Source organism: Chanos chanos, chromosome 3 (assembly GCF_902362185.1).
Source record: "Chanos chanos chromosome 3, fChaCha1.1, whole genome shotgun sequence".
In the NCBI taxonomy this organism is placed as follows: Eukaryota; Metazoa; Chordata; class Actinopteri; order Gonorynchiformes; family Chanidae; genus Chanos; species Chanos chanos.
The window spans coordinates 26635071-26775984 of record NC_044497.1 but is presented as its reverse complement, the minus strand read 5'-3'; the positions used below and the strand labels follow the sequence as shown (position 1 = coordinate 26775984).

The following is a 140914-nucleotide window of genomic DNA, read 5'->3' as shown; positions in this document are numbered from 1 at the left end:
AAATCAACTTTTTACTGTCTGCCAATCAACTCCGCCACAAGCCGCGACGAAGGGGTAGCCTATATAATTCCTCCACGCAAGCTGTTATGAAAACAAACACGGTTGTGTGTGATTTACTACACGGTCAAATGGCAACAGGTGATCAACTTCATCAGAATGTTTTATATTCTCTACACTCAGGGTGAGAGCGCCTCTTTTAAAGGCTTTTCATCCAATAGCATATTACCAATCTAATAACGCCTTTCTCTTATAATTTCTTGCGGCGTTTGCTCTCAGTTGTATGCAATTTACACAATTACATTCAACAACACTTCAGAAATGGCTCGCCAGCAGCACTTCGGAAATGGCTCAACAGGTAAAATTAGCCTGCCCTACACCTGTTTGACAGTCTCATATTAAGACCTGCTGGGTTTGTGTTTGTAGCATGAGTGTTCCGACATAGGTGAGAATGGCAAACATAATGCATGGAAAATAGCGAAAAATAGGAACATTTGTGGTCAGTGAAATGGAAGCGGGGTTTTCGTTAGTGTCATACATTTTTCATGTCACAGACAACCAAAATTTGCTTGTCAGTTATAACTGATGGAGCAGGCAATTGATTTGACACTGTTGTGGAGATTCCTGTGGGAAAGAAATTGTAGACGTTTTATTAGTCGGCTCAAACGCTGTTTTTCTTTTAACCAACAAAGTGTTGCATTTCTTCCTTTTGTCTTTTAAGACGGTTCTTGAGAGCATCAAAAGTTTACAACATAATGGAAGAAATGAAACGGCGCTCCGGGATGTTTAAAAGCAAATAGTTTTACTACTGGTGTGAAGTAAGAATCAAAGCGCAACAGTACAACGTTGCAGAAAAGGAAGCAGAACATTCAAATCTCAGCTTCCTGAAAGCTATTTTGAAAGGCATTACATCAAAATCATGGCTTGAGAGAGAAAGAAAGAGAATGAGAGCAAAACTGAAGGTTCGGGGAAAGGAAGAAAAAGAAAATCAAATCTGTTTGATCTCTCATAGCAGCGATGTTGCATGGTAACGGGAGTTTTATTGTCATACCTGGAAGTGGCGTCCATTAAATTGGTGTCGCATCTGCCACTGGCTTTGCTTTTGTCGTCCGACGACACAGGTCTGAACGAGCTTTATTTATAACTCCAATTACTGAGCAAACATTTGCCAGGCCTTTAGCTTAATGAGGAAAGGGTAAGATGCGAAACAGACCCAGAAACACTATAAATATACGCGCAAACAGTTTTGGGGGTTTTTTGTTTGGTTGGGGTTTTTTACATTTTACGGTACTAAACACAAATGGATTATTGTGTATGAGTAGCTAAATGAAGTAAACATCAAGAAACAGGGGATTTGACGTTTGAAATTAGTACATTCCCCTGAAATGTAGTCTCCGTATTGTCACCGTTTACAGTAGCAAAACTGCGCCAATGTTAAGCCATGCACACAGGCTCACACATTGTTAGCGTTAGTTCGGTGAAAGTGGGGTCAAGCTGAGAGACATGACCGAAAGAATTACTACTATGTTCCATTCAAATGCCATGACCTATGTAGTTCTCGCCGAGGTGCACTCATATAAATGTCACCTAGCTGGCTCTTTGACAGTAGAGACCTGAGCACAGGGGTTAAGTGGAAAAGTGAATTATATATTTAACAAAAAATCTGCCCCTGGCCTGAGGTCAGCCTTGGCCTTTTTGACCATAATGGTCTCAGTTAGGACTTGAGGGTCAGAGAACTGATCTAGGATCAGCTGGAGAGGGCCAAAAATAAAAGGAGCTTAAGGGGGATGATGTAAGGCAGTCCTGTTGATTTTTTTTTTCTTTCATTACCAGCTGGCTATAAGCCTTCTACATTATGTCTGTGAGTGTGTTCAGCTGACCCAAACACGAGTTCCTGTACCCTTCTCATTTCTCTAATCTAAGCCTGTCTGAGTCACAATGTTCTCAGTGAGCACGTTCAGGACTGTAATCACGGTCTGGATGTTACTCAGTCAGCAGGGCCCTCATATTGAACGTCCTAACAGTCTGCACATGGCTTTGCGTCATATGACAAGAATTTTTTTTTCTTTTTCTTTTTTTTTTTTAACGCTCATGAAAGAAAGAATATGTTATGTCATTTAAAAAATAAGGTCAAACACACATGCCTGTCCTGTCCTCTTTGTAAGTTACTTATGAATTCCATTCAGTCTGTTCATGCATAACACATTTCTATTGCTCGCTATATTTTGTCATTTCTATTACAAGAACAAGCCAGAGAGAGTATGAAACTTCAAAAAACCTTGGCATTATGTGCCTGAGTTTTGTGCTGATCACTACTGTTGCGTGATTATCGTGAAGGCCAGCATGTGTGTGTGTGTTATGTGCTTGAACAAATGCATTTGGAAAATAAGGAGACGTCCTCACTCTTTCTGATACGAAAGCTTATGTTTCCATGACAACAGGGCTGACTGCAGAAAAATAAAAACAGATGCTGAAAGAATCTGGAATCTCATTGGTCTAAGGTCCTATATCACCAGTTCTATATAATGATATCCACATACATGGAGAAATCTAGAACACCTAGACCTATAGAATACGGGTTGGAATGTCTTTCATTGGTCAAATGCCTTTGAATATGTTTCGTTTTCTCTCGGGTTCAAATCTGTGTGAGTGTATTGTGTCTACATTTTAAACAACAACCCTGAAATAAGAATCACAAACTTAAAAAAAAAACAGAAATGGCACCAGTCTTTGAAAATATACATCAACCTCCAAACACAGAAAGCATCAGCTGTTTGTACATGTACTCCAAACCTCTGAGAGGACAGGGAGTTCTCTCCGTCTGATCCCTTTCTTATATAACATAGACCAAGCTCGCTCTGCGCTTCACTTCCCATGGCTGACACTTGAGAGAACATTCAGAGACATCCCTGGAGCTTTTGTTGAGGAGAGAGAGGAGACAGAGAGGGGGAGAGTACTACCCATCTTCACTGCTCTCGGCGCCCGTGCTCTGCACCATCCTGCACTCTATCTGATCCTCCGAGCTCCAGCCACACCCCCAGTCTGCCATCAGAGAAACAATGCCATGGGGGTTGAAGCCCATGCCACGCAGAGAAGGGGGCTGATCTAGTGTGTGGATGGATAGCGCCTCGGCCAAAGAGTAACCTTTGGTTAAAGAGGGTCGCCTGCTCACTTTATGGTTAATGCAAGCGGGAGGGCGGGGTGTCCTGAGGGGAAGGAGTGTCCACTTTACCGTTACTCCCTTACTGTTACAGAGAAGACAAGAGAGGGAAGAAGTGTAAACAGAGACTGGCCTGCTTTCTCCCTTTTGTTCCCTCTCATTCTCTCACTGTGTCTAGCCTGGGGCACTTCAGCACAAATTTAGGCTCATCACTGAACATGATGTGATGTAGAGAATGTCTGTGTGTCAGTGTGCGTGTGTGTGTGTTTATGTGCGGGTGTGTGTGCATGCACACGTGTGTGTTGAGTGTGTGTTGTGTGTTTGTGTGTGTGTGTGTGAGAGAGAGACATGCTCTTCTAAACAATTTGTACACAAATCTTACTACATAAAAACACATTTGTTTAAATCCTAAGAACAATGGACCATATGACATACAAAAGTATACCCTAGACACCAGTTGTCCTCTGTATTTGATCAGTTTATTTTTAAGCTTCATAATACACATGGAGCAGGATGCTGACCCTCTGTGAGGAAGTGTGCATGTGTTTGTCTGTGTGTCCGCCTGTGCATGGGTGTGTGTGTGTGGAAGAGAGAGAAAGAGAGAGAGAGCGTATGTTGGAATGAGAAAGAGTGTGTTTATGTGTGTGTGTGTGTGTGTGTGTGTGTGAGTGAGTGAAACAGGGGTGTAGAGTAGGCTTACCCTGTTTGGTACACTTTGGTCTATGTGACTCTGTGCTCTTTGGCTCATGTGTGACTACAGGATGTGGCTGATAGCCAGTGTGACAGTCTGAGTGTGTGTGCAGTGTGTTCAGCTCATTGCTCTGCCTTGCTCTCTCCTGCACACACACAAACACACACACACACATTGCTCTGCCGGGCTCTCTCCTGCACACACACACACACACACACACTGCTCTGCCTTGCTCTGCACACACACAAACACACACACACACTGCTCTGCCGGGCTCTCTCCTGCACACACACAAACACACACACACACACACTGCTCTGCTGGGCTCTCTCCTGCACACACACAAACACACACACACACTGCTCTGCCGGGCTCTGTCTTGGCACATCAGAGCACGCCGACTGGCCTTGCTCAATGCTGTTGCCTGGCAGTGGAGAGAAAAACCCTGAGTGTGTGTGTGCATATGCGTGCGCGCGCGTGTGTGTGTGTGTGTGTGCATGCATCTGTATGCATGCACGTATGTGTGCGTGTGTGTGTGTTTATATGTGACTTAGCATGTTTGATCAAAGTAAACAGCACTTGAAATCAATAGACACAACTACACACACACACACACTCTTGCACATACACACATGAGATTATGCACAGATAAAATAATAAAACTGTTGATTTATCTCCCAGCTCAGGCAGAATACAAAGGCATGTGCGTTGTGTGACAGATTCACAGCCATGTTATTGTTATGCTGGGTTTTGTTCTTCTGTGTAATGCATTTAGTCATACAAACCCAGCGCTGATGCAAACCAGAGCAGGGAGACAGACATGGGGTCTGTATGAGCTACAGGGAATGTCAAACTCATGTCTCTCTAAAAATAACCCAGGTTATTTCTGGGCACATTAGTGACAGTGTGAGACAAACAAATGATCATAAATGATACATCCAAATGAGTCAGACTCTTCACGATGGCATTACTCATATGCACATCAATAAAAAAAAATCAGTCTATTATTGTTAACATCATTATTATTAGGTGTAGTAATAGTAGCAGTGGTATATGTAATAGTAGTAATAGTATTGTGTTATTGTTGTTACTTCATAATTACCATAACTGAAGACAGTGAATGCCATAAATAATTTTATTGCAATTTGTATCAGCACAATTTGTGTAACCGGTGTAATTGGTATATTTTGTAGCACTGGAGCAGTGAGGAGACTAAAATGTTAAATATCTCAGACATATCTCAGCAGGCGATCTACATTACTGGATAGGACAATAAGCATGCTGTATATTGACATAATAATATTGGTATAATATTGGTGTATCAGTATAAAAGCAGGGAACGTGTTGGCCCAATAGCTGCTTCCATCAGCTCAAAACCACACAGGTCTTTATAGTCTGACACACACATGCACACCCACACACACACACACACGCGCACGCACACACACAAATCTTAGAAGATAAATGCATCCAAAATTCCTTCTCTCCATTTATCTTTAGATATTTTTAGAGCAAATAAACAAGCACAGATAGGGACACACACACACACGCATACAGGCAGACAAACACACATACACACAAACCACACACAGACTCCCACACACTCAGAGATAGAAACTGACAGAGGGTATGTGGAGACTATGATGTGCTGTCACTGTGTGACTGTGAGAGCAAGAGGATGCGAGTGTGTGTGTGTGTGTGTGTGTGTGTGTTTGGGTTGGGACACTGATGGTTCTGGATGTGCTGGATGTGCTGGCAGGATCCTGCACTGCGGCAGAGGCTGTATGTGAATGTGTGTGTGTGTGAGTGTGTGTGTGTGTTTTTGTGCATGTGTGTGTTTTTTGTGTGTGTACATGCAGCGGTGGCAGACAGTCCATCAGCAATCAGAGAGTAATGCTCCCTTCCGCTCCACAGACACTGAGCACTCACACACCACACACACACACACACACACACACACACACACGCACACACACACAATATAAACACACACTCAAAATCCTCGTCAACACACTGATCTGATCAGTGAATTGGCAGTCCACCATTTTGTTAACAGGCATCATATTTAACAGGCATCTGTTGTTTGGTTATGTCAGTGGAAAAGCTGCCTTTGAACAACATAGAGAATGTCATTCATTCATTTAGGTGTCACTACCTATTAATAGACTGTAGCTCTAAAAGCAACACTAGAACAGATACATGTCTTGACCATATATTAATGACTAGGTCATTAATAGTAACAGTAATAGTTATTTTTTCCACTTTTCCATTTTTATACAACTGTAGCATTGGGTAGAACGTATTTCTATTAAATCTATATCCATTTATTCATTTCACAGTGATAAAGAAATGTTCATTGATCAGAAGTGGAGTGAATCATATTTTAGTATTACGTGAGTCAGAACAGCCGGGGAACCAAGACAGTAAAGATACTCAGAGGACCTACACGGATTCAGAGTATGTTTATGCCAAAGCCAAAAAAAAAAAAAAAAGTTCTCTTCCCGAAATGCTGGAGCGTTTCCAGGCTGCTCACTGGACTGTGCCCTGATGTCAGTGGCCCTTCACCGTGCCCCGGAGGTGCCAGCCATGGCTGACTGAGCAATTCCTCTCCCTGTGCCTGCCCAGATGTTGGCCTAATTTGCCGTGACTGCGAGCGTATGTGGCCCGTCGCTGCTCTCTCACCCAGCTCTGGAGTGAATGTGAGACCTTGTTTATGTCCGAGGCAAATTGCTCCATGTAAGGTGATGTAGGGTCCACCTGGCTGTGCTGACATAAAGGGGCAATGAAGCTTCTGCTCCACGCTCTCTGGGTGCCGGTGGCCCGGAAAAACTAACCTATATATTCCTCTGGAATGCGAATGACTGAGAGCATTCTAGAACCTTTCCATCTTCATTCTAGCATTCTAGGATTCACACGGTCAGATCAGCATTTTGGTTTTGGAGGGAATTGTGCCTCTGGAGTGAACTGTGGTCTGGAGCTAGAACCTTGGGCTTTATCAAAAGAACACTCAGATAGTTACATCTGTCTGTGTGTTTGAGATATTCAGTTCTCTTTTCTTGTGTAAAAGATCTGTGGATTAAAACATTAAAACATTTCAAAGAAAAATCATTTAACTAGTGGTCGAAAGAGTTAGTGTTTATGCGGTGAACAATCAATAATACTTTTCCTAATCCTCACAACGGTTTAATCCGACAATCCGTTTAGTTAAATAAATACAGAGTAGAAGCGTTTTTCTGCTGCTTGTGTTGTTAAGCTTGTTGAACATATTTGCATGGTGCATTGTCACAGAGAACAGGCAAAACACTGTGATTCTCCAATAGCATTCCAGTAGCATCTGAAGCCAGTGCTACAGCATGTGAATATATGTACAGTGTGAATGTGCATATGGAGACCGTGCTGAGGCAAAGACTCAGAGATCTTGATGGACAGTGAGTCTTGCCCCTCCCCCTTTCCTGCCAGTACATCTTTCTAAAACAGTGCAAGGAAGCTGCACCTCACACCTTTTCCAGATGTGGCATCTTGAGACAGATGTGCATCCCATCTCAGTGTCACTGAAGGACACAGATCTGTGTGGAGGAGAGGGGAAGAGTCAGTCACTGGCTGGAGAGAAGATGGAGAGTGCCAAGTGGACAGACTGTTCTACAGACTTAAGACAGATGCAAACACAGACAGCCTTCTTTACAGGAGATGGTCATCTGGAGTGATTCTTAGTCATTAACAAGATATTTTACAACTGCTATATTATAGGTAACAGCTGCACTTCTTTTGAGCATTATAATATAATAAGCTTATAATACATAACTTGATAGACAGTCTAAATTCTGAATTATTTTACCCCCGCTAATGTGGAAACCAGTGAATCATTAGAGTCACTCATAGAAAATTATATAACACATTATAAAACGTTTATACTGGTTTTTACAGCCAGCACATCCGGTCAACCTGCTAGACAGAAACAAGACTGAAGAATACAGGTTGTTTTGTTGTATAATATCCTGACAATGACACGCAGTGAACAATTCTTAATGCCTGTTCTCTGTTCTTATTGCCTGTTACCATCATCATTTTAGTCTGAACAAGAGCATGACAGCAACCTAGAGTCTGTCTCATGGAAAATGTGTTTGATAAGTCAATACACATGCACATAATACAGCAAACAATGAACATTTTTACAGGAAAAACATAACTCAGACAGACAGTCAGTGGGGGCAAATATGCTCAATAGACAGGTGATGAAATAAGAGACAAACCTGACACATTTAAAAAAAGGAGAGAGGTTTGTGTGTCATCCTCTGTGTGATTTGTCATCTTGACCAACGCAGAAAAGTCGTACTCACTGTAATGGGTGCCCCACACAAGGCAAGCTTTATTACTGGAAAAAAAAAAGGGAGATGGAGGAGAAAGTCCATACGTCCAAAATAAAAATTGTTAAACAAATACACAAGTAAAACATTAAAACAGAAATAGTAATGATTGAATGCTATATTTAAATAAACGGGACAAAACTATTTTACACCAATCACAAACATTTTAAGTCAACCACGACTTGAACAAATAATTACCCCATGACATTCTTTTTCAAACGTCTTACAAAGATTATAAAACAAGATATGTACATCTGGATTAACTGCTAGAAAGGCATGCTTAAAGTATAACTCTGCCCACTAGTTCACAATGGTAGCATATTAGCTGGATATCCAGAGAAAGCTCTCTCTCTCTCTCTCTCTCTATTACTTGTATTCAGCCTAGGTGTGTATATTTGATCACTACCCCCCAGTGTTGGAGAAAACAGATCATTAAAACATTAGGGCACATTAGGGGAGGAAAAAAAATCAGCTCCTTATATCTTCAGGCATTGAGAACAGCAGTGTACAAAGCTGTGATGAATGGGAAATGGCCTCTCCTATTCTCGTGTTCTCCATACCAAAGAGGCATTGTCCCTTTCCTTCCCCCTGAACGGTTGCTAGGCAATACTGAGGAATTCAGTGTGTGACCAAAGAAACCAGAGCTTGCAAATGCACCACCTGAAGTCCTAGATAACGCAGCTCCGAATACAACACGACCTCGGTGAGAACCACAAGACGCGTATCTATTTCAAGTTTATGAATACAAAACAACAGAGCAACAAAGTATAAACAAACAAACACAAAATGGTTCAACTTTGAAAAATGGAAAAATATTTTTCTATAGACAGGACCAGCCTGTTAGGTACTTTTTGTCTTTTTTTTTCCACCCCACAAAATCATTGTTCCTCTCTCTACCCCCCCCCCCCCAAAAAAAAACCAAACAAACAAACAAACAAAAAACATGTACCTAAGCCCTTATCGCATTTCGATTGTTCCATACATGAGGATGGATCCTATTTGCTTTTAGCTAACCTCACTTAATTTCCAAATTTCACTCCTTCATTATCCTCATAAGCATGTCCAAACAGATTTGACCGCACACAAATATATGTCTGTAAAGGGAAAAAAATGAATTCATTGTCTATCTGAATTTCCAGAATAATCACACTTCAGTTGTGAGTTTAAGTGTGGCACAAAAACCCATTGCCTTTTTGCCTATCCTTCCTTCTTAGACTGCTGCACAAGCTTACAGGGAAGATTACACTAGATTGGCTTCATTGTACAGCACTAATGGAGGTATCCTTATACAAATGACCACAAAGCAGTAGCACAAATTTTATCACAAGCTGTAGTTTTTCTTTTTTTTCTTTTTTTTTTTATTGCCACTCAATACTTTGCATCACAAGCACTAAAAACCATTATTGCTTTGTGGTTGAAAGCAGATTTGGAGACATGTGACCGAGAAGCTTTAGATTTACGTCAGAATAAAAAGAGTTACGTTTTTAAATACACACTGGACTTGTTCATAAGATATTTTTCTGCAACAAGTGCTGCGTTGAAGGTCTGTGTGTGAACAGGGGCTATGATAATGAGGAAAAAAACGAGGCACAAGAAAAAGCTACCAGTAGAGAACGCAGTGCTACATTAGAACCCATTAGAAATACGATCGAAATGAACTGAAATCAACCCGTGTTGGTAAGTTTAGCACTATGGCCTGATTGAAAAAAAAAAAAAAAAAAAACCACCCAAAAATCGATAGATGAGAGTCTGATATGAAGTTATCTTAAAAAAAAACAAAAAACAAAAAACGTCTACGTCTTGATCTCAGCTCGTTTCTAAGCGATCAACGACGTGATGCTACAACAGCTTGCTGAAGATCAGCTTCATCAAGGCCCATTAAACTTTATAAGCTTATCTCTGTCAATCCTTCAGAACTGGACTGGACTGAGCACATAGAATCTTTGTTCCCTAAATGACAGAGTTACTCTAGCTTTTGATATTCATAATAATTTACTCAACTCCTCCTCCAACAGAGGAGCGCCTCTTCTCCTCTTGCACACACACATGCTTATTACCTCTTTAAAAATAGAGGCAGATTTATCAGACAGTATTTAACTAGAGGGGAAAGGGGAGGTGGAGCTTGACTTTGGTAGCCTTGAAAATGTCTCTCTCTCTCTCTCTTTTTTTCCTTTTTTGGTCCCTGTCCTCAGTACTCTTGATAATTTGTCTCCACCTTCCTATTAAATACTGGGAGAGAGAGACAGAGAAAAGAACTCTCCCAGTAAAGACAATATGAGCAGGTCTGTGCAGCAGCCAGTAAGACGAGCAATATTAAGCTCTGTCTCCAAAGCAGGCAGACAGACTCTTCCTCCTCTTCCTCTTCCTCCTCCTCCTCTTCCTCCTCCTCCTCCTCCTATCTCTAAACATAACCTGGGTGTGACACAGAGCTCCTTGCTACAAAAATCTCCAGCTCTTTCTCTCCATCCCCTCAGCTTATAGTGCATATTCAGTGTTGGTATGAACAGGTTTCTGTTAAAGAAGGTCATATATGTCGTCTCACAGCTAGTGAGGCTAATAATGAACACTGAATAGATTTTGTAAAGTCATAAACGTCACATTGGTAGAAATCCACATTTCGAACCCAGAATTCCAGCCCCACGCTACTAGGGTTGAATAATTGTGAATCTCCATTATAGTAATTACAGTCCCATAGGAACACATCAGCTTTAACTATACAGCAAAAGACTAAAGATATGATAGCATGTGATCAAACCTTTGATTTGAAAAAAAACCCCAAAAAAAACCAAGATACCGTAATGAAATGACAGATTTGCCCTGCTGAGCAGACCAGGACATGGTGGACAGCGAGGGCGGGGGGGGGGGCTTACAGAGGGATTCCAACGCGGAGCCCTTCACCGATGACATGCTCGATCACCCCCACACCCCCCCCTCCCCAGAACAAACAGCAACAGGGGGCGGATGGGGGAGGGGGGCTTTCACGCATGGCGGGTAAGGGATCGCCTGCTCTCCAACTTCACATGACGGAGCAGCTCTTGGCTTTCTCCTTCTTGAAAGTGGAGGAGAGCAGCTCAGACTTGCTGGGGAGGTGCAACAGGCGTTTGGAGAGGCGGCGCGTGGGGCTTGGCTTTTCCAGTGGCTGGAGCTTGTTAATGCAGGCCTGGGCGGCCGTACGGAAGACGCTGTGGATGCTCTTCTCCGAGGTGAAGGCTGAGCATTCCAGGTAAGCCTCCGCACCCAGCTGTTTGGCCATGGCAGAGCCCTGTGAATCCAGGACCAGTAGCAAAGACAAAATGAGTGCTTAGCTAATTCACTAACGAACCCAAGTCATTCTCTCATTCCACCCTTAATGTCAATTTACATGATAAAAAAAGGCTCTGGTAGTTTGTTCAGGCACTGGAGGGTTCTTGACTGTACCTGCTCATGGGTTATGGGTGTCTGTTTTTGGTTGGACAGCTCCATCAGCGTGCAGACGTCTGTCCGCAGGTCTGTCTTGCAGCCGACGAGGAGAATGCGTGTGCTGGGGCAGAAGTCCACGATTTCGGTTCTCCACTGGACAGAGACAGAGAGGAACATGCACGTTTACAATGGCAACACCAAGCTAGATAAAACTGGTAACATTTGAACCAGCCACATTTACACAGCACCCAATAAACATTTTTAATCTACAGCACATATTATACTATACATGGATTTATATATATAATATATGGAGTTATATTATATATTACGTTATAAGTCCATTACATAAGCATCACATCACAATCTGTATTCTTCAAAACTATGCCTCTCTGGCAAGGAGATTTTACTTTAAAACCACAAGCAAATGAAACTGCTTGTGCTATAGTTGGCTTTGGTGGAGGCTGGAACTCAAAGCATTTTTTGCTGTGGGCCGTTTACATGTATATGTGTATCCACTGCATCTTTCCCTGTGTTACCTTCTTAAGAGCGCTGTCAACGGTGTCTGGGCGGCTGATGTCGAAACACAGGAGAACAGCGTCTGAATCACTGTAGCACAGTGGCCGTACGTTATCGTAGTACGGCGATCCTGAACACAAGAGACATCGTGACTCATTACCAAAGCTCAGAGAGTGAGACAAATCAACATGTCACTTCATGACCAACAACACTACAGCCCCATCTATAGTGCACACCAAGTCTCCACTGTATACACAATGGGGTGGGGCCACTGTCTCAGACCTGGGAGAAATCATTTCCGCTTTAAGTATCATAGAGGAGTAAAATGTACTGTTGCGTGCACCAAACACAGGCAGCAGGAATGCTTTGTGTATTTGAACTGCTCCAGAGAGACCAGTGCCTTTGTGAACATATGCAAAGTAAGAGAGTGCTGTGGTACAAAGAGTTAAGCAAAGACTGGAGGTGGATGTTGTCACAGCAGATCGTCTTTTTCCGTTCATCGTTTCCCTTCACGATCACAATGTTCACAACATCCAGGAGAACACACTTTTCCAGTTTCTGCATCCCTTGCCTCACTGACATCTTATATGGGGAAAGAACATAATCTAGCTCTAAATCCTTACTGATCCCTCCTTCCATTTTTTTTTGTCGTCGTTTTGTGACGTAGATTACGCAACTAGAACTGGTAGATCTGGGAGGTGTGTGTGTGTGTGTGTGTGTGAGGGGGGGGGGGGTAGGCAGACACCCCCACTCTCACTCAGAATCCTTAAGCAAGACACCCACCCACCCCTCCTGCACCCCCCCCCTCCACTCACGCAATGCTTCCACCAGTCCCCCAGTTTCCACAGCAACAGCCTTGGAATCCACTTAGAATCTGTAGCACGCCTTTTTTCCTCCTACTCCTCAGTAAAGGCTTCCCTTGACTGCCAATCAATCATCTCAGGCAGAGATGTGCCCACCCACATGCTGCTGAGGAGATTCCTCTGTGCAGCGCATGCACGCGCACACACACACACGCGCGCGCACACACCCTATTCTAATGCGTATTTTCCAATGTTCATCTTTTTGTGGAGGAATTTGGCTTGTGTGATGGACATTGTGTGTGTGTGTGGGGGGGGGGTGTTGTAAAAAGATCAAGAAGGCTCCGGAGTATTATTTGCTGTTTGTAGTATTATGCTGACTTTGTTGTAGGAAAACAAACTAGACAGGGGCTTTATTTTCATGGGCTTATGTTACATTACATCAGCTAACATAGTTGCTATTTATACGCCACTGATTGAATTGACTTCGGGAGGAGTTACTTAATTTGCAGCACAACACTTCAGAGACTGAAAATGCAATCTGTCTCAGGATTATGAAAAGGAATCAGTCCTAACAGAGCTGCTATATCTTATGAAGAGAGCTAGAGAAGCACCACCGCTGGCAGTACAATAAAACACAGCTTAATGCATCAAAACCAGAGAGCATTGATTCCCCTCATCTCTCTTTCAGTGTGTTATAACTCACCAGCTAAACGAGAAATACTGCAGGCGTCTGGACCACTTTACCACAGTGGCTCAGAATAGCATTTGGCTTACGCGGGGTATTCTGACAGTTTGAACATCCAAATAGTTTTCCTTCCATCAAAAATAAACTGCAACCTTAGCAACAACCATTGTGGAGCGATACAGTGCAGTGATACAGAGGAGCCACCAGCTAATAGCGATTCAGGCAGCATCTGCAATTTGCCTCAGACATATCAGGACCATCGATAGATTGATTTCAAAGGCTCGGATCTTTCATGATTTTTTTTTTTTTCCCTTATCAACCAGACCGAACAGAGGGATCGCGTCTTCTAAACATAGAGCGCCAAATGAAACAGGCAGAGAGATCCGGGTGTGAGGCAGCATGAAATCTCCATTTATCTAAATGCACAAATCAATGATCAGACACGCCAGGGAGGAGAGGAGCCATTTTAATTAAAACCTGACAAATTAGACAGGCCGCCTGCCTGGGGAAAGATGGAAAAATGACGGCTAGAACTCGTGGCAAAAAAAAACCCTGCCCAAATCCACCAAACACCACCACGCGTAAGGTGTCTTAGAAGCTCTCTGTACAGTTGAGAAACATAAAAGGAAAACAGGAAGGGGAGGGGGGAGGAAGAGGAGGATGAGAAAAGGAGAGTGAGCACATGGCGGAAGGTATTAAGACCTCTCCTTCGCATTAATCCCCCCCCCCCCCCGACCACCCGCAGTGCGCGAGATCAGAGTACGGTGGTACTATCAAACGTACCTCCGTGGTGGAAGTACAGTAAACGCACGACCGTTTTGTGTGCTCTAACACTGCCCCCCCCTCCCCAATCACACCCCCACTGCCCCCTCCCTCCCATAACACACACCCCCACTGCCACATGTTCTTTAACAGGACAACATGCTTCTCTTATGGCAGTCTCATACCAGCAGATGGAGAATTTGTGAAGCATAAATGACACTGAAGGGAAGAAAAAAAAAACAGATAAATTCATACTGTCCTCTCAATAAACCTCCCCCCCCCCCGTTGTTGGCATGCCCCTGTGGCAACCACACGGTGGAAGTGGGCCAACACTGCACAAATGATTGGTAGGGGAAGGGTTAGCTCCTCAGGCATAGGAGGAGCCCTGTATGAGGAGCAGATGGAAGAGGAGAAGCGATGGACTACTTCTTCTGCTCGGCACTGATCAGACTCATTTGTTATCACCATCACATTCCATTTAAACCATTTCCTTCCCACGCTTGGCAGTGTTCCGGATTTGGCAAAATCATCTTTTGGATTTCTTTTTTTCTTTAGTTTTGTGGGGGTTTTTTTTGGGGGGGGGGGCTGTTAAAATGTTATAATGTTTTATACTGTAGAGCTGGAAAGCATCAGTTTGTTAAACATCTCTCTCCCTTGATGCATATCATATTTTTATTTTATCTCCAAGCAAATCAATGACCACAAAGTCAAATTTTTATTTATTAACCCTAATGATGAAAACTTTTGAATGTATTTATAGCTCTGAACTATTATTTTATGTAAATCTTTGCTCTATTAGTTCAGTATCTGAAAGAGGGAAATATTTTGTAAATGACAGATGAATTCTGGTTGGAAACACCACATGGTTTTGAAAACAAAATCAAAACTTTAACAAGCCCTAAAAACCAAAACAGATTCAATGGACACTCTAGAGCTAATCTAAGGCTGAGAGAGGTTACAATGGAGAAGGACAAGAGGGAGACAGGAATAAAATGTATACACACTCCCATCACCACCAACTCCACTCCTTTCCCACTGGAGATCAGTGGGATCAAGTGCTGACACATTCCCTATGGTCCCTGAACCCCCCTCCCCCAGATGCAAAATGGGCAAAAAATTCCAGCAAGGAGTGTGGTGGGAATTGAGTAAAGAATTCCGCCCTGATTTTATGACGTGGGGCCGGATGTGACCCTACGGGGAAACCCCACACGTTCTCCAGGGACCACTCTAGGGATTCATCTTCTCATCTTTTCCACACCTCCGCCATAAAACTCTCATTAATCTCGCCTGTTTTTAATGTGCGCGTTCATTTCTATGCCGTGATTCATTCATCATATGTAATCCTCCAATACACAGCAGCAAATCCAAACCTCATATCTGGAGAAGTCTATGTCCATTAATGTAATAAAGAAAACTGTAGCATAATCCATCCCAGTAATTCCTAACTGTTATTGAACGATACTCTGCCTCAATATTAGGACCAAGGCAGCCTACGTTCAGTGAACCTCCAAATGCAACCAATATACCTTTCTGATAAAGCAAAGGGACTTGATTTGAGTTTGTAAATTCCAAGCCAGATTTAAAAGAGTGCTGTGCCCAGACCCAGAGATGAAATCAGGCCAATCATGGTGGAGAAGCTTCCATAATGGAGGGGAGCTTTTTTAGTCCACTCAACCCAATGGTAGGACAGTGCTGCCAGACAGAAATAATTTACACACAGAACTGTCCAAACACATACATACACAATGACTAAACAACCCTATTACTAACAAGATACATGTTCATCTGCAACAGAAGGAGATGTTGTTAAAACTTCCCACAATCAACCATCAGAATTCCATTTACTCCATCTAAATCCCTGGTTACTATGAGTGCATGATTATTCAGCTATGTCTTAGATATAAGGTATAACCGTAGGCTTCCACACAGTGAAATGCCTCGTGAATTTCGCCCTGCAAAATTTCACCTGGGGGCATGGTCACGAAAACAGCAAGCAAGTCACCTTGCGAATTTCGCCCCCATTGAACCTGAATGAGAGTGAAGCGAAATTTGCTGCAGTGGAAGCGTACCCCAAGATTTAAAACACTGATTTAAAAAACAGTTCCAAAACATCCCAATGAAATTATCAAGAAAAAAACACTTAAGCACTTAATTGAACAGCCAGTGTTAAAAGTGGTTCATTGGATCAGACCATAAACAGGGCAGGAAAAAGAGAAGATAGCCAAACACAAAGGCAATCAAACAACTAAACATTGGCAATAACATTTTGCTGTGTTTCTGAAACCTGATAAGCCTTTAACAGTATTTCGGTGTGTAAGGACATGAGCTGAATCCTTCATGCATTCAGATCTAAAGAGTTTCAATTTCACATCCATAACTACGCTAGGAGAATGCTTTACCCCCTCACACTCACCCCACCCCACCCTCTTTCATCCCTCATCAAACCTCACATAAGCCCACAAAAACGCTTACTGGCCATCAGCTGGCCCGTTTCCAAGCCGACGAATTAGATCAAAGATTGTGAGATCGGATCAAACAGCTGGGACTAATCAGAGAAGTCCAAATTTCATTTACTGATTTTGCAGTCTTGGTGCAAAAAAAAAGCCAAACTAAATTTGGAGTTCCACCCCAGAACACCAACTCACTCAAACCCTTAAACCCTTAATCGAAAACACTTCACAGTGTTGCAGGAAACCAGGCGGTTGTGCATACCAATCATCCGCACGTTGTCGCCGTTGTTGTCATATGTTTAGCATACATCCGTGTGGAATGCGCCGGAAAGCACAGAGCAGAGTGTGGGTCGGGATGTGTGTCAGCACCAGGGGAATCAGAAAAGAGCAGCTCAGAGGAGACTAACACAGTTCACCATAATCAGGTCAATAGGCTACAATGAGAAGCCCTGGGGAGGTTTACACTGACTCAGTGCCCATGTGTACTCTCATTACACATTCCTGACTGCACAGTACATCTGATAGGGCGATAAGGCAGACCTAAATACAACTAATTGGGTAAAAGTGACTGGAAATTCTCTTTTTTACCCCCTCCTGTATCACCATATGGTAGGAATGACAAAATGCTTGCTCTCTCTCTCTCTCTTTTTTTAATCTGACGATAAAATTTCCATTTCTTTTTATCTGACTGACATTTTTCACAATATTAACATTTTTGACAATATCAACACAGGCGATGTATACTTGATAATACACGATTTTTAATAGTCTTTCAACAGGCTTTTTTAACATTCTTGGGACATATTTAAACGGACTAAAACGGCTAGAGCAACAGAGAAAATGAATTAGTTCCATCAATTTGATTATTAAAATATTCTACCATTGAACGTGTGTAGCTATCTATTTACATTTGCATTTGATGGAAACCTCAGCATTAAAAAGTAGCTTCATCGTTTGTATTCAATCTGGGTCACTTACTCACTACTCCGTGCTGTTTACATAATGAAATAAGCGGGACTGCGCCCTGTGTATTTACATATAATTATAATATTGCTTTGGCCAGCAGTTTAAACGTCCACCACTCCTTTAGTTTCTCCAAATGAAACTCCAGTCGTGTGGTCTCGCACTCAGTCAACATCATCCGAGATGTGGCAAACAGGTAGTACCACAAGGAAATGCCACGTTGCCGCAATATTCCCGACCAATTTATGATTCGCCGCCTAAAAATCCGTTTGTGCGTCACATGGACACTCTCAAATACTCTCGCTCTTTAATTCTCTAAAAAATCACAACCACTCACAAAAAGTACACATGACGTATACAAGTTCCTGTTAAAGTCACAGAAGTATATGAAAAATACCCCAACGGTACAAAGAGCATCCATCAACTCAACTCCTATTTCAAAGCCACCATACTGTCTTATATCAAAACATGAAGAGAATTTATAAGGGCCTCTGGACAAAACAGTTTACACTGTTTTGCACTATTTGTTTCATCACATGGCTTATTCTGATCCGCTAGTACCACCTCAGAATGGGAGGCATTTACCAAAGCTGTGGTCAGAGACCACAGAGATGCGCTACAGAAATTTTAATCATGCTTCCACCATCTCACTGGACAATCGTCGGACAGTTCCATAATACTTGCATGACAATCGTTCTTGATTTGTTAACTGGTATAGTGTGTCCTGAATCAGTGTCGCATTTCTTATAAAAACCATCAGTGGGCTCTTACCTGATGTATCCCATAAACTCAACTCCACGCGTTGGTCGTCCAGCTCCAGGCAAGCAGTGTAGTTTTCAAACACCGTGGGCACATACGTCTGCGAAACGAAGCTTTGTCAGTTCAACTTGTGAAACGCATCAATTCAACATGTAGCCTAATCAACGTTCGAGAAGCATTGGTAAATTAGGAGAAGTGATAACTGCGTTCATCAAGTCATTTGTTTCTGGTTTCTGAGATATTTCTGCAGGAGATACATTTAGATCACTGGTTAGCTTTAGAAAAGAATGAATCCTCCGTCAATGAATTGCAGATCGGACCTTCAAGCACATTTGTCCAGATAATTTCAAATAAATGTTCTATTGCAGTTCACATTATTTGTAAAAAAGTTCTTTGGAATTACATACGTTAAGCATTTAAAACGTGGAGTGCAATGCTCAACAAGCGTTATGAATCCATCAAGTCACTAATGAAAGTCAACGCCAAATTAATTAATAGACCTACAGCCTACACGAAATTGATTTATACATGCACCGCAAGCATCAGATCTCCCAGAAACACAATACTGTTGTCGCTCTGACAGTCACACTGTTCACACAATGAATGTACATACCTCTGGATAGCAATCCTTTGCTAAGACTTGCAACATAGCGGTTTTTCCGCATTGTACATCCCCAACTAGAACCAATTTACATCTCACTACCAGTGGCTGGGTATTTCTTCTCTCCTTCATGTTGTTTTTTTTCCGCTCTCTTCTGTATTTTGCGGGAAAAAAATAGAGGGGGAAAAAAGAAATACCAGAAGGAAGAGAATAAGAAGCAAATCCTTTACTGCGACGCGTCGGGTTCCCTCCCTTGACTGCTGACCGCAGTTGATGTGATTGAATAAAGTACTGCAGCTTTTTATACACGGCATCGCCAGCCAATGGGCTTACGCTATTCTCCAGACATTCTAACGTTCATTCCATTGCCCCGAACATGTATTTCCCCGACGACAAAGCCAACCAGGAAAGTTTAGTCTCGTAATGACCTAATGAGAAAAACCTGCGAAAATTTCAATTTTAACGATGTGATTAAAAAGAAGCCTAAAGGATGTAATATTAAACAGCATATAATGAGGTGAATGAAACAGAATAGGCCTATGGTTAAATGAAATGAAATGAAATGAAACTAAATGAAAGAATATTCCCCGTTGTCTCAATGATGGCCCTCTGTCTGCAAAGAGATCATTTAAGTACTGAATATTTGTCCCTGTGACTGTGAGTATGCATGGGATTGAAACGTTGTTTGTATATTTGTTGGGACAACCAGAGAACAACTCTCAATTCTGAATTCTGGATTTATATCAGCAAGAACTACTACTTTGTGACCATTAATTGGTCTGTCGTCCATGATATGCCATTTTGCAGTGTTCCCTAAGATTCCTCGGGTTTTTACGCATCCAAATTTAATCATCTGATTGATCGTGAACTCAAGATCACTGGGCAAAGATTAAAGGACAGTTAGGCTGACACCCCCTCACCCCCACGCCCAACCTGGGCCCCCAGTAATGGCCTACATTTAATCTCTTTGAGTCTTAAGACTTTACTGTACCATGACAAGTTCTGGTCAGCCACATCATTTCTTAGCCTGTGTTTTCATGCAAAACTAACTACAGGCACCATAAATACATATGTCTCTGCCTTTTTCAAGTTGAAACAGGCGGGTGAGTTTCTTTCTTTATTTCCGTGGTATCATTGTGTCATGCATATAAAAAGGTTTATGTACCATTCCCAACCATTTTACGCATCATTTCAGATGTGTAAATGTCTCTACTCAGCTTGAGAAGTCCCCAGACATGTCATTTCAAAAGAAATAGGACTAATCTTTTTTGACACTCTTTGCCTCTGTGTATGTGTGAATGTTGCGTGTGTGTGTGTGTGTGTGTGTGTGTGTGTGTGTGTGTGTGTGTATTGTCCCACAGGTTTGCCTGAGACTGCACTACAGAAAGTCCCCACTGGAAACACAAATTTAATTCTAAATCATCCAGAGAAAGACATTTGGCACCTTCAAGGTGATCTCTGTATGCAAAACACTTTAAAGGCTCCAAGCTGTGAATTAAAAGACTTCAGTAAATGGTCCCCCAATTACTAATTCAATTACTTTCATTGTATGTGGCACTAGTTTATCTTCAGAGACTTCAGAGTGCTAATATATTTGGCCCTCACACTGATGGGGCCACACAGACATAATGTATCAGACACAGGCAGTACACTTTACACTTTATCACTCTCTCCAGGGTTAAAGCAAGATTGCACTGACCCAACTAAGTTGCTTTGCTCCAAATATCCGCACACCTGAGCTTCCAAACACTATTTCTGACTTCTTACATACACAATGCTCGGATCACTCACCTCAGATAAGGTAAGGCTAGTGCATGCTTGTAACTTCATGTCATGCCTGTAACTTCATGAGCACTCGGACATCAGTAACTCTGGCTGACACACTCCTACTGAAGGGACCATGCCCACTTGCCTTCTCTCAGACCCCCAGCCACAGTTAGCAAGTGTGGATTCAAAACCAGACATAGCACACACCTTTTTTGGCCATATCTGGGTGTACCACGCCTGGATCCAGTGCTCGCAGTATGGGCAGGGCCTTACAGATGAGAAGTAAAGCTGAAATGTATTTGACAGAATTAGAGGACCAGCTAAATCACAAAGAGACAATGTAGATAAGACAGTATAAATTTGATGAGACCCACTTTCCTCCTAGATGCCCTCCCTGCTGTATTCCAGATTACCAAACTGTTCAAATATGTATATATTCTCATTTCTCAAGCCATCAATCAGACAGCTCACAAAACAGAGAGGACTAAACAGATCCTGTTGTCCTACATGTCACTGGACAGATTCTGCTGCAGGACTTTGGGGGATTAGTGATCCTCTCAACCAGCTGATTAAACCCATTTCACTGTGGAATGACGTCAAGAGCTCTGGATAGGTTTAATAATAATAACAATAACAATAATAATAATAACAACAACAATCATCATCATCATCATCATTGTCATCGTCATCATCACAATAACAATAATAATACTGAACAATTTCAGGTAAAAGTTTACAATTGCGATGTAAAGTGACCGTATATTTAAGTGTCTCACATAACTTCAGTGTGAAAAATCCCATTCCATTTCAAGTGTCAGCCTTGAGAAGGAGAGAGAGAGAGAGAGAGAGAGAGAGAGAGAGAGAAAGAGAAAGAGAAGAGAGAGAGACAGAGAGAGAAGAGAGAGAGACAGAGAGAGAGAGAGAGAGAGAAGAGAGAGAGACAGAGAGAGAGAGAGATTGTGATGAGATACTGATGACGAATATGGTGAGATGAAGATGAAGATGACGATGATGATACAACCCAATGGCATACACAAATTCATTTTAATATTTTTCTTTTCTTTTAAAACAGCGCTGGTGACAGTCTCAGTGTGATATGTGTGTGAGCCACCGCAGTAGTTTAGGCATCTGCTGCAGACTGTAGCTGTAGTAAAGAATTCCCCTGACAATAACCAGGCTGCAGGGGACACAGCAGGGCAGGTGGGCCTGAATATACAACAGCAGAGGAATGTCATCTTACAGTCTGGCTCTGTGTGTGTGTGTGTGAATGTGGGGAGGGCAGGGGGGAGTCGGTGGTGTTGAATACTATTTTATGTTTCCTTTCAAAATAAACGTTCAGAAACAAATGATTACCTGAAAAAAGTTTCCGGAAGCAACTGTTTCTTACAATATGGCCATACTTCTTGACAAACTATACATCATTATATAATGCATATCATTAAATCTAGACTTGTTTCATTTTTGTCTTCTGACTAGTAACACCATCCACATTACAGCTGTGTGAGTCCCACCAACATTTAATCTCAGTCTAATAGTCTGGTCAGAAAAATATGCATGTCATGTAATTAGACCAATGAAAAGCCACAATTCTGCCATTTACAGAGTCAAACCCGCAAGACAAAATCACATTCGCCCCCAGTGTCTGTTATTGTTGTCGTTGTTTCGGTTTTTGTTTTATTGGCTGGTTGATAGGTATCGTTCCCCACCCTCCATCACAAAAAAAAAAGGAAAAGAAAAAAACCACAGATCTGATTCTAATAAATAAACCAACCACTCTCCTGGTTGTTGTACTGTCTGTATTAGCACAAGTGTGGTATATTGACACTGACAGGGAACTGCTGCTGAAACTGTGCGGTACTCTGAGAGGGTAAACCTGGGAAGCCTGTATTATGTGTGTGCCTGACTGTGAGGATGCCTGAGGGGATCTAAGGACAGGGACAGAGAGGGGAAACGCACTTCCTGTCCGTCATATGTGACAGATGGACCTGTGTGTCATTTGGAAGCGAAACATAAAGTATTTTTAGCTTTCAGCCAAAATGGCAGGAAATGGAGCATAGAGAAACATATTGTACAAAGGCAGTCAATGAAAAAAAAATTAGTTACGACACAAGAGAATCAACTAATATTAGAAGACTAGACTCAGCTCTCTCTACGTTTTCTCTCTCTCTCTCTCTCTCTCTTGCTGAATGTCAAAATTGCCTCATACAGTAGCAGTGTGCCATGCCCCCTGTCACTATGCACAGCTGGGCCCATGGTAGGGCACAGATTGGGTTGTACTCAACAAGATGTTGGGGAGGGACAGAGAGAGGGGAAGGGCGGGGGGGGGGAACCTTACCAATGTCTCCATGACCCAGCTGCAACCTCCCACTTGCACCAGCAGAGACACAGCGGGGAGCTAATTAGCATGTGCTAATGAGATACTGAGCCAAAGCGACATACTCTTTGTTGTATTTCCGAAGTACTGAGGAGTGTTATCTCAACGACTACACTACTTATAACCAAAACCATCAAAAAAATACGAATCGAAATGTACTCGGTTCCATGGCTTTCAGTGGAAGTTTCTGAGAAGCGGTTTGATACGTCTCAAACAACACGTCATGTGATAGAATTTAATCGATAAAACGGTAAAATGTTGTCGTTGTTCTCGATCATTAAATTTAACTGATCGCACTTATGCCACACATTACTGCAGGGAGAAAAAAGGCACCGTTGGAAATACTTTTGACACCTCTGTATCCTCAGATATTGAAGACTAAGTTAGGCTACGTAACTCAGTGTCTGTGTGTTTCTTTATTAACTTCATGGACGTCCAATATGCATGGATACAAACTGTCCCATTTTACTGCTAAATAAAATAATAGTACACTATTGGTAGTAACAAATCAGCCATTACAAACATTTAAAATGTGTGACAGCAGAGTACAAACGTACATCGATCTCAGTGTGCCCTACAGGTGTGTTCATCATACCACAACACGCATAAAAGGAACCATCAGACGGGAATTTACGAGACCTTTTCATATCTTGGTCATACACTGCCCCCTAGCGGACTAGTTGTATTACGACATGGCTTTCAGCTAAGTTAGCCTTTGAACCATTATATTATGTAGAATACACTGAGAGATTTTGCTCATAAAGTTCTTCATGAGGGGTTTCTGAAACAGAAATGAAAGAATTTTGAAATAACGCTAGTAGGATATTTGGTATAAGGAAAGTCTTTATTTCATTTTCATCTTTATTTACATCATGATATTGTACAGTTTTTCTCGTGTTTTCATTTTTCCCTCATCAGGGCTGTGAGTATTTCGAAGAATATATCATTTTTCGGTCGTCACATGGAGTATTGGTATTGGGTACACAGAAGTAAATGAGTGCATTTATTGCATTACAAAGCAGAAGTTAAAATAAATATAGTGCAATTGTATTGGTTCCCCCTAAGTTTTGGAGGACATAGTCTTGATAGTCTAAGCTATTGATGCTTTCTGCTAGACTTGGTATTGCATACAGGGTTTTTTTTTTTTCGTCTTAAGACAAGCAAGAATGTGATTCTGAAAGAACTGTGCTTTGGTCACCCAAACCGTAAATCTCCTCCATCTATACTCTTATCCCGACAATTGTTAAAGAAAACCATCCCTGTTATTGACAGGGGAGAACTGATTTGGTCATGTGATTCTGTGCTTACGATGTCACTTTGTGTCGTGCTTTTCAAACCATGTTTAGTGCATGAGAGGGTGACTTCATATTACCAAGTCAATATTTGCCTTTGTTTTTTTTGTTTTGTTTTGTTTTTAAACACGGTTCTGTACAACATCAGTGCTAACATAAAATAGAGAGAAAAAAATTAAATATAAACAGTTTAAACAAGTGCTTGCTCTCTGAGGCATTTCTGAAATTATATCAGTTTTACAGTTTGGACCCAGCTTTCTGAACAAAATTTAAAACAAAAAATATATATATATAGATTATCATTATCATTAACTTATGTGCTGCATAGTACATGGAGATGGCGAGATTGTACAATGTCTGTGTGTAGAGTCTAATGAGCCAATTACTATGATACATTTCTGAAAATGGAGACTTTTCTTATGCAGTTAAAAGCCCTTCTAATCACCACAGAAACATGCATGTGTTGAATTAAACATCAGTGTACTGTGTGATCATAAGTGTGTGTGTATATATATATATATATATATATATATGTATTCAGAGGACTGGGTTTGTGTTTGGTGATTGGCCAAAAGATTGTCCTGCAACGAGAAATGTCACGCCATCTCTGAACCTGTTGGTTAAGCTACAAACAGTCTCTAGATTGTACAATCTGGTTCAGATATGCGAAACGGGGACAGTCGGAAATCATGCAACATGTATAGCAAACAAACAAATCAGATAGCTTTACTCATGCTTTCAGAGCAGGTGATGGAAAGGAGAAGAGGAGTACAGACATATCACAGTCTGGTGTGGTAAATCAAAAGGGCACAGACAGGGCTCAGTCCAGTATGGTAAATCAAAAGGGCACAGACAGGGCTCAGTCCAGTATGGTAAATCAAAAGGGCACAGACAGGGTTCAGTCCAGTATGGTAAATCAAAAGGGCACAGACAGGGCTCAGTCCAGTATGGTAAACCAAAAGGGCTCAGGGCTCAGAAATGTGAGGCAGATATACTCCGTCTTACAGCTTTCTTATTATAATGTCATTTTCATGAGGGGGAAAAAAGCAAGAGGAAACTTTATCCTTGGTTGTTTCAGCCCTACTTAAGCACACCTGATTCAATCCACCAAACTCCTGTGAACCAAGGAAGCCTGCACCCGAAAGACAGATTTTTACCTGCACATCTAAACCTGATTCGGCTGAGTCCCGTCCTGACAAGCACGCAGGAAATAGATTCACGTGTTTTAGGTTCAGGAAGAGAACAACATCCTGTCGACAGGATTCCCAGTTCACCATCTGATGTGTTTCATCAGCTATATAGTGAAGGCCAGGAGAATTACATTCATTGTAGAACAATACTTTTATATGAGTGGGGGTCTACAGCTGGCAGGTTGCCTTGCCTTGGACAATATTGGCTTCATCAAAAAGAATGTGGGGAGGCTATCCATAGCTATTGAGGAAACAATAACAAATAAATGGTTATTATTTTTGATAAAAACAAGGAGTTTTGGCGACATCCATAGAGATCTCAACACCTCAGGAACATGGTTGCTGCCTCTTTGCTACAGTATGTCCTGTTCTTACAGGAAGCTGGGACCATCACAGGAAACCACTAGGGGTCACTAAAGTCTAATACTTTCCGTGTGTGTGCAACCAAAGGACTAAAGAAGAACTAACACAGGGAATAAAAGACTACCATGATTTTTTTTGTATGTCAGTCCAGTAAAGCACATCACCTGCATGCCAGTGCAAATATAAGTATTACACAACATTCCCCCTCCATCCCCTCCTTCCTTATGAATGGAAGTGCTGAAAGAAATCCATTCAGTAAGAAAAGCTGTCATACAACAAAAACATAAAACTAGGAGTTTCTGGGTGAAAAAAAGATTCCTGTCTTTTTTTTCACCCTGATAACAGAAACCATAATGAAAGAAATTGAAATTAAAGCTAAAAGAAACCCATACAGGCAGGAAATGGTTGAATAGCAATATCTAGCCACAGAGAGAGAAAGGAGCACAACAGAGAGGAAAGCGGATGCAACCTGACTGTAGTGTTCTGGAGGAGGTTCCAGGCCCTCCCCACAGTGGGAGGAGAAACGACACAGACTCTGTGATGCCAGTGCCAGCTTCTCCCCAGAGAGAGGAGAAAAGGTTGGCAGGGCTTGTTTGACAGATTGTATGGCCCAGGTAAGGGGGAAGCCCCTGATTATTCTCCCTGGAGGTCTTAGTGGTGTTAATCAGACTGTCTATATATGTGTGTGTGTGTGTGTGTGTGTGTGTGTGTGTGTGTATGTTTGTGTGTGAGCATATGTGTGTGTGTAAGTGTGGGCATATGTGTGTGTGTGTGTGTGTGTCTTCGTCTTTGTATGGGCATATGTGTGTCTGTTTCTGTCTGTTTGCGTGTTTGCATGATGCCAGGCAGTGCTCTACTCCTACTTGTGTATGTCTAAATGTGTGTGTATGCAAGTGTGTGTGTGTGTGTGTGCTGTGCAGCATTGGAAAATCCTGAGGTTTGGGCGTGGGGGAGGGAGGACTGTGTAAAGGGAGGGTGCTGGTCACTCTACGCCACTGCTCTGGGGGTGGAGGGACCCTTCCTCTTCCTCTTTCCTTTGGGCCCTCAACTCCTCTTCCTCCTCCTCAAGAAGCATTTGCTCTGAGCCCCTCTCCCACCTGAGGTCAGAGAGTGGCTGGCCTCTGAGAGCAGGGGGTACTGCTGAAGGAGGTTCCAGAATGTTCCACACAACTCCAACACCCTCCGATTAGTGACTAAAAGAAGGATGGAGCATGAGAGTCAGCTCAGTGTCATTAAAATGCACTTCTGAAAGATGATGTTTTTCTTCTTTTGCTCAAATGGAAAACCTTGTAAGGCTGAAATCCTGTTTTTTTTTTTTGTCCCATTTTCCTCATTAATGGAATTATAGGATTATAATTATACGTAAACAGGAAGTGATTCAGTACTCACCAAAATCTGTGCAAGTGCTCATTCAATCAATTCTTGTGTCTCAGAGAACTGTAAAATCACAGAGAGGACCAGATCTGAGATTAGCCACAAAGGAAATGGTTCCGATCAGCTTTTAACCCTACAGGTGGCTACAGTCAAGAAAAACCGGAGACCCTCAGGCCCCTGAAACCCTACCTGTTGACTGGAGTTGGCAGAAGGTGGGGTGACCACATTTTGTTCTAAGAGGGGGTTGACGGGAGCAGAGCCAGGCAGGTGAGTGGCACGCCAGTAGATGTCCAGGTATTCCGCCAGGTGTTCACACGCGTCCTCCAGCTGATTCTCATCCAAGATGACATCAAACATCTCCTGACGGGTGCAGAAGGCAGGTATGGTAGAAATCAAATTCTCGATTAAGTGCTTGACATCATACTCCGTTACCGTCCCATTTTGAATCTTTAAGTCTTGTCTTTTATTGGCTTTTGGCTTTGTGTGTTGAGTGTGTGTTGTTTTTAACGGTAGATGACAGTGTGTTGGCGTTGAGTGGGATGCTTGTGACTCACCGGAGGACACTGGGCCAGTTTATCTCCTGCCATCATCTGCACGTTCAGATGTTTACTCTGTGATTTACCTCGAGATTTAATGAGTCTCTGAAGGACCTGAGAGAGGGAAGATGAAAAAAAAAAAACCACGTACACAAATCAGGAATGAGGTCGGAGAAGACAAAAAAGGAGAAATAAAATCTTTTGGGGTTTTTTGTTTTTTTTTTCATAACTGAGATACAGGTAAGAATTCATCAGATTGAATGTGGTACCGCGGTGAACTACCAAGTTGTCTCGACAAGCTGGCGAGATTATCACCCATGAGTGTAACATTAGCAAAGTTTGGTTCTTCGTCAAATCACTTATCATGTTTCAGTTGAAGCTAGCGTGTGGAAGGACAGCAGTGTTTGTGGGCTGAGGGTGATGCTTTGAGATGGAGTGTACCTTTGGTGAGGACACTTTGACATATACAATAATTGGAGCCAGTGAGGTCTTGAGGAGTTGGGCTGGGTGGTTGATGGTGTCTGCGTCTAACACCACCAGCTGCAACGTCTTGGCCAGTTCAAATATTCTCTCAATCTCACTCTGAACCTCCGCTGGAACACACACACACACACACACACACACACACATACACACACACACAGATAAACACACACACACACACACACACACACACACAAACACACACACACACGCACACACACACACACACACACGTGCACACACACACACACATTATTTATAATGACTGTAAAAAGTCAAAATGAAGAGAAGTCTAACTGAAGAGCAGTCTCTTTGTCTCTTTTTCTCTCCATCAACATTAAAAAAAAAACAATCTAATAACACGGTATAAACTGGCTATTTTTGAAATGCAGTTTGACAGGAAAATAGTTTTTGGAAAGCAAGAAAAACACATTTTAAAATGTGTCCCAAAGTGGGTCTTTGACAGCATAAAAATTCAATGATTACATCACCATAGAACAGAGGCCAACACTCAAAAATGAATGCCAATAATTCCTCCTTAAGTGAAATATGTGTGAGGTTTGTGTTATGCTAATGCTTTGGAAGGCAGGTTCTACTCACCCAGACTGGAACGTATGTTGGACCTCTCCATGATAGGTTTCTTACCAATCACAGATCTCTTGGCCAGAGAAAGATCTGCCGTCACTCGCGTGATGGATATCCTTACAAAGAGATTAAAAAAAACAAAAAAAAACACCCCTCACATTACCATACACACAGCATGGTCTGCAGAAATTAGTATCAGTCCACATCAATGTCTATTAATCTGTTCAGTGAAACCAAAAAACTACATAGTGCATACAATTTTGAATGCAAAATAGTGATTAGATACAAATAGGCAGTTTCCTAAACAAAATTATTCGTTTTCAAACAGCAAGTATTTCAGCACTCAAAGCTATTTTTACTTACCTGCCATCAAACCTGTGTTTCAGAAAGTCAAAGAGTGCTTTCTGCATCATGTCAGTGACCTTAAAATGAGAGGGGAAAAAAAGCAGGAAGAAAACGTTCATGATTCAAACAAAGCCAAAAAAAAAAACCTCAACTTGACTGTTATGCATGAAAGATCTGCATGATGAATTAGAAATAAGTAGATAATGCTAGGTAGAATCAGTGTGTGTGTGTGTGTGTGTGTGTGTGTGTGTGTGTGTTGAAGGTGAAGAAGCAGCGATGGTGCTCTGGGAGGAAGGGACATGTGAAATTTTAATGTGGTCAGTGTGGGGTGATGTGGTTTAATTTAGATCCAGGGCTGAAAAATGAATGTCTCCACAAGTAAAGAGGAAAAAGACAGAAGCAGCAGTTAGTGCCACCTCAACCCACCCAGCCCTGCTGTTCTCCCAGTTTACACAATCAGGGCTCCTTCTTACTGTTTTACACATGCGTACTACCACACAGACTCACAGATGTACACAGACACATACATGTGCATGCATGCACGAACAAACAAACATACAAGCAGACACAAACACACAGAGTGACACACGCATACATACACTCACACACAGAGATACATACATAAATACAGAGAGACACAAAAGCACATGCGCACTCATATAGAAACACACACACACACACAAGTGTACACAAACAATACATACATCACAGTAATATATAAGACACTGTATATGTTTCTTACCTCATATCCTTTCAGTGAAGGCCCCACTAACACAACTGGTCTCATAGATGGAACCACATCATAGGGAGGAACATGTTCTGTCTGCAGTGATCACACACACACACTCAGAGTTGTGTAGCATTGCAACAGGGGATAGAGGATCTTAACCAGTATCACCGAGCTTCTACTAAGAGGCCGAAAAGCATTAACGTTTCAATGAAAAAAATGTTTTAAGCTCCAAAACTAAAGAAATAAAGAAATATTAAAGAAATAAATGTGGCCATTTCACATGTTGTTCCCCAACATTAACATGCCGTAAAACAAAAGAAACAATTTCACAAACCTACCTGTTTTTGCTTCTGTTTGGCTTTTTGAAAACAAGAGAATAGTGAATATTTCAGTAAAAACCTTTAACAGTTTGAGGTGAGTCTGTGGGTTAGTGTCTGATAGTGAGTGTGTACTGTTTATGTTCACAGACACACTCTCTGAGAGTCTGTGTGACATGAGTTATGTAGGTCAACAATATCATTTAGGAAAACGAAAAAGGAAAAAGGTGAGAGACGGAAACCTAAGTGTGTTCTTTTCTTTAGACCGTGTTGGCTGTGGAACCGCTGAGATAAATAACATTAAATATTGGGGACAGGAAAAAATGACCAAGTCACACAAAAATGTTATTAAAATAAAATGAAGTTTGCCACCCCTCTGCATTTAAAACACACCAAACCAGGGGTGTCAAAATTTTTTGACAACTCTACTCTACACATTCCAAACACTGCTCCTTCTGTCTTTGACAAACTTGTTTGACCTCCTTCAAAATCAGTAAGATATACACATTTACTTCATAAATTCACATATTAAAGTGATGATTATAAATGTCTGTTACATCATAATGCAACACATTGGCGATTAGTATTGAAATCAGTACAAAAGGCATATCTGAAACTGTTTTAACTGTACTTCAGTTACTTCAAAAGTCTTGCTTTGTCTACCCCTGGTATGTCTCTGCGGCTCTTACCCGCTGAAGGCGACGGTGCCTTCCACCCTCCAGATGATGCATTTCCTCCTGCCTTCCTGTATCACAGAGAGTGTTGTGTCATACAGAAACACAGAATAACACACTGAAGTATTCGTCCCAGTTCATTACAGTAAGAGATGCTGCACCAAACTGGGACAGTTTACCCGCTGTACAGCTCTGTCACCAAACTTGTGACAGGACAGTACAGTGGGTTGTGAGTTGTGAGTGATTTGTGACAGAACAGTACAGTGGGTTGTGAGTTGTGAGTGATTTGTGACAGGACAGTACAGTGGGTTGTGAGTTGTGAGTGATTTGTGACAGAACAGTACAGTGGGTTGTGAGTTGTGAGTGATTTGTGACAGAACAGTACAGTGGGTTGTGAGTTGTGAGTGATTTGTGACAGAACAGTACAGCGGGTTGTGAGTTGTGAGTGATTTGTGACAGAACAATACAGTGGGTTGTGAGTTGTGAGTGATTTGTGACAGAACAGTACAGTGGGTTGTGAGTTGTGAATGACTTGTGACAGAACAGTACAGCGGGTTGTGAGTTGTGCGTCACAGTGTCGCAGTGTCACTGGCTCTGACCTCTGAGCTGCTTTCTGCTCCTGTTTGATTCTCATGGCCTCCAGTTTGACCGGACTGGGAATGAAGCAGATATCTGCCCCCTCCTTCACCAGCCGCCCTATCCACCAGTCATTATTGTATTTCTGAAACACACACAGACACGCTCAGATCACACACACACAGACACACTCAGCTCACACACACACACACACTCACACAGCGACACTCGCAGCAACTCATCTCTTTTTCATATACCACATATTTTAGCAGTGCTACGCTCTATTCCAGTGTCACATCTATGTCTGTATTTCATGTTGTAACAAAGTGAGGAAAAAATCGCTAATATACTGTAGTATACTCAGTACAGTTATTTACAATTTACAATTTAGCATTTAGCAGACGCTTTTAGCCAAAGCGACTTACAATTAGTGCATCAGTCGGATTCCTAATACCTCATAAACATACATCGCTAAAAAGACTGAGCGTCAATTTACTCCCTCGTATTGCGCCCTGGAATTCTTAGACAAACATAGATACAAGACAAGGTTTTTTTTTTTTGTTTTTTAAGGAAGGGGGGTTAGGCTTAGGGGGATAGGTGGGTTCTGAAGAGGTGGGTTTTCAGTTTCTTGCGGAAGATGGTGAGGGATTCTGCAGTCCTAACTGTATGAGGGAGGTCGTTCCACCACCGAGGGGCAATGGCGGAGAAGAGGCGTGGTCAGGAGGAGCGGCTGTCGGGTTCCCAAAGTGAGGGGACCGTCAGCTGACCAGAGGTCGTAGAGCAGAGGGTTCTAGTAGTGGTATACGGAGTTATTAGGGACTGAAGGTATGATGGGGCGGAGCCTCCTGTTGCCTGGTAGGCCAGTACCAGTGTCTTGAATTGGATTCGGGCAGCTACCGGAAGCCAGTGGAGCGCAGTAAGCAATGGAGTGACATGAGATAGTATAGTATACTGACTATATTCAGTAATCAGTAATGTGTTTTCATTTTATTCCTATTTCCTATTTATCTTATTATATTCTACTATTTTATTCTATGTTGTGTTGGGTGAGTGCTGACGATGTTGTTGCGACACTTGGATTTCCCTTGGGATTAATAAAGTATTTCATATTCGTATTCGTATTGCCTAAATTACCAGCTGGATGATATGTTATAGAGCTCACCTCTTTTATATGTAGAAAGTCTTTGGTTTCAAAGTTAATGGCAGCACCTTGAAGAGGACAGTCCTCATCCAGAGCCCCGCAGTAACTGACGTTGGTTCTGACTGCAAAGGCCACGGGTTTGGTCTGCAAGAGAGACAGTGAAGCTCTATGGTTAATTGACAGAGACTCTGAGACAGAGACCTGAGTCCCACACTTCAAAAAGTAGCCACTTGTGCGTGTGTGTGTGTGTGTGTGTGTGTGTGTGTGTGTGTGTGTGGTGTGTGTGTGTTTTGGAGACGGGCTCTCACTGTGCTCTGTGTTCTCACCTTGGCTCTCTCCAGCTGGAGCTGGGCCTGGCGCTCGGCTTCACGCCGAGACGCCTCCTGGTCCTCCTCCAGGGACAGCTCGGAATCCGAGGGTCTACTTGTGTAGGAATCGGCTGAACCCTACAGCAAAGAAGCAGAGAGAGAGAGAGAGAATGAGAGAGAGAGAAACAGAGAGAATTTATGACCTCGAGAACTGGGCTGTTTAAAGCTTATGGGAGAATTGTCTTCCATCGCTAAGCCCATATCCTCATTTCATCCAAAACCTTGTCTCTCCCTATGCACCACAGACATCAACGTCCAGGCCAATCCTGCTGTTTTTTTTCTCCCCCTAAACCTCTTCCTTAAAATCAGATTTTTACCACATGTATTCACAACCAGCCAATCAGAAACGACAAGAGTCGTCTGTTAATATGAAAAACCAGTAGGAACGCGGCCCTCCAGGACCAGGCCTGGGCATCCCTGCTGGCAGCACATTAAGAGCCACCCATAAAGATGATCATGGAACCTCAGGACTCTGTTACATAGTTTTTTATAGAGGCTGTCTGGGAGCATGACAAAGTGCATCAATAAGCATATTTAACTTTCCTCTTGGCTCCTCCCTCAGTCTCAGTGACACAGCAGTTTGTTCACTCGGGAGGTTCGACCTTCCAGCTCCTCATCGTGAGCAGCCTGAGATAGTTCTAAAATAAATGACGGAATGGAGAGAGAGTTATCTGGGTCATCTAAGCTTCCGAAAAGGTCCCCACCAAACAGAACAAGTGTGAAAAACTCCAAATGTATGAGATGACAGTTGTTCACCACAGAAGGAAAAAGATGAAATAAGCAAAGCTGCTATAAACTCATCGTTTAAAAAATAAATAAATAAATGCAGCACTCATGTCCATTCAAAGCATTAACACTTCCTTCACATCTTTCATGTCTTTGGAGAGGTTTAACACCACAGCTCTTAATTTTTCCTGTGTTTACACAACTCACCCTCCTCAATGTCTTAATTCCTATGGAATCCTACATTGCGAACTGGGCACAGGTAAAGACACTCAAACATGACAAACACCATCACTCGCAAAACAGTCCTAATAAACACTTAACGAGTCCTCCTCTGTACCTGCCTCTAAGTTCTTTCTTTTCACAGTCGCATTAAAAATGAAAAAAGAAAAAAAAATATCATCCAATCACCACCGCAGAACATCATGAGGATCTGATTTAAATATCAAAGCCGGCCCCAGGGTACAGACGTCTGAAACAACCAGCACACGAAGAGACAAAGCATAATTAACAAGACGTGGCAAGAGATAAGATTCTTATGCATGATTAAAATGTTTCATATCTAAATGACTGCGCTAATATAGACTACAGAACTCCCAGTATAGAGCCTTCGATACGAACACAATAACAGGTAGAATTGACTATGCTCCTTTTTTAAGTTCTTGTGTAGCCGAGATATGAACTATAATAGACAGCAATAATAAAACTAAATGACAAGAAATCGATAGAGAGAACAAAGAAAGATAAAGGAGGAATTCCAGGCTCGTGTGAGGGGATTTCCACTGATCTAGGGATAGGAATCTCGGAGAAACATTTCTGTAACAGGCAGACTACAGCTGAGTAGGGTGTATTAGGAGGGTAGAGTCTTATAAGACAAAGTACTCCAAACCTCTCCACCATTTTCTATCATCGGGCTTCCTTAAATAGCACAGCCGTTATTCGGATATCGGGATTCCTAAGATATTACGAGCTTTGTCTTCGTTTGTTCGTCGTAATAGTTGTAACAGGCCACGTTGAGAGCAGAAAAGAGGGGATTAAGTGCTGTTTACCACAACACATTAAAAACAGTTTCTCATTATACGGTACCAGAAAGTTAATTTTGTGCGAAGAACACAGAGAGAAAATTCGTGGTAACGTAGGCGGTAATGTTTAAATAACAGTTTACGATAAAAAGAGAGGCCAAGGCGCACTGCGTTACATATTCCATGTACATAAATTTAGCATTACCACTGGAGCCTTTTCCCCCTCGACGATCCGACAGACTCAGCAGTTATCCGCCCAACATCCTGATCAATAAAGTAATGTAATACTTTAAAAGACGGGCTATGCAGTAACCTGATCCGATAAAAGTCTTTTCATAACTTCTGCATCTCCGCTTTAAACTTACAACATATGCATTCCTGCTCAGAGCAGTTACAGATTAGTGAATGTTGTTCATTGTAAACTATGCATAACCTCAGGACATTAAGTAGGCTAATGACATTTGCCAAGTAGCAGAAAGAATTCTCTCTCTCATATAGGCCTACACTGTAACGACATACTGTTCTCTTTACGTTTTAACCTACATTTAGTCTCACAGACATAAATAAAGGATGTCCTCTGTAGGTTATGTTTGCATGTTTTCAGAGGTCAGCATTTTAAGTAGTTGAATATGCAGCTCAGTATGACCGCGTAGAGTCATGCGAGAATTGAGCTGAAGTAGTATAACTCAGTCAGCAGGGGGAGTAGCGAGCACAATCCACAAACACAAACCTTTGCCTACACTGTGTATTAGATAAAACAGGCATTCATTCTCCACATCAAAGAGTTTCATGCCCTATTTTCATTCAGGCCCTCTGAATCTGACTGCCAGTCCCTTGGCTGTATGTAACAATTCATCCGAAATGGGCTGTAAAAATCTGATGATATACACTGAGTGTTTGCTTATTACAGACATGTAGGAGGACCAACTCATGCTGTACAATATGTAATGTAGTCATATGTTCTAATAAAAATTTTTCTCAGAGGTACCAAGATAAAAATTGTCATCACTGCATACATGTATTTATGGTTCATATGTCATATTTTCCAATGTGCTTCTTCACGTTCACGATGTTACAAAAACAATACAATGGATATGTTTGATGACTACATGAACAAAACCACGTTACTCTCATCAAAACCACTGCTCACACTACATTAAATGTTCCTGAGCGCACTGGTGTAAACGAAAAGGAACTCTGTGTGTGTGTGTGTGTGTGTGTGTGTGTGTGTGTGTGTGAAGCACATTGTCTTTTCCGTCACATGCTTTTAGGTCACTGTGAACTCAGTACTGTTCATGCCCTACTCTTCCGTTCAACATTCTCGAGAGCTAGCATAGCAGGGTGAGACCTCCATCTGAGAGAGAAGAAGAGACGTGAAGTGAAAACAGGCTCCCTTTTCCACAAGGGAGACGTTTTCCATTTCAATTACAACCCATATAATTAAATTCATTTTAAAAAACACTTAAAAAAAAGATTAAGTTTGACATCCTTTCATATCATTTGTATTGTCGTCTATAACATTTGGGATGTTGAGGCTGTATGTTTATAACAGGCTCCATAAAACCTCTGAATATTTTATAACCCATAACAAACGCATTCCAAACGCACAGCTCCCAGAGACGACCTACCCACCTTGCAGCCGAGCAGAGCAGCACTAGAATCAGATGCAGACATGCTGTTAACCCCCCACTCATTGTTCCAGTGTACAGAACTCCGGCAGGCTGGGCTGGGCATAGCTGGAGCACACAAACTGAGAACAACCACTCATGGCCTGCAGCCTGGCGTGAGCTAATGCTAACGCAGCAAGCCACCCGCCAGACACAATGCCTGCCTTCCTTCCCTCCTTCCCGCCTGCCTGCCTGCGCCTATACAAAATTGATACCTTTGACTGCAGTGCCAGCAGCATTCAGTACTGAGGAACCCACCCACCTACTGGTCCCACAGCCTCTGCCTGCTGTTTCTGAACAGGCACCATCTTCTCCTGTTCTCCTTTTTTTCCTTCTCTCTCTCTCTCTCTCTCTCTCTCTATCAGCTGTACCTCCGGCAGAGACGATCAGCCGTGGGGGACGGGTGAACGAAACGTCTGCTCTCGTCGAAGATGAGGCAAATACGATGTGTCCACAAATTATTCAACGTTATGCCACGGAAGTTCTAGAAATAGTCACGCTCTGAACCTACATGTCACTGTGTTTGTGCGCAGTCTGTTTGTGGATGAGGAAAGAATGACTGGCCCAAATCAAAACAACCTTCTTAGATGAGTGTCTCTCCTACCATAGGCTAAAACCAGGGAATGCTGGGATGTCCTGTTAGGACTGATGAATTGCTGTTTGTTTAAGAAGCATCAACAAGCTTTTGTTTTTAAACACCTGGATGGGTACGCTGCCTTCTGATGGGAACCATGCCTAAGGACCAAGCTACCCCCCACTTAATGTGTACTGGAGTCTGAGGTGGGATGGAGATGGGGGGGGGGTGTTTGGGGCAGATGCCTGTGTTTCATATTTAACCTGACAAGACAATGCATAAGTCTCTGGGGATGCCAGGTGAGTCAGCAGACAAAACATTCAGAGGACAGCACCATGGCTATGTCGGAACTGGACTCTTCACGTCCCTGCCTTGCTCTCAGGGTCTATTAAATCTGCAGCCCTGTGTGGACTCAGCAGACGCCCAAGGCAATAAGGACCCTACTTTGGAGTCCATTATCCCAGCAGCATGTGCACTCGTTCATTCAGCTTGGGCTGAGACGCGAATTAAGTGCACTCCAACGCAGCTTTTAGCCAGCATGTCTTAGGGCCAAGTTCCTACTGTTACCGCCTCTCTCAGACTGAAGATGTACACACTTAAATAGGCTAACTCAAAAAACCAACAGACATGAAAACAAATACACACACACACTCACTCACAAGGAAACACAGCTGGTAACCTCTGAACTTCTCCTAAAAGGACAATGTTAAAATCTATAAGTGGTGTTTTTTTGTGGAAATTATTGGGTTCAGGTAAAGGGGAGCTAGTATACCAAGAAAGAGAAGGAGGCAAAAGCCCAGGAGAGAGAAAGAGAGAAAGAGAGAGAGAGAGAGAGAGAGAGAGAGAGAGAGAGAGCATCTGAATACGATCAGAGTGAGAGGAGGGACAGATAGAGAAGATGTCAGTCTATCTAAGCCCAAGGACTAGAGAATGAAAACTGCATGTTTTTTTTTTTTTTTGCGGGTGTGTGCTTTGAGTGAGTCTAAATTTAGCTTTTCTTCCATTCTCCTCCGGCTGCTGATCGGGCTTTGCGGGAGTGGACTGTTGACCCGTGATAATCTGTGGGGTGGGCAGGGGTGGGTGGACGCGGATGGCACCGCCAGAGCTCTTCAACAACGCAAATGTTTTTCCATGAAAACCGAAGCAAAACAACAAACAACGAGAACGCACAAACTCTCTACTCCAGACCTCTCCGTCATTTGGTCTCCAAGGCAGTAACCCAGAATGTTACAGCAAATTTTTTGTTGTTGTACGAAGTATGTTGTTCATGTACGGCAAATGCTGCTTTCAAAATATTAGGGTTGCAGTGCCATACGCCCCAAAAATCTCTCATTCATGCCATATATTACTCATCTAAAAACTCAGTTCTGTGCTTTTAAAACCTCACCCAAAAAAGATTAGTTTCATCTTTAGATCCTGCAATGTATGCTCTGTATAGATCCAGGGTGCAGGATCTTTTTGATAGGTGTATTTAATCAGTTTGGAGAACACGATGAACTTTCATACCCGCCTCCCTGTCTTTAGAGGCGGTCTTCTAGTGTCCCCTGCCAGGACAGCGAGAGGCAGGTTTGGAGTCAATCAATAACAGTAACACATAGACTGATACTTTATCCTGTCCTCAAAAAGCTCATTTTCCCCTTTTTGACCTCTAGAGTTACCTTGTCATGATTTTTTTTTACCCCTCTAATGAGCTATCATTCAAAAACTCCCTCTTTCCCAATGTCATCCCACCAATGGTTCTACAGCCAACTGTACGCTGCATATTTCCAGTAGTCTCAACTACTGCAGCAAGGACGCCAAGTTGTATCAGAGACACTTTCCCGCTGTTGTTAAAAATAGGGGCTTGTCTCTCGTTTCAACCACAAGCGATGACGATGCGATGAAGACGTCGGGGAAATATGAATCGTTGGAGTTGCAACAGAGCCCTTGCCGAAAACAGACATGGGGCAGGGATGTGCTTGGGTAATGGCAGAAGCAGAGGGCCAGTGCGATGAGCGTCTGGTATTACCCAAACTCCATCATTAACGCTCTTTTACTGTTCACACACCCCCACAGCCTCCGCTAACACACTTCACTAAACTGGCAAAAACTGAACACATGAACCTGGTCATCTGGGTTCTGATTTCACCACCACAGCATTCCCTCTGGGTTTGTTCAACCGTGTTATTGAAACAAGTCTGTTTTTTTTTCCCGCTGTTGCAAACAATATTAAAATAATGATTAAAATGAGAATTTAAATAATAATGATTTTAATGCCTATGTTTAATAACATATCATTTTGAATTGATTATTAATTTCTGATTAAATTGTTATGAGATTATCTGTGAATATTTCATGTTTAGGTACAGCATAGTCATGTGATAAGGGTATTGGACTATATATTGACAGAATCTCCAAACTGCAGGACTGGGATATGCAGCACCAGGCTAAACCCCCTAATACACATTTCATATATTGTATTTATGTGTTAAACCCTTAGAGAAGTAAAATTTACCATGAAAAGACATGTAATAATGTTCTGTCCATTTTCCTTTCCCTGGGCGGTGAAACCCAGAGAAAGAGAGCGAGTAAGTGACAGCGTTTATCTCAGAAGACGATACAGAGCGAGACTCCAGGCCAGTGTCACCACTTCTCTAAACTCTGCTGGTTCATCAAATTTAATCAAAGCACTGTGCATTGATGTTCAAGCTCACACACACACACACACACACTCTCCCTCTCTCCCCCGTCTCTCTCTTTCACACACACACATACACACACAAAGCACTCCTCTCCTCACGGGACATGCTTTTAGTGCTCTGTCTCATGCAGTATTTAATTGAGCCTAGACAGGAAGCTCAGCAGTTCCAAATGCACTACTTCTCCCTGCACACAAGACAAGCCCTGAAAGGCAAGTATGCAAGTATTCTGCCCTACACTACAGCAGCACAGCCTAGTTTTCTGGACATACCACACAAAAAATATACACTGAGAACTGCCGCAAAGGCATTCAACAATCTCGGAGGAACTAGACTTGAGAATAACCGGGTTGATTCACTCAATCAAATTATCAGGCAAAGGCAAAGCAGTCAAGTCTTCTGATTAACTCTGAGTTTTGTTATAGAGCAAATGAATATGAGAAGCGTGAAAGAGATGCTCCATGACAATTATGTTTCCAAATTACTAGACCAGAGGTGAATATTCTTCAGTTTGTAAAGAAGATTTCAAACACCAGCTCATGCAAACAGAAACTTAAGCAATAATCTAAATTTACATAAAAAGAACTATGTGGTAGGAAAAGCTTCTATTTCTTCTTTTCAGAAAAGGAACAAAATAAATCAGAAATCTACTCACTCGGTTTGGAGGTCTGGAGAGTGTGCGAGTGTGCACTCTCTCTTTCACTCGCTCAGCTACTCAGTCATGGTGTTCTCTCTCTCTCTGTCTCCTGGCTGGCAATGAGGTGTACTGTAGCATGCTTGTGGTCTAAGTCTTTCTCTCTCTCTCTCTCTCTCTCTCTCTCTATCTCTCTCTCTCTCTCCTCCCCATCCACACTCATACCCCTTTGGCATGCCATTAGGCAGTTTCGCTCTTTGTGCATACTCTCGATCTCTCTCTTTCCCACACCGCACACACACACACACACACACACACAGATACACAGACATATACACACACATGCACACACACATACACACACACACACACACACAAACATTTTGTCATACCTACTCCATAGGCAACATTTTTGCTATCCGTTTACATCATTTGTGACTAAAGTGATGTCTCACTGTATAATCCTATGGGCCAATAATATGATATAACCCACTAATGACACAATACATTCTGCATTTCTTCTTCTCATCTCTTCCTCTTCTTTTTTTTTTTTAAGATTTTAGCATAAGTCTAGGGAATCTCTTGTCACTTTAATTCAGAATCTGCCAACGAGACGGCTTAGCAGTTTCAACTCACTGCACATGCCCAACCAAACCCATCTTAGCCGTCTGTCTCTGCACTACTCAAACAAGGCCCTGTCACAAAAGATACCCCCCCCCCCCCCCAAAAAAAAGCAGGAACAACTTCCACAGTAAGTTGCACAAACATACTTTAGCCGGTGTGAACCACAGAGTGAAACTTGTGACTACGTTGTAGAAGCTGGTACTGTGTGGCAGCACTGGGGTTTGGGGAGGAGCTGTTGTGATGTCAGGTGTCTCATTTTTTTTTTCAGTGTGTGTCAGGCATGTGGATGTGTGGCCCAGTGTGGCCTGCAGCTCTGTCAGGGTTTCCTCTACTCTGACAGGCCCTGCACTGCAGAACATTCTGGACCAGTTCCGTCAACCCTCCAAACACACAGACGCAAAGGTACATCAACTTAATAACACACACACACACATGCACACACACACTTCTCCAGGCTAGAGCAGGAAAGTACTTTTGACAATATGAGAACAGTTAAACTAGACATGGTCAGTGAGTGTAGCTGGTGTACTGAATCCAGTTAAAGTCAATAAGATTTCTGTCACTTCTTTCAGCTGATTTCTAGTCAAAGTTCTCTATTTTCTTGCAGTTTTATATAATAACTGAAAAGAATTTAGAGTCTTAACATCAAAACACATAGCCAAATAAATAATGAAAAAGTAACGTTACAACACATTAAATTACACCAAGATGACATACAAGTCTCCCATATTTTCAAAATCAAGAGGTTCTAAGATCCATAATAGATGAGACCGTGTTGCTGGGAGCAGCCAGGCACCAAAGCCAAGAAGGGAGCCATCAATTCCAATTCCATATGAGCAGTGTGTGTGAATAAAACATGAACAGGAGGGCTTGAAAGCTAAAAATCCACAATGTTATCAGAGCAGAGAAAAAAAGGGGGGGGGGGAGAGAGAGAGAGAGAGGGAGAGAGAGAAAGGGGGGTTGGAGAGAGCTGGCTTAGTCCCTTGCTCCCAACTGACAGCTGTGTGAGCAGCACCCATGCATTCAGTAGCTGTGTCTGTCTGTCGGCCGGTCAGTCTGTCTGTCCCCAGATCTTAGTTACTGTCATGTATTACCCATGAAGTGTCTGTATTAAGAAGCTAGAGTCTGGCCTTCAGACTGAAGGCTACTGACACCTATTGGCTTTCTTCTACGGTAAGTAACAGTGTTGGTTAACAAACAAACAAACAAATATACATACACACAAACAAAATAATAGTGGCAGAAAAAAATAGTGGCAGATCAGCCTGTGCAACATCTCTAAAAGGTAAAAAAGGGAGCTTTAGCCTCAGAAAGTGGCGTTTACAAAAAAATATTACTAAAGATGATTTAATGAAATACATCTACTATGAATTATTATAAATTTAGGAATGATTTTCGCTGATACAAAGAGTATCTGAATGTGATACAAAGAGTGTGTGTGTCAGACTTTCAGTTGTGAAGTTAGGGGATGCTAGAAGTTAGGGGATGCTAATAGTTTCCCATAGTAATTACATGCTTGAAATGAGTCAGTCACAGTTGTTGTCATATAAACATCACACTTGATGGTCAGAGGAAATGCACTTATTTAATAGAAGAAAACTCACAAATGGAAGTATATGCTCCAGCATGTAAAGTTTTTCCTTTTTCTTTTCTTGCACTCTCACTCCAAGCCAAATACCCCCCCCCTCCCACCCCCAAACTGACCCTCTCTCCTGATCTCCATTTGTTCATGTTGGAAAGGTTCTCTGCACAGAAAGGGTTTTGTGTGTCTGTGTGTTTGTGCGTGTGTGTGTACGTGTGTAAGTGTGTGTGTGTGTGCGCTTGTGTTTGTGTTGGGGTGTGTGTGTGTATATGTGTGTGTGCGTGTGTGCTTGCGTTTGTGTTGGTGTGTGTGTGTGTGTGTGTGTGTTCATGTGTGCTGGGGTGGTGTGACCCTGCTCTGACAGTGAGGGTATGTCAGAAGTGTCTGTCCCCAGGAGGAAACTGCTAAGATTGACAAATCAGCACTGAACAAGTGTCACGGCTGCAACGCATGATTGACACTTAAGAAACATGATTTCTTTTTTTTCCTTTTCTTCTTTTTTTTAAACACTTTTATCATGGCATTATAACAACATGATATAAACGAGATACTCATCTATAAATAGACTTTGAAAGACGGAGACAGACAGACAGGCAGAAAGATAGATAGATAGATAGATAGATAGATAGATAGATAGATAGATAGATAGATAGATAGATAGATAGATAGACTGCTTGTAGAATAGTTCACTCAACTTTCACGTGTTTGAGAACAGTAAATGAGTTAGAAATGTCCATCTTACGACTTCAATGCTAGTTCACTTCTCCTCTGTTTCTTGTTATATTCTTGCTACTGTTATCTCAAACTTGCCCAGCAAACCCATAGTAGAAATCCGCTTTGACAATAACAGGTGCAACAATGTTTTGAACGATTCTACGGCCGTCCGTGAACACTCTCATCTCATCCGCGCGCCTTGTCTGAAAACTGTACAGCACGTACCGTGTTTTAAAATCTCTCTCATCTTCCTTGTCAACAACATCCGAACAGCTACAAACCCCCGCCAAATAAAGAAATATATTAACTAACCTCTTTTAGCAAAAAGACGCTTGAATTGGAAAGGGACATCCGCAATAAAGAAAATCTCGGTGACGGCAGTCCAACTTCAGAAAGAAGCTAGACAAAGAATTAAAGCAGTCAACTGCTCTTTCTTCGTCGAATCATGCTGTTTCAGAGTCTATGCGTACGGACAACACAAGCCTGCATTCTTTGACCCGGCAATTCTATTAGCCTGCTCGCATCCCACTCGTTCTCCCGTCTTCTTGATCAATGACAGGACACAAAGCCGATGATCCGCGGGGTGCTAGAACGGATAGATTACCCTTTTCCTAATAAATAATGTATCTGCACTTTTCACATCGTCCCTAGGGATTCATACAGGGTCAAGGATGAATTCGTTCAGTTATACGAGTTTGTTCCATTCTGCCTCGTAGCCTTAGAGAATGCATTGTGTCCTCTAGAAGTGTAGGTAATTTCACACCAATGCCCAGTTGTTGCTATCGATTGGCAGAAAATATATGGCTATTCGGAGTGCCGTTCAGATTAAATATCTAGCGTGTTTATGTGCTATTGCTTCTGCAGTGGTGAGTCACCCATCCATCATGGGAACCGCTCCCACGTTGATGTTGAAATATTTCTTAAGATTCAGTCTAAGCTGGGTTCTAACTAAGCTGCGCGAGGGCTGTTGCTGCGTGCATCACGCAGATGTGGGGGCTACTAAATACACGGTGGAGCCAGCCTTAACACTGCATGCCGTAAGGAAACGTCTGGTTTCCTCTCTAATACGATTAAAAAGATGTTATGGATTCTTTTTTTTTTTTTGGTCAAGTAAGGGGTAATATTTGAATATCACATGAATTTGTAAGCTCTATTGTAAGTGTGCTCTGACCTCATATTAATAATAAGATATATAAAGTGCAAAGAAACCTAGTCACTTTTGGGATCATGCTCGGCATACAAAAAAAAAAAAAATTTGAATAGACTTTAACACAACTCTAAAATGAACATAGTCAAACTTGTATGTAAATGAACACAGTCAGCCCAAACTGTAAAATTAGAACAATAAATAAATAAATTATATGCAACTGTAAAAACAGCTCTTCTGTTTTACAGTGTCAGCCTCCCGGTACACTACACCCTCACTCAGTCACATCCATATCCATAATGAAGTCTCTCAAGAGCTGGGGCAGCCAAAAGTGCAGAGGAGCTGCAAGGTAGGTTGAGAGTTTTTATCTGAACAGACTAAAAAGCCCACAGGAGTCTGGGTGTAACAGGGAGCCAACTGGTAATGTTGCGGGACCACCTGACACCATCACACTTCTGTCTGCACACAGTAAACCACATTAGACCACCAGTCCAACATGCCCCACTCAGCTGCTTTGAACAAACTTCATGTTTCTGTCTGAGGCCGTGAGCCCAGACTCCTTCTGCGTGGGGACTGAGAGTTTGCCCCCAGCAACGTGAGTTATGAACCTGCTTCTGTCAGCCTCCTAACCCAGTGAAGAGGAGGTTCATAAACTCATGTGCTGACTCCAGGCATACCCAGAGTCTGGCACTTCAGGGACTTTGGGCCACACTGTTTCAATGGTCTTAAGCTCCCAGGGACCACCTAATCGACTGTGGATGCCCATAACCCAATGCATTCTGTTGGCCCCAGTCCTCAGAACCAGTGGACTAATGCATTCTGTTGGCCCCAGTCTTCAGAACCAGTGGACCAATGCATTCTGTAGGCTCCAGTCCTCAGAACCAGTGGTAGGTGTCTACAACAGTTATACTTTTGCTTAGAAGTTGGGATGCATACCTGTGTCACCAGCATCTGCACTCATCTGAGCTCATGCATTCATTCCAAGCATACTTCAGCTCTGCTATTCTAGGGGCCACAGGCCGTGCTGTTTCAGTGACACCAAAGTGCCAGGGGCCCATCAAAGGCCAAATCTGCTGTGGACACCAGTCGCAGAATGCATTCTGTAGATTCCTGGACAATCTACTCCTGCAGGCTCCTGCCCTAAACGTCAGCAGTAGGTATCTGCATCAGCACTTGTTCTAGTGTTTGGAAGTTGGAATGGCCACCTTTCTTATCAGCATCTGTATCAAACCAACCAGCAGTCTATGATCCTGTCAATGCAAGGGTCGTTCTGATTTTAAAATGTGCATGAGTTTGGGCTGACCTCCTCCACTACCTCTGCCTCAAAGCTCCACCCTAGTCACTTCTTTTCCTCAGACCACAAGTGGTGCAATGGCTGTCCATTTGCTACCAAACCAAAAGCCAGGCAGAGGGTCACAGCTAGTCACAGCCAGCCCAGGATCAGACTCCTGAGCTGGACCCAGATGATAGACACCATCACCTCAGGGTAAAACCTGTCCACCCTTCCACTGGGACTTCTCTCAACTTCTCAGTTTACCACACTGAAAACTGGAACTGCAAGTACATTTGTTAGCCATGACTATGAGTCCAAGCTCTTCTACATCTCAAAACATGGAAGTACAAAGAAGGGAAAAAGAACAAAAATGTACTTGACAAAGACAAGATATACTTGAAAAGTGGGGCAATCATTTATCCTCATAACCTCTTTAAATTCCACGGCACAGCTCAATTTTTGGAAACTCTCTGTCCTTATTAGAAATTATCACAGTTCTTGAGCTTTGCTGCTTCATATGTAATTCTGTAATTCTCCCTTTTCAGGCACAGCATGCTTGTGCAGCTGCCTGTTGTGAATTGCGTTGGTTAGGATATTTTAACACAAGTACTTTCCCAGCGCTCATAGGGCGAAAGGCGGGGAAACACCCTGGACAGGTCACCAGTCCATTGCAGGGCAGACACACAGACAAACACACTCACACACACATTCATACCTAGGGGCAATTTAGTGTCTCCAATTCACCTAACCTGCATGTCTTTAGACCGTGGGAGGAAACCTGATCTCCTGGAGGAAACCCACACAGACACGGGGAGAACAGGCAAACTGCACACACAAAGGACCCGAGACCTTCTTGCTGTGAGGTGACAGCACTACCCACTGCGCCACCGTGCTGCCCCAACCAGAGAACAAAGCGATGCAATCCTGAAGATGTTGAGGATGCAGCTACTCTTAAAAGTATTTCAGGAAAAAGCAACCCTTAACATTCAAACTCAGCTCAGCCAAGCCAGGAGATAGCTGCATTAAAGGCAAATAACCAGTCATCCCTTCAACAGTTTACATGCTAGCAGTCACCTGCTCCAGCAGCACAATATTATCCTCTTTAGTAAATTAAGAAATCTGTAATAATGTTAGTAATGCTGATTATCTTGAAGTGTAACAGAGAGTTGTGAGAATAATACAGGATCTGCTTGAAGAAGGATGTCTGCTTTAATGTGATCAGTAATTTTGATGATGCGTTTGAATTCCAGCAGCCTAATGAATTTAACCACCAACACTCATCCAGGGTAGGAAGAACAAAGAGGACAAACCGTCTTCTCAGTTGCAGTCAAAACTGTGAAACCCATTAGACTAAACAACTCTGATTCTTGCCGCTTTAGAATTTTGGCACCTTAGAACCAGCTAAGCAACTGCTGTCTAGGACTTCTCTCTACCTGTAAATGATTATAGACCTATAATGATGAGATGATCCCGATGGCTTGTGTTCTGTTAACCTTATGGCTCCTTCAGGCGTCGGCAGGAGTAATTCTTAATCCAGTGCAAAGTAAGAATGAGGACAAGGAGGTTAGTAAAAAGCCCTGCTGGAAATTCTGAGCACTAACCATGGATATTCACCATGGACCAAAAAAAAAAAAAAAAAATCAAAGCTGTTACTGTGCCCACAGACTGGGATCCTATGGCATAGATGCAACAAGAAGGTTTTAGGTGAAACAGTGGGTTATCTAGTTTGAAACAGAAGAGACCCATGTCCAAATCAATTTGAAAGAGTCACCTTCAGAGTGTCACAAGTTCAAGTTGAGGCTGGATTCATGCGATAGTTGAACCTTTTAATAAAAAAAAAAAGCTAGGGTAAACAGACAAGAACGGGCAGGATGCAAGGCACAGAGAAAAGGTCAAAGCAAGAATCCAAGAACTACATTAACAAGACAAAAATACAAACAAGGCCATAAACTGCAGAGTACACAGGTGCAACTTCTCTGAACCACAGAATAAAGACTTCACAAAGAGACAATGAAACACAAGAGTATATATACACAGGAGAACAAAGGGCAATCAAGCTAAAAACAGGGGCATATGGTGATTGAATAATTGACTTGAAGAATTGAATAATTGATTAAACCAAAGCAATAGCACTAATTGACCAGCAGAGGGGGAAAGTGAGGCATGACTAATACATGGTGTAGCTATGGTACAGACTCTAACTCCCCATCCACAGACATTTCTAAAATGACAAAACTCTAAAATACTAATGTAAAAAAAAAAAAAAAAGTAAATGGTGAAATTGACAGCACTCCAAGGTCATGTTTAAAAATACTTCAGTTGAGGAGACCGAAACCAAAAGACACACAAATAGTAGACAGGTTCTGCCAGTCCAGTCAAAAAAAAAAAAATTGTGCGGGGAATTCAGAGAAATGTCAGTCACCAGCGTGTGACCAACGTCTCACCTCTTCCAATGAAAATAGGTACTGTGTGAAATTGTTACTAAAATTGGAGTATGTGTAGAACGCCTTGGCAAGTTACTATGTACTTGGCAAGCACTAGCACAGTGGTGAAGTAACACAGTTAAAGCTGTCAGAACATGCTTAATGACAGCAGATTCTGGCTTTCATGATACGTACAGATTTATGGTTGCAGACTGCAACTTCAAAGAAATATGTTCTGACCTTGTGTTGTGTAACTAAACTGCTAGTTCATTTCACTCAATTAGGAGATTACAATTTTTTTGTTTTGTTTCACTCAGAATTCAACAAAATTGTTTTGTTTCACTAAAATTCACTCAATTTAAATTTAGTTTATTGGTACTTACAGTAAATGTGTAAGATTAAGTTCAACAGATACTGAGTCCCATAGGCTTTAGATTTCTGGGTTACACAGATGCCCACATTAACACTGCTTTGTGTTTTGTCCTTCAGTTGTTTGTGCGACAAACAACTGATTGTGGTGGTATTTTGGTGTCTGACATACCAAACATATCACAGCTGTTTGTACACACCTGAAAGATCCAGGCTATTTAAAAGTAAAGCACTGCTCATTGTTTACCATGTTACACATCGTCTCTCCAAACAGTGCACTGTGTCATAATTATGACAGCAATATGACCTCAAAAGGAACATGCAGTGTGGCTGAAGGTGTGAAGAGCTGTGCTTGCCTGTGCTACCACACAGAGCATTTTTCTCATGCCACAAAATGGTGACAGAGAGTCAGGGGTGTTTGTTTTTGGCTTTGCTCCTAGTAGGGTGTAGAATGACCTGTAGGCAATCACACATTCACACTGTCGCTTTATCCTAGTCTCCAGGGTTATCAACCAGGACCATATCATGAGATACAATCAGAGATTACTAAATTACTCACCTCATTACAGCAGGGGACATATCCAAAATACACACTGGCTACAATTTGAACATGCAGTATTGTATTCTCGTTCCCACACAAAGAAATACCTGTCATAACTATGCTATCGAACTTCAGAATGTTAATGAATACTCATGTCATGTTTGGATTTTAAACCTAGAGTTTGAGTTCATGTGAATATGGAGATGACCACTCATTTTCTTCAGCTGGTACACATATGTCCATTCTAACTTTGTTAATCAAGTTACTGGGCATAAGACAAACTGGAAAATGGAAGAGCATTATAAGTGCTGCAGTATTTTGTTTCCACTCGCTCCTACATGCTACATTATTGATCTTTCCATTGTAGCATCACCATCATAGCAAACATCTGCATCAGGCATCAGCATAGTCAACATGTGGAAAGTCTGTTTCTCCTTCCAAACTGTCCAAGCTCTTCTAGGTTAAACTTTTTTTTGGTTATGGCCAAGTTCTGTGTGTAGCTTGTGTTTCTCAAGTCTTTCTTCTACCCAGATGATGTGATTCACAAGAAGCCTCTATCTCCGGGAATTTGGATGTTGCCTGTATATAAAAAAGTACAATTTTGTGTCCATTTTAATAAGTATAATCTGACAGAAGTCAGAGGAGAGACTGTGACTTCTGTTGGGCCCTTCCATGTGTACCCAGTAGGATCCAAAGACAGATTAACAAAACAAAAATATCAATATCATCAGATTGTGTTCAGGTGTCTTTTAGATTCATCTCTGAAGAGCACTAACATTCAGACTGACTCCAGACTGAACGCAGATGTGTGTTTCATGTGCTGGAGCATATTCTCTTATAAAAAGCAGTGACTGTCAGCATGCACCCTCAGTGCTTCCCTGGTTGCTTCCAGTGAACAGTGGTCCTCTCCCTTTTCACTGATGCTGCACTTTGAGAGGGATCTTGCCCTGGCAACTGTTTTTACATGGACTATGGACCTGTGTGAAGGCAGAATGGCAGTGTCAGAAAAAATGAAATCTCAATTCTTCCCTCTCGCTCTCTCTCTCTCTCTCTCTCTCTCTCTCTCACTGGAATGTAAATATGAAAACATCGCTACTCTGTGGAGGGGTCCTTTCTACGATCCACTGTGCAGTAATTTCCAGTTGTTTATCAAGGAGCACCTCAACATGCACTACCACTTTCACTTTCAAAAAAAATTTCCAGTGATTGTATTTTTATTTGGTTTCATTTTGCATTCTGTTTGCAAGTTTTAAATTTGCACATTTGATTTCCAGTCCATTTATACAGGAATGGAAGACAATTGAGCTGACCACGCCCCCTGTTGGTTATTATAGGGCCGTCCTCCTTTAATGGGAAATGACATTCATTGTAGAAAACGCAGGAAAAGTTGCAGTCTATAATAGAGGAATAATGTAATTGTCCGATGCATTGAGGGCATCTCTTCGTGTTCATTTTCTAGTTAGTTAAAGTCAGGAAATGATGAACTGGAATGGTTTTCTACAGCAGTTTCGTAAAAACACACACAAGCCACTTAACGAAGCTGCAAATGGCAAACTGGATTATTATTTGCCATACGCTAAACGGGTTTAACGAGTTCAAAGCATTTTTATGCATTACCACATAGTAACCATAAGATGGCGACAGAAGTCAGACAAATAACAACTAATAATAAGGCAACCAAAGACGATCTGTAAAATAGTAGGTTGATCTGCATGGGTAGTGAGGTAATTATTTCAGCAGCTGTTCTGAACATGAGGGCACAAAGCTGATAGACTGATAATGAGCTTACCTTATTGTAATAAAGAACTCGTTCAAAATAGACCAGAAACCAATGGAATTAACTGACTCTTACTGAACTCTGCTTGTACAAGTGAGAGAGAAAGAAAGCTTCCAAGAATAGATGCGAAACCCAAAAAAGAATTTCGTGGGTCTCACGAGATCAGAGGTGTAGGTCTCCTCCATTTAACTGCATAGTTAACGGTACTTTACTATTACACAGAAATATGATGGCACAGGCTTCAAAGAGCAGTTAAAAGAAAAGAAAAGAAAAAAAGCTTTGTGTATTTTGTTGGATATCCGAATTAAATCAAAATTGAAGGACAGGCGGGAAAAAGGAATCAGACAAAACTTGGCTATATTGCTGACCTAAAAGTGTAACAAACAACAGACAAGGGGAAAATAACTCGGACAAAGGTTATAAACAGTACTCAAAGGTCACATTGGCCGAATACCAGACAAACACAGTTTTATTTGCATGGTGGGGCCACGGGCTTCTACACAGATTCTTTTGATCTGTGTGGAATTCTGACAATGGTACATTCCTGTCCCACGAGCACAATACGCAGAGAAAACCTTGCACTACTTGTTCACTAACGAACTGCAGTGTTCATTCATGCAGTTGGCAACCTAGAATGTAAAATAGCATTGTCGTGTATTTTCATATAGAAACGTATGTTGTATCTGTTATGTTAATCATCACGTCTTTCAGTTACATATTTAATAGGCCTCTAGACCTCTCTCTCTCTCTCTCACACACACACACACACAAACTAACATGCATTCAAGATCACCTCTAGGGGGACTCTTGTATGAGTTGAGGCAGAGTGAGGACGACCGCAAATGTTTCTCTGATCGCGAAGCGCGCCCGAGACAGTAAAATTGTTACCATCACTCACTCGACACACACTACCACCTTGTTGTCGCGCGTGTTCAACGTTTGGTAGCAGACGTCAGGAAACAGACAACGGTAAGACAATAAAGAGTCAATGTTGTATTCTGGACCCTATTGGTGTTAGTGCTAAGTGCTATTTACCTCTCGATGTTACTCTGTTCTCAAAATATGTGCTTATTTTGCAGTTGTTCAGATGAGTGCAGCAGTAACTTACTTAGACCGTGCCTGCCTGTCATCTTTACTGTGAAGCTGGGAGTGTCACCCACGTTGGTCAATCTTTAGAATAATTAAAACGGACAAAACAAAATGATGTAGCCTCAGTTGCTGTATTTGTATTGAGGTGAATTACTTCATTTTCATGACAAGCATGTCCCCTGAGCCAGAATGTCTTCTGACAAGAACCCATGTTGCTCGTGATAACATGTCAAGTCTCAAATCTTGACATTTTATCGTTTTTAATTTTAGTTCCTGAATCGTGTACATACTGAATGCGGGGCTGATAATTATTATGTAGCAATGGCTGTAACATCCCATTTACTAAACAATAGTTCTTTCGGGCGCTTGAAAACTTTAGCACAGCGTCTAGCGCTGAAGAATAGCTACTCGAAAGCCGTGTGTTTGTTGGTGCAACGCTGTGCGCCGGAATGCTCAGGGACCTTAGCAAGATAAGTTTTCCCCGAGTAAAGTTCAACTGGAATGTTTAATGTCTATGTCATGAAGTTTGAAATGAGTACATTTTGCCCGAAAGAATGACTCTTTTTGCTACTGTATCTTGATTCGGAAAAAAGTCATACTAGGACAGTTTGCTGTCGTTAAGCAGATGGTTTCCTGTTATGTAATCCAAGAAGTTTGTAATATGAAGTACTTGCACGTTTCACAGGTGTAATGATGCGCACACGGCTCGGAGAGATGAATTGGTCCTAAACGAGACAAGAAGTGCTTCAAAATTGTTATACGAGTCATTAGCCTATATTTGTTACAGAGTGCCACTGTTGCTCGGCTGAAATGCCAATTATAATTGCATCGATAGTTTATTTAACGTTAAATACTCGGGGTAAAGTTCATGTATGCAGTATTTTCATTACATAAGCTCCGCATGTCTGACGGATCTTAAAAGCGTGGGTGAGTGTGTCAAAGTGGGTGTGAATGTACCTCAAACGACACATCGGAAAGCAACTGTACGACCCCCTCCTCTGTGTGACTTTCACTTTTTCCCCCCACTTTTTTGTGATTGACATCGCAAAGCGCGGAAAACTAGATAAGACGAGGACAAAAACGGTCATTTATCCTACGTCTCTTAAATGCCAGTGGCGGACGCCGTGATGAATAAATCTGTCTCAATTTTGCCGTCAACTGTCCATACGTTTTATTCTGTTCCCAAATATGCGTTTGTTTTGAAGTTTCCAGTGTCCTTGACGTGCTCCATGAGGCAACCCTGTGACTCATATAATCTAATGAGAAGAAATATGCAGTTCATTCTGTCATAGTCTACTGCACCTTTCGTCTTTCCTCTCGGGGCCTTTGCTGGCACAGAGCAACCTTAGACTATACACCATCGTCAAGTTTTGGTCAAAATTCTGCGCTGATGGCCTTAAACGACATCTGAAAGCCAATGTCGTGTCCACAGGAAAGACTTTTCGTTGTTTTTCTGTCACCGAAGAGCTGTGTGACTCGAATGATTGACCACAATTATAAACGATTTTACAGTGTCAGTCAAATTGCTTTCAGCCTGAATATGAATGAAGTTTTTGTTTTTGAAAGGGAACATATCATGCACCAGAGGGTCCAGTGTGGCTTGCATGTTCTGGTGCATTGTTCTTTGTGGTTTTTATACTTAGGGATGCACTTATAAAAGCCATACTTTTATGAAGTATGGCTTTTACAGGTGTACATAAAGTGTAGTTTACTTTCTTTGTCCTTGCTGTGACCTAAAAGGACACTCCACGAGAAGTTTGTGTATGTTTTGTATGTAAACAAATTTGGATTAAGCTAGTGACATTACAATACAATTTGATTGTTGTTCCTGTCACTTTGTTGATATTCCCCTATTCAGTCTCACCCCTCTCTTTTGTGGTTTTCCTGCCTTTCTCTTTGTTGTACCAACAGCCTTGCGTACCTCAGATATGCAGATGCCTCTGTGCTCTACATTTGAGGGAAAGTGATCCTGTGCATGAGGAACGTGGACCTCAGAGTTCTTAGATTTACTCTTCATGTGCTCACAGCAAGTTCAGGGAACTGTCTCCTGCCACTGGCATAAATGAAGTGCCTTACTGAGAGAAGCACTGCCAGGAATCACGCAGGTAAACCTGCACGCAAAACCCTGTTAGAGAAACCAGCTAGTTAGACCTGCAGATTTTCAAATGACTTTTGGCCACTTGTTTGTTTCCTCAATGTTCAGCTGTGAGCAACTGTGAGCCACTTATTTGTGGTGTACTTTTTCTTTTTAAGTGCGCCACAAACAAGCGATTCACAGCTGCTCACAGTTGAACATTGAGTGATTTGTTAAGTATTTTAGTCTTATGGGGTCATTGTTCTGAATTAAATTTGTCCGGTTTGCAAATGTCATTGAGATTATTTAGCCTCTTGTAAGATGTTTTCTACATTCTCTCCTTTTTCAAAGAATGTCTTGGGTCAGTAGCTTTTTAGTTACCACCAGGGTGGACAACCATGAGACGGCGTGGGGTGAGCGCAATGGGAAAAAGTCCCGGCGAAAAGGCGGCTCGTTGCTCTGTAACCCACGCTACATGAGCTGCCTGCGGGACCCAGAGGCCATGGAGACCCCTGCCCAGCCCCTGCAGCAGTACCCCCGACCAGGAGTGGGCACCAGCAACTTCAGTACACGATGTGTCTGGCAGGAAGACCACTACGGGAAGAAGGGCAATGTGGGGCTGAGGGCGGTGGACCTGGGCTTCGAGGATGGCGATGCAAAAACAGGGAAAGGGACAGAGGAGGGAGGAGGGGAGGCAGAGGGGGGAAGGGGAAGGGGAGCGGGAAGGGCGGTGCTGGATTGCTTAATGAGGGTCGCCCAGGTTTTTCAGTCCAAGAAGTTCCAGTCGGCTAAGCTGGAGCGCCTGTACCAGCGATACTTCTTCCGCCTTAACCAGAGCTCCCTGACCATGCTGATGGGCGTACTGGTTATCGTGTGTGGGATCATGCTGGCTTTCCACTGTGTCCACGGAGCCCCCAACGTGGCCTATGTCACCGTCCTGTCTGTTGCCATGGCTCTGTTCTTGGCCCTGATGGTGGTGTGTAACAGGAACGGTTTCCACCAGGACTACATGTGGATAGTCAGTTACCTGGTGATTGGGGTGTTAGTGGTGGTTCAGGTGTTGGGGGTACTGATGGTGACACCCCGCAGTGCATCCGAAGGGATCTGGTGGTCCGTGTTCTTCATCTACATCATCTACACCCTGCTGCCCGTGAGAATGAGGGCTGCTGTATTAAGCGGGACGGTGTTTTCCTCCATCCACCTCATCACAGCGTGGCGACTCAACCATGAGGACAGCTTCCTCTGGAAACAGGTAAAAGCTCTGTGTAAGTGTGTGGTATTCTTAATTCAGAGGCATAAGAGTGTGTGTGTGTGTGTGTTTGGGATACATTGCTGTCTTTTCTTGTAAGCGCACTGTAAAAAACGGCTTCCAAGTAATTTGGGTTTGAAATTGTTTGTTAAATTGTGTCATTGACATTAAACTTGATCTCCCACTGGGTGATCTGTTATGAGTAGGCACGTGAATGAGGAGGCTACTTGCTCCATTCCATTCATAAGGACTATAAAACAAAGATAGAGAGAAAGAAGAAAAGAACTTGCTGCTCTACCAGAAAACATTTTATCACTGCGTAAGATATATTTATGGCTGACAGTTACCAGCCATTAGGCTGTAGCTAAACAGCTCATGCTGTATTTTAGTGCCTTTATCTGTGATGTCCTGATAGGAGCCCTCTGGGGTGGACTCACGGGCAAGCACTGCATGACACGTTCCAGGCTGTTTCACCCGGAAACGGACGAGAGCGCTCTCAACTGTCCGAGAGGAGCCGGCGAAATTACATCATTTAAAGAATTTAAAGTCATTGACTCCATGAGTTTGTAGCCCCTCACGTTCTGTTGAAAGCCTCTTCTGTGCTAAATTTAGACAATGAATCAGAGTGGCATTAGAATGGAATTTAGCCTCTTTGGTTTCTCTGTAGAGCATTACTGGCAGTTCTACTGGGGCTAGTTAGCTTCGCTGAATAAGTCTGTGTAGTTGCACTTGTTGTAATATCGTGATAGCATATCCCACATAACCAAGGCTCTGTTTTCTCACACAAGCAATCTTTTGTGGTGTTAGCCAAGAGTGGGGGCGAGGGGTGATGTCTGATGGGGAACTCCATCAGGGGAACAGAATCAGCCCATGTCAGAATATGGTGAAGAAGAAGAAGAGCTGAATTGTGCGTAAATATGTTTGAGATTGATGTGGCCTATAATTGAGAAAATGATTGATGAGGTTAGTCTTCTGTGGAAAGTGTTTGACCAAAAGTATCACAGTATGACAGTTCTAAGGAAGACCGTATCACAGAGAACATAGGCTTTGCTGAAGGAAAAAAAAAAGTCAATAAACTTCATTAGTTGTCCTGTGGGTTTTTAGTAGCACCATCTTTAACAGGTTGTTCATGCTGAGTAATAAAAAGACAGTTATAGTGTGTGAGTTATATGGATGACCACTGGGTTGTGAGAATTTGAAATTTCACCGAATGGAAATGGATATGTCAGTTTTCTTCTCTGCAGAGAGGTTCCTTACTAAAAGCTTTGCATGATGCCATATCTGGTTAGATGATCGGCAATACTGAATGATTAACTTGAGGTTAAGTTGCCAGATATCTCAAAGTATTAACCAAGGATTTGTATATAAGTGTAAAAAAACCCCCAAAAAACATAGACAACTAAAATGTCTCAAACATCCTCTGTTCCCTTGGTCATACAGTGGATTAGACTACGTTACCATGACAGATTCATGCTTGGGTGTGAGAGAACCCTGACACCACAGGTTACTGCTGGTTCAGTGAGCTTCCGCTTTTGGGTGTTCGCTCCTTAGACAGCGGGGCCTGGACCTCGACACATTGCCCTCCACATGACAGAAATAGATTGGAATAATGGCACTGGATTGACTGTCTTCGTGCCCCGGAGTGTGTACTTGTTGATTTTTGTCATAGACATTTTAGGATGGTTCCAAAACCCCCCCATGAGCCAATCGATTAGCTGATCCAAAGTCCATTGCCTTTGGCAGTGTCCATGTTTCTGTAAACCTTCCTTTTTAGAGCAAGTCAGTTGAAGTGGTTCAGAAATGTAAGTGTGCCAAACAGACAAATCTTGATCCAAAGACCGTTTCTGCTGCTGCTTTTATAGCGGGCTCATATGGGGATTTCAGCACCTGACTGTTTGGTTTGCTAAAAGGCATCTTAGCTATCACTCTCCCCCTTGCCCAGTGATGTGATGAATGCAAGGCTTCACTCAGCTCAGCCTTGTGATTGTTTGTGTATGTGCGCACGCACGCATGTGCGCCCAGCCTAGATTGTGTGTGTGTGTGTGTGTGTGTGTGTGTGTGTGTGTGTATGTGTGTGTGTGTGTGTGTGAGTGAGTGGGTGGAAAGGGGGCACAGGGACAAGTGTCTCTGAAATAAGTCAGACGTCCTAATCTTTGAAGTGAGGCTCTTCTTTTGGGAAGTCCTCACCTCCTCATGTGATTTTCCCTTTGAAACGGCCATGCTCGACGAGTGCAGGGAGAAGCCCCCAGACCAATCACTGTAGGGAGACAATAGCTGTCTGTGTCAGGTGCCTCTGAGATGAGGGAGGAGTTGGGGGGGGGGGGGGGGGGTTCCTTCACTTCACGCAGAAGGACAGCCAGAATGATACACAATACTTAAAAATAAAGAGCAGCCTCTTCAGCTGTTTTCTCCGCTTTATTCTATTTTTCTTTTTTTTCTTTTTTTTTCTTTTTTTAATACTTTTGCCCCAAGTCATGAGTCTCTTTGTTTCCACAAAACAGCCTGGAGCTCGGTCTGCCTTTCATTTTTGGGTATAGAGAAGATCTGGATCCTCTACTGCATCCACATCTTGGTCTTTCTACTCACTCTGCCTCTGAGCGCTATGTAGATGTAAAGACACATGCTGGGTCTCTCTATCTGCAGTGAGTGTGCGTCTGTGGAGAAGTGAAGGAAAGAGGACCATTCTCTTCTCTCTGTTGACTTGTTGCAGGAGCAAAGTGCACTAAAACTCTCTAAAACGCTCTGAAAATCTCTTTTCTAGTCTGCTGTCAATTACTACTGTTGCTGAAAGGACTTGCCGTAAGATTTCACTTTTTGGTTCTTCCCTCACTTTTGAAAATAAATTGTGTAGACTGAATCACATTGTGGAAAAGAAAAGAAACAAAAAGATAAAGTTGAGTGGTGGAACAGAGGTGAACAAATCGAAGCCATCCATCGTTGTTTAAAATGGAGGCACCGTGTGTGAAATGTGGTTCTTTATGTGTTGGTGTGTACACTCAGCAGATGGAAAGGGAGAACTGTTAGAGATGACTGCGTCTGACTGTGTGGCGCCTGGTGCTTTGACTGTCCAGTCTGTCCAGTGCTACTTCCAGACAAACACATTGATTCCTCTGGCTTGGACAGCTCCCTGGAGAGAGACCACCTGCTCTGCTGCTTGTCACATGTTTTTCCCTCTTTGTTTAGACCAGTGGTTCTCAACCCCAGTCCTGAGGGCCCCACATCCTACACGTCTTTGTTTTAAGTCTTCATTATCACAGTTAGTTGAGCTAATCGAAGGCTCGATGATTCATTGATCAGTGAAATCAGGTGTGTTAGTCCTGAGCTCAGGAGAGTTAAAGCAAAGACATGAAGGACAGGTGGCCCCAGGACTAGAGTTGAGAACCACTGGTTTAGACTATACTTTTCACAGACAGCAGCCAATGAAGCTTAGAAAAGAGGCTAACACCCTGTCAGAGAATCAGGATAGATTATTTTTAGATGTAAACTTGAGGAGGAGGTGGATGGTGTTTTTTGTGTGAATAGGTAGGCGTATGTTCATCTAGGTTTGTGTTACACTTGGGGTTGGGGTGGGGGGGGTGTCCATTTTTTATGATGAGTACCTAGCGTGCCGTTGCGGTATACAGTGGCAGGTGCTGGTGGAAAAACCTGTTTTTGAGTGTTCTGTGGCTTGTTGTGCAGTCACCTCAATCAGGGACACCAACAAACCTGCTGATGTGCATTTAAGCTGAAGAGGTCAGCCCACATGAAACCAACGTGCACACGATACACTCAGGATAAGACACATTTTTTGTATGCATCCACATACATACATAAATACTCACACACACACACACACACACACAGTGTTTCGGTTTCCACATCAGAGTAAAACCATAGCACAGAGTGGAGAAAAAATGAGGTGAGATCTAAGATGAATCAGATGGCTGCTCGTCTGGTGACAGTACTTATGTTTGAAATGAAAATTAATGGACTAGAAAGGCTTTAGCCATTCTGTTTACTTTTCCTGTCACCCTCCTCATCCTTCAGACTGAAGTATTCAGGCCGGCGGGGACACAAGTGGATGAGAGTGCTAAGTGAAGTGGAGTGCACTCCATGATTCATTTCCAAGTTTAGCACAGTGCCTTAATCAAAGATCAAATGTTTGGGGAAAAAATCATTAGGGTTTTTTTTCTGTTTTGTGTTTGTTTTTGTTGTTTAACAGAAAACAATTATACCTGTATGGAGAAAACCACAAAATATATATTTAGTGTTTTTAAGACTCTCCTTTAAAAGACAATGACCCTTGTGCATTGTCTGCCATTTTCAACAGGTCTGAGATCAATTCGCATCATTCTAATCCGGGTTTTAAACCCTCATAACTGACACTGGACCAACCACTTTGTCTGAGGTGGTGTTTGAACAGTGTGAAAAGCTGTGGGCCTCACACTGCTCTGTATGATCTGGCCAGCAGTCCGCGGCCCACCCTGTCTGATAAAGTCAATTGAAGCACGCCAAACAGACACGGATTAATGATAAGCGAAATATTGCACTTAAAATAACCAACCTGATAAGAACAATAATAGCATAACTAAGAATAGGCATTCGACTGAGGATCATGCAAAGGCTTTTAATAACAAATTCAGAATGCTTTACTAATGACCGGGGCTCTTTTATCAGTCAGTTCAGGCCATTGTACGTGAGGAGCAGAAGCACACTGCCAGCCGGTATGTATTAGGATTCCATTAATGGCGTTAAGCGTTGTATTTCATGCCACGCAAACCCCCGGGATTTCTCACTTACTGCCCCCACCGCTACCACCACAACTACCACTCAGCTCTACTCACACCGTTAGTGCTTCCAGTGTAACTCTCTACGCGCCCTAATATCTCAGTGACTGTACTTCTGTTTATATAATTATTTGAACTATTGACGTACATTCTTTGTCGATTAACCGACATGATTTCAGGTCGCCTCAGGTAAACTATGACACAGTGGACAGTGAAAGACGATGCCCCGAGACAAACTTGTCTTAGCGGTTACCACAACTGCTACCGTCCCAATGTGAAATCACACAGAAACTATGTATTTAGGGAGGGGGGGGGTATTTTTATGACCATAACAGGCCTCATTTGTTGCTAATCGCTGTTAAATGATAGACCTATCAGGCCATGGCCAGCTAGGCCGGCACAGTCACAGTGGGAAGCATCGAAAAAATGATGGAGTGACTGTGAGAAAAGAGTGGTGGAAGCACTGGGAGGAACAAAAAGGATTGTATGAGGTCAAAATATACTGAAAGGGGGAAAAACATTCCGCTGTGACCGTCCGATAAAATCGAATAAAATCTTGTGGTGACTTGGCTTAATCTTTGTCTGTTAAATTGCATTGTAAACATTGCAGCCGACAATAAATTTTATGCTTTTTTTTCCTTCTGACCACTTTCATCACTGAATTGAACTTCACTGAAATACTCTTCCAAACGCTCACTCTGGTCTGTAGAATGCAGTTACCCTCTTCAGTTTTCTGTTTCATCACACGGTGTAACAGATTAGTGTCTCTGTCTTAGAGCACAGGGCGTTTGTCATTTGTCAGGGACTCGTTGACGAGGCGTGAACGCGCCTTTAGATTTCAGGCCGCTGGAAAGAAACGTGGCGGACGCTTGTAATGTCCATTTGGTTGTTGTGCTGATCCAGAGTCTAGGGACTTTGCCGATTTGAGAGCGGACAGGTCAGTTGAACTGTCTGACACTGGATAACGTCAGCCTGATACCAGTCTTATGACTGACTGCTTTTAAGTGTTCAAACAGATTTTGTTTGGAGTTGCTTTGCCAAATGATGACGTCGTTTGGAGGGAGGACATCGGCTTGATGCAGAGCAGAGAGAACTTGATGCAAAGGTCACCAAATATGAGATGATGTCACCTATCATTTGCCAACTTGTAGGTTTCATCTTTGTCTGTTTTCCTCTCTTTTGGCAAACTTGAATGTCAACTCTGCCTTTTAGTTTCATTATATCATTATTTCGAAACGTGACACAGTCTCCTTTTGGGGGATCGTTTTCCAGGAACACAGCTGATCGCCACATGAAGAATTTACGTTATACTGTTCCTAACTTTTGTCTTTTAACCCAACTTTGAATGGTTAGACCTTGAGAAAGGGGACTGGTCATTTTGTAACAGGAAGGATGGGTCCATGAAAAAAAGAGGAATCTTGGGCTAGTCGTGCTCTGTGTTCATGTAAACAATACGTTATGTCACGCTATGGAGAGCACGTCGGTCACATGGCTCTTATTTGCGTCATTCCGTTGAACTGACCTTGGGTGCTTTTGACAGTCAGTTCGAAGAACCCAATTTAATCATATTGTGTCACATCGTTAACCTGTCGCTCCAATCAGAGTTACTGTACTGATCCAATCAGATTTACAGGAGTCGTTTTTAAAAAGCATTTTATACGACTAATGTGACTCTTACTAGTTTCACCCTTAAGCTGTTCTTTATGAGGTTATTCCCAGTAATAACATTAGTTAAGTCAGCTGAACAATAGGCTTTTGCATTTTATTTAACATACATCATCCAATAAACCTCTGAAAATAGATGTTGCTTGGTTATTTCAGGACATCTGTGCAATTAGTTCTGCATTTGCTATGGAGATCATTTGTTGACACAATTAACATCGCTCAATCCCAAAGGACTTAAAAAACTTGACAAGATTGTTGTTGAATCCAGCTGTTTCACAGATGTTTGTTTTGATATACCCTTTTGCCAGGCTGATTATAACCGAGTTATTAGAAGGGAAATACATTTATCTCCAATGCTAAGGGATCGTTTCATTGACTCCATGGCCTGTTTGTGCATTTTCTCTATTCCTCTCACTGACATGGTAATTTGTCACAGGCCACAGGCCTCAAACTGTTCTGCGTGATAAAGAAAGAAACCTTTATGAGGTGGGAGGCAGATGTAAATGAAACAAGTCTTGCATAATAAATGACCGTGTGATGTAAAAATGAAGTCTTGTAGGCTGAATTATACTACAGTCATTTACGCTGAAGACGGACCAGACAAACGATCCTATCTTTGACACTAAACCAGGCTGTTCCCAGAAGAGAGTAGGCTGCGATCTCATTACATTCGCTTATCTTTTATCTCTGGACCAAATACTTAAGCTTGTTCAGATATTTTAGCCATGTTTTTTGCATTAATCACTCCTCATAAAGAAACACTAACCCCGAGCTCACACTGCTACGAACCCTCATGGTTTTACAGGCGCAGCACCTACTCTCTTTCTCGCTGTATATCCTCACACTAAAGGTCTTGGCATTCATTATAAATCTTTTTGAAGAACCTAGGCCTTTATTTATGTTGTCTCTTCATGGTTCAGATGGTGTCGCCTGGTTCTAATTAAGCTTTTTTGGCGGTTTGACCTTTCCTGGGCGTGTGTCGTCGCGGGTTCCCATGTCATTCCCTGCATTTTCACTTCGTATCATTTCTCCCAAATCCGACGTAAAACAAGTTTTGAGTGAAAAAAATTAGAGGACAGCTAGAGGTCTCGGCCATGTGGCTTTGTCAAGGTGACTTTGTAAATCAAGGGCTTTCGCGTGAGGTCGTTGAAATTGGATATTCTTTAAACTTTGGAGCCAAGGTAAACAAGACGGAAAGCATCAGGGGGTAGTGGGCATGTTTATCTTACGTAATAACGCTTAACTGATCATGTTTGACTGTAATTTCACCTCTGTTCGAGGCTGTAAAACACAGAGCCCTTACTGCGCTCATAGAAACGCCCAGAGGGAGCATGTGGGCCGTGCACAAGCATGGCAGTAAGGTAACATGTCTGTGGAGAACACAATGTGTCTCTGGGTTTGACTCCATACCGTGCAAAAGGTACTCACTCGCTTATGTAATAGCTCTCTCTCTCTCTCACTCTCTCTCTCACTCTCTCTCAGAGCCACTGACTTCCTAGAGCCACCCTGTCCTCCTTATCTATTGATCTAGTCTCTGTTTTTCTTCATTGTCCCCTCAACTCCACTGGTTACTCCTCTCTTTCTTAGTACTCGCCCTGTGCAGTACAGAGCAGTCAATGTGTTATGGGAATCTGGAGATCTTTTCTAAAAATCTATAGATTTTAGTGTGTGTATTTGTGTGTGTGTGTCTGTGTGTGTGTGAGTGACAAAGACTCAATGATTCAAAGTGCAGCAAGGAGCAATTTAGAGGAAATGAGAAAAATGAGCTGAAAACACTAACACGCTTGATAAAATCTGTTTTTGACAGCATTGTAAACAAAAACAAAAAAAGAAAACACATCAAGGAAACTGGACAATATTTCTCAAAGGACGTCCCTGAAGGACGTCTTTTTTTTTTTTTTTTTTTAATTTTTCTTTCTTCTATTTTATTCTGCTTTGGGCAACGTGCTATGAAAGGCCACACAATTACCCTGTGTTACCTGCAGAGCAGGGAGGCCAGAGTGTCTGTGGAAGGGATCCAGGATAGCTGACAGTGCTCTGCCCAACAGTACAGGGCTATAAATGGAGCTGACAGGGGAAAGGGGGGGGGGGGTGAATATGAATCCATAGTTTAAAGAGTTCGATTCTGACCCCTGGTGGACCATTATTGGTGACAAGCCTTTCATGGAATTATAAGAGATGACATAATAGTTGAGGTCATACCGTGAAAATTGAAGTCCTGTCTTTCTAAGGTCATTGCAGCACCATACAGAGGATTGACTTTTTAAAAGTTTGTCAGGGATGTGTAACTGAAACAACAAATACAGAATCAGGTTTTTGATTTCTGGTCCTTGTTTGAACTTTCTAGCCATCTTTCTAATTGTTATTAAAAAAAGATAGTATTTAGCAAAAACGCATCATAAAAATCATGTCTTTAAACTCATGTCCAGAAACACATCAGTTTTTCATGTTGGCTGGTCAGAAGCTTTTAGCATGTGTTAGCCACGGGCATCTCATGTTGTGCTCTCCTGGTGTACACTGTGGGCTGTGCCACCAGCAGGGGATGCAAGGGCCCAGTTTCTGGGTGAAATGAAAAAGACACTCTACTCCTCTGACAGTTTAGAATAGTTCTGTGATTATATTGGATTTACGCAAAATGATTAACGCCCATCGGTGTGGGTTTACTTTTTTAACATGCCATGTGTTGAAAACAACATTACTCAACTATTGTTTTTTTTTTTCCTCCTTTTTTTGTCTTCCCTGTTTCTCCAGAGACATATGTATGGCTTTACGCCATATCTGCTAAACACTTGCAATGTGGAGCAGTTTTTCCCAAAGATTACTCTATGGTCGACTGGGACCAATTTTGGCTTGGCTCAAAGTATGAGTCAAACTCAGCTATGCATCCTAATGGACCCGGTCCAAATTGCCAGAGCCTGACTCCTTGATTGTGAGTCAGTAAGGACATAGTCTGAAAAAGGTTTTTTGGTAAACTTTGATATTCTGCTCAATAAATAGACTGAAATCTGGCAGCACACGCTGAATGCTAATTTGGGATGTATTCTTCTCTGGCTGTATTCACTCCCCCCTGACCCACCAGAGAGTTAGTTTTAATCACAGACAGCCCTCTTCAGAAAATATTGGCAAGTTTCTCAAGCAACTTTCAGAGCTTGCTCTCTCTCTCTCTCTCTCTATATATATATATATACATACATATATGGCATGAATGAATGAACAATTGTACATTGGAAAGTACTTAGGATATTATGAAAACTGTTCCTGGCATGTCAGTTGTTTTTTTTCCTGAAAGATGAAACAATGACTTATTGATTTGTTTGGGGATTTTGAGATACTTACAGGAAAACAACTTTTCAGGCATGAAATCCAGTGGAAACTTTATAAGAAGTTGAGAGTATGATTCTCATCCCTCGCTTTACTTTTTCGCCTCAATGTTTGTTAGTTGCCGGCATGAATAACAACACTCAGCATTGCTTATTGGCTTATATTGAGAAATGTAAACAATACTTCCTTGAGCTGAGGATTATTTTGACATCCTGACTCCATTATGACATCTAACACGTGTAACACTGAAGTAAAGGTTTTTTTGGGGGGGTAACGTTGAATCTCCTTTAAATCAGGAAAGACTTGCCGAAGACAAAGGCCATGAGGTTTGTAATTTTATGGAATAGTAAAACAACAAGCTTCTGGTACATTTGAACATTATTTTCATAGCAAGAATGGATTTGTTTTGTCTTCGCCAGCCTTTTTCTTTCTCTCCTCCTCCTTCTCCCCTTCCATTCTGCCTAGTCTCTTCTTCTTTTCCTTCTCTGCTTAGCAAATTGGGATATCTTGTGAAATTCTTCATACTTACAAGCCGCCCCCCCCCCCCAACATCCTTTACTGTCAGTGTCCCATGCAGAATATACACTTCGCTGGTCCCCCCTCTACTGTGCAAGGAGAAACATTAGAAAGCGTGTCATAAACCAGTGAGAAAGCACAGATCTGGGATATTTATACACTACCTCAATCACCCAAGCTAAAAAAAAAAATCATATTGACATGGCAACTTTCCAAGAGATGGAGAATTTCAAGTGCAACCATTTCCACTCTCATTGTTTCCCTCTCACTCTCTCTTTAGACGTGGCTCAGCCAAGGTCGAGCCAAACGTGCCGTTCAAATAAAACAGAAGTCTCTTTATATGCTGAGGGTCATGGGAGTGACTTCATCTGATGTTTGTCAGCTGACTCTCTTTACTGGATTTCTTTCTCTCTCTCTCTCTCTCTCTCTCTCGCTGTCTCTCTCACTAACACACACACACACACACACACGCACAGACATACTCCATGAATAAGCAAGAAAGACACACTTAATGTGTCAAACTCCTGAGTTACAAAGCTGTGACATTCTCTCTCTCTCTGGAGAACAGCAGCAAACATCTACACCTGTGCCCCCCCCCTTTCTGCACAGTCAGAATTCAGTTACATAAAAGAAATCCTGTTGTCTTAAATCACATGGAATGGGGAAGAGGACAATGGGTGCTGAATGGAGGCTGTGACTCAGTGTCCCGAGGGGTCCAAATAATAAAGTTATCTTTCAAGTTCTTCTGCATTTATCAGCTCTTACTAACTCAGGGTAGATTTGTTTTGGTGTTTTTGGCAACAGCAGAGCGGTTCTGTTTGCCATCGCAACAGAAACGAACCCATGATTACCGTGAAAACATGTCAGAGTAATTTCTCATTTTTGTGGACATGAAAACCTCAGTTTTTCCATCTATTCTTGTATCACCACTGTTCTGTTCATTCTGTATGAGTGTCTTATGCAAAATGTCTCAGAAAGTTCCAGAAAAGTTCCTAATGTCAAATGTCATTTTAGTGAGTGAGTTTGAATTTTTCCAGCTGGATAGAAATTGGAAATTTCTGTCCAGAGATTAGAGCGTATTTGTTGGTTTAATCCAAAAGCAACTGTGGACAGTGAATTTTTCCAAAGCAGTTCCCTGTCATTGGTTGTTACTGAGATAAACAGCGGCCAATCTCTCTTAAGAAAGACCGTGAAAGACTTAATATGACATGCAAAGTCTTTTTCCCCCTCAAAGTTTAAGAAACATGTTTAAAATGTAAACATTACACAGAGTCTTCAACTCTCTCGCGTATGTTCTGTCTTCTTTTTGAAATAGTTTTATAATTTTGCTCATAGCCTTGTTTCTGAACATTTCATGCTGGCAGCTTTTGTTTTTAGGTCAAATCTGTTTTTAGGCAAATGGATCTGTTGTTGCCTGTTATGGCTTTAAGGAAGACTACATCTTGTTGTGAAAACAAAGGACTAGCCCTGAATGTGCATCTCTGGGTTCCTTAGAGAAACAAGCTTTTCAATTCACAGACACCACCTCCAGCAAAATCTATCTGTAGATCTGAGTTCCTGCTAATACACTTTTTCAGACATAAAGTACATAACATACTAATAAAGTAATACATTCTTGGATTGAATATAAGTATGCTAATGGATGTTAACCTTTTTTAACCTGTTAGTTAAAGCTTGACATTCTGACTTTAATCTCACGAATCTGACTTAAGCAAACCGAAGCAATCCTACATGTGTACACATACACACACGCAGGTTTGTCAGCATACCGGCTTCGTTCTCCAAATGCTGGTTGTGATGTTCAGATAACAGGTCATCAAAACTGAAAAGCTAATGACTTCCTACCACTAACATTAAGTGAAACGAAAGAAGAGTTTCAAAGTCCTGAGAGAATTTTTTTTTTCGTGTGCTTATGTGGAAAACGTATTTGATTCTCTAGCATGGTGACTGTAGCTCTCCCACACTGACCTCAGTTAGAAGTTATCTTTTCCACTTCTCTGCCTGACTGTTACTGAGGAGCTTGTCTGGTCTCGGTGGACGTACTACACCGGGTTTTTGAAGTTTATGTGATGTGCTAATTCCAAGCAGAAGATGCAGAAATGCTGAATACTGGATGGGGCCCAGAGAGACAGGGCAGAGATGATAAGCTAACTCAAAGGTAGCCCATGGCTAATTCATGAAAATCAATATTTCTTTGTTTGTATTACAGTCATTGCAGAAAGGACTGAAAAGAGGAAAGAAAACAAAGTCCACATGGCTGTTTCGTCTTTCTCAAGTGCTGGTTTCTTGTTAATTGTCTGTCTTAGATCAACAACAGGCCAGACAGTTGTGTTTAAGGATTAAAACACATGGTATGTTTTTAATGTGTTCCCGAAATGTCTTTTTTTTCCCCCATGAATTGTTGTTCTGTGGCTGTGTGTGTCCCTCATTTATGTTCCCCTCTTTCTCATTGTGTCCTTTTTTTTTTCTTTTTGCCCGGCCGTGATCGATTGGAGCCCATATGATTGAATGCAGACAGTAATTTGGATGTGGTTTGTAGGAAGTGCTCCACCCAGTCTCTGCTGAGCTGACACCGTGAATTAAACTGAACTTAAAATAGTTGTTTGTATTTGTGTTCCTCTTTCATTATTGACGAAGTAATTAGTGTAGGAAATGGCCAGCCCTCCAGCCAGAGGTCAAGATATTTTCCCAGGCTATGGAGAGAGAGAGAGAGAGACGGAGAGTGAGTGAGAGGAAGTGTGTTAGTGAGTGAATGAAAGAGAGAAAGAGACAGAAGTGTTACTTGTTTGACATAAAGTCCAGACCAAAGGAGATGACACCAAAAAGCAAATGTAACTACAGCTATAGAGAACTCCCTTTCATATTCCCAAGTCTCAATATTATATCACAACATAAAGATTTTTTTTTTTTACATTTCTTTTTACCTCCTGCACACACACTGTCCTTAATAGCTGTACACTCCTCTCTCTGCCATATCATAGTTGAGTGCCAATGCGCTCATTTTCCTGTGCACCAACATCATTGGGATCTGCACACACTACCCGGCGGAGGTGTCTCAGAGACAGGCCTTCCAGGAGACCAGGGGTTACATCCAGGCCAGACTACATCTGCAGAGAGAGAACCAGCAGCAGGTGTGTCTTAAGCACCACAGAGACTCTCTACTCATAATCTTAGATACTTCCCACACTATTTAAAGGGCCATTAGCAAACGGCAAATGTCACTTGCCGAAATGTTTGTTTGCTTTCGCAAAACTGTTTTGTTCTAGGCCTTGAAGTAACACATCACATGGTCACTTTTTCCTCTCCTTACTATGGCTAAACGTGTGCCTTGGCTGAGTCTGTGACTCAGTCTTATTGGAACTACTAAAAGCTGCTAAAAGTCAAATTTATCGTACAATACTTCATGTATGTGTACACATACACACACCCAAACACAAGCACATACACACATTCATGCACTGCAGTCTCTCACTTATACACACATGTCATAGTCTCACACACACACACACACACACACACACACACACACACACACACACACTTGTATATGCACAATCTCATTCTCACAAACACTTTCCAGGAACGCCTTCTGCTGTCAGTGTTGCCAAGGCATGTTGCCATGGAGATGAAGGCAGACATCAATGCCAAAAAAGAAGATATGATGTTCCACAAGATCTACATCCAAAAACATGACAATGTCAGGTAAGGTGACACACTAAAATATCACCATTATCACAAATGGGCAACAACATGCAATAGTTTCAACTGAGTGATGAAGCCTTCTGGAGCTCAAGTCAAACCTATTTAGACAGCTAGTGCATTTCATTCTCGGTGACACACACTGGGAATGATGGAGAGCAGTATTAATCTCCTGTGGGTATGCTGAAATAAAACTGAATACTGGAACATGGTGTATGATATTGAAAACCCATGGGACAAGGCTTCCTGTTTCTCTCTCTCTCTCTCTCTCTCTCTCTCTCTCTCTGTCTCTCTCTCTGATTGTCATCCCTTTGCTCACTGTTGGTAAATCACATGTGTCTGTCAGTATTCAGCTGACACACTAAAGGCCACAGATTATACAGACAGAACTATGAGTACTCTCAGAGACAGAGAAAAAGTCATTTATTACTGTAATTGCATAGTTGAACACTGACAAAGACCACTCTGTTGTGTACCAACAAGTGATTGTGTAAGACCTGATTTTGGTAAACGCATATCCAATGGGAGGCATGTGTTTTAGATTTTCAGGCAGGATTTGGATCTGTAAAACTGCCCAATTGAACTCTCAGGGGGAGATAGTTTAACAAATGGTTTCAATTTCCCCTCACCATTCAGCATGGTGAAGGAAACAGCGCCATCTGTTGGTAGGGCCTCTTCTGTTGGTCTGTTTTTGTTTTTTGTTTTTTTTTTAAGTCATCAATCTCTGTTTGTGAGGTCCACCGATAGCTGCCATTAAACAGCTCTTCCTTCAGTGGAAATGAGCTCTGTAAGGAAGCCTTCACGAGGTTCACAAATCCATAATTAAAGGAGTGGACGAGAGATTGAGATGCTCTCTCCCTGTCTCTCTCTCTCTCTCTCTCTCAACGTGACTCCGACAGACCAGAATCAGAGCTGAACTAATGAACCTCCTGCCCAGCCAGAGTGACCCAGACACTGTCCGACTCCTCAGATAATTAATCTCCTTTTTCTCTCTGTCTCTCCATCTCTCTCTGTCTCGTTCGTTCTTTTTCTCCTTTCTCTCTCTCCTCCCCCCGCCCTTCCCGGGCAGCATTCTGTTTGCGGACATTGAGGGTTTCACCAGCTTGGCCTCGCAGTGCACTGCCCAGGAGCTAGTGATGACGCTAAATGAGCTCTTTGCCCGCTTTGATAAATTAGCATGGGTAAGCAAACATTAATCTTTCATTGCTCTCACAGTCTCACAGTGCTCTTTGTCCATGCACATATTGTTGTCCCCATGATGGCCAATATATCTTCCCATATATTTTACACATCAAGTTACTACCTTATATATAATCTTTGGCAGGTGATCATAGACTTTCCCTCCAGTTTGGTCTAATTTATTGACAGTTGACCATTGAATGCATATGTAACATGTATTTATGTCTACACATCTGTGTGTGTGTGTGTGTGTGTGTGTGTGTGTGTGTGTGTAGGAGAACCACTGTCTGAGGATTAAGATCCTGGGTGACTGTTACTACTGTGTGTCTGGACTCCCAGAGCCACGGGCAGACCACGCCCACTGCTGTGTGGAGATGGGAGTGGACATGATTGAAGCCATTTCGTGAGTTTTTCTTTCTTTCTTTCTTTCTTTCTTTCTTTCTTGTTCTGTCTATTGATCTATCTCACTATCCAAGTTTCAATCTATCTTTCTTTTTCTTTCTTTCATTTATACAATCTTTCTGTCTAACTTACATTTCTACAATAATAATAACAGCGTGTATTTGGCTGTATTCCCTGTATGACAAGCTACGATGAGATGACTCAGAGAGATTTTTGATATGATAAGTTTGTCATTTTTGATTAGTAATTCAAATTTGAAGATGCACAGACTCTGAAAGAATGTCCTGTTACATTTGTGATGTAGTATATGAACCTACTTCTTTGAGCTAAAGGCTGTTAAATCCACACGCTGTGTTGTGCTCTGTGTGGATGCAGTTTGGTACGGGAGGTCACAGGGGTGAACGTGAACATGCGAGTGGGCATCCATAGCGGGCGTGTCCACTGCGGAGTGCTGGGTCTGCGGAAGTGGCAGTTTGATGTCTGGTCCAACGACGTGACTCTGGCCAACCAGATGGAAGCTGGTGGCAAAGCAGGGTATGAGTGACACCCTCCTGGTCTCTCTGACAAACACACACACACACACACACACACATACACACACATACACATACACATACACACATGCAAATGCACACAGCCGCACACATATACACACACACTGACTAACTCTCTACTGGACAATAGACAGTTATGTCTCCTCTATAGACAGGTGTCTGTGTGGTAGTTTTGAGTTAGATATGCACAAATAATCTTATCTAAGAAAACCCCAAAACAACCATACTGTTCTTTGCTGATGTATATTTTGCCTACTGTTTCTTTTGTGTAAGATAACCCTAATGTCAAGTGAGTGAGTTGGACAGGTTGCCTGTGTATTGTCCACAGTCGTATTCACATCACTAAAGCCACACTGCAGTATCTGAATGGAGACTATGAGGTGGAGCCAGGCTTCGGAGGCGAGAGAAACGCGTACCTCAAAGACAACAACATCGAGACCTTTCTAGTGCTGGGCTGCAGCCAGAAAAGGGTCAGTTACACAGCCAGACACACACACACACACACACACACACACACACACACACCACCACCACCACAGCACACAAAAGAACTGTTTTCACCAGACAAGCACATATTCTCTCTCAGACAAATTCACACCATCAAATGAATACTGCAAAAACATATACCTGTTCAGTCTTAGCTTCACTTTTACATTTGGGTAAGGGGACAATAATGACATCGCCTATTATTGGTATGTGTGTTTGTGTCTGTACGTGTGTGTGTACATGCGTGTGTGTGTGTGTGTGAATCTCTCTGTGTCCTGCAGAAAGAGGAGAAAGCCATGATGGCGAAGATGCAACAGACCAGAGCCAACTCATCTGAAGGTCTGATGCCGCGCTGGGTTCCTGACAGATCCTTCTCCAGGACCAAGGATTCCAAAGTCTTCAGAAAGATGGTGAGACCTCACACTGCCTGCCTGGCACACAGCACCACTGCCTGGCCTCATGTGGACCAGCTGTCAGAGTTAGAGCTCTCAGAGGGCTGGGCACACTCAGACACTAACCTCACGCTGCACTCGACTGCTGGGTCTTGACTGTCTCTGTGGTTGGCGTTTGCAGCTCTGCAAAGACTGCAGCAGCCAAAACCATTAAAAACCGACGACATACAGTTAAACTGAGAGCTGACCCAAATTTGTCTGTGAACTTTTCGTTCACAAGGTACACACATACACACACTCACACACACACACACACATACACACACACACACATACACACACACACGCCCGCGCACTCAAACACGCTCACACACACACATGCGCACAAACACAGACGCATGCACATGCGCAGACGCACACACTCACACGCACACGCACACACACACATACACACACTCTCTACAACACTTTGTTTCTTAGGGTGCATGCTCAAAGAAGTAGTGGGGGACAATTTAAAATCTCAAAACATTAAACAGAACAGCTGTCCAGCACTGTAGGCTGAGTGTGTGTGTGTGTGTGTGTGTGTGTGTGTGTGTATATATCCTTGTGTCACTCTAACTGGCCTCTCTCTCTTTCCTGTCCGTGCACAGGGTATTGATGCAGCGTCCAGTAAAGAAAAGTGAGTAGTGTGTTAGAAGGAGCTCATTTTGCCCTGTGGGCATAGTAGGTATCAGAGAATCACAGCCTACATGCTACACTTATGCATGGTCTTTATTTGTTGTTTAGGCCTGTGATTTTGGGTGTGATGAATATTTTTTAAAGGATAAAACTGATACTTCCTCTTAATGACTCAGCTGAATTTGTGGCTATAATATTGTGTTTTCATTTCGCAAGGACCAAAATAACGTTAGTGTAAATGCAACTAATGCAACTAATCAAAAATGTGTTAAGGTTTTATCAAACGTTAAGATGGACAATGCTAAGATTGAGTCCGTTTTTGACACTTCCCTTTGCTTCAGCAGTGGCCGTCTCTTCATCTCCTCTTCTTCTGTCCTGTCTGTCCATTAGTCGCTGTGCTCAGGAAGCAATGAATCCAGAAGACGAGGTGGACGAGTTTTTAGGACGTGCCATAGACGCTCGCAGTATTGACCAGCTACGCAAAGACCACGTCAAAAAATTCCTGCTCACCTTCCAGAGCTCCAGTTTGGAGAAAAAGGTACACAGATACACTTTTAATCACCCATAATTATTCAGACATGTCCACACTGATATCTGATTCAGACATGTCTGCATTGATGTCTGCATTACAGTCAATAGATATCAACACAAACAGTTAAGAGACCAGAGGACAGGGAGGTATCTTAACGCGTGTCATCTTTGTGTTCTCAGTACTCTAAGAGGGTGGACGATCGCTTTGGCAGTTGTGTGGCCTGCACTTTGCTGGTCTTCTGCTTCATCTGTTTCATTCAAACTATTGTCTTCCCACAGTGAGTAGTAAACTGTCTTTGCTACTAAAACTTGTGCTTGTCATTAAAGAGGGTGGGTGGTGTAACTATCATTTTCACTCCTCTGCAGCACATCCTTGATGCTGGGCATTTTTATCAGTATTTTCATTGTTCTTGCCAACATCGTCTTCATCTGTGCCATATACTCCTGTATTAAGGTAAGTACAATACAATAAAGTGTTTCACCTCAGCTGATGAGAGTATTCTCTTTGTCCGTAATGTAAAATGTTTATAATGTAAAATGTTATCTGCTGATTTTATAAAAATAGGCTCATGTGTGATGAATAACATGCTCTTTCTTCCTATGTATCTATCTATCTATCTATCTATCTATCTATCTATCTATCTATCTATCTATCTATCTATCTGTCTGTCTATCTGTCTGTCTGTCTGTCTGTCTGTTGCTGCCGCAGCTCTTCCCAGTGGCCTTGCAGACAGTGTCAAGGAGAATTGTACAGTCTCGAACTAACAGCACTCTCGTAGGAGTCCTCACCATTCTGCTGCTCTTCATCTCTGCCTTTGTCAACATGGTATGAATCACCACTGTAGTACAGTCTTTTCCACAGCCTTTACGCCGATGTCACTGGCTCATGTACATGTATTCTGTATTCATTTGTTTTTTAAAAAAGCCTTTTAGCCCTTTGACATTTACCTATGTTACTACAGATATAAAATATGTTATTAGGCAACTCGGATTGTCCCGAAACACAGGTTTACTGTAAATAAATCTGCTCTGTTCTAGCTCTGTTCTATACTGATTTAGCCGTATAACTTTCTCTCTCTTCTTTTCCTTTTTTCTCTCTTGTTTCTCTCTCTTTATTATTATTTTTTTTTTTTTTTATTCTGAAGTTTACCTGTGACCGTCAAGGTCTAATTGAATGTGTTGCTGAAGACCTGAATGTATCTGAGAGCTCAGTTACATTGTGTCTGTTGCACAACCTGACTCAGACAGCAGAGGGCGACCTCGTGCTGTGTCCTGACCAGACCTTCCCGTGCCCTTTCCCTGAGGTCAGTTATTTATCTGCGCTTGTGTGTGTATATTTGAATTTGAACTTTTCTCCTTACACATTTAGTTGTTTTGACTAAGTATGCACACATGAATTATATGTGAGTATGCGTGGAGGTTTGCATACCTGTGCAGAAATTTGCATGCATGCACAGTTGTGTGCGGATGCGTGTGTGTGTGTGTGTTTTTCTTTGTATTTGTTTTCTGTGCTAGTGTTAGGTGAAGCTTAACCTCTCTCTCTCTCTCTCTCTCTCTCTCTCTCTCTCTGTTTCTGTGCAGTATTTCACCTACAGCGTTCTCCTCACTCTGCTGGCGTGCTCTGTGTTCCTACACATCAGCAGCATAGGCAAACTGGCCCTGATGCTGCTCATCCACATCGTCTTCCTGCTGCTGGTGGAGTGGCCGCAGGTGGCTCTGCTGGACAACGCTGACCTGCTGGTTACCGCTAATGCCCTGTGAGTCCTCCGCCACTCAAACTGAAACTGGGCCCTTGAGATTCAGCCATGTTGGCACTCACTCTCAGTTAGACTCTGGGAAAACCGCTTTTACTTGTTGCTTAGTTGCCCTTGCATTTCCCCAATTATAACATCTAGCTCTTATGATTGGATGCATGGTTTCTACATAGCTAGTGGTTCTCCCCCTAATTGTACATAGTGTTGATCTGCTGGAAGTGACTGGCATAGTAAAGAAGCAACCTGGTGCGGGAAAGATGGCTGATTACCACGTTGTGTTCCTTCCTTGATAGAATGACGTGACAGAACTCTTTAGAGAACCACACCCTTACTATCTGCCACAGTCTAAATGTGGTCGTTCAGTCTTTCCTTTCCTTTCTGAACTTTGATCTGATATATAAAAGCCTACTTTTACTGCTTCATTGTCACACACGAGACAAACTTGCTCAGCTGCGCAAGCTCTTGTAGTGGACGTAGTTTGTGAAGTATTTGTTGGGAGCTGAAGTGATATTTCCTCATAGTTCATTTCATTACTATTAACCAACATGTTCATTTTTGTCCAATTGGACATGACAACTACCCCACCAAAGGCCTCATGTTAAATGTGTCCGTTTCCGTGTCAGTAAATGTGAAGGGGAGCACTGACTGCTAACCTCTGTGGTGACCACAGGGTTACACAGCATGACCTGTTTTTATTCCTTTGTCTTTCAGGCCTCGCACATCTTTAAATGACTCTTTGCAATGGTAAGCTCTAAATGTTCCCACACCGATTGAATGTGCATGTTGTTCTTTTTTCCGAGGGGGTATCAGTTGGTCACTAATGAGACATATCTCTATTTTTAATGCAGGACCAATTTCAATGAAACAGAGCAATGGTAAGTTAGTGGCATATCGTATGCCTATGTTTCTTCTACTAATACAGTTCAAAGTCAGTAAAAGTCACAAAAAGAGGATGCAAATTAAAATCCTAGTTCCTAATCTGTTTGTAGAAAAGCTTTAGAAACTCAACAAGAATGTATGTCTAAGTGCACACCACAAGTACCAATGTCATTTGGACTGTTTCTCCTCTTACAGCAAGGCTTTTTTATGTTCTCAGCTTATGGGCCGTACTTCAGGAGATGGTTGCAATAAGCAATTGGTTTGAAAGCCAACCGTTCTTTTCCATTCATGATGATTTTCAGTGCCCACGCACAATTGCATTTTTATCAATTGAAGGAACGAATTTCTACTCAGTGACAGCTACTGGCTGCGACGTAAGAATGTGACATTTCAGTCGAGCTTGTCTAAAAGGTTTTGAAAATCTCTCTCTCTCCCTGTGTCTCTGTCTCTGCAGCCAGCTGAATGTGACCAAAGTATCTCTGCGGCTGATGACTCCCGTTATTCTCATGGTTTTCGTGCTGGCGCTTTACCTGCACGCTCAACAGGTGGAGTCAACCGCACGACTCGACTTCCTGTGGAAGCTTCAGGTATAGCTTCACTTCCCTGTTGTGAATGTGGTATTCGCCGCTTAATCTGATTGGACAGATTCTCTCTCCTAGAGACACAAACGTACCGGAACTTAGCTGTATGTCTGAAAGCGATTAGACTGCAACTCAACCCGTATCATGATATTATAGTTGCAAGAGTCTTTGTGAAGTTGATGGAGAAAAGACAATCAAAAGTGAATTGGTTATGTCTTGTCCCATAAGTTTGGGTTTATTTATTCGTAGGAAGATCATAGAGTCAGCTGGTATAATACAATGTATTTCTGATGCTGTTCTTAAACTCATCCTCTGTGTGTTCCCTCCGTAGGCTACGGAGGAGAAGGAGGAGATGGAGGAACTCCAGGCCTACAACCGTCGTTTGCTCCACAACATCCTGCCCAAAGACGTGGCCGCTCACTTCCTGGCCCGTGAGCGGCGGAACGATGAGCTGTACTACCAGTCGTGTGAATGTGTGTGTGTCATGTTCGCCTCCATCAGCAACTTCTCTGAGTTCTACGTGGAGCTAGAGGCCAACAACGAAGGCGTGGAGTGTCTGAGACTGCTCAATGAGATCATCGCTGACTTTGATGAGGTGAGTGGATAAGGGAACAGAGGGAGGGATGGAAAAAAATATAGAAAGAAATTCTGGGAATAATGATAATTCTACAGACCTGTACCATATGTGGGACAGTATTGTGGTACTGAGCTGGTTTCCTAGTCGTGCTCTAGTGGCAAGGGTTAAAGGAAGTGGCCTAGTAACCTCGTTGAGGGTTCAAACACAGCACCTCACGGCTAATGTACCTCTGAGGAAAATGCCTAACTTCAGGATTTGCTCCAGAGGTGGGTGACCTCTGACATAAATGGTAATAATGCTTCACTTCAGGGTTACTCCAGAGGTGTGAGACCTCTGACATAGATGGTAATAAGGCTTCACTTCAGGGTTACTCCAGAGGTGTGTGACCTCTGACATAGATGGTAATAATTGTAAGTAGCCTGAGATGAGAGCATTAGTTAAATGAATGCAGATTTAAAATGTAAATGTTAATTTTTTGTTATATGAAGTGATCTTTTGTTATCTTTTGTTCTTTGTCAAAGTTTTCTGTTCTTGTGTTTGTTTTCTCTGTCTGAGTGGCTTTTGTTGTCCTTTGTTTTTAGTTGAGATCCCTTAGTCTTACTATTACTTCTCCAAGATGTTGCGTCATATGTACTGGCTTTGAATATTTCTGTTTCGGGACCTTCTCCACTGTGCATAGATCATCAGCGAAGAACACTTCAGGCAGCTGGAGAAGATTAAGACTATAGGCAGTACCTACATGGCAGCATCCGGTCTGAATGACTCCACTTACGACAAAGAGGGTCGTTCACACATCCTAGCGCTGGCTGACTACGCCATGAGACTGCGTGAACAGATGAAGTACATCAACGAGCACTCCTTCAACAATTTCCAGATGAAGATTGGTCAGTCACTTTTTGCTCTCCCCCTCTGTTTATTACAGAAGCCACATAACACTGCAGCACACTACCATTGTACCACCAACTAAGCCAAAGGCATGATGGGCATCAGGCCCAGTCATTGTATCAGTACAAAAGAAGTTTAAACATGGGTTAGGATGTTCTGCATGCATTTGTCTTAGTGCGGGGTGATAATTGGAAAGTTTCAATCAGGCTTTGATGTAGTGTTTCTGCCCTCAGGTCTGAACATCGGGCCAGTAGTTGCCGGGGTTATCGGGGCCAGAAAGCCACAATATGACATTTGGGGAAACACAGTAAATGTCGCAAGTCGCATGGACAGCACCGGGGTACCTGATCGCATCCAGGTAAACGCTGTAAAACTCACTGAATCTAATCAACGTGTTAATCAATCAGGGAATGAAAACACTTTGATCTTTCCATGCAAGTGAACGTCATACAACATTGACTTGAACTTAAACCAAAGCCCTTTTAGGTAGCGTTTGACAGTAACAGTTCTTTTTCTTCTCACAGGTGACCACAGACCTGTATCATGTACTATCCAACAGAGGGTACCAGCTGGAGTGCCGTGGACTGGTCAGAGTGAAGGGCAAAGGAGACATGACCACTTACTTCCTCAACAGTGGCCCCCCTGGGAGTTAACACTGAGGAAAGTGCCACTGACTGCACTGAAAGAGAGAGTAAGAGAATGACCTCAAGTCTGAGAGGAGTCAGGGCCTTGACTGTGAGTGTGTTGGAGGAAAACCGCTCACACAGGGCTTCCCTGTTGTGAGGTTCTGTGGTCTTGTGCAGTATTTAGTATATGCATATATGGAGGACAAACTTCTCATTTTGAGGTACGCACAAGTTACTTGAAAGCTAAAAAAAAAATAAAAATGATGAAGACCTTTTGCCTTAGAGGGAAACACTTTCTTTTATTGTACCAACAAATATATATATGTGTGTGTGTATATATATACACATACGACAACTTCTACGTCAAATTGTGGATTCCTTATTTAATTTAAAGGAGACTTTGTGAATCACTTGCGTAAGGAACTATGCAAGGATGAAAAGCTAGGATTAAAATGACCAAAGAAGAAATGTTTAATGCAAAGGAGCACCAAGTGACTGCTAACAATCATGAACAAATGTCAGCTGACCACCCGATCTGTCTGTTTGTGTCATTCTCCACAACAAAGACCACATTCTTTGACAGGCACTATAAGACTTTCCTTTATATTGTTTGTTACAAACCATGAAGAAGAACAAGGACGTTAGTCTTTGGATGGAGAATGGCTTCACAGATAGGGAGAAGCCTGGAATTTGATTATTTTTCTGATCAAATGCCTCTTTTTTCCTTTTTTGAGGAAGTATTTTTGGTATACCTGAAGAAATGCAGATGAAGGACAAGCAATGGCATTCGATACCATAGGACTAGTGCTAACACTCTCTGTTTTGTTTTGTCTTAGGTTATTTCTTTTATTTTTTTCCTAAGAATTGTGTGTGTGTGTGTGTGTGTGTGTGTGCATGCGAGCGTGCATGTGTGTGTGTGTGTGTGTAAGTAATTATGTGTATGTAAATAATGGAGCTCATCTTAAAAGGGCATAACTCTTCACTGTGAGGTTCATAATACATTGTTTCCAGCCCAATGCACTGCTGCCAGAAATGATTTAAATTCTCCCTGTTCCTCTGTCCCCGTTCATTCATGGTTTTGCTCTGTTGTGTTTATAATTCTATGGCATTCCAAAAATGACTAAGCAGTGAAACCTGTCCAGTGATGAGGTGCATACTAAAGCGTATCTGTAAAAGTGTCTTCACTCGGTAACAGTTTTCTATTCTGAACACTGATGTCGGAATCTGTGCAAACTGGTGAACACTACATTGCTACATGCAGTTTACACTCTACAGAGTCAAATATACTATTGAAGTTACTACAGATGCACTTCAGATGTTTCATTCACTGAATGAAAGCTATTGTACTGTTTCATTCGCTGAACTAAAGTTACAGAGACAATGCAAGCATACAAACAGCAGTGGTTTATTTGGGGGGGGGGGGGGGTGTTAATGTCCAGAGGTGAGGAAAAGAGCCCAGTAACCAGAGGGTTCTGTGTGTATTGAAATCTCATTCATTATGGTTCTCTGCCAGTGACTTTGGATGTGTGTGCATTGGCAAAAAAAAAAAAAGAATAAACGTGATACTGACGTCATTCTGCATACTCTGCATACTGTTTGAGAGGCTATTGCTGTACTATGCATCACTGACAGATTAGTCTCTGCAGTTGTCTTTGCCTCCCTCCTTCCCCAATCCTTATGAGATATCGTCCGACAGAAGCATTGTTGTTATATTGCTGCTGAATGTACTTGCAGCTCATTTAAAAATTACATCATGTCAGGCCATTAAAATCAAGGAAAATGTAAGCTTATTCAGTTAAAGTCAAAGAAATTTAAATGTCAAAGAGAAACAGAAAACGACTATTGTTGAGGCATAAATCAACGGAATCCAATTTTCAATGATTCTTCTGATCTATAACCTTACAAAACATCAAATGTGAAATAAGAAATAGTGATTCAAAAGAAAAGAAACACTTTGGATGACCACGGTTTAATTCACAGTGTAGCGTGAAGTTTCGGTCTCTCATTCGTACTCTCTTCCACAATGAAAACTAGATACGAATTTTAATTGCTGTTCAGCAAAAATCAGTTTTCTTTTATTGTGCAGTAAATAAATGGTTACTTTGATTCAGACTGGTTTGTCTCCTCACTTTCACAACTTTAAGAACAGTGTTATATGAAAAAGTGATTTGTAGGAACTTTTTTCAATTCGTTAAGCACTTTGAGCAGGGAGTTATTCGAGGCCAAAATTACGAATGATCTGTCTCAGGATTACTGTGTTCAGTTTTAAAGTGACAGTTCAAGAGGCGTGGGATCTGCAAACCATGTTATGAATTGCTTCCTTGCTCTAACGTATTTTTTGTGGAATAAGAATCGAAAACAATGACATTAGCTTGTTGGCTATTTCAGTCGAGACCATTGTTACATTTGAACGGCATTTTGCACGTATTGTACTAATTGCCCGGGCTCTTTGTAACTACTGGTTTTACTTGAGTGCTTGTACAGCGGAGCTACTCATGTCAATCACTAATTTTCAATCAGGATTTTCACCCACTAACAGTAACTGGATAGATCTGCCGTCCTGTTTCCCCTTGGCGCGTCTTTCTCAATTTCTGAATAAATCTGTATTCGGTTACAAGGCGGTGATACTGGAGATAGTGTTTAATTGCTTTCCTCCTCAATAATTTATGTTTGTTGAGGTAATGGCTGTTAACATACTGAATCCTTTCCTGAACATTGATTAAGATGTAAATGAAATATATTTCATGGAAAATGCACCGCATGTGAGTTTTTTTAACTGACAAATAGGTTTAGTGACTAGCGTGTGGCGAAAACGCTTATTTCACATTGCCCACGTCGAGGAGCTTCCTTGACGACGACGACGACGACGTCTTCTTCCTCTACGACAAGGAAATCTTTTACTTTAGGACCCTGGGGAGACCAGTCAATCATTTCAACGAATGGCACCTGTCGCGTTCAAAGGGAAGCCGGGAGGCCAGCGCTGGTGGTGGGTTGTACATCGCACTCGTGTAACCAAAGGCTCCGAAAACGTCGAAGTTGCTGATAGAGTCTATCCGTCCATATCACTTAGAAGCGACACTTAACGCTTCTGTTTACTCTTTAGAGCGATCTATGCTTAATTGACATCGTTTCAGGTAAGTTTTGAAATAGATAACCATGGCTGGTGTGGTTGCCTTATGCTTGAAGTTACTCTTTGATGAAAAAAGACTGTTTTAGGTGTTTTCACATAGGCTACGAAGCAGATGTGATTATATTTGGTGCGTGTTTGCATTTGTCCGTAAAATACTCAATCAATTCGTGTCCTGGAACCACCCCGGTGATTTCCTTAGGCTTTCGAGCTCTTCGGCCAAAAGATGTGGAGGATGTTGAACCTGTTAATGTAGGCAACAATGTGACGTTTTAACTTTTTATTTTTCTACCCTTGAATTAAGCTTTGGAAGCTGTACCGTAAGCAGCTTCCTCTTAGATATATTTAGATGAGTTTCCTGGTTGTCTACATGTGTAATATGTAGCTTTGTTTTCTTGAGTGTAGGGCACTGTCTTTTTAAGGAAGTACTTTATTGTCCACGACATGATGGATCGTCATCTGTTAAATGCGTTAAAGCTCTTATCAAGGGCAATTCATTTAAATAAGTAAGTAAAATGAGGCTTAATCCCTTTCGTTTTGGTAAAACGACTTTCACACGCTGAGGTGTCGTCACAGCCTGCAAACTCCCAGGGTAAATTTTTGGGGCAAATGTCAGTGTGTTATTTGCCTGTTGTTAGTGGAATGGTAAGAATGGAGTGCCACTCTACGCCTTACATTGTTCTACCTTGACTACGTCAGGTCGGTCAATGCGTGTGGCAGGGTAAACCTGTTCTGTCATTTTTCAGAATTTATTTCCACATGACACGTCACGTTCTGTACTCCAGGATTTTTTTTTAAATTACTAAGAAATATTTTAGCATAGATTTCATTTGTGGTAATAATGTAAAATGTACGGAGCAAATGTCGCACAAGTGATTAGAATTATGATACTTTTACAAATGATGTTTTTCCTGTCCCTTCCTCTCTGTCTTTTTATACAATAGATTTCATCAATATACGGTCAACTAAAATGTTGTAATTTGCAATTAAACGTATTATGGGTTTAGAAATGTAAGAGTAGTCTTATCAATAATAAATGGAGTTATTTTTTTAGGTGCACAGTAGAATGAATTATGCAGCTCAGCCACTTGAAGAGAGTATGTAAATATTTTTGTTGTTATTTGCTTTTGTCCACGGGGTTTTGCTTACAGAATAACCATTGAGTCACTGAGGAAAGTGTCGTTGTAGCCGCCAGCTCAAGTCCGTGGTTTGGCTGTTTAGCAAGCTAGCCCTTGATTGGGACTGTCAGTGTTACAGTGTTTATGCAAAGCGCCTGCTGTCACTCATTAAACTCAGTGGGAGTTTCAGCTGCAGCTCAGCATTGAGTAAACCACCTGTTGCCACGTGGAATCCAGGAGGGCAGGATCAGGTGCGGAGAGGTGTTTTGTATTGAGGTGAGAGGTGTGTTACCTCCTGCTCTGGTCTACGTGTGAGACTGTGCCCTACAATCTCCCTTTGCGGATGATCAGAGACAGTCAGGATGTGGGCGTGTCCACTGAAGGAGGGTGTCTGTCGTGTTTGTGGATGGCATTGTAAATAGGTGGAGAAAGACAGAATTTGGATTGGACACTCCAGGGTACTTAAGAGGCTATAATAGTTTGGTAATGCGAAAGTTGTTTTTCTCTGCTTCTGAATGGCTTTAACTTTCAGCTTTTGTTCCTGCAGTTAGCTGTGTTGGAGAATCTTCTGACACAATGCGCCTATTGCTTAGGCGCCGCATGTCACCACTGAAACTGGTTCTACTGGGTGGCGCACTTTTCCTGATGGCTCTGGTGGTGCTTCAGAAGGATGTGGGCAGCGTGGGATCACAGGAACCCTTCCTGAGTGAACTCCTCGCCAAGAGGCATAAGGTGGCGGACATGGTGCGAGATGTGGTCAATAATATGGGCTTTCAGATCGGGGCTCCCCAGCGTCCCTCCGAACAGCCGCAGCCCACCATCGACAAAAGCTGTCCCCCGGGCTTTTACACCCAGTCTGAGCTCAAACCACTGATTCAGAGGCCAGTGGAGGACCCTTACGGCCCGGGAGCTGAAGGCAGGGCTTTTCAGCAGGACCATCTCTCTCCGGCGGAGGAGAAAGAGAAGGAGGAGGGTATGACCAGGCACTGTTTCAACCAGTATGCCAGCGATCGCATCTCCCTGCATCGCAGCCTTGGAGATGACACTAGGCCACCGGAGTAAGAAAGACTTCTTTGTTTTGTCCACTGTTAGATACACAGACAGTATACAAACCACTCTCTGAATAATCCAGAGACCATAATCAGTATCTGTAATAAAAAGTGCGTATTTTTTAGGAGAACGTGAGTATTTGAAAGTGCTTCTCTCTGTCATAAAAGACAGTTTAGCCTACTTAAACACTTAAAAGTTCTGTGTGCATTTTTGTTGACTTAGGCTGTGGTGTAGGTCACATGAGCACTGGCCAAACCATTGCCTTGATAATAATCTTCACTGTGCGGAGGAATGACTCTCAGTCAAACAACTTGTTGAAGACATTACTTTTAGCCGGAAGTCTGTTCCATATCTTTTGAATAGAGAACACTTTTCTTTATTGACCTAATTGCAATCCACAGCCTGTATTGCGGCTGTTTTTAATGAATGACTTGTCTACGATTGCACACTCAAATGTAGGGAAAAACTGGGGCAAATTTTTGTATAGTATAGTTTACAGTATATGTATCCAGATATTGTAAAATATTATATGATATCTAAAATATTTCCACCCAATTCACATCTTTATTAAAACAACCACTAATCCTTCCATACAGTTGTGATTATAACTGACAAAGTCCCCGTCGTGTTATGTAAGACACATTTGTACTACACCTTGTAATTTTAGGTGTGTTGACCGCAAGTTCCGTCGCTGTCCGCCCCTCCCCACTACCAGTGTGATCATTGTCTTCCACAACGAGGCATGGTCCACATTGCTGCGTACAGTCTACAGCGTCCTGCACACAGCGCCAGCTGCCTTCCTTAAAGAAATCATTTTGGTGGATGACGCCAGCACCGCAGGTGGGAACAAGCTTTTATCAGTCATGCTGATAAAACTTCAGTGACAGATTGGACTCTAGAGCAGGATCCTCATCCTGATTGTCCCTTTATTACTACAGTGTCTCTGCTCCTTTGACAAACATTTCCACCTTAAAAAAAACAAAACAAAAAAAAAAAACGCCACGTCTTGTCACTAATGTTTGCATGGCCCGTGTTGGCAAGGCCGTGGGTGACATGTTAAGATTTTGTTAAATATTTCCAAGTATTAAATTGTTTTTATGGGTTGTTTTTTTGGCTTGGAGCATGTTTAAGTAATTGAATGAAGGGCACTGATCACTGTAGTGTGTAAAATATGTAGATTTTTGGGGATTATTTTTGGTGGTGGAGCTCGTTCAGGAAACGGCTGAGGTTATGGTAAAACTGTGTACGCCTCGGCAGGAAATGTCTAGGCTGGCTACAGAGACTCAAGCATGAATAACGATTATGAATTTATTGTTATCTCTCTCAGTGGTTTCATTTGGTGTCTTTCTTTGGGGCACCCTGTTCTTTTTTTAAAAAATATTATAGTTTTGTCACCAAGGTGTCTAACGGTGTGAAACTTGTGGTCGCAGCAAATATCAGACAACAGTCTCTAAGTCTTTGTAAACAAGACTGAACAAAAACAAGAATAGAGCTTTAGGTGTTGAAAGGTTTAGGTGCAGCTCTTATATGGGGCAGTTAATGATAAATACAGAACATTGCAGTAGCTGAATCTTAGACTTTGTATTTCAGCACTTCTTTTTTGTTTTTTGGCATATTTTATAGGCACTTTTTTTTCATTTTCTAGAGTAGGGGCAGTTTTTTACCGTTCTGTTGTGGACTCATGCAGTTCACTCATGCTTTTGCAGATCACCTCCAGGGGCGTCTGGATGAGTATGTGAAGCAGCTGAAGGTGGTGCGGGTGCTACGTCAGCCAGAGAGGAAGGGCCTCATCACAGCCAGGCTCCTGGGGGCCAGTCACGCCACAGGGGAGATACTCACCTTCCTGGATGCCCACTGTAAGAACTTCATCCTTCCTCTCTGACAGCTTTTATCAGGCTGCAGCTGTGCTTAGGGATGTGTTATACAGTTAAAAAAAAAAACCCCACATTGGGTTATTTGCTACATATTGTGATTACAGTCTGCAGTACGACAGAACTCGTATGTGAAAACACCATATTTCTATATGATGTGGTTCAGTAATGGCCTCTTTTGTAAAGCATTTGTAATCTAGCAGACTGTGCTACTGTTTTAAATGGAGAAAGAAATCTGTTGTTTTGCTATAATAGGCAGTAACAGCACCAAAGCCAGTTCTTCATAATGTCAATTTACAGTAGTGACCTTTTATTAATGTTACTGACGGTTCAAGCAACTAATTAGTTAGCCTACTCTTCGTTACTTCCTGAACTCACATTGCTGCCCCGGTCAGTTAGGGTTCTTAATTAAGGAGAATGCTTGTGACTGGTTGATTGTTGTGAACCTTTGCAGTATATCTCCTAAACTTCTTCTTTTTTTTTTTAATATATAACGTATGGACTGGTACACGAATGATGAATAATGAAATGAAAATGACATATTGTTTGACACAGTGACTGCGACGGTGTGAATATCATTGGGAAAAGAATTTGTCATAGAATAGTTCCGTTCTATAATCTTATCAGGGTTCCATGTTCAGTTTATAGTTCTAGAACCTGCTCCTCTGGTTCCTTACACACAAACAGGAATAACTGCTTCTCTTTCTTTTAGATGAACCCTCTTTTTCCTGGTTAGAAAAAGATGACTGTTCTTTACGGTCATTTAAATGTGTGAGTGTTCAGTTCAACAGAGAGCTCACGTCTCTTTTTTTTTTTCCCCATTCTTCCTCCTAGGCGAGTGTTTCCATGGCTGGCTCGAACCCCTGCTTGCTCGGATCGTGGAGGAGCCCAAAGCAGTGGTGAGCCCTGACATCACCACCATTGACCTGAACACCTTCCAGTTTAACAAGCCCATGGCAACAGCCCGTGCTCACAACAGGGGAAACTTTGACTGGAGCCTCACCTTTGGCTGGGAGGCCATTCCTGACTATGAGAATGCCAAACGCAAGGATGAGACCTATCCAGTCAAGTGAGTCTCAGATCCAGTCCTCTGCACTTGGACCCAACCCTAATCCCTAAGACAGCACCTGATATGTGTGTGTGTGTGTGGTTTTTTTTTTTTTCTTTCATGTCTCGTTTAGCAGCTTTCCTCCCATGTATTGGGGTTTGTGCCACCCCTACAGAGCTTCACAGGAGTCTACTTCAGAAGCGATCATGAAAACTTTCACAATGACTGAGATTTTTTACATTTTAGCTAAAATAACTTTATGGAAAGTTTGCTCTCCAGGAGGAAGAATACTTGACGTATTTGAAGTTATGTCACAGATTTGACCTACTCTGAGGACCTTTTTTTCTTTCTTTTTTTTTTTTTTTTTTTTGAGGTGTACATGCGGGGATCCTGTTTTATTGAGAATTTGAGAACGTGTCGATTTTACGACACAGGGCATTAGAAAATTTCAGATTATGAGATGTGTACTGATTCTCTCAACAAATCTGTGTTTGTCAGAATAAATTTCACTCTTACTGTTATCACGTCTTGTAGCTTGATTATCCTCTGTTTATGTTTTTGTGCTGCAGAACTCCAACATTTGCTGGCGGCCTGTTCTCCATTTCCAAGGCTTACTTTGAGGAAATTGGCACATATGATGATAAGATGGAGATCTGGGGTGGGGAGAATGTTGAGATGTCCTTCAGGGTTAGTTTGATTTTCTCTAAGCAAATTTAATTCACATTATCAAAATCTACAAGCAGATTCATCTTTTATCTACTTCGGCTATATGCAATACACTTGTAAAGATTAGATTTAAAATTAAAGATTAAAAATGCACCATCAGAACATTCTGGTTGATTTTTTTTTGGTTGACTCAGGTGTGGCAGTGTGGTGGACAGCTGGAGATCATTCCATGTTCGGTGGTTGGTCACGTCTTCCGCACCAAGAGCCCTCACACCTTCCCCAAAGGCACGGAGGTCATTACTCGCAACCAAGTACGTCTGGCAGAGGTCTGGATGGATGACTACAAACACATCTACTACCGACGTAACCAGAATGCTGCCAAAATGGCCAGAGAGGTATAAAATGTTTTCCAAAGTAGACACGTGAAACTTAGCATGGGTCAGCTTTGGTTTGAACTTAAATGATTTTGTGTTCGCGTCTTCATTTAAGAGTGACTAAGAGTTTGTTTGTATTAAAACAGTAAAATTTCCATCCTCTTTCCCTGTGGCCGCCATAGAACAACTATGGGGATATTTCAGAGCGATTGAAGCTTCGAGAGAGTTTACATTGCAAGAACTTCTCCTGGTATCTGAATAATGTCTATCCAGAGGCCTTTGTCCCAGATCTAACCCCTGTGAAATTTGGAGCAGTAAGTTCACAGACTTTATCTCACACAAATCTAATAAGACTCCTTTTTTCCTTGATCACATAGAACGTTCCATGAGAATAATGATGCTGAATCTGGTTCTTCTTGCTCTCCGTAGATCAAGAACTCTGGATCACAGAGCTGTTTGGATGTAGGAGAAAACAATAATGGAGGAAAGCCAATGATAATGTACATATGCCACAACATGGGTGGAAACCAGGTACAGCAGCACTTTCACGCCAATGATCGTTTTCCACCTTCCCTAATTAAGAGTGCTCATAGTTCATAGTCATTTTCTTTTCCTTTTTGTTTAATAGATATTTAGTGAGGTTTGAATTAAGGTTGAGAACAGTGTCGTCATTTCTCTTTTCCAGTATTTTGAGTACACGACGCATCAAGAGTTACGGCACAACATTGGGAAGCAGCTGTGCCTCCATGCACACCCAGAGCCACGCCCTGTGACGATAGAACTGTGTCAGCTGAAGGGCCGGGGGACCAGGGTAGCTCCTGAACAACAGTGGATATTTACAGAGGTAACAGCCACCTCACACCGTGTCCTCATTCAGTTGGTGTTAGCTAACCCACATCCCAAAAGCCAATGTTAACAGGGGCTTCGTCTGGGCTTTTGTCAGACGAGGGGAATGATGGATTGTTGCATATTCATGGCCCTGTTAAGAACGGGTCTGTCTAAATTTCACGTGCTGACATTTTTGTTTTTCTTGCGGTTTGTTTTTAGGAGCAGCTTTTAAAGAACCCAGCTTCTGGAAAGTGCCTTAGTCATAGGGGAGACCAGCTGATCTTAACTCAGTGCATCGCTGCTGATCTGCACCAACACTGGTCCTTCAGTTGACCCACCTTACCCAAAGTGCAATGAGGATCACTCCTCAGAGACTGCAGATGGACAGGAAGCACAAACTCAAGCCAACACCCAGGATTTACAGAGCACTGGAAGTTACTGATGGCTTGAAGGAATTCTTGGCGAGACCGTGTTCACTCCGTGTGTCCAAATGTGGGACTTCCATAAGTCCTAGGCCATAGTAACCAGTCTGACAGAGACTCAGGGAAGAGATGTAGAGGTGTTTGGCCTTCTCCAAGCAGTGTGTAAATTGAACCATCAGGTAGCAGTGTTGTTATACTGGTGGATTCTGAGGGTATGATCCTACCATCTGTGCAGTTTTTTTACATGTCTGTTTTATTTATATTTTAAGATTATTAAATGAAAAAAATGTATATTTTTGTGAATTAGTGTAACAATGCCAACCAAAAAGCTCACATTTTCAGGAAATAAATCATTGCACATGTTACAAGAAGAAGTGGTATACTATCTAAGGCGTTATCACTAGACGGTACAAACGACCATAAGCAGCGATTGGTTTGGGCTGTATGTGGACTGTTCGGAGGGAGGTCCCTGCAGAAGACCCAGTCATCAGTAGAAGAGATGTAACTGCACATTCCGTGACATGTTTAGTCATATATTGGAATGATAAACTTAGATGGCAATTGTTTTGCACAAAAAGTATGATGTCTTCACGTTTCCGGTGCCTCTTAGTGGAAAAATGACAAGACACAAGGTCGGACTGTATAATCCATATAGCCACTTGATATAATTCACGGATCACGGACTTTTCTGGATACCCAAATATTAGACCAACTAAAATACTCCTTTTGGACACTGTATGCCCGATATTAAAGCAATTCTGAACATACAGGCCTATGCATTTACGAACATAATCAAATATGGTTGCTCGAGCCGCTCTGAGCAATGTCATTTTACTCCTATTTAAAGGCTCAGCCCTAAGGTTGTATGAAACTGAGTTCAAAGTGCAACATACACGTTTCCACCTTGGCGTTAATAAACTACCTTAACATGTGAGGAGTGGCCAACTTAAGTGGCTCAAGTTGATGAAAATATGAGGGTGCGTCAACATGAAAGGCCACAGTGCTAACAGTAGCCGGTTTCCCCGGTTAAAATCACTGCCACGTCTGCGCTGGAGATCGGCGTTACTCAAAAGCATTTTAGTTCTGTTCTCCGTGATGTGAGAAATTCGGTCTTAAAAGTGTCATTCGGTGTAATTCGTAATAATCGAATTTCGTGAATCGGCCGCTGGTGTTCATGTATTCTCCCTTTAAAAAACAAACAAACTAAAAATCAGTTGGAAAAATTAAGATATTAAAAATGTTCTTCTTTATTCATTTTGGGGCCGGTTGCCAAGAATCGCGATATGGTAACGACTTTCAGCTGAACTGAGAACAGGCTATCGAATTTCTGGATACTTTTGAAGGCTGTTGCCCTGTCTAATTACATCTGATGCACACTGTATGTCCCCTTGGAAAAACTATACCTTCTACGCTTTACGAACGTGGGTCTACTAGAGCGAGAAGCCGTGCCATGAAACTGTGTACGGCAGGTGGAGTGTCAACACCCTCTCATGCTGTGAGAAAGCACACGTGGCCTACACACTCACTCACTCTCACACACGCACATGCACACGAAGTCTGTGCGGCAAAGACCGAGGTGTTCTTTTACAATCTTTAACAATAGATGGCAGTCTTTTCTATTTATGCACGTTAGACTGACAGAAAGACAAACCCTTGCAGCATAGGCTATTGTAGTGTTGGTAAGTTAGAAATTGAGCCATAAATGTTAGCGATAAGATTTATTTATTTCCTGAATGTTGTCTAATCGATTACATAAACGTACATGTATAAAACACTTTATGGTGTTACTTTGTGCGGCATAAACTTTTTAAATCGAACGATTATGATAACCAAATAGCAATCATCAAAACAATGAGGTAAGACTAAGCACATCTGAAATTTCATATTAATATATGTTATGTCTATGTGCATCTTAAGAAACTGTAAGAAATGAAGTTATTTAAAATATGCCTAGAAACGCGTTTTACTTGAAAACCACGTTTAACAACCCCAAAAGAGGAGATGAATATACAAACTTTGTTCACGTGGGTATAAAAACAATAAAGATTGTGCTTTGACCTCTTATTACGCAGTACAGAAGTTGGTGTAACGTCACATTTTCCAGAGGCGACTACATGGTGGTCCTGAAAAGTTATAATCAGGTGACTTTTCACTAGATGTTCCCCAAGATAGCTGACAAGAAAAAAGACCACCGTTCACACGGATAATACGGCCACTCGTTTTGCATGCCAAGCTGTAGCGTTGCTGAATTTGCCTCGACGCTTTTTGTTGTTGCTGTTTTGTTTGTTTTCGTTTTTTGTTCTTTGGATGCTTTTCTAGCAATCAAATTGTGCGCTTACGTCGCAATGCTATTTTTTCTCGCTAAGGTTGTTTAAGCCTTAAAGTCAGTTTGCTACCATTAAGTTGCCAGTCTTCCGCGAAGGATACTGTTTTTTGTTTGTCCCCAGGTTTGCTTTGCTAAGGATTTCCACTGTTAAATACGCATATTAGTCCGGATTCACTCAAAAACTTTAGAGCACAAGTGTTACACAGACCTCGGCCAGGCTGGGCATCGCATTTCTAACGGGATCCTGTGGAATGCAATGCTTAGATCGCTGATTTTCATCTAACGTAGAAGGAGGCTAGTTGCTGGATATAGTAAAAGTACGTTTTTACTCGCCTGATATCTGCTTTACATTTAAAACTACTTTATTTTTTAGTATTTGACAGTGGAATTTGGTCTTGAATAATAATCTCCTGTCAGCACCGAGGAATAGAGGATGAGTTCGCCCTCACTGTCTCGTTCTGAGGTATTCGTTCAACTCAGAAAGGAGCTGTTCAACGACGATGAATTTTGCCATATTACCCATATCTTCATCGTTATGGGTGCTTCAGTAAGTAAAGTTCCTAACTGCCTCTTTCAAGTCTCATCTGTATATCAGCATATATGGATTGAATGCAAACTACTTGAATTTGAGCCGTACGGAAAAAACGCAGACTAGAAGACCTGATGTAACCTAATCTCAGTCGTGAAATTTGCATAAACTCTCCATTATACATATTGAGTTTTCGCCCAATCAGTGCAACGTTGAAGTCAGTGCAGGTTAAACTATGTGGGTACAGCTAGTTAAACTGAGTTTCAGTGGCTTTTGGAAAGGGAACAATCTGATAGTACGTATCTCAAGTCCATTGAATTAAATAGAGAGACGGTAGGAGTTTTCGCTCTGCCTCTACCCTGTCTTCCCTGAGGACACAAAGGAGGAAATTTAATAAGAACTCATCAGGACACTGTGACAGATTATCCGGTCATCATTTTATGATTGCTGTTCGCATCGTTTGCATAATAGGTATTCGCGTTGTCTTTAAAATTAGGCTGAATTCTAATGCATCATTTTACTATTTTCCATTTCGTTGCTCTGCTGTCTTGGGCGTGTTGGCAAGCCTCAAAGCTAGCTTGTAAACACACACGATTTGCCTGCACTGTTTCAGCATGAGGTTACCTAGTGAGAAACAGAGGCTCCGTTTTGCGGAATTTTGCAGAGTCATAGTGTTCGGTTTGCGGCAGTTAAGACTAAGTCATGCCTTTATTTCTCAATACTGTCTCACCGCCCCACTGTTGCACTTACTGGGGGCCCAAACTAACCACTCCGTTAAACTGTTACCATGTATTGCAGAGCAAAAATGCTTCGGAAGTTTTGTACTATTAACTTGACCTGCGACACGTCTTCACAGCTGTCACAGCGGAGGTTGCGCAACTTGCTCCTCCGTCATGCCTCAAAGCAGAAAACAACCAAGTAGTAGGACATGGTGTTATGTTTTACAAATTTGACAAGTTCTGCTTTGCGCTTAGTTGTTTTTAATCTTTCTGACAGTGATTAAACCGTTATTTATTTAGTTAATTAATCAGTTAATAGGCTAGTTAATTATTTATGACAACTGATATTATTTAATCCTTGTAGCAACAGAATACACTTTCAATTGGGAAAATATTCGCTATTAGTAATATTACCCATTCATACTCCCCATATTCACTCTGAATGAGATTTCACTTTTAAACATTTATAATAGGTGAACACTGTTCATTTCTTTTCAGGGTGACTTGGCTAAAAAGAAGATTTACCCTACACTTTGGTGAGTCCCTTGCTCTGTGTGTGTGTGTGTGTGTGTGTGTGTGTGTTTGTTTGCATGTTTGCTCACTCTTTGACTCTGTTCTGGGTTTCTGCAGGTGGTTGTATAAAGATGGACTCTTACCAGAGGAGACGTTCTTTGTGGGCTTTGCTCGATCCAGCCTGACTGTAGAGGACATCCGCACAACCTGCTTACCTTACATGAAGGTGCCTGCAATAGGAGTCTCAGAAAAGTCAGATGGATGCTCTCTTCTGAATATGAAACCAGTTCAACTTTATAGGACAAATCCAGCACTGATTAAGCTTTTTAATTACTCCCATTTCAGTTGATTTTCTTGACTTGAAAATACAGTAGTGCCATGAAAAACATTGTTTGTGTGTGTGTGTGTGTTGTGTGTGGTTGTGTGCATTTGTGCGTGTGTGTATGTGTGTGTGTGTGTGTTTGTGTGGTGTTGTGCATGTGATTGCACATACCTGTGCATTTGAGCATGTATGTGCGTGTCTGTGTGTACATGTGTGTGTGCGTTGTGTTGTGTGTGTATTTAGGTAAAGGAGAGCGAGAGCGAGAGTCTGCGGTTGTTCTTTAGTAAGAACTCGTATGTGAGGGGTAGCTATAGCGACGGAGAGTCCTTCTCTCGTCTGCATGCCCACCTCAGCTCTCTGTCTGATGGAGCTGAGGCAAACTGCCTCTTCTACCTCGCCCTGCCACCCAGCGTCTACCGCGACGTCACCAAGAACATACATCAACACTGCATGAGCAACAAGTGAGTGCTTATTACATGACATCAGTGTGGTACTACATGTCATAATGGAGAAATGGAGATCAGACAGGAATGTTTTTGTTTGTTTAAGTTTTGCATGCAGGAATCTTTTTTTTTTTTTAAATGCCCTCACTGAACTGTTGAGCAAAAACAAGTTATGGAAAATTTGCCACTGTATAGCATTCATACGTGAACTGTTTTTTGGGTTTGGTTGTTTTCGTGTTGTTTCGTTTTATTAAAAATATGTGTGGGTGTGTTTGTGCATGTTTGTCGTAACTTGTTTTCAGGGGCTGGAAGAGAGTGATAGTGGAGAAGCCTTTCGGCCGAGATCTTCAGAGCTCCCAGGAGCTGTCTGTCCACCTGTCCTCCCTCTTCAGTGAAAATCAGATCTATCGCATAGACCACTACCTGGGCAAGGAGATGGTTCAAAACCTAATGGTGCTCAGGTGTGGCCAACTCTCCTTCCTCTCTGAGGTTATTTTGCTAACCCAGCCCTAAAAGCTCATTTGGTTTTTAATTTGCTTCACTGACAGGTTTGGGAACAGAATATTTGGTCCGATATGGAACAGGGACAGTGTGGCATGTGTGGTGCTGACGTTTAAGGAGCCCTTTGGCACTCAGGGCCGTGGAGGGTATTTTGACGACTTTGGCATCATCCGGTAAAAGAAAGAGTCTCCTGTCAGTCTGTCAGTTATTAATGTTAGACGTAATCACCCTGTGGCCTGGGGCTGTTTCTCTCCCACCTCACAGTTTCCTCCTGCCCACCCCTCCATCTTTTGATTTAGTGACGTCATGCAGAATCATCTGCTCCAGATGCTCTGCTTGGTTGCCATGGAGAAGCCCGCTTCCACCAGCTCTGATGATGTCAGAGATGAGAAGGTATCAGGATGTGTCAGAATCAAATGCCATGTCAATCCAGTCACTGACACTTCTGAGAGCTTAACATTGGGGCAGATATCTGACAGACCTGTGGGAGTAGTTTGTTTGTTTGTTTGTTTTGTGTCCAATAGGTCAAAGTGCTGAAGTGTATAGAACCTGTGAGTCTGTCTGATGTGGTGCTGGGACAGTACGTTGGGGACCCTGAGGGGACAGGTGATGCTAAGCTGGGTTACGTGGATGACCCCACTGTCCCTAAAGACTCCCGCACGGCCACCTTCGCCACTGCAGTGCTTTACGTTCACAATGAAAGATGGGATGGTAAGCCTGGCCATGCCTCATTCCCTTTGTCTTCTCCCACTTCTTCTCCATCTCTGGCACCTAGACCTTGTCATTATTATATTGCCATGAACATCTTTACAATTAATTCATCACCCGTCCAGGATCAGTTAAGGAAACTTGGACTGATAAAGTAATAAAGTAAGTAATAAATGAGGATAATTTAATTCTAAGTGTGTCTAACGTGTTAATACCTCCATGGTGTTTCACTGATCAGGCTGTGATTGCAGCGTAGGGAAACAGGGAAGCACAGCTTTTCACTGTGGGAACGTAAGGCTTGTATCTTTCAGTGGAGATGACGTCTCTCCATGCCTCCTCCTGTTTGCAGGTGTTCCGTTCGTCTTGCGTTGCGGTAAAGCACTGAACGAGCGTAAGGCAGAGGTGCGTCTTCAGTTCGTGGATGTGCCAGGAGACATCTTCGGCGGGCAGTGCCAGAGGAACGAGCTGGTGGTGCGGGTACAGCCGGACGAAGCCATTTACGCCAAGATGATGAGCAAAAAACCTGGCGTGTTCTTCAGCCCCCAGGAGACAGAACTGGACCTGACCTACCGCAGCAGATACCGGGTCCGAACCACAGACCTGACCCAATTATGACAGAGCAAGGAACACACTCAGGGACATTGTAATACTGCTTGACACAGATATCACGAGAAAGCTGACCCTTCTAGTTAAATATTAGCTTATATTTTCCAGTATAATGAAGGATCAGTGAAAGATTTACGGAAAAATGTGTATGTATTGGCCACAGGCTGTTGAACACAGTGCTAGTGAACCATTAGTGGTTGTGTGACTAACCACTGTGGCTTAACCACTGATTTCTCCTCAGGACGTGAAGCTCCCTGATGCCTACGAGCGTCTCATCTTGGACGTTTTCTGTGGCAACCAGATGCATTTCGTTCGCAGGTTTGTCCCCCGCTTCATTTGCTTTCACACAAGCGTTCATCAGGCATCATTAAGCCAAACCTGTTTGTTTGTATGTTGTTGTTTTTTTTTATTTTCCCAGTGATGAGCTGAGGGAAGCTTGGAGGATCTTTACCCCTCTCCTCCATCAGATTGAAGGAGAGAAGATGGCCCCTATCCCCTATACTTATGGAAGGTACGTCCTGTAACAAAATGGTTATTGTTCATGTTAGCACCCATGACAAACGTCTACTGCAAACCAGTAGTGCTGTATGGTGTACATGGCAGGCTTTAGAGTCAACTGCTCTGAGAATTGTAAGAAAAAAAGGCAACTCATTTACTCAAATTCACAAAATTTACATGTTGTCAGAGTTAGCCTAGGCATGTTTATCTGCCAGGTACAGTGCTGCTCCACGTTACTCCTTAATCGACAAATTTCCAACCTTTCTCTCTCTCCTTCCCTCTCCCCGTCTAAGTCGGGGTCCAGCTGAGGCCGACGAGCTGTTGAAGAGGGTGGGGTTCCGTTACGAAGGCACTTACAAGTGGGTCAACCCTCACACATACGTAGAGCCTGCTTTGGACCGGCTTTGCCTTAATCACTGAGAAATCAACCCCTCCCTAAACACTGAGCAGTAGGCCTCACTACTGCACTTTTAATTTCACAGAAAAGAGCTTTACAGCTATGGTCTCCTTCTATAGAACCATGTACTGATAACAGAAACAGTACATGGAAAGGGACAATGACAATCATTAGATGCAATGTGTGAGACAGAAGATCAATAGAAGAGCATTGTGGAGAGCTCATGATGCAAGTCAGTTATGTGGTTTTTCACAGTATGCTGTTGATTATAGTGATTTAACTTCTTCTCCCTCCCACTAATTACAAACAGATGATTATTTTCCATAACAACATTCCTTTTCAGTGATTCAATTTTGAACATTCAACTATAATGGAAAAATCTTTCTTGTTTTTGTCATTTTTTAAATTGATTGTTAAAGACCAAATCATGACAGATACCTGTTTGTGCTGCTGTTCCTGAGATGATGCATGAATGGTGAGAGTAAGAATGTTCTGGAAGTGGAGTGGTTACATGTGAATGTCATCCCTCCTCTGTTACGTACACTACATTGTCATTGTAGAAAGACATATTCAGTCTCTCAACAAAAAGAGCTAGATATTCCTGTTTCTTTTGTTATATATTTTTTTCAGAGACTTTTTTCATGTGTCCTTACTGAACATCTTCCATAACAGGTTTCTCCGGAGGATAGTTAACAGCTTCCTCTGGGTTTTTAGCTTGTCTTATAAAAGCAGAGAAACAGATGAGTGAATATAGGGTTTCTAATATCCATTTTAATATGGAAAAGATGTGTGTTTGTAGTCAGGAATAAAGGGATAGTTTAATAGGACTTAATGATGTCAGTGTATCATTCACTGCTGTGAATGCTCCTAAACTGAGCAGTGGCATATGGTTTCATGATGTACTGCAGTTATAACCAGGAAAGTATCCCAGAAAGCAGGTTTAGTGAAAACTCAGAGTTAGTTGATTCAGAGTAAGTAGTAATCCTCCTAACAGCAGAGCTCTGTGGCTTCATTTTCCTAGAAAAACAAAGTCATAGGGCTCTTCTATTAGGAGATTTACTACTTGCTCTGAGTTAACTAACTCTGAGTTTTCACTAAACCTGCTTTCTGGAATACCCCCCAGGAGTCTTTGAGTGTTCGTTTACAAACACTGATGTTTGTGTGTAAACATGGAAAGCTATAGTGGCTCTAACACTGAGACAAAACAGAATACGCTGACATTATAGGTCCCATTAGAAATGGGATATGTGTGTGCGTGTGTGTGTGTGTGTGTGTGTGTGTGCATGTGCGTGGCCTGTCTGAATCGGGGTGGAAGAGTCACACACAACAGAATAAACTATGTTGCGTCAAGAATCGAGTGAGGTCTATCTAAAGACAGGTAAGGAGGTCCTTCTTATAATCTATAAAATCCCAGGCTTTGGCAACAACTGCCCCCCCCCTCCATTACTAATCAATACACATCCAACCGTTTGTCCCGACTGCATTCCTGACCTCTCCCTCTCTTGTCTGTGCACATTCCTGTCAATCAACACATCCTAGAAAATGCTGAACTCACTGCCAACAAACTGGTCATTCTTCGTGTTTGTTGTAAATTTGTTTCCAGGTACATGCCCTAGCTGTGGGACTCGCGTCTCTCCACACACACACACTGAACAGTCGAGCTACTGGGAAGATAAACTTGATGTCACACGACGCACTTTGGCTAACTTGGCTTGAATGTGAGGTTAACGGTTGAGTTACATTCATTCTCGAGTCTCTTTAAAGATTTTCTTCCCCAGTCCTAATAAAAAATAAAAGTTGTTTTTTTTTTTTTTTACCTTGAAATCAAATTGATGTTTTGACGTCTCATGTCAAAGAACTGAAGAGATACTACCACGGTTTTTATCATAGTGAACAAAGGAATTTCAGGTGACTTTGCCCTGTTGTGACAAAATAGCTTCCGAGAATAAATGTTTATACGATAAGAAATTGTTTTAGAAATTTTAAAAGGGAAAGCAATGCTCACACTGGTATTTTAGAGATATCAGATTCAACACTTGTGAAAACAGGTTTCTTTTTCATTAAAACATAAGCCACGAGACTATTTGAGAAGTGATAATCACATTTTGCAGGATGATAATCACAGAATAGGAAGAGATAACATAGTGTTTAATATCACTGCTCTGTTTGCTTCAGTCCACAGCAAAAAAAAATACAATTATTAAATTCTTCTCAGAGGTATTCATAATTTGCATGTGATTTTAATAAAGTTTTTGAGTCATGTTCCCCTTATGTTTAGTTTTTAAATAGTGAACAAAAAATACTAGCACAATAGAGTCCAATGTTGATATATCTTACACATTTCTGTGTAAAAAACAAAAAATTAGAAGACATTTCTTAACTAATTGAAATCCTTAGGTATCCCTTTGACAGGACAGAGAGGTGAAATAAAAGGTCCAAGATGAAGCTCATACATTCACACACACATTTGAAAAACATTTCTGTCCACTTTCACCCACGACATACATAATAATGACCTTTTCCCCACCAGTAACACCAGTCCATGAACATCATGCGAGCTGGGCCAGTAGATGGTTCAGTTGTGTAGAGAACACCTCGCTTTGCAGTTTCTGTTGCCCTCGTGGCATGTCCAGGGTACCGCCCCATCCTCTATGCCTCTGGCAAAAAGCCTCACCAACTGGCCATGCACTCTGTCAATCAAACCAAAACCGCATGAGGACCAAACCAGAAGAATTCAGCAGCAGAAAATGTTACAACTCCAATACCAGATCTCTTTCACAGCTTTGAAAGCCATTGTATCAGCATCAGGTAGATACATTTGGGACTGAAATAAAGGAGTTTAACATGGTCACACATTTGTAAACCGTCTGAAGTCTGATTAAAGTAGAAACAATTTGTAAAATTGCCCCTTTACCTGCACGAAATCTCAGTCTGTGGAAGAATCTCCCCGTCACAGTTCCACACCGACACTGATGGAGGTTTGGAGCAGCACGGCCCGCAGAGGAAAACCTTCTTTCTCTTCTTACTGTTTGCCGTCTCTCTGCCTTTAACCCACTCTGCCAAGTGCTGCTGTGAGATGCTCTTTCTGTTGTCGATATTGTGACTGAAGTGTTTCTCAGGATCTTCTGGCCCTTCCTCTGTGTTGCTCTGTCGACCTCTCTCCTCCTCGTGGTCATCTTCTTCCTCCTCCACTTCTCCAGGTGGAAGAGAGAATCGGACGGCTTTGACGCGGTGAACCTCCACAAAGGGCAGGTCAAACTGATGCAGTAGACAGCGAAAGGTCACTGAGCTGTGTTGATCTATAGCTGATGAATCACGTTGCCTTTAGCATCTCTATGTTCCAGCATGTTTACTAATGGTCCAATATAGTTAGCTGAGTGGCTGTCCTAACAACAGAGACGACTTGTGTCTGTCTTGGCCTACCAAATTTTGAGATGCTCTAAACAAGATATTCAACACGGAGTCACCCTTGGAGAGGGCTTCTGCTTATCATTTGGGTCAGTAATACCAACAAAATGATTTAGATGGGCTGTTATTAAGTTATTATTTCTCTTTAGTGTGTCACAGAGTCAATCCTGTAGAAGAAGCAAGCCTAAAATATCTATCATATTTCTTTTTTAATTCAGGTAAGAATAGTGATTATATCCATTGATGTTGACATGTACCAGCAGTGTGTCAGTGTGTGTGAGAATGCCCTACCTGATCCTGAGTAGTGGTGTGTCTGTGCAGGTAGGTAAGGAAGCCCAGGGGGTTTGTGTCTCGCACCAGGATGAGGTCTCCTGTCCCATCAGCTAAATGGGCCGACGGGGAGAGACCCTTTGGGCTGCGAGGACAGGAGCTGGACATACAGGTAAGGGAGACACACCTGAACCTGCCCTCCACCCTCACCCACTCACCTGAGGACAAAGAGAGCATTGTATGCTTATGGCAAAATGCTTAAACAACCAATTTTTAGTTCTGACAGTGACTATCAAAGCAGTCCCCAAACACACTTCTCAAAAATGTCACATTTTCACATACATGAGTACAACACCTGGCTAAAGTTCTTTTACAAATATTTAACCTGACACAGGAGGTTTCCCCTCTCTCAGTGGAGCTTTGTTAACAAGGATGGCCAAAATAAGAGCATCCACATGCAGTGGGCCCTGAATCAAGTCAAAGGCTGTGGAATGGTTACGGTTACAGTGAAAAAGTGTAGAATGGTTACGGTTACAGTGGAAAGTGTAGAATGGTTACGGTTACAGTGAAAAAGTGTAGAATGGTTACGGTTACAGTGAAAAAGTGTGGAATGGTTACGATTACAGTGAAAAAGTGTAGAATGGTTATGATTACAGTGAAAAAGTGTAGAATGGTTACGGTTACAGCGGAAAGTGTAGAATGGTTATGGTTACAGTGAAAAAGTGTAAAATGGTTATGGTTACAGTGGAACGTGTACAATGGTTATGGTTACAGTGGATAGTGTGGAATGTGATGGTTACAGTGAAAAAGTGTGGGATGGTTTTCTTGGAGTGGTGGTCTTACCCTCTGACTCACTGCTGTACTGGCTGAGCTTCGAGCTGTAGAGTGAACTGGTGTCTGAATGGGGAAACAGTCTCTCTGTGCTCTCAGCACACACATGACACCTGCAGGTCACACACCACACACATGCATTAAGAACACCATGTTAACACCAAAACTCTCACATGTGTACTCAAAAGAGCCATGTGCCCACAATGAGCTGAAAACAAAAATTCAGTGTGGTAAACACAAAGGGCATTTGGGAGATGCTCCGTTTTAAAATGTCAAAGAGCATTGAACATCCAACATAAACAAATTCAAATTTTACTAAAGTCATACAATAACACACTACAACTGCTTTCATCAAAACCATATGGCTTTATAACAGCTGAATTTCTGTTAACCCGAATGGATGCTTGGTAAACCTATCCAACCAGCACTTGCTCCTTTACACAACAATGTGTGTTCAAATCTTAGTGAAGCCTCTTATGACAAGCAGTAACTAACTAGTAGGTCAGAGGCTTCTCTCCTTTCTGCTGGATCATGTTGCTGGGGTTGCCATAGCAACAGATTTCCTTAAGGATCAGACAACAGGGACATCTCAATTGCAGAAAGTGTCTACAGGGTATATGGGCCATCTGCAGTGGTGGCCTGGTGATGTAACTGCCAAAGAACATGTTCTCCCTAGAGGCTCTACCAGTGTTTCCATTTACCAAACACATAACATGACATCTAGGTCATAGCCATTTTTTTTTAAGCCAGATGAGACGCTGTATAAAACAAAACAAAAGAAAAACCAAACCAAACATAAGGGAGGAGTCTGTGATACCCTGAGAGGCAGCGGCTGTTGTCTCGGGGGCTGGAACGCTGAGGATCAGCGGGAAGATATTCCACTATTCCCGGATAACTCCGGTTACACAGATACATCAGGCAGCCTGCGAAACGGAACAAACGGATTGAGAACACGAACGCAGGTCTGGAGAGGAACCAAAAAAAAAATTCATGCTCTTCTCCCGAAATGAAGATACCTGAATAGTCATATCTGACTGGCCCCATCCAGCGGTGCCGCTCGCTCTCCGCCAGTACGTCGCCGTAGAAACCATAACCCACCAGGGAGACGGAGTAGCGCACCAGCATGGAGTGATGATGGACTGAACACACGTCCAAAGGCTGAGAATCCCCTAAGGTAGGAGAGGAAGAGGCAAAATATGAATACTCGTATTAGGGATTATATCAAGTATCTCCTCTCAGGCAATGAGGTGTTAAGTCAACAACCAGATCAAAATCCACAAACATCGACAGCCAGTCATACAGAACGTGTCAACCACTTTCAGCTCAGACAATATTATGCTTGGAGAGATTTACCGATTATAATATGTAGGGTTGAAGTAACTGGGTCGTTTATGCCAACTGTGGCAAAGCATACACAGTCTGTGGAGCCTGAAACAAAGCATGAAAACACCAGTGTAAAAATCAAATGCAAATCTGCTGAATTATTTACTAAATATTGTCTGTAAATGGGAAATCCCATAAGGCATTGCTCGTGCACTGTGTATCACATGGGAATATTGTGTGTGTGTGTGTGTGTGGGAATAGCCTTACAAAACATTTAAAAAAATATGGTGAATGCATCAATACCACCACTCCCTTCCTCCTCACACAAATCTGACAGCTGCTCTAATCCATCATACCTGCTGGAATAATACCAATATGAAGGTCACATGGCTGCAACACAGCGTTCGGGTCATGTTCTGATATGCCCGCCTCCTGTTGTGTTCGTCCAATCACGCCATGCAGCAGTTCGCTAAACATTCCATCTCCGCCCACGCAAATCACCCTATGGAGAACAAAGAACCAACATTTACGTCAGTTTCTGAACTTTAGAGTGTCAGCTCTGGCCCCGTCAGAAGATTTTAATTCATGGCAGACAACAGTTCCGAAGACTGGACTAAATATAGGCATTCAATTCTAGGGTTACATGTTGAACTATTTCTGAGAACCTTGAACAATAAACTAACTAATAAAGGATTGATCTCAGGTAACATACATCAGTACATTGATTCAGTGTGAGGCTGTTGTAGGCTAGCTTTCTTTCTCTCTCTCTCTGTCTCTTTCTAGGAGCCAGTTTTTTATGTCCCTTACCCATCAAAGCCAGTGAGGTCTTTCTTCAGGATATGGTCTCTCGCCTGGTGTGCGCGGTCCGTAACTAGCAACAAAAATCATATATTTTTTATGTTAAGGATTAAGGATTAAAGAAACACCCTTGAGAACGATACAAGAAAATTCCATCAGCCGTTCAAAAGTCTGAGTTACAGAGGACACATTCTTTGCTTTATCAGCTGATTAAACATTCATTAGTTCCTGACTCATTGTGTTTACATACTGATTCACCCCTTTGTGTAACATAAAGCTTGATGGCTTTCTTGATTCCACTTTTGTCTAATTCCATTTTTAGATCAGTTCAGCTCCTGGACTTTGATTAAGATCTATGGAAAAAAAAGACTGCCATGTGCAAGACGGACTATGTAAAGCTCATGCGCGCGCGCACACACACACACACACACACACACACACACACACAGAGCATCAAGTGAGCGAGTGCTGAAACCCAGCGATGAAGGACACTGGAGAAGAGGGCCATGTTACAGGATCAGCATTAGTGTCTCGCTGTCTCACCTACAACATGAGAGCTGATGCCAGCCAGCTCAAACAGAGGAGCCACCAAGGAGTGATAGATCTGTTTCCCTCTCTTCTTTCCCCCATAGGGATTAATGAAGACCAACAACCTGTGAGGCCGAGAGGGGCCTGCCAGAGGCCGAAGACGATGACGGAGATGGAAAAGTGAGAGGAGAGAGAGAGAGAGAGAATGTATCTTGTAATAAACAAACAAACAAACAAATAAATAAATATTGTAAACAAGTATCTGACGGCCTGTGCCTATTGATATGGGGTTTTTGTTTGTTTCTCTGTTTTCCATGGTTTTGCTTACTGTGGGTTTTGAGAGCTGTTCTCAGTTGTCCTACCCACTGGTCTCGGAGGTCACGGCTGGGACAGCAGAACTGGGTCCGGCCCAGGCTCCATGATGTACACTGCCCCCTGCTTCTGATATTGCGTTTTACATAAAACACTGAAGAGCGGAGAACAAAGGGGAAAAAAAGAGAAAACTTTACACAAAACACACTAGCAGTCATCTTATCAATGACTTCACAAGAAAGGTAACACCTGCCTTATCAGGTTTTCTCATCACAGATACCAATCTCCCTAAAAATAGCATAAACTACAACACTGGTTATGACTACAGCAGAATCATTTTAATCTATGCCATCAGTTTACTTACGTGACATGTGTTTGTTCTTTTCTTTGCACTGATGTCATTTACTTTGAACATGGTGACTATTTAAAACTCACGTGTGAAATCTCGGTCTGTGTCCTCCACTCTCTTTTGGGGTTGAATGTCCACTTGACCCTCCTCCACAGCAATCACCTCTGACACAGGCACTGAAACTGTGAGCACAAAACACACCATTTTCATATATATAGACATTACTTATACAGCTTTACATTAAACACTCAGCATTAGGGGTGGGAGGTGAGGGGGTGCCGACAATTGCGGGGTTTTTTTCCCAAGCACAAAATTCGTATGCCTTTTTTGAAGGGAAGAAGGGCTTTGTTTGTCTTCTATATGACGGAGGCTAGTTTTCGATGCCCTCCTAAAGCACCCAAACAAGGTCACTTCAAATGTCTGCGAGAATGTCGTCATTTAGATCATCTCTAAAACTTAAATGTGTTCCCATTCGGTAATTGTAGCTAAACCGTGGTTTTACGTGATATGAAGTCAAGTTAAACGTTGGTGACTAAAAAAACCTTAAAATAAAATTTAAAAATAAAATAAAACGAGGTTATTCATCATTGACCTGGTCAAACGCTTTTCCAACAGTCAATGATGCTCATAGTGGTAGGTACGTCAGTATATATCTGCACACATGGATGAAACAACATGGATGAACTACAGTTTATGAAGTTCATATTTACACTCACGATCAAGAGAAAAAAAAAAAACCTTTCGGAGGGCAAACGAGTTCCCAACGACACAGTCAATCGTAACAGTGTCTGAAATGAACATACCCGTCTTCCTGTCTCTGTTTTTCTTGTCGACTTCAGTCCAGCTGAAATACCATCCGCTCAGCAGTGCCCGGTACCGTTTGTTTTGGATCCATAGGCTCGACTCTACTCTGACTGCATCAGTTTCCATATCACTGGTCATACGCTTGATGTTATTAAACTAAACGTTAATGAGTGCGGGGGTAATTAAATTTTAGACAACTGAAATGTTAACGTGTTTACCTTTCGATGGTATTGCGGCACAGTCATTGGTCATCCAGTCAGAGACTAATTGATTTATCGTGGGAAAACACGCGAAACTCGCTCAAAGTTTGTAGTTTGAACGAGCTCACAGTTTTGGAGTTTTGTTTTTGCACGCTCACCTTGAAGTCATTTATCAGCGGAACCAAAGTAATGCCAAGTCTTCTCACAATATGAATAGTCTGAAACACCTTCTTTTCAGATCGAGCTTTGATTCGGTTATCAAGTTCGATTTAAACTCCTGAATAAATTACCTAAACAAAGCATGATCGGATAAATTACACTTAAACTCAGCGCGTATGCATTCTAGTTGCAATTACCTATATCGTTGTCGGCTGAAATTTCCGACGCGAGCATACTAAAACACGCAGTCTTCCAGTACAAGTCAGTCCATCAGTACGCCAGAGCATGTCACAGGGTTTAAAAGTGTACGAATAGGCTTGACCGTCAAAGACTAAACGATTGGGCTTCAGCGTATGTTGTCTTCCCAGCTTCTGAGTAAGGTTCCTTTCAATGCTGATTAAGAGTTAAACTAAAATAGGATGAAGTCAGACACGATAGAAAGTCCATATATGGTTTTCCATTCTCACTCCCGGACTACCTGCTCTCTATCTTCTGTCCTACTTTCTGGCTGTCGACAGGCATCACTGCCTAAAACATTTCTTTTCCGTATTTCCGCCAGGTTGCGCACCTGTCCTACAATATTAACATATTGGACTCTCATTGGACGTTTAGCATTCGCATAAACTTGGCGGTCGGATTAAGAGCTGTGAAGGTCATTTGACGTAAATTGAAACAGTAGACAAGGATACCAGGCCTTTACCAAAGCAATTCTTTGCATACTACATTATGAGACAATGTGTGGAAAAATGAGCTAAATGTTCTTTTCTGTCATCGTGGCTCTTTCTTTCTCAGTCTTTTTTCTTTCTTTTTTTAAGATGTTGTATACTTTATAAATTAGAGAAAAGCTACGTTTGAAGTCTGGGCTATATCTTAACGTTTGAGTGAACAGTTCACAGGTCAGTGCACATTCTACCACTCTGCTGGAGGCAAATCTGTCATGTTGTTTGTTATCACTATCAATTTATGTGCACTAGAGTCAGGGCAAAGACTCACTCACTGAACTGACTGAGGTCATACACAGTCTTTGTGTAAAAATATACTGAAATAAATGCATTTGAGTCAAATCCTTTCTTTACTGAGAACCAAAATATAAGGTATGTCTGTTGTGCATGATTGCAAGCCCTGCTTAACAGCATTGTATACTCTTTGCTCATCCTCTGTGCTTTTCACTGCCATAAACAGAGGAAACCAGATTTTCCTGATAAGCAGCTAAACCTGAGTGGGTGGAAAACAAACCGGCAGCTTACAACAGTTGACTCAATGTAACCACCTTGAATATTTGATGAAGTATTTGATCAGCAATTAAGAAGACAGAGCAGTCGCTATATTATTCTGAGCAGCTGATCATTATTTTATATATATATGGATATGTATATATGTATATTACTTTAACAGACATATTAGATGCAATTTGTAATGGCTTTCATTTTGATTCTGAAATTAGTGAGTGATAATGCTTACGAAGATGGGAGATGTCAAAATATGACAGTTTCCTTCAAACATTGTTCTTATAAAGTTGAATGGAATATCAACAATTTAAAATAGCTGTGGCAAACAAATGATAAACAATTAACATATGAGAGATTTCTGCTTGGTTTCCTACAGCTTACATGTTACAAGTCATACTGATTAATACAATTACCCTAAACATTCACCAGATGTATAATGTGTGTGTAATCTGTCAAATAGTTCTGTTTTGTTTTTTGGTTTTTTACAGTTTTTGACTCTCTCTCTCTCTCTCTCTCTCTCTCTCTGTGTGTGTGTGTGTGTGTGTGTGACTTTTTGTCATTCAGAGGCCCCAGATTGCTCTCTTTTTCATAGTCTCACATTCTGTCCATAACCTCTCTTCACTGTTTCACTTACAGTGTGACACACTCTCACATTCTGTCCATAACCTCTCTTCACTGTTTCACTTACAGCCTGACACAGTCTCACATTCTGTCCATAACCTCTCTTCACTGTTTCACTTACAGCGTGACACAGTCTCACATTCTGTCCATAACCTCTCTTCACTGTTTCACTTACAGCGTGACACACTCTCACATTCTGTCCATAACCTCTCTTCACTGTTTCACTTACAGCGTGACACACTCTCACATTCTGTCCATAACCTCTCTTCACTGTTTCACTTACAGTGTGACACAGTCTCACATTATGTCCGTAACTGGCCTTAAAGTCCCTGAAGAATGCTGAGTCAGCTCACTGGCCAGTCTTCCTCTTTCACTTTCTTGTGCTGGTGAAATTAAAACAAAAATCTATCTATCTATCTATCTATCTATCTATCTATCTATCTATCTATCTATCTATCTATCTGTCTGTCTGTCTGTCTGTCTGTCTGTCTGTCTGTCTGTTTGTCTGTCTGTCTATTCTAAACAGTTATTTACAGTTTAACGGATTATATGTGACAACACGGGAAAAAATGTTATTTCTCGTGTTTGTTAAGGTTTGCAGTGACTGGGCACACTTTTATCACTCATCAGATCGTAAAATTAGCCTGGATTTTACTGTATCGCTTAGAAACTCCTAAAGAGTCTGAAGAATATGCTTTAAGATTCAGAGCTGTTTTATAGCTCCCTCTAGTGGTAGGTGAGAACTTGTTTCACTTAAAATGTATATTAAAATTCATTTTGCAAACGTTCAGCGTTGGAGTTTTCACAGTTATCATCACATGATTTTACTATGCGAGACTGTGATCAATCATGACCACTGCAAAAAGACGCAACATTTCCCAGCATACGCAGAAAATCCCACACAAACCACAATACTCCTCAGACCAACCCATGTCAGGAGAAAGACGCAACTGTGACATCTCAGATGTCATTATGCTCATTAAAATTTAGCCATACACAAAGTGGACATTAAATGGGATTAATATGTAAAAGTAAACCAAAAATCTGTTTACATTGTGCACTCGTATCACTGAAAATAACAATGATTCACTTGTTACACCGCATCCAGGCGACTGATAAACTGATTTTATTTTTAAGTTTACCACTTGACTCTCCAGTTACGGCGTTTCATCACAGGGGCCACTAAGATGAACAAACGTATACTGCACTGACTTGTTCACGCCTTCACTGTAGAGGAAGGAAATAAAGAGACAGAAAAAGGAGAGGTGAAGAGACAGGCTGGGTAAACGCACTTCCACGGCTGAAACAGCAGAAAGGAGGATAGAACTCACATATTACACGCACGCGCACACACACACACACACACACATTTTCCCGGTTATATTGTCTCCGTGCATGCGGCCTCACGTAACCAACCCCTTCAGAGCTCCCTCTTAAAATGCGCTCCTGTTATTGGTTTCTGTTCGATCGTAATGGATTCTACAGACATTTGTTTTAATTACACTTTATGATAGGCTATAATTCATTAATGATTTCGTTGTAAATCATTCCCTTGAGAGTTGACATGACTTTAATGAAGAGGGCTATTATTTTGAATACATGTATCCTAATAGCCCCGGAGATGCTGTGTCACTTCTGTTAGGTGAACTAATACTGTATCCTGTTCATGTACCTGAACCTGACGCGCAACACCTCACTCCTGTGAGTTCCTGAGCAACAGGTAGTCTTGTTCACCTGTTTAATTTCAGCAAACAAATAAACAGGGCCGTTGATAGGGGGAACTGGCTATCGGCGCATAAATAAATTGTTAAAAACATCTGGAAACGTTGTGTCATGTCGTTACATTTTATAATTTATTTACATTTTTAGACTACTCTACACTGATATAATTCCGGCCCAACTTACATATCAGGCAGCAGGCTAGTTTCTGCAGGCTTGTGTGGTAGTGCCTCGGCTATGCTGTTCAGGTTAGCGACTAAATAATCATTAAACTGGCATGTCGCAACAGTGACACTTCCAAAACATACATAGAGTAATCTTAGCATAATACGTAACTCCAAGGGAAGGGAAAAGATGTGTAGGAGACAAACAGCTGTCATCTGCCAGGCTATCTAAAGTGAGGTGCGAAAGCGCCTAGTGTGTAAGAGGGTAACTGTCCGGGGGTGGTGGGTGTGGCTTAGAAAGTGGATTTTTACTCAGCATTCTCCAGAAGCGCAGTGACACTTGCTGACTGTGTGAAGAGTGCCTGTGAGCATAGACGCACATCGCAGTCACAGCATTTCGGCCATATGTGTGTGTATATGAGTGTGTATTGCCTGACGAGATAGGGGTTTTCGTTGGGTTTTTTAAGTGCACGTGGACTGAGATTCTGAGTAAAAGCTTAGGAACAGATAAGGTAAGATTGCCACAGTGTTAATGTTTATTTGACTGGAGTTACGTGTTTTGTTTATTTCACAGGAAGCTGTTGAATGTGTTTTCTTTTAGTTTATCTGTTTTTCTACACGTGTCTTTGCAGTGTTTTGATGAGCTGTGTTCAGATAAACAATGTAACAGTGTTAAAACTCCATGACAGTTTGATGAGGTCAGCACTAATGGAGAGTGGGAGCAGAAAATATTGTAACCTGTGGAAAAAGAAAAAGCAGTAGCAATGCACAGAGAGAAATAAATATAGAGAAGTGAAAGATCGATGTGTTTCTGCAGCCTTGACAAAAGACAGGGCTTACAGTGAGGTTTATTGCCAGCCAATTTTATTTGTTTGACACCTGGAGAAGAAAACAATCGATTTGCAGTGGCTATTTGTTACAACGTTGTTTGTTTCTTTTAAACTGAAAAGAGGAAGTTACACTTAGAGGAGAGCGAGAGAGAGAGAGGGGGGGGGGAGTGTGAGAGAGGGAGAGGGTGAGAGAGAGAGAGAGAGAGAGAGAGAGAGAGAATGTGCTGATGTGAGTCATGATGTGCGGCTGAATCCTGATTTGCTCCTTGTAGCTCTGCTCCTAACACAGGAAGCTAGCTGTCTTCCCCTTTTTCTCATACATGAATTGCCCTTTGCATTTTGAAAACATGATAGCAAATGAAATGACAGCTGTTTTCATTTCACAAAGCTTTTTTGACCATGTCAGCTATTTTTAAAAAATGGACGTGTACAAAATAGATAGTGTTAGAAGTTTTAGATGCAGTAAATAATTATAACACAATATGAATTAGCACAATGTCTGTTTGCATGGCCATGTAAACTGTATGACTGTGTTTCTTTTGTGAGGACACAGGTCTCTGGTCACCTTTTTGAATCACAGGTATATTTCTAACAATGCTGTAAATAACCTCTAGGGAAACAAAAAACTTTTGGCAAGGAAGATTAAAAATTTCTGTAATTGAGGCTCCACTATTCAAAAGGACTTAGACTGGCCCTTCAGAAGCAACGATAACATTCATGGTCTCTATTAATCTATTAATCTATTAATATCCACCACAGATATTTATGACCTGTAGCATAAAACAGAGGCGGGTCCTCTAGAGCAAATGTAGCCTCTGAAATGATTTATATTTGAAGCTAAACAACTGCCCCTGCTGTTTGTTTGTTTGTTTGTTTTACATCATCTCACGGCATTGTGGGACTTGTGCAGTGTCATTACACACACAGCTCTTTCTCATGTCAACTCTCACACAGAGAAAAGACTCCCGAGACATGACAGCCTGTAGATTTAGTAGCTTTAATCCAGCTGTAGTAAATATCTATCAGGTATCTTGTGGGTTCAGTTTGAATGGAACAAGTTCTGAAGAACAAACAAAAATTGGCCATTACAAGTAAATTATTAACTGTACGTCATGAAGAAAAGGAAGACTGTGTTTACATTGTGCCTACGTTCACTGTGTGCTCCCTGCTGCAGGTTGGCCAGGGGATCCTTAAATCACAGAGACACTAAAGAGTTATCTGGTAAAGCCAGCCTTTCCTCTGGCTGGATCAGCAATGACGTCCCATGTAAAGCTATGGAGAGATAAACTGGGACTAGCAGATTATGACACACAAATCAAAGGTAAGGCCAGTGCTCCCCACTTCTTTCTTTCTTTCTTTCTTTCTTTCTTTTTTTCTTTCTTTCTTTTTTTCATTCTTTATTTCTTTCTTTCTTTCTTTCTTTCTTTTTCTTTCTCTCTCATTTCTGTTCTCTGTGTCTCTTTTTATGTTCTTTTTTATCACATGTTTGTGAAACTCACAGGATCAAAGAACTAGTTTTAAATCTGTTACCCTTTATATCCTGTGTTGTCGGCAATAAACTACAGTATCACTGTCGCCACCTAGTTCATTTTCAGACATAAAATTCTTTTTGTGGAGCAAAGATAGTCATGATGACATGCTGATTTCAAAGTACGAGGGCAATCAAAAATCTCTATCTAAAAAACAATGGGCTTTCCTCAGTGTTTTCTTGACTTCTCAGACATTTATACGGGCTGCAGAGCGGAACACACAACACTTCTTCTTCCTCTGCCCAGAACAAACAATAGTAAAAAAATAATAAAAATTAAAAAAAAACCAGAAAGCCCTGGGTTATCTGGGGGGTTTTGTGTAATGACCTATATGTGTTTTGTGAGACTAAACAAAAAGTGGAAAAAAGTACCCGAGTGAAATATTCCCTGTGTTTCCCTCCTGCCTGTCTCACTCTCTGTGCCTGCTTTTCTGTCTCTCCATGCTTTTCTACCTCTCTCGCTCGCTCTCTCTCTCTCCCTCTCTCTCTCTTTCTCTGTGTGTGTGTACCTGTTTCTCTCTTTCTCTCTAACTCTCTTTCTGTGTGTGTGTGTGTGAGTGTGTATACCTCTCTCTTTCTCTCTCCCTCTCTCTCTCAGAGGTACGCTTGCAGCTGGCTGAGCAGTTGAAGGTGTTTGACTGTCAGTTGGAACAGAAAGTGCAGCTGCTGCAGGATCTGAGTGACTACCTGCGCAGACGAGGGGAGATCGAGGGCGAGTATGCCCGCTCCCTGGACAAACTGGCCGAGAGGTTCTCCTCCAAGATTAAGAGGTGCGATGGGGCAAAAATGGCATGTTTTATGATTCCTCACTCTACTTCTCAGTACTTTACATGAAACACATGGGGTGTTTATTACTGGATTCGGTGTATAGTCACCGTGCCTATGTTTAGCACCATAAACAAACAAGCAGCATTGGATGCCGCTCTGATTCTGTGTAGGCGTGTGTCTCTTCATTTTCTGCAAGGGAAGTGAAACTCTAAGTCTCACTTGATTTCTTTTCCTGGTATTTCTCTCTCTATCTCTCTCTCTCTCTCTCTCTCTCTCTCTCTCTCTCTCTGTCTTTCTTTTGCACTCTCTCGCACACACTTGCTCTCTCTCACTCTCTTTGTCTGTCTGTTCATTTCTGTGTCCTTGTTTCCTTCCTTAGGAAGGAGCCGAGTGGTCAGTCTGTGGCTCGCTGCTGGTTGGTGCTGCTCAATCAGACTCGTCAGGAGAGCAGAGACCACAGCCTGCTGAGTGAGAGCTGCTCTAACACACTGCCCCAGCACCTCTCTCACTGTCTAGAGCACACTCTTCGCCTCACCAAACGGGTACTGTCTCACTCACACTCACCCCCACACCCCCACACACACAACCACACACACACACACACACGCACACACACACACACACACAAACACACTCACACCACACACACATACGCACGCACGCGCACACACACACACACACACACACACACACACACACACAAACACCCACATTCATAAAAACATCCAAGCCACCTGACTCTGCAAGCAGGCAAACATGTATGCACCCACGCTCTCACATTCATGCCCTCTGCTTTGCTAAATGCCTGCTGCAGACAAACAGACACACACATGTGCATACACACACACACACACACACCCACACACACACACACACACACACATTCACACAAAGAATAGCATCAAACAAACAAACAGAAAAAAGTACAGCACTCTATTTGAATGTTCTGGTGTATATCTGAGCCCTGGCCTTGTTTATGTCTCCAATTTCCTCAGAGTAGAGATATTTGCACTCAGTTACAGGACGCACTGATAAAGATCACCACAGAACTGCAGACCGTAAGTTCAAATCAAATTCTGCCTCTGCGACTCTGACAGACGATAGGCAAAACACAGGGAAGCGGGTTTGTATGTCAAACCCACTTTGACTCACAAACCCAGTGTGCAGTCTGAAATTCCTGAAGCTTGTCCATCTTATATCTGGAGTACCTTACAGAGCAAAAATTGTGAATAATTTTTTGAGAGTCTACTAATTTATCCTGAAGTTTCAGGATGAATGGAAAGTCAAGTTGAAAGATGAAGTCTGTGTCTTTCTTTAAATTTGTGATTGTCTTGAGATTAAACAAGAAGTTGATGTGGTTTAGTAAGAGATCCTCGAGTGAGTGAAAATCCAAGCCATGCCCTTTAGTAGCAAAATTACTTGATTCTAAGGCTGGCCTCAGTTCAGGTTAATACATTGTTCCATTTCTTCACTCTCTCTCCCTCTCTCTCTCTCCCTCTCTGCTCTTCGATGGTGCAACTTTACAGGACATGAAAAACTACCACCAGTACCACACTGAGTATCTGTCTGCTGAGGGCAAACTGCGAGATGCAGCCCGCATGGAAGAGAAACAGAAACAAAGCGCTGCCAAGAAAGTGGAACGTCTAATTGAGAAAGTAAGAAAGACTCCCTCTGTAAATGGCATTACTGTCAGGGTTCTTTTTACAGCACAGTCATGAGAGCAATGCTGTTTTTTGCTACCTTGGTAGACGAGGTGATAATTGTAGCTATAGGTCGATGACAACACTAGAAGTGCAAGTACACATTAGGAGTGTATGAATTTAGGTCAGTATACCACCTCACAGTATACTTAGATGCAGTTGGGGTCTTCTTTTGCCGTTTGTGGGTGTGATTCACAGGGGGCTTGTTCTTTATTTTTGCTTGGCGGTGTGTGAGAGTGTTTCAGAGTTTTTGTCCTGATGGGACGGATATTTGGTCTGTGGTATGGAGTGAGTAATAGAGCATAGGGGAAGATGTTTGACCTTCTGTACACCTGAGAATAACTGTCTGTGGTGTTTGTTTGTGTGTGTGTGTGTGTGTGTGTGTGTGTGTGTGTGTGTGTGTGTGGTTGCAGAGACAGTGCAAAGTACAAGAGATCCACCTGAAGTGTACTAAAGCACGTAACGATTACTTACTTAATCTGGCAGCTGTCAATGCCTCTATGAACAAATACTACCTCCAGGACATCTCCACTATTTTAGACGTGAGTATTAGTGAAATCATCAAATCATTGTATTGTTAATTTCTCCCTTGAAACAGTACAACAAGAATCTGTGTTCCAATCAGCAAGACTTCTGTGTCTCACTGTTTGCATGCTTGTGTGTGTGTGTCTGTGTGTGTGTGTGTGTGTGCATGTGTGCATGTGCGCATGTTAATGTGTCTATATGTGTGTGTGTGTCTGTGTGTGTATGTGTGTCTGTGTGTGTCTGTGTGTGTGTATGTCTGTGTGCGTGCGTGTATGTGTGTGTGTGTATGTCTGTGTGCGTGCGTGTATGTGTGTGTGTGTGTATGTGTGTGTGTGTGTGTGTGTCTGTGTGTGCGTGTGTGTGCGTGCGTGTATGTGTGAGTGTGTGTGTGTGCGTCTGTGTGTGTGTGTGTCTTAGTGCAGTGATCTGGGTTACCATCAGTCGTTCTCCCATGTGATGCGGGCGTACCTGTCCAGTCGGTCCAGAGCCCAGCAGGACCTGAGCAGTGGGCTGCAGCAGCTGAACAGTGCTGTGTCAGAACTGGACCAGAGTCAGGACCGAGATACACTAATGCAGGCCAACAACAATACTTTCTGCATGCCTCTCCGCTTTCAGTATCTACCACATGAAGGGGACCAGGTACTGTGTGTGTGTGTCTGTGTGTGTGTGTGAGTGTCTGTGTGTGTGGGTACATGTACATATACATGTATGTGTGTGTAGGAGGGTGCTTGTACATGTATGTGTATATGTGCAGTTGTGTGTATGTGCATGTGTTCATTTATCTGTGTATGTATGTGCACATGCACGTGCATGTGTGTATGTATGTGTGTATGGGAGTGCACTTGTACTTGTATGTGTGTGTGAGTGTGTATTATTGAATTGTACTGATCTGATCTCTTTATTAGCTGTGTGAGGTGAATGCTGAATCTGAGATGTGGTGTGAGCTGAGGACTCGTTTTCAGCAGCTGCAGTCTAGACTCCATCAGGTCACTCAGGCCAGTGACGAGGTACTGGCTTTCAGCAACTGTTCATTATACCAGTTACCACTGACACGCGCTCCACTGTATTAAAAAGTGCAGGAAGTGGTGACTTGAGGTAAACCATACACCTATGTGTGACAGATGGCCAACTTACCCTCTTTCGAAATTGGTGGGATAACACGTTTTTCTAGATGATTTTGTTTAATGTGATTTGTTAAATTTGAAATTTAAATGTATAATCCCTTCTCCCTCTCTCTCTCTCTCTCTCTCTCTCTCTCTCTCTCTCTCAGGCCAGTGGGACCCTCCAGCTTGTTCGTTCTTCCCTGCTTGACTCCATCGATGAGGATGTGTTTGGGCCCTCCCCTGAAGTCACCAGTAACCAATCACAGGAGGGCGACAGCCTGAACCACAAGACCAATCAAACCAAGCGTAAAGCCAATCTGCAAGAGACTGAGAACTTATATTTCATGGTCGGTTATCACACTTGTCCAGTCAGTTCCAATCTAAAAACTTTCCTCACTTTTCTAATGATAGAGATAAGACCTTTGTATCAACATCAGAATAATTAAAGATGACCCAGGATGATATTACTGCATCATGATCTTAATGGCCAATGTAATTAAGACAGTATTAAGAAAATACAGTATATAAGTGTATATAAGTGTAATAAATGTCTAATTGTGAATTCTGTCATAGAAAGTGAAGGATCTCTTCATTGCCAATTGTCAGATGGTAAAGCTGCAGGCCAAACACGACCTGCTTCAAGTGGCCATTCAGAAAGGTAAAGCCAGGACGAGTCTGACAACTTAATGAAACAGTTCCCTAAACGCAGTTCTGTAGACAGCACTTAAATAGACAGTAGTTCCTGTTTAGAGACATGTTGATGGTCTTTCAGGCTTTAGTTTAGTACAAGGTCAAGTTTGCTTTTTAGTAACCCTGTATATTTCCTGTTGTCACTTCCTGTTTCTTTTGTGACAAGACAAGTTCTCTTATTAGTTCAATTTCACTTTAATTCTCCTTTGTAAATAATCTCTTCTTCTCTCCTGTTCTTTTACAACAGCTGAAGCAGTTGATGGTACCACTTCCAGGTAGAGTTGTGATGTGAATGTATGTGTACACAGTGGTGATAATAGACAACGTTTATCCGTATGGAAATCTAGAGGACGATTCAATGTAATTTGACCATTTTTTTATTTGCTGGTTAAACCACATGAATGATTTATAAAGCCAATTTGCATCATTTTACTTTATTTGGATATGGAAATGTATGCAAACAAATTAAATGACTCGTCCGCAGTCAAGCAGTCATCTGTTTTTTCCGAAATAGTGATTAATGGCTTTGTCATGTCTATGTTCCCTCAGGGTAGTCTCCAGAAGGTCCATCCGTCAGAAGAAGTGTCACTCTGGGGTTAAGATCAATCAGAAGCTCTTCACTGGAGATCTGCTCTCCTACATCCAGGTATAGACCGCCTGAACACACAGCCCAGCAGCTCCTACCGTACCATAAAACCCCACAGTCCCAGCTACGAGAGAGAACCGCTCATGACGCACCACCTTGTTTTTCAATACTCCTAATAACGCAAGTGTTTCAAATAAATGTGTGAGTGAAAGGGACAAATAGAAGTGTTCCTTCACTCTTATTGGTCTGTACACTGGGTGTGCATGCTAGAGTGAGATAAATTTATGAATATCAGTGAATGTCTCTCACAGGCCTCAGGACAGCCTATTCCAGTGGTGGTGGAGAGTTGTATTCGCTTCATCAACCTCAAAGGTAAATGAAGTTACAGTACAGTGTGTACAACAGCATACAGACACACACTGACAACTCAAACAATGGCTTTCAGTGTAACCAAAAAAACAGGGAAAATGAGAACTGCCATAGCCTGCAGCATAGCCCTTTTTCTGAGCTAACGGAACTTGTGGGAAGAAAAATCCTAAGTGAATCCTAACTAAGTGATCTCTCTCTCTCTCTCTCTCTCTCTCAATCTCTCTCTCTCTCTCAATTTCTCTTCTTCCTGTTCTGGAAGGTTTGCACCATGAGGGCATTTTCCGTGTGTCAGGGTCTCAGTTGGAGGTGAATACGCTGAGAGATGCCTTTGAGAAAGGTATTTTTATCTATCTGTTAATGTGTGTGTGGTCAGGTGTGTGTGTGTGTGTGTGTGTGTGTGTGTGCATGCATGCGTGTGCGTGTGTGTCTGTGTGTGCGTGCGTGTGTGTGTGTATGTGTGTGGTAGTGTGTGTGTGTGTGGGCAGTAATAATAGGGACTGTGATAATAATGGCAGGCAGTGTGCCATGGGCTGTGTGTATCTGTGTGTGTGTGTGTGTCTGTGTGCAGGAGAGGACCCCCTGGATGAGACAGTATGTGATATCGACTCAGTGGCCAGTGTGCTGAAGCTGTATTTCAGAGGACTGGAGAAACCCTTGTTTCCCGAGGACAGTTATACTCTGCTCATGGAATGTGGCCGTAAGACTGTTTCCCTTTTGTGTCTTTGTGTGTGTGTGTGTGTGTGTGTGTGTGTGCGCGTGTGTGTGTGTGTCTGCGTGTGTGTGTGTGTGTGTGTATGTGTGTGTGTGCGTGTGTGTGTGCGTGTGTGTGTGTGTACGTGGGTAAAGGGGTATGTGTGACAAAGAGTTAACATGTGAACATTAATTGGATTTAATGCAAAAAACATCTTCCCTCTTCTTTAAATTTTTGTCTGTCTTTCAGAAATCGAGGATGAGACAGAAAAAGTGGCCCAGATAAAGTCAGTGGTCTCCTCTTATCCTGCTCCTCTCCTCATTGTAATGAGATATCTGTTTGCTTTCCTTAACCAGTAAGTAAAGCGCTCCTGCCTTGTTCCCTTCTATTTCCTTTTATGTCCACTCCATTCACACGTCCATTCACACTCTATGTATGCTTGCACGTGTGCGTGCATGTGTGTGTGTGCGTGCGTGCGTGTGTGTGTGTGTGTGTGTTCAGTGTGTCTCAGTACAGTGATGAGAACATGATGCAGCCCTATAACCTGGCCGTGTGCTTTGGGCCCAGTCTGCTGAGGGGCCCAGAGTGTGGGGACGCTGTGGCCCTGCAGCAGATTAACGCTCTGGTCAAAACCATCATCATCCAGCACGAGAGCATCTTTCCCAGCCAAGAACAGCTACCAGGGCCCGTCTATGAGAAATGCATGACACTGGAGCCAGAGGACTGGTGAGAGTGTGCAAGCACATATACACAGACACAGACACAGACACACTCTAACCCTAACCCTAAGAAAAAAAAAACACTTTCACACTTTTAGTTTCACCAGTGACAACAATATGTTGAGTAAAAACAAAGCAGACACAGACACACATAACCACACAGATACACACACAGACACATGCACACACACTCCTCTCCTACACACACACACACACACACATAAGAGTGTAACCTTTGTCTTTGTTCCTACAGTGAGGTTACAGTAGAGGAACCTGAGGTGGAGGCAGAATCTCCTCAGGGTAAAGACGGTAAGCTGCAGAATGATGCTCTCCTCCTCAAAACCCTTTCACTTACTCTCCTATGCACTTTAGACCACATTCGCACAAAGCACAGACTTCAGCGAGCACAAACTAAAGCCAGCAGTACTGTAATGTGTGTGCAGCCAAAGGTGAGACTGATCTGTGGAAGCTCATGCCACAGGGGTTTGACGGCTGTTTGTGTTTGTGCAGAACTGGAGGCTGTGGCCATGTTTGACTACAGCGCTCGTTCAGCGAGCGAACTCTCCTTCAAACAGGGAGAACGCCTCCTGCTTCACAGCAAGCCCTCCTCAGACTGGTGGAGAGGGGAGGTGAACGGAGCAAAAGGTCTCATTCCGAGTAAATACATTAGTGTGTCAAGGTAAAGCTCTCCTCAGAAAATCCACTCAGATTACTGATGCTAACTATTTTAATGTTACATCAGCAAGTTGAACGAGTTCATCTATCGTCTTAAAGAGTCTCCAGGCCTGTAAAATACTATACACTGACAATTTTTTCTCTCTCTGCTCCTTGTCCCTCGCTCCTTTCCTTTCTCTCTGTGCCTTTCTTAGTGTGAATGGGAGTCAGGAGCAAAGCAAGACAGAACCTGACAGGCGGAGCAGTAGTGGTAGTCAGTCAGAGGATCTGCCAAACCCAGACTTCAGCACATGGTATTAAACATCCAATGAGAACGTTGCTGTGACAGCATAGCTTCTTTTTTTAATCATAAGTGAAACCTCAGTGACTATAAATGACGTTTGTGTATTTTGAACTCATCTACTTATACAGCTGCATGCCATGATTCGTAAGTCATCAAAGCATGACCGGAGTTAACTGAACTATCATCACTGAACTATGACAAAGAGATGATTCCACTTAATGAATCAAGCAAGTGTACAGTGAGGTGTTGTCTGTCTGTGTTGACAATCCAGTCTCAAGGTCTTCAGTGACAAGGCTGGAACTGGGGGCAGCCAGGTGCATGGTGGGAAAGTCATGTTACAGCTGCCATCAGGGCAGTTAATCCGACCGGCTCTTTCTCCCGGTGCTTTGCGTAAACCACTAGAGTACGTATCTGAAATGTCTTACTCTTCACCTACTCACATTACGGTTTCTCCAGTAGTTATTGTGGCATATGCCCATTGCTGAGGTCTGGCGTTTGTTTTTGGGACAGGGATGGTTTCTTTGGTCAGACAAATAGCTCTATTTTGATTCTCTTCAGTTCTCAGTAGAAGTGATGGTAACAGCAGAGAGACATCCTGCCCATCCATTCTTCTCAGTTCATTTTTTGTCCCCTTGTTCTTTCTGTCCACAGTCCCCAGCAGAGACGGGCCACTTTAGAGGGAGCCAGTGAGGACAACTCTTCAATTCAGGTTGACAAGGTCAGTTAAATACATCCATTTAACTTAGTCTCCACCACTGCTTGTGGTTCTCACCAAATGTTGCACCAAAAGAGAATTTCTAACAGGTATGTTTGAAGGGCAGAATCTGATACGAGCTCTTCACCTCCATCTATTCCTACCCTTCTGCAGGAGGTGCACCGGCATATGAACACAGTCTTCAAGGAACTCATCATGCGTCAGCCTGGCCAGGATGTACCTGTCTCCATGTCTTCTCCCTCCTTATCGACTGAAGTCTCTTCTACTTCTCTGTCCGTTTCTCCGACTGCTCAGAAGAAAGGAGGACCAGGACGAAGAGGAAAAGGGCTGTTTAGAGCACAGGAGCAGACGGACTGAGAAAGAACGAGGGTGGGTGACAAAATGAAGAATGAAGTCAGTGACGCACAAAAATGGAAGGAGACAACATACAATATAACGTTTTCAGAGATAACTCTTCGTGAGGTGAGCTATTTTTCCCCCCCAGGCTAAAAAACGGGGCTGTCAGAGCATCCTTTCTGCCTCTGTGTGTCAGACCCTTCCTCTGGTCTTAATCTGAACCATGAAAAAACACAGAATTAAGGAACTCTGGACTGAGAGAGTCTTTTGAAGATGGTTCTTAGGTTTTTCTAAATTCTGAGAAGAATGCTTGCAACTTTGTGAATTTCACATTTAGTTAAAGTGGGCATTCACCTTATATTACAGTGATTTCTAGATATCTGCTACTAAGATAAAATGATAATGGATATTTGCTGAAAGAAACAAATAATTTATGTTTCTAGGGACAAATAATTTATTTTTTACACTTTGCACTAGTGCACATCAGTGTGTTAACAGTCTGTGATTAAAGCTTTGTTTAACATGGCAATGTTTTAAAATAAAGCTATGTAACCTTCACCTGCTTTGTCTTATTTGGGAAGACTTGTTTTTGTTTATTACTGTGAACTCTAATCCAAGTGATGTTGAGAGATACATATGTTGACCCATAGCATTGTCAGTTATTGTGCATACTAATCATTTCAGGGCTTAAGATCAACAATTTAAATATTCAGTCGCCATGACAACCACAGTGTCTGATGTGTAACTTATCAAATGGAATGCATGGTATGATTGTGTTGCTTGGCAACAGTATGGTGAGTGATCATTAAGTGTCGTGTACAGGTAAGTGTCAAAACAAAGGAGAACCTTGTGTGAATAAGATTTGTTAAGTTGGAAGAAGGTGCTTTACCACACAGTTCTGTGAATAATGTGAATTCTGTGAATTATACATGTTCTACACATTCTAGTTATAATCTCTCTCTCTCTCTCTCTCTCTCTCTCTCTCTCTCTCTCTCTCTTTCTCTCTCTTTCTCTCTCTCTCTCTCTCTTGCTCTCTCTCTCTCTCTGTGTGTGTGTTGGGGGGAGAGAGAGGGAGCAAGAAAGAAGAGAATAAACAAAAGAAACACTTAAGGGATATAGAATATAATGAAAGCAAGTGTGTCCATACAGGTGTGATTCCTGAGCAAATTAATTGCGAAAAGGAGGCGAACAAAGGGCAACAGTCACTGGGCTGTGTTTGACAAAGGCAAAGACTTTGGGACAGTCACTGGGCTGTGTTTGACAAAGACAAAGACTTTGGGACAGTCACTGGGATGTGTTTGACAAAGACAAAGACTTTGGGACAGTCACTGGGATGTGTTTGACAAAGACAAAGACTTTGGGACAGTCACTAGGCTGTGTTTGACAAAGACAAAGACTTTGGGACAGTCACTGGGATGTGTTTGACAAAGACAAAGCCTTTGGGACAGTCACTGGGCTGTGTTTGACAAAGACAAAGACTTTGGGACAGTCACTGGGATGTGTTTGACAAAGACAAAGACTTTGGGACAGTCACTGGGCTGTGTTTGACAAAGACAAAGACTTTGGGACAGTCACTGGGATGTGTTTGACAAAGACAAAGACTTTGGGACAGTCACTGGGATGTGTTTGACAAAGACAAAGACTTTGGGACAGTCACTGGGATGTGTTTGACAAAGACAAAGACTTTGGGACAGTCACTAGGCTGTGTTTGACAAAGACAAAGACTTTGGGACAGTCACTAGGCTGTGTTTGACAAAGGCAAAGACTTTGGGACAGTCACTGGGATGTGTCTGACAAAGACGAAGACTTTGGGACAGTCACTGGGCTGTGTTTGACAAAGACAAAGACTTTGGGACAGTCACTGGGCTGTGTTTGACAAAGACAAAGACTTTGTGGCCTACTGATGTTTTGTAAGATACAGTTACTGGTTCCATGGAATGGAAGACTGAGGGTAAGACATAATCAGATAGGAACAGCTGTGGTCAAAAACTCGTTCACCACAACTGTAAAGCCTGTGTGTTACAGTTTAAGATGTAAAGCAAAAGATATCAACAACTCTAAATGATCTGATCTTGTCCAGTGCTCTGGGGCACAAGCAAACCCTTTCATCAAGACCAGACGGCAGAGAACTTCACTGTAGACACTGTAGTCGGTTTGCATTACGTGAACCTGTCATTACACGCAGAAATGCATGTGTGCTAGCAAAGTGGTGCAAAGAACACATGCAGTGATCTAGCACGCTGTGGAAAAAAGAAGTGAAGTGAAAAAAATGAGTCATCTTGCTCTTAACAAGTGAGGTGCATGCAAAAGAAACCCACAGGCTGGGTGTTTTTTTTCACATGGTTTAGGGTCACTCAACTTCTTAGAGGGCAAAATGCCAACAAATGCATTCTTTGTACATTGTATATTGTATATTATATATTGTATATCGTCTTCATCCTCTGTGGAAACACTTTTATCCTGATGCATGTGGGCTCTTGCAGGATAACAGTGTATCCATTAGTAGAACATAAGGGGCTTTGATGAGTGGGAACATGTTGTAATGCACATCTTATTCACTCTTCAGATTCCAACTCGAATGAACAACTATGGAAGAATCTAAGGTGGTACATTAGATAATGTTTTCCAACACCATCAGCAAAATGACATCCAGATGAAAAAAGAAAGAGGATTCTGTGTGAACAGGTCTTAGGTAACCTGAAATGACCTGTATTACTTTCCATGTGTGTATTGTTCGGGGGCTGAGTTATGCTGCTTTTATGTAAATGCTGTTTTAAGACATCTGTGCAAGCATGCGAGGAACGATATACACGATGAAAAAAATATATATATATATACAGTATATATCGGGAAAAGCCTCAAAGTCCCAGAGTTCTTAGCATAGTACGTCATATTTCTGCACCATAAGCTGATGTGGCTTTCATCGTCGAGGAGCGGAGGAATTCAGAGAGTCGTCTTTATTTAAACTTACTCTCTTTGTTAAACCCTAAATTTAACAGCACAATGATCAAGATTGCCCTTGTCCTGGCGCTCTTTGCCTGTATTTGTAAAGGTAAGTGATTTCCGTTAGGGTAACGAATCTATGGTAAAATTGGAAACCATTTCTGCCGGCCAATTGAGGAACTTAATACATTAGAGATGAACTATTTTGCTGTGTTGGATAAACGTTTTAACATTTACTATTTTACTAAACAGTGAATACTACGCTTCGATACCATGATTAAGTCTTGTAACTTCGTCAATCAGTATTTTATCAGTTTTAATTATTATGTATTTAAAGCCATTAGCTCCTGTCAGCTAGCTAAAGCCTAGCCATCCGTCGGCATGCGCAGCCCTTAGTTGAATGAAGTATCACGGCATTTTTTTTGCACTCATCTTAGTTGAATAATACATACAGTTATGATTTAAGCCCATGTATTTGTTCGTTCAGGAGAGAGTTGCACCGACCCAGTAATTTCACCTTCGTCATACACAACTACTGACGCGGTTATTGCATCGGAGACTGTTTTCATTGTGGAGCTCAGCTTGGCCTGTGCTAATGGAGCTCAGGTAATCATACACTGTCAAAAATGATTTTAGCGTCGATAAAAATTAAACTGTGTTCGAGTAAATGATTACAAGCTTATACTTGGCAAGTGTGTCATAAGATCTTTGTTTTATGAAAACCAAGTATTTATTAGTAGTAGTAGTAGCATTAATATTAATAACAGTACTAATTTTACACATTTCTCGTGCATCAGAGCGTGACTTTATACGCGGATGTCAATGGGAGACAGTTTCCTGTTACAAGAGGCCAGGATGTCGGCAAGTACCAGGTTTGTGTTTGGATTCTGCGAATATACCTGCACGTACTTTTACCTATGCCCTAAATCCTGGGTTTCCAAACTTTTTCAGCTCAAGACCCAAAAGAGAAATTTGGTGTCTCCCCGGGACCCAAACTTTTAAAAATACATCATGAATTGCCATAACATCTGCATTTATAAACTACTGATAAAGAACACAACAAACTATGAATTTAAAATGTATATGAAGTGGTGCTTTGTTCCCTTTGAATGCCTGGTAAATGACAGAGAGTATGATTAAAAATCACCACTCTCACTTATCACCACCACATCAGTCACACACACACACACACACACACACACGGAAATTTGTCAGGCATGGAAACTAACACACATACACACTTAGCTCATACAAACATAACACACCTCTTTAAAGTCCCTTCTTTGCACAGGAGAAATTCTTTTGACTTGCCCCGATAATGAGAATGCTTTGTTTTGAGATGTCTGTCCAATTTGTTCATTTTTAAGCTTTCATTACTGAGCACCTCCACGCTTAAAACACATTGAGGCCTCTCCTCTCCATTTCGAATGGCTTTGGTGAAGCCAATGTTAATAAACTCTTCCTTGTGTTTTCGTTTCGACATTATGCACGCGATCGACATTGAGGGAATCACAGTTATATTGACACAGATTTGGCTCTGTGGTGTCTGATGATATCAGGAGAAACACTGGGATGCGGTCACTCTCACAGATACCGGTGGGAACAGAGTGCAACATTGTTTCATGTTCATAAAATGACCTTCCAGGGGAAAAAAAGGGAGTAAAAACATTGCTTTTGAACCTGTGCCTCAATACATCAATCCATGTGGTTTCGACTGAACAACTCCGCTTCCACCAAGTGAAACCACCACTTAAATCTCTACTGCTCACTCAGCGTTACCTCAGCCGGAAGACGAGAGAGAGAGGCCTGCACACAGCATCTGAGCTGAACAGACCAGTGTGGCAAAAAAAGAGTCGCTCTTCTTCTGTTTTAATGAGGGAAAATGAATTCACATATCATTGCATTGTTATGCATTTTACTATGCCAGTTGACGACCCATTTTAGGTCGCGACCCTAAGTTAAGTCTGATAATATTTTTATGGATGTGGGTTTTGAGCAGTGGTAATGGACAGCTGTGTTATTAGGTTTCATGGAGTCTCCCACACAAGCAGGCCAGTTCAGGAACGTACCAAGTCAAATTCTTCGATGAGGAGTCCTACAGCGCCCTGAGGAAGGTGTGTGAACAGAGCTTCAGAAATAAGCTTTTGTGACTGTTTAATGTCAGGTGTGAAGTACTAGCCTGCTTTACTGTAATTTGTGTTGTAATGCAGTGACATTGTGTTTGTTCTGCAGGCTCAGAGGAACAATGAGAATGTGGAGACCATTAAACCTCTCTTTGTTGTCAATGTGGATCACAGAGTAAGTCAAACATTCACATGCTGTTGACACTAACTGTTAGAGACTGATTTATAATGTGCCACTTGACATGTCATGTGTACATTTCACGATTGTACATTTATTTTAGTTTATTTTTGTTCAAATGCACGTACACCAGGCAGTATATTTACACAGTAAACTCTGCTGCGTGAATAGGATCCTTTGCGTCAATATATCTTAAGTGAGAACTTTTGGCCCCATGTTTTCTCATATACAGATAAGTCATCACTATTGTACAGCTGTTTCCTGCTGAAGATACACAGACACGTTTTAGATTTCATGGCAGGCATTTGATTCTGGTATCTGTTTTCAACCCTCGGGAATTGCTGCCTGGCAGTATACATTCACCTTTCTGTTTATTTGTTTGTCCTCAGGGAGCATGGAGCGGCCCTTGGGTTTCCACTGAAGTTCTGGCTGCTCTTATTGGAATTCTGGTTTACTACTTAGCCTTCAATGCTAAGAGCACTATACAGGCCTAATGACTTACTCTGGATGACTTCCCTTTGGCAAGATGGGCGGTGTTAATTCACTGAGCTACTTGATTGGTTTTTGTTGTTGTTGTTGTTTGTTTGTTTTGTTTATTGTTTTTTTTAAAAAATTTCTCTAAAGCCACATCGTAATTTAAATAAAACGTTTCGATACATTTTTTACTGAAACACGAGATGTAAATTACCCACTGTACCCAACATTGTACATTCTTGAATGATGAACAAACGTTATTCATTTTGTTAATTTGTTTTGTGTGTGTGTGTGTGTGTCAGACTAAGTTGTGTGTTCTTGCACTGCTCTGACTGTACCTGTTGGATGAGGACATCTTATCTTTTGACACTTGTATAACTTGTTGTAAACGCTTCCAGATGCACAAGGAGAGACTGAAGGTTTATCAAAACCTGTCCACAACATGGTTGTCTGAGTCATAAGTCCAACAGAGCTACTGCACTGACTGGATGTACAAACTTTTTTGGTTCTGAAACAAATAAACATTTTTAATATGTAATTTTTTGTTGGGCTCTTTGTATTGGCCATGCCTAGCACATGATAAAGAGAAGTGTAAGAGAAGTATGCTAATCTAATCTGTGTAGGCTACCATAACATTTAAAAGCAAACCTCTGTATGTTTCTTCATCTATTAGTATTAGTTTGCACTCAGGTAAGTATAAAAACGATGAAAGCCTACAATTAGGTCAAAAAAGAAGTTACAAACTCAAACTTTGTTATTTCAACATAAATTTTTTTTAATCTTTTTTGGACAAAAACTGGTATTTTCTGTAGACATAGACACAGATGGATATCTACAGATGCGGATTTATACCCTTGTAGTACCACTGTTTCAACACATGGGGGCAGTGACGTTCTTTATTTTGCAGTTTCACAGCCCCCTCCGCGTATTCTTTATTTTATTGTAGGTCGCTAACACCGATTCAGTGCAGGCTCCTGGTGGTACAATATGTCAGTGAGAAGTGTTTGTAACAAAAGTTCAAGACGACAAGTTCATTGCAGCAGATAAACAGGAAGTCATCACAGTGCTTGCAGCAAATGTAATAAACGTCAAGACTCTGAGTCTGCAGTGATGTAGGAGGCAGATAGCAAATATAATACAAAGCAATAAAGAAAAAGAAAGGACAATATAGAAAAGAAGTATTGTTACAACCATATTTAATCTATTCCCTATCTTGTATATTTAAGACTGTCTGCAACTGGAAGCCAGTGGAGTAATTTGAGTTAGTGGCAGGGGTGAGAAAATGTTGGTTTATCTATTGCGGTAGTCCTAGAATATGTTTTATGGTGTTCCAAGAGACATGATATAGTTTATTTAACTTTATTCTTCATAAGTACACAGTGCATATGATATGGCTTTAAATTTCAGCTTTGCTGTCTGAAGGCACTTCTCTTGCAAATGAACCCTTCGTTTCAGTCACTTGAGTAGTGGTCCAGGTTTGGCCAGTAAGATGGATCCCATCCCAGCATTCCTTTAAGAAATAGAAACACCAGAGAACGAGAGTGCAGGTGTATGTCATTCTATCTATCCAGATTACCCCCTTAGTGTGTAAAGGACTAAAAATGTGCTGAACAAATAAACTGACACAGACAGCAACGCTGCCTGACTTTTTTCCACCATCGTCCTTTCTGTCTACCTCTTGCATTTGTTTCTCACAGAATTTTTCTTTCCCCACAGTCCTTCTCTTGTCCATAACTGAGTCATTCTCTGAATCTTGAATGAGAAGCTTAACCGTTTTCACATGTCGAGCCATGAACTGTTTCACCCCATCAGTATTTATCAATATTTATGGGGTTTTTTGTTGTAGTGAACTTTGAAATACAGTAAGCTTACCATTATGAAACTTTCATAGGCTTACCACATGAAAATATATTGCATCTTATCTTGAAGACCAAAAACAAAAGACGCTGTTATGTTCCACCTCCTCTGAAAATGAATGAGAGCTATGTCAAATAGAACAGACATAACAATTTGTACTGGTTAGAAAGACTACACCAGTTCTTTTTGCAAGCGATTTGATGAAAAATGCCGTAAAACGAGACAGTTTTTTAAAGAGGGCAAATTTATCATTTAAGTGGTTTCTTTTTTTTTGCCTTTTTCTGTTGGAATATTTCACTAGATCTCTCTCATTAAAAATTGAACTGTGTAGACAAACAGTGGTTAGCAGCAGTTACGTCATATGTATATTTTTTATATCACATTACTAACCACTGGCATGGACTTTTTAAGAGGCTGCCAGTGAATTATGATGGTAAATAAACCATGGTTTGATATAAGATTGATATATTCCACATTTACACAAATCTGAAACATTGTTACTTCTTACTTGACATGTTACCATGGTAACCAGTTTGTCTTTCAGCGTCAATAGTTTGTGTGCCTTGCCAACTGCCTGTCTGTCTGTTTTTCCTTATTTGTTTAGTGGCTCGGACACAAACCAAGATCATCCAAGGTGAAATGAAAATCAGAACTGTAAGAAATTTTATGCTGTTTTACAAATGAAGCTACACGGCTTAGGCAATGTTGAAAAAGTCAACAAACTGAATATCCCGGGTTGTAGTCGCGGATATCAAGACTAATATTGCCCTAGAGAAGTGAGATAGAAGCAAAGCCGCTCTCTCATGGCTTTTTATTAGCTTGACTAATTCAGCTTTAGCTGATCCCAAAGTGTTTTCACCTCCAGTGTGTCGGAACACTTATTACAGTTTAACTAACAGGGACTTACTGGAAATGCGTCTTACAAAATTTATTGTGACATAAAGAAAACAACAACAACAACAACAACAACAGCTGCTTCTGCTGCAGTAACACTAGTGTGCTTTGCATTTGGTAAACGCATGCATTTCTGTGTGGAAATCAGAACATCTCGACATGCTTCTTAGCAGCAAGCCTGAAATAGAATATTCACATGGCCAGTTTCCAGTTTGCTTCCCATGCCTCTCTTCCCTGATCCGTTGGAACAACTGGGAGACTGATTTCTCCTTAGCTGATATTAGGCTAACATCATTCATGCTTTTTAAAAAAAAACAAAAAAAAAAAAACTCCTCGTTCACATCTCGTATTTCTTCATTCTTTCCATCATGAAGTCAAAAAACAGAAATAATTTTCCCCCCAAATCTCTCACTCTTTTCTTGTCCAAAATATGTCTCTGATAGTACACAAAGGCACCGTTTTGAAAAAGCAGATCATTTGTTTAGGATATCTAGGCAATAGGGAGTGGAATGAAGTCATTTAGGCACAGATGTAAATGCAAACTGCCAGAAAAATGTACTAACCAAACATTCTCCTTGCTCAAACAACAACAACAAAAAAACCTCATTCAGTTAAAAGCATATGATTTGCTTTTGATAAAAATTGTTGATAACAATACTTTTCAATAACCCCACAGGCTGTTTTAGGCCTGAGTAATGTTGTGGAAAATTAGCTGCATACCCCTGTCTAATAGGTGTGGTCTTAACTACTCACTAATGTTACACTGCTATGAGCAAAAAAAAAAAAAAAAATTGAATTAACTTCACTTGTAATTCACTGACTCTCTAATAGTTCACCTGTAAACAACTGGAGGCTTCAAGGAAGGATTCCAAATCTGAAACCTCAGAATAGAATCAATGAAAAAAGATATGTTAAGTCTCTTCAATTCTGGTTTTCATTCCTAAATTTTGTTAATCTGCACTGAGATTTGTCATCTGCTGGTTTGTGTGTAACATGGTAAAATTGGTGTGAGCTGCTAGTTTGCTTAGAAAGTGGACTGGAATGAGAAATCTCCTCTCAATATGTAACCAGAACCATTGACATACCACATGTATCAAAGGCTAATATGTTACAGTACATTCTGAGAGAAAGAAGCAAAGACTACCTTTAGAGGGAGTGGCCCTTAACAAAAGGTTTTGTTTTATTCATCAGGAGTTTGTGAGTACTTATATGAGATGTCAAACATAACAAAAAAAATTCTTTTTGTTCAGTAATTATTTAAGTTATGTTTAACACTTAATGTTTGTGACACATTTTGTGCATTCAACATGTGTGTATTTAAAAAGCCTCTCATGTAATAAACAGGTGTATGTTTTTAATGTGTAACAAATGTGAAATGCTCCCATTAATTTATATATTTTATATATTTATATATTTAAATATTTTTGTTTTAGGACACTTGCAGAAAGGGCAGAGAGTGGGGCTTGTTGGTGTGAGGTGCTAAAGAACCATCCTATTGTGAAAATATGTCATACGTGTAGTAAATGCTAATAAATGAAAAATAAAAAAGTACCATTTTTGCTTTAACTTGTCAATACATATGTATCATATTTTATGATTTGAGAACAAAATCGAAATATATGTAGGAGCAATACATAGTCGTTTTCCCCTGAACTACTGAATATAAACTATGTAATATTAGCGCGTGAAAACTTTTTTTAGACACTCGCAAGTCCTGATCGACCTCAGTGGTTTCACAAACTAGAACCACAATTTATCGCACAATGACTCTCACGCGCTAGCTGCTCTCATACAATTACAGATCCAGCATCGTGATTAATAGTGGCCGTCTGTGTCGAAGGGTTTGTTTGGGTTTCCTCAAAGATAAACCTGTCCAGATGTAATGTACTTTCTTCCATTTCTCACAAGTGCCCATTTTGGCCCTTACACCAAGTACTCCATTGTTAACCCTTTCCAGTGGTTATAAGCCGTCCACAAGTAACAAAACAATAAGTATCAGTTCTGTGAAAGTCAAAACGTAGGATACATTTTTTTCGCTCGGAGTGGATCACTTAAATTTAGACTGTGACATTTTGTTCTTGCACATGTTATCAAAGAGGATATGCGCTGATAGCTGTACATGGATTTTGATGACCACCGTTGTTCTTTCGTGGTTTTTCGTGGTTTTCGGTCTTTTCGGTTTTGGTGCCCCTGCTGATGTAGAAGAATAAATTTATCGTCTCTGCAGTTCGGGCAATACACCTGCAATCCGGGCACCAAGTAAGCATTTAACCTCTTTCAGAAAACACATAGACCTATTCAGCTGCTGGTCATTGTGATTTATGACAGAAAGACACAGGCAACTACTATCGAGATTCTGTTCATTTATGACCACACTAAGCTCCTCTGTGATTTTTCGTGACTTGTCCGTTATTTTTTTTTTCAGTCCCCTGTTCTCCGGCCACTGCGCACACCTGCAAATGGGAGAAAGTATCCAGACGCACCACTGACATCTGTGACACTGTCGACCACTCAACGGACAGCCGAAACGCCCTTAGAGTGAATTCCATAGTTTACACGTAGGCTAAATATGAGCTGTTTCCTAACGTGTGCGACTGATGCAACAGACCACTGAGGGATTTGAGATTTTCCATCGTGGCATGGTGACAGTCAACTCTGAATCAATAAATTTTGCGGCAGGGAAAGAGACTGGACCACGTTCGCGTCCATGTGCCAACTCTATGATGATGCGGTGCAGGAATTCTCAGTGCTGGACAACTTTGTGCAACAAATGAGGATGACAAGGAAGATCGCTCCTGGCCTGGCCCGCCTTTCTGTGTCTGGGAATCAGCCGGAACTATTTTTTAGCATAGCTGAATCTCTCCTGAAATATACACAACCGCTCGACTGTAATCACAGAAAGTCCTAGTACTTCAAATTGGGAAGAAAATGAGTGCTGTATTTCGGTTATATAATTTTTAAAAGTCACCAAAGAGAAGTGGCTTAATACCTTAACATTTGTCTGGTTTGCTGCTCACAGGCCCCGTAATGAGACTGAGTGAGGATTATGTCGCAGGTTGTGGCCTTCATGTGATTTATACTGATTATATCATAATATTATATTATAATATTATAATAACTACGATCGTGAACCACATAACTCTGATTTGACTGATCCTGATAGATTTCAGTTCTGAAGTTCACGTACTCTTAAGCGACTGTACACACACTAGAATTTCTGGCTCAAATATCGTTTTCAGACGGTGCGCTGGTCAGCTTCACCGTGAAACGAACGTAACCTTGAGAAAAGCCATATTCTCGGGTTCAGCTCATGATACTATTGGCACAAATCCGTTTAAATTCACTTTTCGGCTCAAAAACAGGTTCTGGTTCAGCAATTCTTCACGTCTACGTATGTTATCCTTGACACTTTCACAGATTATTAAAAGGCAGTTTACAAAAAAAAAAAGAAAAAGAAAAGAAAGAAAAAAGAAAAAAGTGTTGAAGACAATCTTTATGCCCGGGGCGCCATATCACATGGTGTGTGTGTGTGTGAGATCCTTTACTTGGGTGTTATGAAATGATGTATATTTTCACTGCTTATACATTCTTTCATAAAGCCCTCACTTGGGTCAGGCAGTCAGTTGTTTATATTGGTCTAATACAGGCTTTCAAAGCATTTCCTGTTCTCAGGAGAAAATGCTTTGAATGGATTCAAGTGTTACCGTGAGAGCTTTAACTGGTATTACAGAAGGACAATATACAGACATACAGCACATATTGTGATGGTGGGAGGATTCTCAAGCCTACTCTCCATGAGACAGAGCCCCAAAGTCTCCGAAGGTCTCATATATCAGTTTCTCTGTGGTTTGGAGACGCTTCACTGTCCCAGCACCAGTTTCAAAAGTTCAAATGAACACCTCATTTCATAACAGTCAGTATACCTGCACTCATGAATTAATCCAAATACACTCATAGGCATGTTCACTTTTTTTGTTTTGTTTTTTTCTTGTTTTTGTTTTGTTTTGTTTTCTGACTTTTTTCCATAATGTGGTTTTGTTGTACAAAATGACCAAACGGGCGACAACCCCCCCCCCCCCCCCCCCCCCCCCCCTTCATAATGACACAGTGACATCATATATGCCATGATGCGACATACATTTATTACATCATAAATAAAGAATGACAAAGATAAAATACCACTTTTCCTCACCCATCTCATCTCATTCAGACGTAATAATAAAAGCCACATAACATCAGTTATAGCATCGCCTTTATGAAAACGTAACATGTGATTGTCATGGACGAGGCATGGAGCTATATCATAGAACTGCTTTAATATTATGGTTACCACGGCCACAAAATGTATGAGAGAAAAAGGTCTGTACATGGAATTCACAATACATATACTTTTTTCCTCCTTTCTTTCAAGAATAGAATAAATATGTGCTTATAGACTGTAAAATTAAATATACATTGAAATATTTAACAATATTCACTTATTCTGTATAGAAATTTCTAGTCGACACGGCCTCTTTCTGGAGTACAGAAGGACTAAAAGGCTAAGGGCAGGCATCACTTACATTCAAGGCACTTTGATTGGCCTGACATGACCTCAATTTCTAGATTCCTCTATTGCTGTACATATATTTCCTTGTATTGTTCTATCATAAAATCTTAAGTTAAGGTAAACTCTCTACTGTAAAGTGCTACAGAAATGCTAAGACACAATCATAAAGCCTAAAAATCTTTAGAAGGGAGAAAAAAAAAACCTGGAACTTCTTTCCTCTGTCCAGACACACATTGTAAAGTGTTATAGATGCATCTTTGGAACGATGCCTCAGTTGGTTAAAAGTGACTGGAACATTCAATAATCAGTCTTCTCTATTTTCTGCATTTCCTTTCCTTTCCTTTCCTTTTTTTTTAAAAAAACCACAACAAAAAAAGCCTCCTCCAGTTCGGAATGTTACTTAGTGATATAAATACAGATTGTTCGGTTTTGGATCTGGGTTTTGTGTTTTGGACTTTACTGCCCAAGATCTCAAACAGTGTTTCTCAGCCCAGCCTCAGCAAACTCCACTACCTTGAATGTATTTATGTAAGCCCATGAAAAACTCTACTAAGTGTAGTAATCAAGGGTCTGATGACTACTTGATCAGAATCAGGTGGGTGACTACTTATCCGCAGTACTTATGTGAAGCCCTGTGTGTATGCTGTACTGGAGCTGGGAAACACACACACATACACACAGAGCGTTTGGTCTTATCTGTGGAAAAAAGAGAAGAAAGAAGAAATCCCACATCCTCGAAGACCCTCGAAAACGTTCAGTGGTTTCGGTTTGACGGGCTTTCGATCATTTTCTTTGGATGGAATCTCTGTCTTCCCTTATTTTATCCTTCTCTCCAGAGTGGTGTCAGAATGTTCTGGATAAATGGGGAGAGGTTTGATGACCATGACGAAATGGCTCTCACATTGAGATTCTTCTGGTTCTTTCAAGTCCAAACTATTTCTCTCTCTTTAAAAAAAAACAAAAAAACCCTAAAAGCTTTGAAAGATTACCATATTAGCTCAAGTTTGTCCCTATAAATATTTTGTCTGAAAAAAAGTTCTTTCAAGAATATTAAGTCCACTTTATACAACATAACATTTAACATTATAGAATTCATATTTTCTTCTTTTGTTTTACTTCTTTCAAATCCTGTTTACTCGACAGAGCAACTGAGCCAGTTTCAGCTGTCTGTCTGCTGGACTCCTGCTTTGCTTTGCATGACCAGTATACACAGACAGTCCTGCTTGAACCATTTCATTCCCATGTGCCAACAGATGCTGCTGGTCCACATTTGTAAATCAGCTTCATTCAAATTCAGCTTCAGAAATTCAGTCAAATGTCACTCAGTCAAGATCAGCAGCTGACAATACATAAAACCCCTATAAAAAAAATCAGTAAAAACATTGTTGTGTCTTTTTTTTACAGTGCATTTAATAAATTCTGCATTCTTTATCCTCTTCCCTCCCAACATTGGCCAATGCGCTGCTTTGATATCCACTCGACTGCAAGTGTCCCTATCAACCTTCATCAAGACACTTGAGTGACAGGCGGTCAGGTCGTGCCTAGTGTGTGTGTGTGTGTGTGTGTGTGTGTCTGTGTCTGCGTGCGTGTGTGTGTGGAGGGGGGTGTCTGAGGCTCAGCAGTGGTTGTCCTTGGAGATGGATGTGTTTGTGCCGGAGGAGTCATCTGGCAGGGAGCCCCTGCGTATGGAGCGGGACGGATAGCAGACAAGGGTGCGTAGCTCTCGCGAGACGCTGTTGGAGAAGGCTGTGTAAATCCACGGGTTGGTACAGGAGTTCAGACTGGCCAGTAGCATTAGGATGGTGAAGGCTACTCCTGCTGAATAGACAGAGAGAGAGAGAGAAAGTGATTGGCAAAATCAATAAACAAGATAGAGAAAGAGAGAGAGACGGAGAGAGAGAGAGAGAGAAGCTGATTGGGAAAATTAGTTTGACAAAAAGATGGAGAGAGAGAGAGAGGGAAAGGTGTGTGTGTGTGTGTGTGAGTGTGTATGTGTGAGTGTGTGTGTGAGTGTTTCTGACAAAAACAGAGAGAGAGATGAGAGCTGCAGGACTATTCCTGTGTGTATCAGTGCTATAACGGCATTGCAGGGGGCTGTGAGGGAGGACAGGACTGGCGGGAGTAGATCAGGCATAACAGCAGAGGTCACATTAGTGTCCTCTGTCATAACAAAACACGTCCTTATGAGGAGTGTGTCTCAATATACCACAACATCAACGCTAACAGTGACTGTTTGACAATTCTTCGCCAAACATAATCTTTGCAACGTAGCGTTCTGTAATTATTTGCGATAGTCTCATATGTAGATATACAATATTGCTAAATAAACAGAGACAAAACATATACAGAAAGCATGCTTAATAAAATGTTACGGCTCTGATGTGGAATTATCATTAGAATTCGCCAAATTACTGTGATGAAGTGGGAATGGCTTTAATGAGTTCCTCGAATGCCTGCATGCAGTGAACAGGGCTGGAATGTGCTGTGCAGTGCTTGAATAGTCTAATATAGATGTTTTGGCACAGGATTATTAATAAGTATGTGCTAAGTCTTTTTCTCATTCTAATGTCAAAACCACAACCATATGGAGATAATAGTGGTCTGGCCAAAACTTGTGATCTCATATTTTGCTTAGGAAATGGTACAACTTTCCATAGTCCACGTCGACATTAATCTAAAACATCAGCGTAATCGAGAACACCTCTGCACAAATTTAAAACAGTATGATAAAGAATAGAAGGCAACAGAAGGAGAGAGAAAGACAGCCACGGCAAACAGCTGATAGTAATGAAACCAAGTGAGTGCATGTGTGAAAATGTGAGAGAGGCCATGCGTGTGTGTGTGTGTCTGCATGTGTGCACATGTGTGCTTATGCGTGTGCATCCATGGGTGTGTTTGCACATGTGTGTGTGTGAGAGAGTGTGTGTTTGAGCTGGAGGGTGTTTAAAACATCTGGCCAGGGAGGGTAAGAGAGCGGGAGGTTGTTACTGGCAGAGAAACGTATTGAGAATGTGCCATCTGAATCGGATGACTGAAAAAGAGGAGCATTTCTGTGAGCTCCACTGTCTCATTAGAGCTGTGCCACTCATACTTTACTCTGTCTTTCCACTGCCCAGCAGATGAAGCAAGGGAAAAAATGAGTTGAAAAAAAGATGCATATCATTCAACCTCCATCACCAAAATTCAACGATCTCCCTCAAAATCCTGAGAGAAGAATCATAGTGATTATTCACAGAGTGGAATAAATGCCATTACATCACTTACCTTGTTCAGGAGGGTTGGGGTCCCATGCTGCCCACAGCTGCACGATGAAGAAAGGTGACCAGCACACAACGTAAACCAGCACAATGACCAGAGTCATCCTAACGGTTTTGGACATGGCCCTGGACACTCCTGGCAGCGGCGGTAATGAGGGGTTTCGGTGGGGATAAGGATGTTCCCTAACAGGGTAGGTGCTCAGAGGACTGTTGCTGTCATGGTAACAAAAAGAATCCTGGTAACACCCAGAGTCTTCCTCAGTGGGCTGGAGCTGACTTTGACCCAGGTTGTGGAATGGGGCTGAGTTATTCTGGTTGGCATGAGTGTGGTTCTGAAGTAAGACATCAGGAGATTGGGTGTGATGACATGACTGGTATGACTTTATCTCTGAGGGCATGCCTCTATACGGACAGAGAGTGCAGCAGTCTGTTTGTGGTGCATTCTTGGATTTGTAGGCATTGCAGTGGGGGTGGATAGGGTTTCTGTAATTGTGCTCCAGTAATCTTGACTCTCTTGGTCCATTCATGCCTCTAGCTCTCTCGTTGGTTCTCCCAGCGTTCTTTTTGATGTTAGGGAACCGAAAGAGAACCATGTTCTTTTTGATGTTTGCTGACACAACACGCTCCGACTTCAGGTAAATGTTATCGTGAATTTCCCTAAAAATGCGTACCTGCATTAAACAGAGTATTGAAACAAACATCAGTGAGATATAAACCCAAAAATAAACCAGGGCACAAGTAATCAGCTGGTAGCACTTAGCGGTCTCTTCATATAACACAGGGCTCTTAAGGACAAAACCAGTGGTCGGCTGAGAGCTGGATCAGTTAACGGTGAGAAATCTCCACACATCAGAGTTCCTTTCCCAGAATAGAACCACTGTAACCAAAAAGCCCTTCAAAGTTTAAAATGTCCGTCTTCTTAAGAAATGTTATATGCAATCGACAGAATAATGGAAAGCCCCAGGAAATAGACTCTAAGTGCCTCATGCTACAACAAGTCATTCAGCAGAGACATGGGCTAAGGTTTTCAAAGAACTTTTCCCTTATTAGGCTGCATAACCGTATGGAGCATGTTGTGGCACATGTACTTTTGTATGCAACTACAAACTTCTCAATTTCACAGTCTTCTTCATAATTAATTGAGGATGATCTGCTTCCCTTTGTGCTTGTCAAAACATTCATCAATAAAGACAGCAAATCAGAATCATGACTGACTGGAAATTTATGAATGCTTTTGTAACCAGCCATTAAAAGACATATGGTAAACTGGTATGATAAAGGACAATATAGGAACAGGTAAACCGTAAGTGTCATTGAGATTATAATATTTGACAGTAATATGGAGCCATAAGTATACTGCAAAAATCCCGTTACTCGCTTACCTCCTGGGCTCTGAGTTGTTGTGCTCATTAGGATGCTAATGGTACCGAACACATAAAGGCAAAAGAATGCGCTAGACACAGCCAATCATAAATCACAGAAAATACCATTCAAAACGCTCCATTCATGTCTAATGGAGTGGAACTAAAGCCATTGGAATGTGGGTGCTGTCAATAGCACACACTTTCTCTCTCTCTCTCTCTTTAACACACACACACACACACACACACACACACACATTGTGTGAATGTTGGACCATAAATAACACATGGCAGATGGAGCTCTGTGTATGGAGGAGTTGAAGGGGAAGTCCATTACCTGACAGACAGTTATAATGAAAGCAGGTAGGACGAACACAGCCAGAGTCATCCATGTGACATAAGCCTTCAGCCCCCATGACTCCGCAAAGTGTCCCCAGCACTCATACACGCCCGGGGCCATCTCCGTCCTGGAGAAAATGAACACCTACGAAGAGAGGATGGAGGACAAGACAGCATCAGCACACTCATCCTTTCCTGAGGGAGACATCGATGGATTAGTCTTCTCTCTCCTTTTTTTTTTTGGAATTGGTGTAGCCTGCAATTTAACATCTGTATGTTGGCAGACGTTTTTTGTTTTCTTTTTTTGGGCCGCTGTTATGGGCTTTTAAAGACCAGGGTAATTAGGTGTTTGACTGGTAAAATAAGCAAAAAGCCATGAAGTGTGAGAGCAGTGTGATGGGAGTGTGAAAAACGCTCTGATCAAACTCCTCTAACAGGGACCAAAATAGTAACAAGCGCGAAGGTGGTGATTTTCTTTTAAACTGCTTGCTCCATAACAGTGAGCTTTAAAAAGACATGCTGTATACACCACAGTGGAAAACAGGTAAAAAAAAAAAAACCAGACAAACACCCAGACAAATAACAGTAAATAAAACTACAGCAGGTCTTAAACTGCAACTCAGCATCTTCTCCCTACCTGTGGGATACTGAGCACCAATGCCAGCACCCAGGCCACAATAATGGGGGCATTCCAGCGGGAGACTGTCCCGCCGCGGTAAGCCTGTAAGGGACAGCATATAGCATAATGGCGATCTACGGTCATGGCCACGATCATGTAGGAGGAGGCGAACATGCCCACGACCTGCAGGTACTTCACAGTCCGGCAGAGGCCGTCGGGGCCTTGGAATCTCTCCGTGATGTCCCAGACCAGCTGAGGGAGCACCTGGGAATCACAACAGGGATTTTCAAAATAAGCAGGCGGCCAACAGCCCAGGTGTGAATGCTACGTTTAGCAGCAATTACAGCTTTTGTTGTCACTGCGTGCATGTGTCTGGTGAAAGTTGGAAAAGTTTGAGAGAGCTGTGGTTTGAACTTTTCAGTGGTATTTTGAAAAAAAAAAAAAATTCAGACTGGCCAACATGTTGACTTTTCTCCTACTATTTTTTAAAACTCATACTTGTTCTGGTTTTTGAACTCCCGTTGTGAAATCAAACATTCACAATCTATATTCATTTCTAGCAAAACTGACACCAAGGGAAAATAAATATAAATTTTCTTCAAACCCAAATTTGTTTTCATGCCCCCTCGACTGCCCCCCCCCCGCCCCCACCCATCTAAATTAACATATTTCACTTGAGTTGGATTGACCTTGTGCACAGTAGATGGGTTATGGAAAACACTGAAAGTCACCTGAAAAAACGCCACCACCAGGTCAGCCACGCACAAGTTGACCATGAAGAGGTGCATGGGTGCGTTGTATTTCCGTCTCCTCAGCAGAACCCACAGAACCAAGCTGTTGCCCAGCGTGGTGAGAGCTAGAATCAGCCCCAGAATCCCTATCTCTGCCTGGGCCAGAGCCTGGTCTCGGACCCGAGGTTTCACCAGGGTCACGGGAGGGATGGCCGTGCTGTTGTTCTCAAAAAAGGGCCAAAAAAACGAGCTCCCTCCATGTGTGCCATTGAGCCTGGCGTGGCCTAGGATCGGGGGGAAGAGGGTGGAGTTAGTCCATCTGGGCGTGGTCGGGTAAGAGGTCACAGATCCTTCCCACCCAGCATCCCGAG

The 140914-nt window shown here is 42.0% G+C and overlaps 9 protein-coding genes across 9 annotated transcripts in view; 5 read left to right on the top strand and 4 right to left on the bottom strand.

Moving 5' to 3' along the window:
- Positions 1 to 11228: 11228 nt before the first annotated feature.
- Positions 11229 to 19285, bottom strand: rnd1b (Rho family GTPase 1b). Its single transcript, XM_030769265.1, has 5 exons — positions 19166 to 19285; positions 18565 to 18652; positions 12151 to 12260; positions 11630 to 11764; positions 11229 to 11474 (listed from the first exon to the last, which is right to left on the bottom strand). The coding sequence occupies exons 1-5, from the start codon at positions 19283 to 19285 to the stop codon at positions 11229 to 11231; spliced, it is 699 nt and encodes a 232-aa protein (XP_030625125.1).
- An 8261-nt stretch (positions 19286 to 27546) lies between these two features.
- cacnb3b (calcium channel, voltage-dependent, beta 3b) lies at positions 27547 to 36687 on the bottom strand. The gene is made up of 13 exons (XM_030767469.1): positions 36646 to 36687; positions 33227 to 33346; positions 32922 to 33044; positions 31783 to 31904; positions 31199 to 31254; positions 30531 to 30550; positions 30205 to 30285; positions 29481 to 29539; positions 29133 to 29233; positions 28491 to 28642; positions 28068 to 28163; positions 27703 to 27873; positions 27547 to 27576 (listed from the first exon to the last, which is right to left on the bottom strand). The coding sequence occupies exons 1-13, from the start codon at positions 36685 to 36687 to the stop codon at positions 27547 to 27549; spliced, it is 1173 nt and encodes a 390-aa protein (XP_030623329.1).
- Positions 36688 to 51900: 15213 nt separating this feature from the next.
- On the top strand, positions 51901 to 79792 carry adcy6b (adenylate cyclase 6b). The gene is made up of 22 exons (XM_030769793.1): positions 51901 to 51985; positions 54017 to 54210; positions 54531 to 55431; positions 68678 to 68827; positions 69277 to 69398; positions 70465 to 70576; positions 70850 to 70977; positions 71352 to 71510; positions 71859 to 72000; positions 72298 to 72426; positions 73059 to 73087; positions 73477 to 73624; positions 73798 to 73895; positions 73984 to 74071; positions 74327 to 74443; positions 74763 to 74921; positions 75199 to 75374; positions 76645 to 76837; positions 77163 to 77426; positions 78088 to 78292; positions 78527 to 78651; positions 78818 to 79792. Exons 3-22 carry the CDS (start codon positions 54532 to 54534, stop codon positions 78944 to 78946), a joined length of 3573 nt encoding a protein of 1190 aa, XP_030625653.1. The 5' UTR covers positions 51901 to 51985; positions 54017 to 54210; position 54531; the 3' UTR covers positions 78947 to 79792.
- A 3948-nt stretch (positions 79793 to 83740) lies between these two features.
- galnt6 (UDP-N-acetyl-alpha-D-galactosamine:polypeptide N-acetylgalactosaminyltransferase 6 (GalNAc-T6)) lies at positions 83741 to 89334 on the top strand. Its single transcript, XM_030769794.1, has 10 exons — positions 83741 to 84222; positions 84882 to 85054; positions 85921 to 86070; positions 86920 to 87154; positions 87703 to 87820; positions 87994 to 88194; positions 88356 to 88487; positions 88603 to 88704; positions 88859 to 89017; positions 89221 to 89334. Exons 1-10 carry the CDS (start codon positions 83741 to 83743, stop codon positions 89332 to 89334), a joined length of 1866 nt encoding a protein of 621 aa, XP_030625654.1.
- Positions 89335 to 90221: 887 nt separating this feature from the next.
- LOC115806828 (glucose-6-phosphate 1-dehydrogenase-like) lies at positions 90222 to 97008 on the top strand. Its single transcript, XM_030767688.1, has 13 exons — positions 90222 to 90248; positions 92180 to 92296; positions 93496 to 93533; positions 93628 to 93736; positions 94076 to 94293; positions 94578 to 94736; positions 94824 to 94949; positions 95076 to 95169; positions 95301 to 95487; positions 95834 to 96069; positions 96332 to 96408; positions 96509 to 96601; positions 96882 to 97008. The coding sequence occupies exons 1-13, from the start codon at positions 90222 to 90224 to the stop codon at positions 97006 to 97008; spliced, it is 1608 nt and encodes a 535-aa protein (XP_030623548.1).
- Positions 97009 to 99560: 2552 nt separating this feature from the next.
- On the bottom strand, positions 99561 to 105746 carry LOC115807707 (ceramide kinase). Its single transcript, XM_030768820.1, has 13 exons — positions 105608 to 105746; positions 104891 to 104986; positions 104472 to 104609; positions 104159 to 104287; positions 103625 to 103688; positions 103174 to 103319; positions 102848 to 102922; positions 102511 to 102663; positions 102312 to 102417; positions 101507 to 101607; positions 100685 to 100881; positions 99900 to 100243; positions 99561 to 99675 (listed from the first exon to the last, which is right to left on the bottom strand). Exons 1-13 carry the CDS (start codon positions 105744 to 105746, stop codon positions 99561 to 99563), a joined length of 1803 nt encoding a protein of 600 aa, XP_030624680.1.
- Positions 105747 to 110102: 4356 nt separating this feature from the next.
- On the top strand, positions 110103 to 121739 carry arhgap4a (Rho GTPase activating protein 4a). The gene is made up of 24 exons (XM_030768819.1): positions 110103 to 110212; positions 111705 to 111851; positions 112657 to 112828; positions 113206 to 113368; positions 113822 to 113884; positions 114353 to 114481; positions 114940 to 115068; positions 115469 to 115690; positions 115957 to 116058; positions 116322 to 116501; positions 116728 to 116812; positions 117092 to 117119; positions 117394 to 117490; positions 117742 to 117802; positions 118059 to 118136; positions 118368 to 118496; positions 118740 to 118845; positions 118992 to 119216; positions 119463 to 119518; positions 119720 to 119888; positions 120079 to 120177; positions 120439 to 120570; positions 120819 to 120885; positions 121036 to 121739. Exons 2-24 carry the CDS (start codon positions 111785 to 111787, stop codon positions 121237 to 121239), a joined length of 2763 nt encoding a protein of 920 aa, XP_030624679.1. The 5' UTR covers positions 110103 to 110212; positions 111705 to 111784; the 3' UTR covers positions 121240 to 121739.
- A 2400-nt stretch (positions 121740 to 124139) lies between these two features.
- LOC115807561 (translocon-associated protein subunit delta-like) lies at positions 124140 to 127474 on the top strand. Its single transcript, XM_030768607.1, has 6 exons — positions 124140 to 124270; positions 124649 to 124767; positions 124959 to 125033; positions 126186 to 126275; positions 126394 to 126459; positions 126852 to 127474. The coding sequence occupies exons 1-6, from the start codon at positions 124222 to 124224 to the stop codon at positions 126954 to 126956; spliced, it is 504 nt and encodes a 167-aa protein (XP_030624467.1). The 5' UTR covers positions 124140 to 124221; the 3' UTR covers positions 126957 to 127474.
- Positions 127475 to 135851: 8377 nt separating this feature from the next.
- avpr2aa (arginine vasopressin receptor 2a, duplicate a) overlaps positions 135852 to 140914 on the bottom strand; it is a 5076-nt gene continuing 13 nt past the window's right edge. Inside the window, exons 1-5 of the mRNA XM_030768289.1 lie at positions 140544 to 140914; positions 139831 to 140076; positions 139192 to 139338; positions 137501 to 138164; positions 135852 to 136051 (exon numbers count right to left, since the gene is read on the bottom strand). The exon at positions 140544 to 140914 is cut by the window's right edge and continues 13 nt beyond it. Coding sequence (XP_030624149.1) covers positions 135852 to 136051; positions 137501 to 138164; positions 139192 to 139338; positions 139831 to 140076; positions 140544 to 140914 — 1628 coding nt within the window. The remainder of the gene's footprint in view (positions 136052 to 137500; positions 138165 to 139191; positions 139339 to 139830; positions 140077 to 140543) is intronic.

Coding starts and splice junctions, on each gene's coding strand:
- LOC115807707 (XM_030768820.1), bottom strand. CDS start 105,746: ATGACCAGTGATATGGAAACTGATGCAGTCAGAGTAGAGTCGAGCCTA. Junction 102,923..103,173: donor TATTGGTATTATTCCAGCAG/GTATGATGGATT, acceptor GCTTTGTTTCAG/GCTCCACAGACTGTGTATGC. Junction 101,608..102,311: donor AACAGCCGCTGCCTCTCAGG/GTATCACAGACT, acceptor TGTGACCTGCAG/GTGTCATGTGTGTGCTGAGA.
- galnt6 (XM_030769794.1), top strand. CDS start 83,741: ATGCGCCTATTGCTTAGGCGCCGCATGTCACCACTGAAACTGGTTCTA. Junction 84,223..84,881: donor GATGACACTAGGCCACCGGA/GTAAGAAAGACT, acceptor TTGTAATTTTAG/GTGTGTTGACCGCAAGTTCC. Junction 88,195..88,355: donor CTGCCAAAATGGCCAGAGAG/GTATAAAATGTT, acceptor TGGCCGCCATAG/AACAACTATGGGGATATTTC.
- LOC115806828 (XM_030767688.1), top strand. CDS start 90,222: ATGGTTGCTCGAGCCGCTCTGAGCAAT. Junction 92,297..93,495: donor TCATCGTTATGGGTGCTTCA/GTAAGTAAAGTT, acceptor ATTTCTTTTCAG/GGTGACTTGGCTAAAAAGAA. Junction 95,488..95,833: donor TCACAATGAAAGATGGGATG/GTAAGCCTGGCC, acceptor TCCTGTTTGCAG/GTGTTCCGTTCGTCTTGCGT.
- cacnb3b (XM_030767469.1), bottom strand. CDS start 36,687: ATGTCTGCATCTGATTCTAGTGCTGCTCTGCTCGGCTGCAAG. Junction 33,045..33,226: donor TCCAGCTGGAGAGAGCCAAG/GTGAGAACACAG, acceptor TCTCTCTTGCAG/ACCAAACCCGTGGCCTTTGC. Junction 27,874..28,067: donor AACTGGCCCAGTGTCCTCCG/GTGAGTCACAAG, acceptor TGCACCCGTCAG/GAGATGTTTGATGTCATCTT.
- LOC115807561 (XM_030768607.1), top strand. CDS start 124,222: ATGATCAAGATTGCCCTTGTCCTGGCGCTCTTTGCCTGTATTTGTAAA. Junction 124,271..124,648: donor CTTTGCCTGTATTTGTAAAG/GTAAGTGATTTC, acceptor TTGTTCGTTCAG/GAGAGAGTTGCACCGACCCA. Junction 126,460..126,851: donor TTGTCAATGTGGATCACAGA/GTAAGTCAAACA, acceptor GTTTGTCCTCAG/GGAGCATGGAGCGGCCCTTG.
- arhgap4a (XM_030768819.1), top strand. CDS start 111,785: ATGACGTCCCATGTAAAGCTATGGAGAGATAAACTGGGACTAGCAGAT. Junction 112,829..113,205: donor TTCTCCTCCAAGATTAAGAG/GTGCGATGGGGC, acceptor TTCCTTCCTTAG/GAAGGAGCCGAGTGGTCAGT. Junction 118,846..118,991: donor CTGTTTGCTTTCCTTAACCA/GTAAGTAAAGCG, acceptor GTGTGTGTTCAG/TGTGTCTCAGTACAGTGATG.
- rnd1b (XM_030769265.1), bottom strand. CDS start 19,285: ATGAAGGAGAGAAGAAATACCCAGCCACTGGTAGTGAGATGTAAATTG. Junction 11,765..12,150: donor TTGACAGCGCTCTTAAGAAG/GTAACACAGGGA, acceptor GTCTCTGTCCAG/TGGAGAACCGAAATCGTGGA. Junction 11,475..11,629: donor CACCCATAACCCATGAGCAG/GTACAGTCAAGA, acceptor CTGGATTCACAG/GGCTCTGCCATGGCCAAACA.
- adcy6b (XM_030769793.1), top strand. CDS start 54,532: ATGTCTTGGGTCAGTAGCTTTTTAGTTACCACCAGGGTGGACAACCAT. Junction 74,922..75,198: donor TCCCGTGCCCTTTCCCTGAG/GTCAGTTATTTA, acceptor GTTTCTGTGCAG/TATTTCACCTACAGCGTTCT. Junction 78,652..78,817: donor GGGTACCTGATCGCATCCAG/GTAAACGCTGTA, acceptor TTCTTCTCACAG/GTGACCACAGACCTGTATCA.